Source organism: Ziziphus jujuba, chromosome 7 (assembly GCF_031755915.1).
Source record: "Ziziphus jujuba cultivar Dongzao chromosome 7, ASM3175591v1".
Taxonomy (NCBI): domain Eukaryota; kingdom Viridiplantae; phylum Streptophyta; class Magnoliopsida; order Rosales; family Rhamnaceae; genus Ziziphus; species Ziziphus jujuba.
Genome location: NC_083385.1, coordinates 11,175,750 through 11,314,820, shown reverse-complemented (window position 1 = coordinate 11,314,820; position 139,071 = coordinate 11,175,750). Strand labels below are relative to the sequence as shown.

The 139,071-nt window shown below is 32.6% G+C and overlaps 16 protein-coding genes, 2 long non-coding RNA genes and 1 other non-coding gene across 33 annotated transcripts; 9 read left to right on the top strand and 10 right to left on the bottom strand.

The window, feature by feature from the left end:
• Positions 1-7,931: 7,931 nt before the first annotated feature.
• LOC107410602 (uncharacterized) lies at positions 7,932-13,707 on the top strand. Its single transcript, XM_048478823.2, has 3 exons — positions 7,932-8,181; positions 9,208-11,035; positions 11,591-13,707. Exons 1-3 carry the CDS (start codon positions 8,114-8,116, stop codon positions 13,679-13,681), a joined length of 3,987 nt encoding a protein of 1,328 aa, XP_048334780.1. The 5' UTR covers positions 7,932-8,113; the 3' UTR covers positions 13,682-13,707.
• A 215-nt stretch (positions 13,708-13,922) lies between these two features.
• LOC125423722 (uncharacterized) lies at positions 13,923-16,215 on the bottom strand. The gene is made up of 3 exons (XR_009639641.1): positions 15,510-16,215; positions 15,202-15,331; positions 13,923-15,120 (listed from the first exon to the last, which is right to left on the bottom strand). It is a non-coding gene; the product is annotated as an uncharacterized LOC125423722 (long non-coding RNA).
• Positions 16,216-23,493: 7,278 nt separating this feature from the next.
• On the top strand, positions 23,494-28,287 carry LOC107424803 (uncharacterized). Of its 3 annotated transcripts, none has more exons than XM_048479798.2 (11): positions 23,494-24,040; positions 24,227-24,380; positions 24,902-25,006; positions 25,139-25,255; positions 25,469-26,002; positions 26,085-26,476; positions 26,571-26,670; positions 26,948-27,007; positions 27,208-27,291; positions 27,443-27,559; positions 27,701-28,287. In XM_048479798.2, the coding sequence occupies exons 2-11, from the start codon at positions 24,318-24,320 to the stop codon at positions 28,001-28,003; spliced, it is 1,875 nt and encodes a 624-aa protein (XP_048335755.2). In that variant the 5' UTR covers positions 23,494-24,040; positions 24,227-24,317; the 3' UTR covers positions 28,004-28,287. The 3 variants fall into 3 exon arrangements, with proteins under 3 accessions (XP_048335755.2, XP_015890149.2, XP_048335756.2); XM_016034663.4 differs by having other exon boundaries at positions 23,498-24,040; positions 26,085-26,446; XM_048479799.2 differs by lacking the exon at positions 23,494-24,040 and adding an exon at positions 24,481-24,727 and having other exon boundaries at positions 24,240-24,380.
• A 349-nt stretch (positions 28,288-28,636) lies between these two features.
• LOC107410579 (uncharacterized) lies at positions 28,637-42,047 on the bottom strand. Of its 4 annotated transcripts, none has more exons than XM_048479794.2 (25): positions 42,031-42,047; positions 41,623-41,780; positions 41,074-41,183; positions 39,917-40,082; positions 39,602-39,702; positions 39,399-39,471; positions 39,160-39,295; positions 38,410-38,570; positions 37,712-37,836; positions 37,528-37,627; positions 37,022-37,118; positions 36,583-36,637; positions 36,222-36,323; positions 35,993-36,139; positions 35,753-35,915; positions 35,408-35,638; positions 35,152-35,306; positions 34,030-34,158; positions 33,806-33,923; positions 33,439-33,634; positions 33,139-33,250; positions 32,878-33,032; positions 30,099-31,572; positions 29,707-29,901; positions 28,637-29,426 (listed from the first exon to the last, which is right to left on the bottom strand). In XM_048479794.2, exons 2-25 carry the CDS (start codon positions 41,753-41,755, stop codon positions 28,956-28,958), a joined length of 4,905 nt encoding a protein of 1,634 aa, XP_048335751.2. In that variant the 5' UTR covers positions 41,756-41,780; positions 42,031-42,047; the 3' UTR covers positions 28,637-28,955. The 4 variants fall into 4 exon arrangements, with proteins under 4 accessions (XP_048335751.2, XP_048335753.2, XP_048335752.2 ...); XM_048479796.2 differs by lacking the exon at positions 42,031-42,047 and adding an exon at positions 41,965-42,020; XM_048479795.2 differs by lacking the exon at positions 42,031-42,047 and having other exon boundaries at positions 41,623-41,958.
• Positions 42,048-48,275: 6,228 nt separating this feature from the next.
• On the top strand, positions 48,276-50,160 carry LOC125423873 (pentatricopeptide repeat-containing protein At4g16390, chloroplastic-like). The gene is made up of 5 exons (XM_060819125.1): positions 48,276-48,394; positions 48,656-48,746; positions 48,868-49,007; positions 49,338-49,742; positions 49,847-50,160. The coding sequence occupies exons 4-5, from the start codon at positions 49,348-49,350 to the stop codon at positions 49,890-49,892; spliced, it is 441 nt and encodes a 146-aa protein (XP_060675108.1). The 5' UTR covers positions 48,276-48,394; positions 48,656-48,746; positions 48,868-49,007; positions 49,338-49,347; the 3' UTR covers positions 49,893-50,160.
• Positions 50,161-56,929: 6,769 nt separating this feature from the next.
• LOC107410589 (uncharacterized) lies at positions 56,930-59,926 on the top strand. Of its 3 annotated transcripts, none has more exons than XM_048479948.2 (6): positions 56,930-57,066; positions 57,519-57,670; positions 57,977-58,236; positions 58,500-58,593; positions 58,720-58,831; positions 59,125-59,926. In XM_048479948.2, the coding sequence occupies exons 2-6, from the start codon at positions 57,535-57,537 to the stop codon at positions 59,285-59,287; spliced, it is 765 nt and encodes a 254-aa protein (XP_048335905.1). In that variant the 5' UTR covers positions 56,930-57,066; positions 57,519-57,534; the 3' UTR covers positions 59,288-59,926. The 3 variants fall into 3 exon arrangements, with proteins under 3 accessions (XP_048335905.1, XP_048335904.1, XP_048335903.1); XM_048479947.2 differs by lacking the exon at positions 56,930-57,066 and adding an exon at positions 57,176-57,368; XM_048479946.2 differs by lacking the exon at positions 56,930-57,066 and having other exon boundaries at positions 57,176-57,670.
• A 1,595-nt stretch (positions 59,927-61,521) lies between these two features.
• On the bottom strand, positions 61,522-64,691 carry LOC107410588 (zinc finger CCCH domain-containing protein 62). 2 transcript variants are annotated; one of them, XM_060818954.1, is made up of 8 exons: positions 64,316-64,691; positions 63,787-63,904; positions 63,287-63,348; positions 63,149-63,200; positions 62,933-63,041; positions 62,562-62,660; positions 62,325-62,439; positions 61,522-62,194 (listed from the first exon to the last, which is right to left on the bottom strand). In XM_060818954.1, exons 1-8 carry the CDS (start codon positions 64,587-64,589, stop codon positions 61,941-61,943), a joined length of 1,083 nt encoding a protein of 360 aa, XP_060674937.1. In that variant the 5' UTR covers positions 64,590-64,691; the 3' UTR covers positions 61,522-61,940. The 2 variants fall into 2 exon arrangements, with proteins under 2 accessions (XP_060674937.1, XP_060674938.1); XM_060818955.1 differs by having other exon boundaries at positions 61,524-62,194; positions 62,933-63,038; positions 64,316-64,688.
• Positions 64,692-65,168: 477 nt separating this feature from the next.
• On the bottom strand, positions 65,169-70,342 carry LOC107410604 (CDPK-related kinase 5). The gene is made up of 11 exons (XM_016018051.4): positions 69,427-70,342; positions 68,643-68,773; positions 68,442-68,483; positions 68,198-68,306; positions 67,619-67,697; positions 67,230-67,526; positions 67,034-67,146; positions 66,431-66,538; positions 66,290-66,352; positions 66,038-66,205; positions 65,169-65,759 (listed from the first exon to the last, which is right to left on the bottom strand). The coding sequence occupies exons 1-11, from the start codon at positions 70,021-70,023 to the stop codon at positions 65,619-65,621; spliced, it is 1,848 nt and encodes a 615-aa protein (XP_015873537.1). The 5' UTR covers positions 70,024-70,342; the 3' UTR covers positions 65,169-65,618.
• A 5,695-nt stretch (positions 70,343-76,037) lies between these two features.
• On the bottom strand, positions 76,038-79,456 carry LOC107410587 (phosphoglycerate mutase-like protein 4). Its single transcript, XM_016018035.4, has 7 exons — positions 79,165-79,456; positions 78,763-78,841; positions 78,308-78,358; positions 78,081-78,191; positions 77,644-77,775; positions 76,859-76,934; positions 76,038-76,450 (listed from the first exon to the last, which is right to left on the bottom strand). The coding sequence occupies exons 1-7, from the start codon at positions 79,389-79,391 to the stop codon at positions 76,233-76,235; spliced, it is 894 nt and encodes a 297-aa protein (XP_015873521.2). The 5' UTR covers positions 79,392-79,456; the 3' UTR covers positions 76,038-76,232.
• Positions 79,457-81,550: 2,094 nt separating this feature from the next.
• On the top strand, positions 81,551-83,408 carry LOC107410582 (patatin-like protein 3). Its single transcript, XM_048479884.2, has 5 exons — positions 81,551-81,737; positions 81,895-82,076; positions 82,268-82,616; positions 82,745-83,035; positions 83,184-83,408. Exons 1-5 carry the CDS (start codon positions 81,624-81,626, stop codon positions 83,406-83,408), a joined length of 1,161 nt encoding a protein of 386 aa, XP_048335841.2. The 5' UTR covers positions 81,551-81,623.
• Positions 83,409-87,101: 3,693 nt separating this feature from the next.
• LOC107424763 (patatin-like protein 2) lies at positions 87,102-89,155 on the top strand. The gene is made up of 6 exons (XM_048479557.2): positions 87,102-87,315; positions 87,401-87,582; positions 87,745-87,931; positions 88,048-88,209; positions 88,341-88,646; positions 88,740-89,155. Exons 1-6 carry the CDS (start codon positions 87,205-87,207, stop codon positions 88,956-88,958), a joined length of 1,167 nt encoding a protein of 388 aa, XP_048335514.1. The 5' UTR covers positions 87,102-87,204; the 3' UTR covers positions 88,959-89,155.
• A 10,795-nt stretch (positions 89,156-99,950) lies between these two features.
• Positions 99,951-102,266, top strand: LOC107424764 (patatin-like protein 2). The gene is made up of 6 exons (XM_016034622.4): positions 99,951-100,163; positions 100,283-100,464; positions 100,752-100,941; positions 101,068-101,229; positions 101,361-101,666; positions 101,796-102,266. The coding sequence occupies exons 1-6, from the start codon at positions 100,050-100,052 to the stop codon at positions 102,018-102,020; spliced, it is 1,179 nt and encodes a 392-aa protein (XP_015890108.3). The 5' UTR covers positions 99,951-100,049; the 3' UTR covers positions 102,021-102,266.
• Positions 102,267-105,279: 3,013 nt separating this feature from the next.
• Positions 105,280-106,296, top strand: LOC107406147 (uncharacterized). Its single transcript, XM_016015498.2, has one exon. The coding sequence runs from the start codon at positions 105,280-105,282 to the stop codon at positions 106,294-106,296; it is 1,017 nt and encodes a 338-aa protein (XP_015870984.2).
• On the bottom strand, positions 106,244-110,980 carry LOC107408116 (peptidyl-prolyl cis-trans isomerase CYP40). The gene is made up of 10 exons (XM_048479831.2): positions 110,570-110,980; positions 108,845-109,345; positions 108,555-108,642; positions 108,413-108,465; positions 108,228-108,329; positions 107,528-107,603; positions 107,056-107,093; positions 106,883-106,953; positions 106,690-106,803; positions 106,244-106,449 (listed from the first exon to the last, which is right to left on the bottom strand). The coding sequence occupies exons 1-8, from the start codon at positions 110,738-110,740 to the stop codon at positions 106,900-106,902; spliced, it is 1,083 nt and encodes a 360-aa protein (XP_048335788.1). The 5' UTR covers positions 110,741-110,980; the 3' UTR covers positions 106,244-106,449; positions 106,690-106,803; positions 106,883-106,899.
• Positions 110,981-112,922: 1,942 nt separating this feature from the next.
• On the bottom strand, positions 112,923-115,376 carry LOC107406150 (peroxidase 10). Its single transcript, XM_016013253.4, has 4 exons — positions 115,079-115,376; positions 114,693-114,884; positions 113,823-113,991; positions 112,923-113,651 (listed from the first exon to the last, which is right to left on the bottom strand). The coding sequence occupies exons 1-4, from the start codon at positions 115,292-115,294 to the stop codon at positions 113,242-113,244; spliced, it is 987 nt and encodes a 328-aa protein (XP_015868739.3). The 5' UTR covers positions 115,295-115,376; the 3' UTR covers positions 112,923-113,241.
• A 2,004-nt stretch (positions 115,377-117,380) lies between these two features.
• Positions 117,381-118,016, bottom strand: LOC107424709 (uncharacterized). The gene is made up of 2 exons (XR_001582060.4): positions 117,733-118,016; positions 117,381-117,625 (listed from the first exon to the last, which is right to left on the bottom strand). It is a non-coding gene; the product is annotated as an uncharacterized LOC107424709 (long non-coding RNA).
• Positions 118,017-119,532: 1,516 nt separating this feature from the next.
• Positions 119,533-119,606, top strand: TRNAR-UCG (transfer RNA arginine (anticodon UCG)). Its single transcript has one exon. It is a non-coding gene; the product is annotated as a tRNA-Arg (tRNA).
• A 525-nt stretch (positions 119,607-120,131) lies between these two features.
• Positions 120,132-125,595, bottom strand: LOC107424711 (mitogen-activated protein kinase kinase kinase 5). Of its 6 annotated transcripts, none has more exons than XM_016034565.4 (11): positions 124,631-125,593; positions 123,378-123,974; positions 123,208-123,295; positions 122,772-122,834; positions 122,521-122,684; positions 122,314-122,389; positions 121,843-121,902; positions 121,644-121,769; positions 121,004-121,210; positions 120,826-120,902; positions 120,132-120,683 (listed from the first exon to the last, which is right to left on the bottom strand). In XM_016034565.4, the coding sequence occupies exons 1-11, from the start codon at positions 125,155-125,157 to the stop codon at positions 120,488-120,490; spliced, it is 2,181 nt and encodes a 726-aa protein (XP_015890051.2). In that variant the 5' UTR covers positions 125,158-125,593; the 3' UTR covers positions 120,132-120,487. The 6 variants fall into 6 exon arrangements, with proteins under 6 accessions (XP_015890051.2, XP_015890050.2, XP_048335394.1 ...); XM_016034564.4 differs by having other exon boundaries at positions 120,826-120,929; positions 124,631-125,591; XM_048479437.2 differs by having other exon boundaries at positions 120,420-120,715; positions 124,631-125,595.
• A 3,413-nt stretch (positions 125,596-129,008) lies between these two features.
• LOC107424700 (uncharacterized) lies at positions 129,009-131,724 on the bottom strand. 2 transcript variants are annotated; one of them, XM_048479761.2, is made up of 3 exons: positions 131,244-131,724; positions 130,972-131,101; positions 129,009-129,587 (listed from the first exon to the last, which is right to left on the bottom strand). In XM_048479761.2, the coding sequence occupies exons 1-3, from the start codon at positions 131,643-131,645 to the stop codon at positions 129,337-129,339; spliced, it is 783 nt and encodes a 260-aa protein (XP_048335718.2). In that variant the 5' UTR covers positions 131,646-131,724; the 3' UTR covers positions 129,009-129,336. The 2 variants fall into 2 exon arrangements, with proteins under 2 accessions (XP_048335718.2, XP_015890040.2); XM_016034554.4 differs by having other exon boundaries at positions 129,009-129,563; positions 131,244-131,723.
• Positions 131,725-139,071: the final 7,347 nt, after the last annotated feature.

Below are 139,071 nucleotides of genomic sequence, written 5' to 3'. Positions count from 1 at the left end.
ACACCCAAAAAAAAAAAAAAACAAAGAGACAAAAATCATTTTACAGAGTACCAATGTACAGTTTCAGGGTCATGTGTCATAAATGACCCATTTTATTCACAGTTTCAATTAATTTTAAATAGATTTGGACCAATTTTTAATAATTTGAAAATAATAAATATTGAATGCAAAAAAAAAAAAAATTTGTTACTTTTACGTGGCACTAAAAGTTAATTTAATTTCCACTAAAAACTATGCAGAGGCGTGAGAATGGTTGGAGATAGATTTTACCTTAAAGAAGAAATGCCCCCAAAAAAAATCAAAATAAAAAAATTGCCCCCCTCGTATTTTTTCCTTTTCTATTTTTTTTAATCTATTTTGGCTATTTACTTTCTCAATCTTAGATACATATGGATGTAGCCTCTTTACAAAAACAAGTCGTTACTGATGTGGCATAACAAACATTATTTTCTGTTAGGTACGCATGGCACAACTACACACTAACAATTTGTATACAAGTATTGTTATTTTTTTTTTACCATTAGTGAAATATTATCAAGTAGAATTTTTGTTTACGTATTTATTAGTAATTGGTAATATTTAAATTAGTTTTAACTTTTTAAAAATTAAATTCTTATATGAAAAGGTAAAAAACTAAGTAATAATGGACACAACACCAAAATTCAAACCAGTTTTGACAAAACTATATATCTACATGTGTTTATGACTATAGGCTATAGCTTAAGAGATTCTTCAACATGATATTATAATTCAAGAGCATGCTCGAGATACTTGTGCCTGTAGCTTATAATTTTAACTAGGATGTGTTACGAATACATATAGCATTATATATAATATATGTGTATCCATGGAGAAGTTTTAGAAGTTAGGAAAAGAACAGTATTGGTTTATAACCACTTTAAGTAATTTAATGCACCGAAAAGGTAAGAGATTCTACTGTCTCGCCATTAAGTTATGTGGTTTAGTACTATTTAATGTGAATGGATCATGGTGAGCAGAATTTGAACAGATGTGGTCTACAACTGCAGCACATCTTTGCAGACGTTGAATTCAAAATTTGAAAATAAAACTAGTAGAATATGGATTACTCTCCTTAAAACATAATGTCTGTACTAAAGTCTAATTTTTATCAAGTTTGTCAGCTTTTGAACCTTGAACGAGTAGGCCAAATATCATATCAATTACTTAGAGTAGGACTGCTCTTTTAAGAGTCCCGTTATGATTTTTATGCATAAAGAACTTCAATTTTGACTAGTATCAATTATAATTGCCAACTGACTCTCCAATGTGAAGTATTTGTGCTAATATTTATGCAAAAAATAAAAATTGGAAAAAAAAAAAAAAAGAAGAGAGAGAAGAAGAAATGACGCGATTTGGTTTGGTGATCTACAATTCACAAACTTTGAATGTTTTTTGTATAATTTTTCATCCACAAAAACTAACTCTTTTTCTAATTAGTTGTTCTGACTTCTGAAAACGTTTTGTGCTTGACACGACGAAACAGAGTGTAAAACAAACCCTGATCCACTGTTTACGTTATTTAAGGTGTAGTCCAACTCTCAGAGGCATGGCCTCATTATCCCTTGTGTGGGTTTATGCGAGTAAGTAATTAAAACTTTAATTAAAAAGAAGTGCTTTATTTGGTCTTTAGAACTGAAACTTCGAAATTGTTTTTCTCTTTTTTTGGGTTATTTTACACGATTGTTGCATTTCTAAAATGTTTTTATCCCTTAGAGATTCTCACTTGTCTAACTATATACTAAATGAATAGAGGAATAGATCGATCGCCCCAAATAAAATCAAGGCAAAAGTTTAGTTTTGCTCTTCCGTAGTAGGGAAGTGGCAGTATTCCAAATTTCCACCGCGCAAGGCATTGGGCCAAGGATTTCTATCAATGAATGCCTTATCCAACACTAAATTTAACACAGAAGCATGCAGCAGGAAAGTGACCAAGTAATGTGGACTATTCTATTGCCATGGACCTGAAAATCATTCCCTAAGTTTATATCCCACAGTCCCTTTTTTTTGGTTCATGATTTATGTTAGAACCGCATAGGATATGTGTTTCGTGTTTTACAGGGGACTCAAGCATCTTTGACTTGAGCATTTCAAATAGGGTATTAACTTTCTGTTACAATTAAAAAAAAAAAAAATGGTCATTAACTGGTGCACGAAGCAAATGTTACTTCCCCTGCTTATTTTTGAGAAAGCAAGCAAGTGCAACTGTGGGCTTCAACTTGTATGGGCAATCCTATAGGCTACATCCACAAATACAACCCAAAACAATTTCACTGAACCAAAAACAATGCTCTCTCTCTCTCTCTCTCTGCGTTATGATCGGACGTGTTAAGAATTCCTATAATTATGACAGCAATATTATTTTAAGCCTTTTCGGCACAGATATTAATATTATTATCAGAGAGTAAAAGCATGAGAAAACGGATTCTTAGGTGAACTTCTTGATGAACATGACAGAGACATATTCAACTACCCCACTGCATATAAACAATTAAACAAATTTGGTATTATTACTATTATCTTCTCGTAAATGAAGATTGCCACATTTGTCACAAACTCTTATGAACTTTTATCACATCGGTGCGGTCCTGGTTATGAAATTAAGCTTAAAATGCACCATCCACACAAATTTCACATATATATATATATATAATATATATGTGCATATAAAATAATTTATATGGAACTGGTGTATATGACTTTTGGTGGCTACTTGCACTGTGGCTTCCCCATCCCAAAACAATGGTGTTAATTATTAGCTTTTTGTATCCTTGGCTGCCCAAATTGAAACCAACAGAACTTGTAGCCGCAGGTTATTGAAAATGCAAATCAACAAATTGTTTATGGCCTGCAGGTGAGTCTACGAGTTTATATATAATCATTTTATGGATGCATAATTTTTTTTTCTTAACATAGAAGATTCGAACTTATAATCGTTGTATAAAGAAACAGTTTAACATGAGATCACTAACAAAAAACTTTATGTATAGTTCCTAAATAAAAAGGATTATGAAGGTTGTAGATTTTACAATTCGTTAAGTTATATTATTAAAAATAAAAAAATTGAATGGATGGATTTGTATAGAATATGATACTTTATGGATAATTATTGATTCTAAAAAGTCTATTTTCCAAACCCAACTAGAGCATAATTTCTACATATTAATGGCTTTTTAAGACGTAATCAGGAATTGTTTTTAGAATTTAGATCGTGTATTGGGTAAAAACCCATGGTTTGTCACTCTGCAATCCAGAAGAAAAGGAAAAAAAGAAGCCGTGTACAAGCCAGCAACCTTGAATATTTTGTTGAACGCTTTTGGTTTCTACCAAAAACAAAGAAAGTCCCAGCAAACATGTATGATTTAGCATAATCAAACATCATGTGGACGGAGCTATGTCCAGCCGGGCCCACACTGACGATTCCCAAACGTCGACTCCCAATTGCTTCTTAGGTGGGGTCCACTTTATGTCATTAACTTCCGCTTGACTTGATCAGCCATCGCTCAACCGTTTCGTAGGTAGAAATCAGGACCAGGACCAACCGTTGACAACGTGGCATCAAACTAAAAAAGTCTATCCAACGCACGGTCCGATTGGACTTCAAACCGAGACAATCTGGGAGGGAGATTATGATCTTGACTGACGGGGGCACAGCTTATTTCTCTCGGGAGTCAAACATGGTGCACCCAAATTGATTGTTTTTTTATGTTGTTTTTTTCTTTCTTTTTCTTTATACCTTTTGTAATCCTGTTTACTTTGATAATTATTATTTTCAACTGTTGAACAATTTTCGGGCAACTGTTCCATTGTAATGAGATTACAACACATTCTTCCAGTCCAAAGTCGTGAAATATTACAACTTGAGTTGGACCAGATAATATACAATAAGGAAAAATGTATACTTTCTTTCTTTCTTTCCTTTTTTTTTTTTTTTAAAAAAAAAGGTAATTATTCTTAAACTTTATACTTTTTTCATGTGGAAAGTGTGAAAAGATTGTAGTTTGAAATTAAGATAGCAACAGTCAATTTTACTTTTAAGAATATTACTGTGTTTTGACTTTGATTGATAACTTATTAAACGGGGTGGCATTATTAATTGCTTTACAGGGTTAATTTAGAATAGTAGGATTCTTTAATAGTTAAATCATTTTCAAGTCTTGACTTTTTTCAGTTTATGTCAAGTAAAAATAATTTAATTAGTACGTTACTTATATTTACCTTTAAAAAAATATAAAATCATAAATTTCAAATATTAAGTAGGAAAAATTATTTTAAATGATAAAAAAAAAATCTTCAATTTATGTTTTGGTAAATTATGCACGCTTTTAATATTCAATATAGTGAGAATTTGCCTTTTATGCATCAATATGATATGTACTTGGATTAAAAGATTTCAGTCTTTAATACGTGCCTGATATATTTTTGCATCCAAGAAAAAACAAAAAAAACAATTAAGTTTGTCTTCTTAACCTTTTTTTTTATTTTTTTGAGAGACAAGTTTGTCTTTTTAACCTTAAAAAGGACTTTGGCGACAATAATAATAATAATGATAACTTAGAGGACAAAGCTGGAAACTCAAGGAAGAGAGCGTAATTATAGGAAAGATGACTGTTGGTTCATCATATTTTTCTGATTCATGTTTGTGTTTTCTTTTTCTCCACACCGGGAAGCCCGTATTAAATTTACCCAAAAAAAAAAAAAAAACTTCAACACATCATTTTCTTCGTAATAAACCTTCAACACATCATTGTATATTAGATAATTAGATAAATCTAAGTGATAACTGGGTGGTACATTTTATTTATTTATAAAACAAATCAAAAAGTACAAATTATAACTTATTTATTTTAAGATTTCGATAATCATTGATAATAAATGAACATATATTAAAACTGTAGAAACATGATTTTCTTTATTATTATTATTATTATTTTTTCAATGTAGCTATCTGCAATTAGACTTTTGGTCATATCAACCATCTTTGTCTTGTACCACACCTCTTGACATATAGTTGTAGGTTTGTATCAGCAGGCAGAAACCCAATAATTGCATGTGAGCAATAATGCAAATGGGAGTCCTTATCAAAAATTCTGTATATATATATATATATATATATTTTTTTTTTTTATGGTCACAACCGATCGATGAAATCTAATGCAAATTTAGAACAAAATTGACATAAAATTAGTAGTTTTTAGAATTTTTTTTTTTTTGTGTCGTTTCTATTTTTCATCTTAAATAAAAGTTTATTTATTTTTTTTTTTGTAGCATATGTTTTTCATGGATTCATATACAAATTTATCCGAATGGTCTTGATTGTAAAAAAATTATATATATATATATATATATATATGATAGAAAATTTTTTTTTTTGTATATATATATAAATATACATGTGTCCATATATATACACACATACACATATTTGTGTATAATATTTTGAAATTGCAGAGAGAATATAAAGTCTTATGATTATCAAAATAAAATAAACAAATCGTTATCAGAATTTAGATTTTTTCTTTTTTAAAAAAAGTTTTTTAATGTATAGATAGTGCCACAACGTTACAGCTAAGGGCTATAGACTACTTACAATATTGTACCCAAAATATATATATATATATATTAAGAATAAATTAATATACTACTTATCATCGATTTTAGATTCCATTTGCATGCTTTCGAAATTCTGCCATCCATTTAATATTTCATACTGCAAACTATTCGTGTGACGCAAATGATATTTTTTTTTTTTTATGGGATAAGAGCTAATTAAAAGCATTATCTCATAAATTTATTTTTATTTATTTTTGAAGAAAAGGACATGGGAATTGAATATGGATGGAGCTGCCATGTTTAAAACATGTTCAAAATACGTTTTCAAACTTTTACACATTTATAATAGGAAAGATGGGAAAGATATGAATTCATTCTAACTTCATCTGTGCATGAAAACTATGGAAGTATAATCCCTTTAATTGTGCATGAAAACTAAAATCTTGCCCCATAAGGTGATAGAAGGTGTTCGAATTCTTTTATTTATTTTTATTTATATACATAATAATAATATCACAGAATTTGATTTTGAGAAAAAAGTACATCCTTTAAGGCTATCCTTTGGGAGTTTAAATTTTACACGGAAAGTGAAAGATGCTCTCTTTATATGGAGGGCACATTTCAAAATATTTTTTTTTTAATGATATAAATTATCGGAAATTAATATATTAATAAACAAACAATAATTAATTAAAAAACAACAACAACATCAGGAGCATCATGAAAAAGGCTGCGCATCAAGGGTCCCACCCTACCGTTCCAGTCCATGGACCCAAACCACAACCACCCATTTTTCCAGTACGCCAGCATGTCCTACGAATCCTCAGCCATCGGATCTCATCAGCATCTTCACAAATCACACCACACCACACCACACCCACGGTTCACGACAAACTAAATTGTGCCGTCCAGCTGGCCCACTTGTCCCGCACGGGTCCCACAATCAATACATACGATCCATCCAAGCGTTGAGCCACAAAAAGGGCGGTGCAGATTGAACAAACAGGTTGAGGGAATCTGGGGATTTTGACAGCGCCGCCAAGATGTCTTCTGTTACTTGACGTTTGGCCCGGTACCTGCCGTCCACGGCTGAACCGTCCTCCGCCAGGGCTAGCGTGGCTGGCTCGTGCATTTTTCAATTATTCCAAAATTGGAAAATAAATAAATAAATAAATAAAATAAAATATCACGTGCGCCCTTCCTGGAGTGTGTGAGGAACAGTGACAACAGAGCGTGATTCTTACTTTTCATGGAAAACAACGTATCTACTTGGCCCACTAACACTATCGTTGCCTCAATGTTAGGTGACTTATTTAGTATGCTACGACTACGAGCCATTTGGTACCGAATTGTCTCATTAAATAAATTTCTCAGACAAAGGGGGAAAAAAAAAAAAAAAAGGTTATCTTTAAAATTTACTGAAGCAGAAAAAATATCTCTTTCAATTACCGGTATTTATATTTAAATTCACGCAAAAAGAATTATAAATTACTAAAAATGTGAACATTTTTTAGCCCACTGCTATTACTATTTAGTATTGAAGCTGATACTAAATTGCAAAACTACCACAGCACCGCTTTGTTGCTAGCGCACATAGCCTTGAAGACAGAGCCCTTTGTTGGTACGCCGAGGGGCCGGTTCCGGCCAAAAACGAAGCCAACGAGTTTTTTTTTTTGTTTTTTGGGGCACTTTTATATTTTTGCTGGCAAATACGCCCACGTAACTCAGGGGGCAAAACGGTCTTTTCGGATAATTGAACTCGTTTCGTGTACCATGCACACCAATTACCAAGTCTCCTTTCGACAAGGGACTGCCCCGGTCCCAAAACAAAATTCAAAATAAACGAATAAATAAATCAAATAAACTAAAATAATTTAAAAACACATGGGCAACAAAGTCTGCGAATTTCCCCTTCAACGCCCACTTGGTTGGGGGCCGCTCTGAATAGAATGACCATTATACCGTTTACGCAGGAATTATAAATTTTAAAATTTTTATCTTTGTTTCCGTTAATTTCATACAAGGTCTGGTGCGTAATTCATGGTTTGGTTGGGTCTGAGAATGGTAATTTCACTTTTTTTTTAAACCTCACTTTTTTTAATTAATTTAAAAATATACGGACAACAAAGTCTAAGAACTTCCCTTCAATGCCCATTTGGTTGGGGAGCTCAGTCAAGAATGACCATTATACCCGTTACGCAGGAGTTTTAAATTGTTTATTTTTATTTTTTGTTTCCGTTGATTTCACAGAAGGACTTGTGCGTAATTCAAGGTTCGGTTGGGTACGAGATTGGTAATTTCACCTTATTTTATTTTATTATTATTATTTTTTTTACCTCATAACAACACTATGCTTTGGGTATGTGTGTGGGATGTTTTAGCTTTTGATTCTCCCTTGGCCATTCATTCGCTATTTATCAGGTGGTAGTGCTTGCTCTGTAAGCACATATATATATATAGAAGACCGGCCACAGAAATCGGAAGCCGAAAACCCTCCGAAACTCCATCGGTGGTCTCAGATGGTCATCTATCTTCCTCAGACATGGAGTTTCGAACCCTAACTGTCAGAGCTGCTCCGAAGCTGAAGCAGCTCTCCTTCTTTCACTTCAGGTGTTTTCCCAACACTCCTTTTTTCTTCGCCGTTTATTTCGTTTTTCGATGTTTCCAACCAAAAAAAATAAAAAAAATAAAAGAAAAAATATAAAAGAATTATGTTTTTGCAAACCAACTGATTTCTTTTCTTCTTGTTTTGGCTATAATACTTTCTATAGGCTGTTTCTAATCTGTTTGATGATCATAATTTTTTTTTTTTTTCCATTTCGAGAGCACTGGTTACTCTCTCTCTCTCTCTCTTGTATCCGGTTACCTTTTTTTTTTTTTTATGTGGGCATTATTGAATTTTTCTGTGTTATTCTAAACCAAGCTTATGGTTTTTGGAAGCTGAAAAAGGTCTCTGTTGAGAATCGATTGCTGTAGTCTCTTTACTATGCGTTTTAATACTAAATGGAGCTGTTAATTTTTTATTTTTCTTTTTTCTTTTATTTTTTAGTTTTTTCACGTGCGTTTTTATCGAGTCTTTTAAAATTTTTTTAGACGCTAAATGTTGTGGATAATTATGATTTCAAAATTTTATCGAATTAATATTACTCCTGTCGCTTGCTTTCGATTGAATGTCTGAAATAGGTTGATAATAAGTGGGAATAATAAATATGGCTAATTATTAAAGGTTTGATTTTGGGTTAATAATCATGTGCAAATCCAACTTCTTCTTCTTTTTTTTTTTTTTTTTTTTTTTTGTTTTTTGGTAATTTTTTTCTGTTGTTTCTTACTTTTCCATTTTTCTGTTCAGTTTTAGACATTATTGTGGTCTATGTTTTAGGACCCAATTTATTGGGATGACTATGTTTGGCTGATGAGAAAGAATCCTTGAAAGTAAAGAGAAAAAAATAAAATTTATAGATAACGTTGCCAATTTAGTAGTTGAAAGTTGAAGTTGGTTCCTTAATTGTTGTGGTTTCTATTATTGTGTTTTCTTTTTTGTTTAAACAATATATCATTTTAAATGACAACTAATTCGTACAGCGCAATATATTCTCTCATGGATTGTAACTTGTGTTATATGTTTTGTTTATCCAGGGGATTGTTTAATACAGCCCACGTATTCCATTTAATCGTGGTTCTATCATGTGCCCTTTTTTGCCTCGCTACATGTGAACCATGTTATATGAATGGGTTGCTAAAGCCATCAGAATATGATGCTTGTCAGTCCTTTGGTGATGGTTCAAGTTTGGGGTTTTCGGATGTTAGTTTGGAGAATGGGAATCCAATGAACTTCGTAAATGTTGAGAATGTTTGTGCCAGTTCACATACATTCTGTTTTCCTTCAACATTACCCGGTTTTCCCTCTAAAGGATGTAATAAACTTGAAGCATCTGCTTTGCATGTTTCTGCAAGTCAGTCTGATGGTCCATTAACTGTAGGCTCAGCAGAAGAAACTCGGTCAGAAAGTAATAATAGCTGGTCAACAGATCATGGTATGTTTAGGTTATTTAATGGAGGGATTGTTTCTTGTTCTTTGATCTCCAGAGAGGCTACCAATGAGTTGTCATCCATTCAAGCTGATAGCGCTTATCAAAATGATCTTTCATCCTGTAGAGGGCATTTACTTAATCAGAAGTCCACAAGTTTTAAGCCAGATAAGAGCACTGAGATGACCGCATCTGTTTCTTCTGATGGATCTTCCTTATGTCATGTGGAAATTAGCCCTACTCTTTTGGATTGGGGACACAAGTACTTGTACTTTCCCTCAGTAGCTTTCTTAACCGTGGAAAATACATGCAATGACAGCATTTTACATGTCTATGAACCATTCAGTACTGACTCACAGTTCTATCCCTGTAATTTTAGTGGGGCCTTGTTAGGACGTGGTGAAGTAGCGTCAATTTGTTTTGTATTCTTACCCAGATGGTTGGGCACATCCTCAGCTCATCTCATTTTGCAGACAAGCTCTGGTGGTTTCTTGGTTCAGGCAAAAGGTTTTGCCATCGAGTCTCCGTATGGAATTCGCCCTTTATTAGGTTTGGATGTTTTTTCTGGCGGAAGGTGGAGCAGGAATTTATCCTTGTTTAGTTCCTTCGATGAAACCTTCTATGTGGAGGAAGTAACTGCATTGATATCAGTTTCTTTAGGGCATGCTTCTCTTAGCACTGAAACAACTTGTAGCACTAAAAACTATAAAGATTCAGATGTGTTGGATATGCCAAATGTTAAGGATTGGCTTGTTGTCAAGAGTGATCAAGGTTTTCCACTGATGGCAATTAGGCCCCATAGGATCTGGGAGATTGGTCCCCGCAGCACTGAAACCATTATTGAGATAGACTTCTCAGTTGAATCAAAGGGAAAATTTTTTGGTGCATTTTGTATGCAGTTGTTGAGGTCTTCACAGGACAAGTCTGATATAGTTATGGTTCCTTTTGAAGCTGAACTTGATGGCAAAGCAATAAATGATGATATTTCAGGCTCTATTTCATCATCTCTTGAGGCTTTATTTCCATGTGATGTTAGTGAGACTTTTGTTGCTATCTCTATAAGAAATAGTGGTCCTTACCTGTTGGCTGTTGTTAAAATTACTGAACTCTCAGATAGTGAGGTTTTCCATATCAAATACATGGAAAACTTGCTACTTTTCCCTGGAACTGATACACGAGTCGCTGTTGTTACTTGTACTAGTTCATTAGAGTTTCCACCTGATGTATCCAATATGTACAAGAACTGTAAATTATTAATACAGACAAATGACTCAACTGGTTCTCAGATTGAAATTCCTTGCAAGGAAATATTTCATATTTGTTCAAGAAATTGGAAGGATTCTTCTGTTGGATATAAAAGTCATCTGCAACAGCGAAAATCTGGAAATACAAGGACAGTGCCCATAGACAGTGGCATCGTGTCATCAAAGATCAAGGTATGCGTGTTCTGCTCTGTATTTAGCTACTTAGGTATCCATGATTCTCACTTATGAACTACATCAGCCTTTCAATTCTTTCTTCCTGTGTTCTGTATGGTGTATAGGATATTATTGGACTTCAACTTTTAACATGGAACAAGAATGTGACTGGGCATGTTTGAGTATAGGTTGTTTGGAAGTAGTGGCATATTCTCTTTGAACTTGAACTGATTATTTAGAAGCGGCATATTTACTTCCTCGATATATTTTGTTCTCTTCTCTACCTGATGTTGTTTTTCTAATAATTTTTCCTTTCTATCTCTGTAAGAGAATCATATATGTATGTATTTATTATATTGGAATAACAATATTTTCTTTGGGCTGGTTGTGAGTTCCCTTAGTAATTATTTCATTGACCTTAATGACAGAGCTGGAAGATACAATTGGCTGCAATTTAGGTTCTATAGGCTTTGAAAATTTTTTGAACTTATATGTTTTCAATTTATATTATTTACATATACAGTATCAATTTCCACAATAACCGAGATGCTTCTCTGAACTTATATATGTAAGGCACTGGAGACGGCAGAAGCAGATGATTTGGTGCTAGAAAACTGGAAATCTCATGGAACAAGAAGAGGCATGTCTGTGCTTGATGATCATGAGGTATTGTTCCCAATGGTTCAGGTTGGAAATCATCAATCTAAGTGGATTTCTGTTAAGAATCCCAGTGAACAACCGGTTGTTATGCAGCTTATCCTGAACTCAGGTGAGATTATTGATCAGTGCAAGGACACACATGGTCTAATACAGCCACCTTCATCTGGTAGTTTGGTTTATTATGAATCAACTAGACCAAGTAGGTATGGGTTCTCAATAGCAGAGAGTGCACTGACAGAGGTTTATGTTCAACCTTATGGTAGGGCATCTCTTGGGCCAATATTGTTCCATCCTTCAAATCGATGTTGGTGGAGAAGTTCAGCCCTGATAAGAAACAATCTTTCTGGCGTTGAGTGGTTATCTTTGAGGGGGTATGGAGGATCACTTTCTCTACTCTTGTTTGAAGGATCTGAGCCTGTTCAAAGCATTGAGTTTAACTTCAGCTTGCCAATTCCTATCAATATTTCTCCTCCGGATATGTTAGTTCAGATGGAAGGAACCTCTTTTGCCTGTTCGCCTTTACTATTGAAAGAGTTCTATGCCAAGAATACAGGAGACTTGCCACTGGAGGTGAGAAAAATCAAAGTATCTGGAAAAGAGTGCGGGTTGGATGGGTTTATGGTACACACATGTAAAGGATTTGCTATTGAACCTGGAGAGTTGTCAAAGCTTCTTATATCTTACCAGACTGATTTTTCAGCAGCTACAATTCATCGAGATCTTGAGCTGGCCTTGGCTACTGGTATTCTTGTAATACCCATGAAGGCAAGCCTTCCTATTTATGTGCTCAATATCTGTAATAAATCAGTGTTGTGGATGCGTATCAAGAAACACACTTCAGCAATTATTCTTGCTGTGTCTTTAATGTTTCTAATATTTTGGTTCATATTTCCTCAAGTGTTGGCCTGGTTCTGCTATGATTGTTTGTGCAAAAGTCACAAGAATTCTATGGCTACCACTGCAAGGAGTACAGGAAAATGTTCTGGTATGCTTGACCATAGAAACTGTAAGTTTTCTATGTCGGCTGAGATGGAAAGTTTGATAAAGAAATCTTCAATTCAGGCATCTGTTGGTAAATATACTGGCGGTTGGGTTGGAGCACCAGAGCAAGGAAATATTGAACAATGTGCAAAAGCAACTCCAGAGGATAATGGACATGAGAATAATTTTTCACATTCAGAGAAAGAAAGAAAGTTGCCCTCTGTGCTGTCACAATCTTTACCTGTTAAGAATTCTGACATGCAAGAAACATCCCAAACTGGTAATCTCACGATTAAAACTGAGAAGGAGAAGGGACGAAAGCGGAGGAAGAGAAAGGGTGCTGGTAATAAGCTTACTGGACTGTTTGAAGTTTCAAGTAGTCAAAGTGGAAATTCAACACCTTCATCTCCTTTATCTCCAGTCACATCTGTAATACCCAAACATATCTGGCCACAATCTCTTGATATGGACCAAGCTGTTGAAGGTCAGAATTCATATAATGAAGTGGCCAACCGGCACTGTCAGAAGAGTGATGCTTCCGAATCTGTCCCTGAGAAAAATGTATCTGATCCCAAGGTTACTACAAGGTTCCATGGTACTGAGTCATTTGTTAACACTAAGGAGCAGCCTTCAGCGCCAAAAAGAACTGTCAGTAAGCCTGTTCTGTTGCCTTCTGCCACTTTTCCTAGCGCTAGTAGGCCAAGCTCAAATGTGCTGCCATCTTCCTCTCCTTTGGCTTCAACTTCCTCTATGGCTCCACATGCTCGTGCTCCTGGGTCCAAGCTTTATGACCAGAAAAACATCCGAGCAGACGAGAAGGAACAGCTTGGGGATCAATACACATATGATATCTGGGGTGACCATTTCTCTAGACTTCATTTGATGGGTAGTTCAAAGGATCTCAGGTCTCCATTCTGCAGGGTTTCAGAGAATGACTCTGAAAGCTTCTTTGTAAAGGGCCCACAAACCCTCATGAAAAAGTCTCAATCAAGATCTGTAAGTTGTTTCCATCTAGAGGGTTAATGAAAAATTACTAATAATTTGCTACTTTTCGCTGCAGCTGTATCACCCTTTAGCTTGCATTAGGTTGAAGGAACCTTATAGCATCTCAGTATATCTCTCTACACTGACTTATTCTAGTTTTCCTCAATTAGCGAAAAGCAATCCTATATAGAATTTAGTTGAACACGCTTTTTGACAATGAAAATTCCCATGGGTATCCTCACAAGCTTAGATCAACGAAACGATAGTTTGCTATTCACTATTTACTAATGAAAGTGACTAGAATTTTGGGGGCGTCAAAAATCTTTGTGATGGAAGTATTTGTGCTACAAATTGCAGCATATGAACCATTTGAGAACTTCTATAGCAGTCGAATCTTCAAATTTCTAGACCCATTGAGTTAAAAAAGATCTCTGTACCCGTGGTCAAACAGGTAAATTTGGGGCTCAACGAATTGTAGGGATTGACAAATGAGCCAATTTAACATCACAAAAATAAAAGGCATTAAAGACGAAGAAAAAATTAATTTAACTTTTGAAAGTGAGACCACTGAATAAGCATCTAATGTGAAGGAGTTTGTTTTCCCAAATACCTTCTCACTGGTGGAAATGAAAGATTTTGTGATTGTAGGTCTAACAATTAATAGGCCCTTAATAGGGAGTCTAGTTTGCTAACGGGCTCATTCTTTAAGCCTTGCTTTTCTCATTTACCAAAAAAAAAAAATCAAAAAGCCCTGCTTTTCTCCTCTCTGTTCTTACCCTCCAAAACATCCACTTGAATCTATGAATAACTTAACTATTGATATATATATATATATATATATATATATGTATGTATATTTCCCGTTCACTTGTAGATGACATATACCTTTAATGTGGCCGTGTGTTTCTTCGATAATGAAGTATTATGGCAGAAGATCTGGGTTTAATTTAGTGTATTGGTGGTGGTGGAGCAGAACATATGTTACACAACACAAATAAGAGAGGCACATATGGGTTTTTTTTGTCTCACCAACCTTTTGTTTTTGGCTGTTTTGTCTCTTCTTTTATATATGTAGGATCATACTAGCCACTGGAAATTCAACACGAACTGCAAAAAAGATGTTGAAGTTTAATACTAATTTATGTATCTGGCGTTTGTCTGTAACTAGACCTCAGATTATTGTTTTCAATGAACTTTATTATGTTGTAAACAATCTAAGCAAAGCACCTGTTGGTTTATTTTCCACAGATAGCCTCTCGTTCAGCCTGATGATCCAATGGACTTGATATCATAAATCATAACTAATCAATCTGAGCCACAGGTTTTCTGAGAGAGAACCACTAGTTTTCAAGTTTTGCACAAATTTTCCTCCGCTATAATCTACTATTAGTTATGTTCCACATAGAAAAGCGGAAACTGGGGATAAGAAAAGAAGAGCTTTTCTTCGTTGCATAGCATTCAATAGCAAGTTCCAATTCCTATATGTACGGCTTAATGTTACTAACCAAAACAAAAGAAAGACAGATAAGGAAAATGAATGCATCTATAACGGTCAATACCTTCATTTACCATCTTCTATGGATAAAGAAAGTACTCCATTGATTAGCTAGCCATGTGAAAGTGACCAATATACCTTGTGTACGCAGTTATTTCATTTGAGGAATTTAATTATTAGTCATGATGTAGAGTCTGCATGAGAGGGGGAAAAAAAAAAAAAAAAAATCATTTTGGTGTATGAAAATGATCAGATTGCTGTAACTTTCACATTAACAATGCCCACCTTACACAACCAAATATTTACTGATCACTAAAGGCTATAATAAACTCGGAAACGTACAGATAATAGATGAGACAGAAACTTCCTCACCATGAAATGTGACAACGACGAGAGAGAACGATAGCCCCGTGTAGGTATTCATGCTGAGTGCTGGCAATGGAAGAAGGAAGGTATAAAAAGCAAACTAATTGGAAGGACTAAAGACTCCATTTTGCATAACAATGATGGGATATGCAAGTTTAGGGACCATTTTTTATTTTTTAGGCACAAAGAGCTGGCATGGCAAAATCCCATATGCAACTATTTGTCACTAGAGCTGGCTGCCAAATGCTATATATAACATAACAGGGGCTTCAAATAGTGACCTTCCAATGGCCACCTTACAAATTCACCCAAAAAACCAAGATAGCCTACCTTACAGAACCAAAAAGTCTCAATGGTTTTTAGCAATCAAATCTAGAAGAATAAAGGGAGATTTTTTTTTATTTTTTTATTTTTTTCCTTTTTGTAGTATGTTGTGTTTGATGCTAATTGATGAAAACCGTGTCTATAAAATGTTTTGATAAAAAGCTTGGTTCTTATAAACTCAATGATCGTTTCTGAGATGAAGAGGACCTGAGAAAAAGGCACGTGGTCCAGAAATTCGTAGGGTATACTAATTTGGACCACATATACAGCTGGAGGACTCCATATAGATCATGTCATATTGGTTACCATCAACGTGGGGGTCCCTCTAAATGTCCTTAAGCAAACAATGTCTCTATTTGTTTCAAAGATTGAAATGGCTAGTTTTTCTTTTTTTTTCGTATCCAAGTACAAGGAAATATGTTGGATATGGTGGTTTGCTGGATCATGTGCATTGACTTTCTCATTAATGGCATGGATTGCGGATGAGTTTGCACACCCAAGTTAATTATAATTCTAAGTAAAGGGTAGTTTTAGACTTTTAGTGCAATGAATACGGATGGTAAACTTTTTGTATACCACCCAGAAATTATAACATTCCTCTGACGTTGTGAAAATTTTTCCAGACCATATTATTTAGAAAGGGTTAAATACACTTTACTATCTTTAAATTTGGACAAAGTTTCATTTCGGGCATCTACATATTTTTTTATTTTTATTTTTTTAAATTTGAAGTTTCATTTTTGGTATTTACATTTTTTTATTTTTTTTTTAAAGTTTGATACCCTTATAAATTCAAAAAGTTAGCATTTTAGTGGCAGATTAAATGTCAACGGAAACTGTCAAGATTATCTATGTTTTGACAGTAAACTGATTTTTCTCATTTTTTTTATCATTAATTTATCCTAAAATACACCAGAATTCACTATTTAGTGGACAAAATAAACATAAAAAAAAAATTTAGACTAAAATTCAATGAAAGTAATGGTTTCTTTTACATTTAAAAGTTTATCATTAAAATGCAACTTTTTAAAATTGAAGAGTATCAAATGGAAAAAAATAATAATAATGATAATTATAGAGATCCTGAAATGAATCCCCATACAGAGGGTGGTCAAGTTCTTTTGGCCCCCAGTTTGGGTTGGCGCTGTCATCTATGTTTAATGTTTTGTAAATTAAACGCTCATAAAGGGCTATCCAAAATAACATTTGTATCAATATTTTCATTTTCTTTGGCATCCATGACTTGTTTTGATCGAGAACCTTTGAGAAAAAATAAAAATAAAATAAAAAAGATGTATAATATATAAACAAACAAGTTCTAAAGTTTTTTTTTTTTTTTCCTCCTCATTTTTATTCACCAAAAAGTTCTAAAGTTTTCGTTTAATTTCTATTATAAGATTCGTTGGAAAGATATTCTAATCAATGTTCATTGTTTTGTTTTTGTTTAATTATCTGAAAAGAAAGTTATCTAAAATATCGTGTAAGCTGCTGATTGACTGCAGAGATCAGGAAAAACTTTTAGGTGTTATGTCATATTCAGTCTCCAGCTAATTTGGTATCTTTTGGTTAGCCGGGCAACTCATAAATTAAATTTGTGGTTTGTGAAATATATTATAATACAGAAAGATTAATAAAAGTATAGGAGATTTTTCCTTTTAAAACAAAGAAAAGGATAATTGTAAATAACCTCACAAGTCACAAACACAACCGATGAGTCCCAAGAGAGAATCTAGCATTAAATCACACCAATGAGAGAAGAGGAAAGGAGAAGAGAAGCTTTCTCTTTTTGCATGTGGCAATGTCTATGACTTTTTTATTTTTTTCATTAAATCTTGAGCTTGCAATTCTTCCACCTTTAGCTTTTGGCCTCATCCTCATTCCTCTCACTACTACTCCAGAATTTTATGTGGGTACACTGCCCCCTATGTATAAATTGGGACCACTCATATATATATATATATAAGATATATATACTTCGACCTAATATGTAAAAGATGTATATACCTAAATAAATATTCGTTTTTATAATTTACTGTCCAACTGCTTCCTTTCACATTCTGTGTTTAATTCTACAAATATTTCAGTTCCTAAAGTTTTTGCAATATTGATAGAAATGGAATCTATAAATATCCTCGTCGCTGACCAGAATATGAGTTATTTATCACCAAAAAAAAAAAAAGTTAAAAAAGCACAGAGCATTACTCGTTTATAAATCATTCACCAACAAAAAAAAAAAAAAAATCCTTGGTCACATTCAGCATGAAAAAGAAAATTTATCTTAAAACGTAAGCAAATTATTATTAATTTATCGAAAAATACATCATGAAAAAGAAAATTTATCTTGAAAATGTCAATAAATAATCATTAATTCCTCAAAAAATATATCAAATTTGAATATTCTACCCTTAACATAAAATAATAATAATAATAATATAAATTGATGCGATTAATTAATTAAATAAAAAACCAGAACTAGAGTGTTAATTTAGTGGATTAATACTACAATCCCCCCACAAAATATATAGATATATATATATATATATCCTCTCTGCTAGTAAATTATGAAACAAAGTTAATGGTGGATAAGCCAATTAATCAAATAGGGTCTTTATGTGAATGGTTTGAAAAGTGGAAATTGGCTTTTTGCCTAAATGTGTGAATGTCATATGCTACGATATGATATAAGCTAAGCAAGGATAAACAACTAAATCAATCAGGCATATATGAGATGTCTGGTCCCTATCCATGATCTACATCATATACATTTAGGACTTGTTTGGTACCCAGTACGAGTTGGAGCATACACCTTTTTTATTTTTCATTTTTTTATTTTTTTTTTATTTTTTATTTTACAAATAAATTTTTAAAAATAGTAAAATACCAATTCAATTTAGAAACGATGGATTTTACTGTATAGACTGTCTCTTGTCCAGTTGAAAATATGTTCTTTTTACTTTTCCATGCACCTCCTATATATATATATATATATGTTAGATTTTCAAGTAAAATTGTGAGTTAGTTTGAGGATTAAAAATAGATTACACATTGGAAATAGATAAATTTGTTGAGGAAAGTACAATGATTGATTATTTGGATGGCATTGACGCATGACTTCCAATTCATTATAACAGCTCAGCCCAAGAAATGAAAATGTGCACAGACTGTTGTTCCCCACAAACACTCAGCTTCGCTTCACTTCAACTTTTAATTAGAAGCCTTTAGACTAAAAAGAATATAAAAAATATAAAATAAAATAAAAAGCTAAAGTTCCACTTCACACTCGCTAGCTTTTGAGCTTTATGCTTTCCTTCATACAAGATCTTGTAAAACCCTTAAAATATAAATTAAATTATTAGTAACAAAAAATGCTAAATGAACTTATCAGAAATGAGTTAGAAGTACCTTTGCTTTTCTCCCGACAAAAGGTTCATACAAAAATAAATTAATAATTTCACATTAATTAGTCGATAGATACATAGAGAGATTGAAAGAGAATGAATGCAAATTGTGCGATGCTGGAAAAGTACCTGAAATACACTAGAAAATTAATGCAATCTCAGTTCCTCATGGTATGCAACGTGTCACTGGGTCCATTTATTTTTATATATATATATAAATAAATATATATGTATCTTATATCTATTGTAACAATGCATGCATTCCCCAATGTGTCTCAAAGTCCAATTTTATCCATTCTTTCTTATTTGCTTGCCTGAATTTTTTTAGGTGCATTATATGGTTAAATAAATTCAGATTAGGTAATTTTGCAAGACATTTTAATTTTGCCCAAGATATATGTTATTAAGGGTCCACATTAAATAACAGATAAATTTATAATATTAGATAAACTTTTATCTACCGGATTTTTTTTTCTGTCAATTTTTTGATACTTTCTTACTCGAAAAATGATATTACCCCGATGCATCTCCTTTTGATTGCTTCCCCCAAAAGATGAAAACATTAATTAATAATAATCCATTACGTTAAGAAAATTAATTAAAGGAATAAAAGGTAATAGGTACTATAGTTTAGCTATTGATCATTTGTATGTATAACTCAACACTTGTCTTTTTTCTTTATAATTTGTTTTCAGGGTTAATTATAGTTTAATGCTATATAGTTTGGAAAAGTTGTATTTTTGACTCTCAAATTTAAAACGTTTCAATTTCAGCTATCAAAACTTTTTCAATTTCAATCGATTTTGTTTGAGGTAACATCGAAATTAAAACCCTTCAATTTTAATTTATTGCAATTTTAATTTTTTTTCTAAAATTACATTTTTATACGCTTAAATTGTTAATTATTATTGAAAAATATTATTTATCACTGTTAATGAATAATCACTAATAAAATCTATATAATAGTTAACAATTTAAATAATTACTCTTATTAATATACAAAATAATGGAATTAACTGTTTCTAATTAAAAATTGAGCTAATAATCATTATTTATTGTGACAAATACTAAAATTTATCATTATTTGTCAAAGTCCAATTTTCCAAAATAAAACAAATTGAAATTTGAAAGCCTAAGTTGAGGAATATTAAATCTGAAAACTGAAAATGTAATTTTCTCTAAATTACAAGGTATTCAAGTGCAATTAACCTTATAAAAAATTAGCCTCTTTTTTTTTTTTTTTTTCATTCGATCTTTTTTGAAATAAAGAGTTTTTAAGTACACCAAGCCTTCATTCAGCTACAGCTGAAATCTGACTGTAATTTGGGTTTAATCTGCTTTCTTGATGGCGCAGCTTCAAATGTTCCAACATTATTTTATTATACAACCAGTTTCGTTTATATAATCCGTATGTACCAGCTCGGATAATTATGAGTATTTTGAGATGATTAGTTAATATTTATCAAGGAAAAAAAAAAAAAAAAGCAGCGATAATTGTGAGATGATTAGTTATATGTATGTTTCTTCTCGCATTCAATCCACAAAAGTAACAAAGAATCCTATCGCATTTAATTAGATACTCAATATATATATATATATTAATTTGCAAATGCCGGGTAAATCACGTACTTCTGCTTGATGTTTTCAATTAAAAAAATGGCAACCATTAGACAGTTCGAGGAGTACGTCAATGGTTGCTTAAAAATTTTGTTTTCATCTTCTGCATGTCTCTGGCAATCATTTGCATTGAATATGCAGAGAAAATGAGAGACTTTAAAATTCTGAAAAAAAAAAAATGGAAAATTTCACTATTTTCATGTAATTATTCGGTGCATCACGCAGGACATTAACGAGTATAGAATTATATATATATATACATATTATAAATATTTTGGAGGATGAAGATGTCGATACTCACCTTGTATATGTTAGACTTAATCAAGCCGAATAATAATTTTAGCATCAAATTTGCCATTATTAATTTTATTTTTGAATTACATCAAAAATTATAATTTAAATCTTTTATTTGACAATTCACGATTAAAATTGTAAAACAAGCATAAACAAGAAAAAACCAAGTAGACGACTCTAATTCAAAAAGTTAAGATTTGAAAAACTCTATTTAAATAAAGTCAACTCTATAAGGATATATAATCATAATTATTTTTAATCTTAACATTATAATGATATAAAAGTTGAAAAAAAAAATCTTAATGATAAATTGTAAAATCAGCCTGATAGGAGTTTAGTTATATATATATAGAGAGAGTTAGGTTGATATTAAATTGATCTAATAATTTTAATATCTTGCTTTTTATTATTAGCATTGGATCAAATTATTGATCAATGAAGATTTAAAATTTAATTATTAATTAAATATAAATCGAATAATATATTAAAACTTATTTAGCCAAAATTAACTTTATAAAGATCTAAATAATCATAGATTTGACATGATAAGAGCCTGCTTATATTTATTTATGTATGCATTTATGATAAAATTTGGATATTCAAAAAGTATTACCAACAAAGAATCTACCTTTTTATTGTTTGATTTAGGAATGTTAACAGAGTGGGACAGGACGGACCGATTTTTAAAATTTCGTTCCCGTCCTTATCCTCGCAAAAAAATTTTCATTATGTCCTCGCGGTTTTCTTTATTTCTCTAAAGGCAGGGCAGGAATGAGGATTTCCCAATTGAGATGAGACGGAGCGGTTTTCCTCATTTATTTATTTTTTTTATAATTAAGATAATTTTTTTGAAAAATTTATATAAAAAAAATTTCTTTTATAAATAAAATGTAAATAAAATGAATAAAATATAATAAAAATACAATAAAATACATTAAGGATCAAATTTACAATTATAATAAAAAACATGCTTAAAAAATATAATAATCCAAATATAAAAGATATAAAAACAAAAACAAAAAAAAAAGTAAATATATATACGGGATGAGTTCTTTATTCCTCGATCCTGGCCTATCTCTGATTGAGGCCTTAAGGTTTTATCCAAAGCTCGCCTTGTGGTTCCAATTTTTCAAGAAAAAACGGAATGGTGCATTGCGGTTTTTGAAGTGTATGGGGTAAATTCACATTTCTAGTTTGATTGAGATAAAATTATATACACATATGAAGGAATTTTAACTAAAAAGTAAAAATGAAATTTCATGTATTTCAATTAAATTTAACTTTATGTAAAGGAAAGTAAGAAATTAGTTTTCTCTTCTGTCTTTTTCTTTTTTTTCCCCCTCTATCCACTAAATTCGAAAAAAACAAGAAAAATGGTGATAGAAACCAATATTCCTGAAAATATAAGGGCAAGATTGCAAAAGTGAAGAATTTACAACATAAATACACAGAATAGATCCAGAATGTGGTGGTGACAAGTGGGAAGTGTGGAAATGGGCATCATTAATTAGCACGTTGTGTTTGCTTACTGATAAAGGTATTTCTGTTAAAAAATTCCATTAAATACGCAATCAAATAAATGTGAGAGAGATTTAATTGCATGCAACAATAAAGATTAGCCAAATATTATTAATGATCTGCTTATCATTACCAATGTTATTTTAGTATTGCATAAGTGATCCCCATTTATGGTCCCTCATTCACCAAAACTACTTTCACATATATCTACTTTCCTAGTTGCCATCACATGTGCAAACAAAACTCTTTTTACCTCTCCCACTAAAATTGCCACTCCTCCCCACTTCACTTCAAAAAAATAATAACAATAATAATAAAAGGATAAAAAAACAAAAAAAACCAATGTTTTATTATGAAGCAATGTGACATAAAAAAGAAAAAAAACAAAAAACAAAAAAGGTAATGTGACATATAATTGAAAATTACTGAAAAATTCAAAATCCGAATAGAAAAATAACATATCATATGATGTTTAAATTTTGGGTACATAAAGTTGGTTAACTCTAGTATTATTATTAAATGCATAGAACTTAGCTTTAGGTTTTTGAAATTTCACCGACTTAGTTATTGCATTAATAAATATTGTTTAACTAATTTTAAAAATTTAAATGTTTATAAGGTAAAAGATGCAAGAAAGCTATTTGAATTAGGCTTTGCGCTTTAACAAATACCAATGCAATTTACTATGGAATTAAAAAGGGAATCCAAAGAAGAGCCAAAAAAAAAATAATAATAATAATAACAATAATTAAAAAGAAAGTTGATAAGATTTCAATTTGGTAGGTGAGTTTAGTAAGAAAAAAAAAGAGAGAAAGAGCACGTTAATTCATAATGAGAGCGGGCTGAAAGAAACACATAAAGTGCTTCAGACAACCAAATAGGCTTCGAAAAGCCAGGTCACTCTCTGTGTCTGCTGGGGAAGAAGAAGAAGAAGAAGAACTTAATTTTAAAACAAAGAGATTAGGATTTAGGAGTGAGAGAGACAGAGAAAGAGAAAGAGAGAGAGAGAGAGATAAAGTGTGTGTGTCTATGTCTCTGTCTCTGTCTCTATCTATCTCGCTACAACTTTTGCACTGTTTTGCCATCCTTTTTTTATTCATGAAAATCAGAAAAATACGTTTTTTGGGTAATAAATAAAAGTGTTATAAGTGTTTTTGGATTTTTATTGTTGGTTGTATTATTTTAATACAGTTGGGGGGTGGTTTGTCCCTCTGTTACGCTTTTCTTGGATGACGGTTCAAGCTCGAAACCTCGTCGTTTTCCTCTTCTTCTTCTCCTGTGAGCTTTTGTTGTTTTCTTTCACGCTGTTCGAGATATAAACAAAAAAGAAATGCAGGCATTTGTGTTTCTGGGTCTCCTCCTTTGAAGTTTCCCGCTCTGTAAAAAGTATGAAAAAAATCTCTCTCTCCCTCTGAAAGCTCGGTCCTTCTTTGCCTTTTTTGTTTATTGCTTCTCTATCTTTAAGTTCCCATTTTCAGTGCTTTTTTCTTTCTTCTTTTATTTATTTATTTTTTTGTTTTCTTAAGAAATAGTTGCATTGCATATTTACTCCTTACCTGTTTATCTTTTCAGAGTGTATTAATTTTGTAGCATCGTTCTTTCATTTTCCGGGAAAGTTCAAAATAAAATAAAAAAGAAAGCAAAAGGAAAATAAAAGAAAAAGATGAATACCAGAGTCCGCACCAATCTTCAAGGCATGAAAGCTGCTGCTTTAAATCATGATAAAGTAAGCTCTTCCTTTTTCTTTTTTTTCTATATTCATTTTCTGAAGGGATTTTTTTTTTTTTTAATAAAACAATATTGTATATATTTTTTTTCTCATCCAGTTGAAGGTTTAATCAGAACCGACATTGAGTTTGGTTCTGTTTGTTTCTCAAGAAAGTAATACTAATGAAGAAGTTTTGTATCGATGGATATGCAATGCTGGGGTCTTCCATTTTACTTGAAAGAGAGAGACTTTTAATTTCTAAACCGCTCAATCTTGAATCTCCACCTAATGCCCATAAAAGCATACAAATTTTTTTCTTTTAAATATTGTTGTTAATTACGTAATCTACTAATGAACTAAAAAAAGTGAGTGCTTTCGATCCAAATCTGAATTGGATTCCTTCACTTATTTCAAGAAAGGAATAGTTTTTTTTTTTTTTTGAAGCTTTTAATTTTTCTTTACTTGGGTAGTATACAGATCCCTTTTCTGCTTACAACCTTCCTTATCTTTCTTTTTTTTTCTTCGTTGAATTTGTGAAGAAGGAGAAGATGGAAACTCGAGGGAGCAGGATAATGGGTACGGAGAAAACTGCGACTAATCGACGTCGATCAATCAGAGAAAGGAAAATGGCCTTACTGCAAGATGTACTTCAACGTTTCATTCATTCCGATTCGATTTTCAATATTTCTTTTTAATTTTCTAACTAACCATTTATTTTTTGTTTTTTGTTTTTATGATTTTTTTTATTTTTTTATTGTTGTTTGAAAAATTTTCAGGTTGACAAGTTGAAGAAGAAGCTCAGACATGAAGAGAATGTCCACAGAGCATTAGAAAGAGCTTTCACTAGACCTTTAGGAGCTCTACCTCGTCTCCCTCCTTATCTCCCTTCATATGTTAGTATTATCTCCAATATTTAATTTTTATACGTGTATATATATATATATATGTATGTTTCATGGATTCATCTTTTCAATTAATGCCATTGAAGCACAGTGGTTGGAAGAGACTCAAATAGGTCAATAAGAACCTTCTGATGAAAATCCCATTTATTTTGTTTCAATTGTGATATAGTAAGTAATATGGTGTTGCTGAATTCTTTGTTTCAGACATTAGAACTTCTTGCTGAAGTAGCTGTTTTGGAAGAAGAGGTTGTTCGGCTTGAAGAACAGGTTGTGAATTTCAGACAAGGTCTCTACCAAGAAGCTGTCTATGTATCATCTAAGAGAAATGTCGAAAATTGTAATGATCCAATAGACCAAGTCTCAGTTAAAAGTATCAAACATCAGCGATCAAAATCTTTGTCCCAATTTGAGTTCAACTCGGTGAATTCTGCAGCCAAGTCTCAACCTTCTCTTGCTAGAACAACTTCAAGCAGAAGGCTATTGTCCACTGATACCATCTCTGCTCGAACTGCGAACTGTTCTAGTAGACAAGTCAACGGAAGACAAGCTTCCAGGAGAGCAAGTACCTCTTCTTCATTTTTCGAAGACGTGAGAGGAAAAGAGAATTGGTTGTCTACAAATTGTGTGAAAGATAGGCCATCTCCAGAAAAGAAAACAGCCAAAATTGTAACCCCGGTGAAGAAACCTCCACTCAAGCCTGAACCAGCTGAGAAGTGTTTGGATCCTGTGAGGTTACAGGTACATTCATGGTATGAGTTTTCCGGTTAGAATTAATCTCTACCTCACTGCGCTCGTATTGATCATCCCTTTGGTTGTCCAGCTAGAATGCAGATTAGTAGACCAAGAAAGGGCACAGGAGAGTTGTTCTGGATCTCCGGATGATAAGGTATCGGAAGCTGACAGCTCACCTAATAGAATCTCGCAGGACATTGTGAAATGCTTGTCTAGTATATTGTTGAGGATGAGCACATTGAAGGATAGAGTAGTGGAACCTGGGTCTTCCCAATCAGCATTATTTGCTCGGGCAGGAAATGGGGACACACAGTTTACGGATCCATATGACATCTGCTTGGATGTCAAAAATAAAGATGTTGGCCCCTACAAGAATCTTTGTGCCATTGATTCCAGTTCAATTGACATTAACCGTACGACAAGCGCATTGTTCCTAATACATCGACTTAAGTCAGTAATCTGTGCTTTCTCTTTCTTTATGTATGTATTTGTGTAGTCCTAAGCAGATAAATCAGCTTTTCATGTGTCAATACTGGTTGCATTGTATTTACACCTTATTGATCGACGTATTCAGGTTTTTGCTTGAGAAGCTTGCCTCTGTGAACCTAGAGAGTCTTAACCATCAGCAAAAGCTTGCATTCTGGATTAACATTTATAATTCTTGCATAATGAATGTAAGTTTTTATTAATGTTTATATTAATAGTTTCATTATATGATGTTGGAAAAGTTAAGTTTCTATGAATCTTGCATTCTGGATTGACAATGAATGTAAGTTTTTATTAATGTTTATATTAATAGTTTCATTTTATGATGTTGGAAAAGTTAAGTTTCTATTAATCTTCATATTTAACAGTTTCATTATATGATGTTGGAAAAGTGCTTACCCTTTATCAATATCCAAGGATAAAGCAAATAAACATTCTTAAAAATTTGAATTAACAATTTTGTAGGGATTTTTGGAGCATGGTATACCTGAGACTCCAGAAATGGTTGTAGCACTAATGCAAAAGGTAAAGATATATAAGTAGTAGCATTATTAATGCTTTACCTTTGAAATGGACTTCACTAGTTTACATCACTAGTTTACATCTTTTAGTGATGCTCCTACGTACAAAAGCTTTTAGTGTTCTGAATTCTGATAGTGTCAAATTTCTGATAATGATATTGCAATTGAATTTGACCATATAGAGTGACGCTATGCTTATGTCAGGCAACAATAATTGTGGGGGGACACTTGCTGAACGCAATAACAATTGAGCATTTTATATTGAGACTGCCTTACCATTTGAAATTTGTAAGTATATGCATCTCAGCTCAACCGTTTCATTTTGTTTTGTCCTTTTTTTTTTTTTCGCACATGAGAGGATTGAATATTCTGGTTTTCTACATTTGCAAACAATTACTTTGATAATAAAATTTTTTCCATGTTTCTATGGTTGCGACAGACTTGTCCAAAAGCTGTGAAAAACGACGAGATGAGAGCTCGAAGTATATTTGGGTTAGAGTGGTCCGAGCCATTGGTTACATTTGCACTCTCTTGTGGAAGCTGGTCCTCTCCTGCTGTAAGTTTATATAATAAAGTTAACCATAATATTTATAATATCTACCTGGGTATTTTTCAGCTTAAATTCATTAAGTTTTACTAGTGAAAAAGCTTAGTGGAACTGATAACTGAGTGAGTGTCATAATATTGTGGAATGAAGGTGAGAGTGTACACAGCAACTCAAGTTGAAGAAGAATTGGAAGCAGCAAAAAGGGAGTATCTACAGGCAGCAGTGGGTATTACAAAGACAAACAAGATAATAATACCAAAGCTATTGGATTGGTATCTACTGGACTTTGCAAAAGACATGGAAGCATTGCTGGATTGGGTGTGCCTCCAACTGCCAAATGAAATCAGGAATGATGCAGTTAAATGCCTTGAGAGGAAGGGAAGGGAACCTCTTTCACAGTTGGTGCAGATGATGCCCTACGATTTCAGCTTCAGGCTGTTAATACACTGCTGAGAATTTTTTTTTTTTTTTTTTTTGAGAGGGGGGGGGGGGGGGGGTGGGTGGGTGTGTGTTGTTGGGCCTCTGTGGCCAGTGGGTAGTTTTTGTATACTGCTATAGATGAGAGTACATATATAATCTTATCCTTTAGCATTTTATAAGGGAAGTGTGGGCAAATTCATCTTCTCCCAAATACAGGTTTTGAGTGTGAGGATTGGTCCATTAAAGCCGGGAAATATACAATGAAAAGGCAATTTCTTCCAACTTTCTTTATTATTATTATTATTAGTTTTCTAATATTTTCTATTTTTATTTTTATTTTCATTTATTTATTTTTTGTTTTATTTGATGTTTGTGAATTAAAGAGCAATTTTCTTTTCTTCTCCTTTTCCTCAAAAGGATTTGAATCAACCCTTTTCAAAACTGGAACTAATCCAGGAAAAAAATACCCAACACCCTAGCGCCATCTGGAATAATAGCTTTAGCAAATTCAAGTTATGAATTAATAATAATTTCTAACCCTTTCTTAAAGATACAATCAATTTTGCATCCGTGGTTTTATTGGTTGAAAATAATATGATATTCTATCCACGGTTCCCTTCGTAGGTTCCAGTAAAGCCACCAAAAGCCGCTTTATAATACAAAGTGTAAACGAAAATGCTTTCTATATATACCTGAACACCCAAGTTTTTACAAAATGAATATAGTATTATAAAACTGTAATACCGATGATTTTTACCATGACAAAAATAGCAAACAACAAAAATGACAATAATCAAGGGGGATTGTTTTAGCATGTAAAAAGAATGCAAATACAAACAAATCAATGATACAATATATACCTATTACGCACTGGCTACTCTCCAAAATATTCATCATCCTTTGGGAGACATGTCGGCTACAAAATTACACGCCAATTTCTTCAGGTCATCTACAAAGCAGTAAACTGCTCACACATTTTAACTTATCAGCCAAATGGTGTAGCAACGGGCCCTGAGAGTGCATCTGATCTTTTAATGCTTCCCATGCCACAAACAATGCATCCAGGTGTTGCAAGAGCCGAAAATTTGGCCCCACAGAGATCACAAACATCATATCCAATGGTTGATAGACGACTAAGTGTGGCATAACAAAACTGGGAGGGATCTTCCAGCGGATCAATAGACTTATTGGACAAACCCCTCTGAACACAAATGTCAATTAGGCTCCTAAATTCTTCCTGCTTACCAGGCGGTGCTTTGGATAGCAGGAGTTCAAGCATCTGCTTCGAATAACCATAATTCTGCACTTCCATGTTCCGTTTAATTGCAGTTCGGATGCAATTAATCCTGTGCTTTGCAAGAAGTGGCAAGGAACCAAGATGGCGTGAGAGTCTTGCCATCTCGTCTTTTGCACTAATTGCACTGGCTCCATGGACTTTTTGCAGCCGTCCGATTTCCTGCAATGCAACACAAAGGAAGTTATTCATTGAGCACAGCAAGCTCCAAAAATTACTTGAAGGTCCCACCTAACCCAAAAAGATAAATAGCAGAGGATCCAGCTAACAACTGGCAGCTTTGGTCCCTTATTGTTGTCATATGTTTTTCCACAAGATGTAAACATTGGACAGCATAGAAATAAAAAATCAAAGAGCAGTGCTATAATTTCTTTAGAAAATTGGCATTTAGAAATTCACGCTTTTTCTATCATTACATTTTAGATTGAATTACAGCTATTACCTTAAGGAGATTAACTGCTATCTTGTACTGAGCACAAATGGTTGCTTGAGCTTTAATATCAGCTCCACGTGACTGATCCTTAGCTAGTGCAAGAAAAGCTTCATCAAAGCAAGATAATGCGTCTGAAAGTTGATTCAGATCAAGGTGAGCAATTCCAATCTTGAAACATACAGAGGCAGCAGCACCACGAGGAACCTGTTGTGAAGAACACCACAGTAGTACTAAGATTAGAGCTGATGGACAAGCTGATTATTAAGCATATATTCAAGTGACACTCATGGAGAGATATATATATATATATATATAGTCTTTCTATGGAGCGGTGATCTGCAAACTATAGAATAACCATATATGAGTGTATGTGTGTGTGTGTGTGTGTGTGTGTGTGTTACCTGTCCAGGACGCACAGCAGATGGTTGAGGAGGATGTGCTGGAGGTTTTCCAGCATCTGCATCATTAACCCCAAGAGCGCTGAGGTCAAGAGGTTGTGTGGAAAGTGGTACTTGTGCTGCCCGAGTCTGGGTCTGTGATGGGCCAGCAACCTGGATCTGAAACTGTGACAATCCAGCAACCTGGCTTGAGGATTGCGGTGGAACGCCACCATCAGGAAGCCCAACAGACTCCAGTGGAACATGTTGTGCAGCTTGAGGGGGAACACCACCATCAGGGAGACCAATATCAGCTTGAGATGCATTATTCTGGTTAGGCATAACATTGTTGCTTTCAACTCCTCGAGAAGCTTGATCCAATTTTGAAAGAAACGTCCCAGGAGGGGGAAGTGAGGCCGCAACCTGGAAGGAAGGAATGGTATTCTGGAAAAAGTCCTCTGGAATGGGGCCAGCTGTAACTCCTGCACCTGGAACCATGAGACCTGGATGTGACACTACTGTAGATTGCATCAATGAGTTTGTACCAAACAGATCGCCAGCTGCAGAACCTGCAGCAGCAGACACTGATCCACTATTCGCTGGAGATGGCTGGAATAAAAGTTGACCAAGGTCCTGGGGCCCACTAGTCAATGACTTGGTCCTACTTATAGGTGGACCCAACCCTTCACCCAGCTTGAATTGCTTTGTGGCTTCTTTGATCTTGTTCACGTCCACTGTAGTAGAACCAACCGGCTTGTCTCGTATTCTAATGTGCAACTTTCTAGCTTTCGACACTCCTTCCTCATCACTGCTACTGCCATCAGCAGAAGCACCATACATGGTTTTCTTGAATTCTTCTTCAGCTTTAGCCTGTTCATCAGCAGCGCCGGAACTAGCAAACTGTTTGGTAAGGGTTTCCAGACCCATCAAGGAATCACCTTTGGAATCACCATCTAGAACTTCTTTGGACTTGACAGATATAGATTTTCCTGGAATCGTTTGAAGACCATTTGGCTTGTTGTCTCCACCTGCAGGTGCAAGAGCTCTGACCAAGCTATCTTCCCTTACTTCTACAATGTTACCTCTTCCTTTAATTGAACCCAAGTAAACACCAATATGATCAGCAATTACAGATGGGATAGTACCCTCGTCAGTTTTCATGTATGGCATCACCTCAGCAGCCAGCTCCCACTGAGGTATGGCTTTCGAGTTAGTGGGGGTTTTAATTTCCCAATTTCCACCACCCCACTCAGGTCCTTTAGGAATCATACTTTCAGCAGCAAAGTTGGCAAAAATGCCTTGAGTCCACCCTGTAGAGCGAATTCTTAAGATCCTCTCACAATACCGCCTCATTTCAGAATCAGTGCCATCTTCTTCCAACTTTTGAGCGAGACGCCGCATAGCACTAGGGTTAAGGTGGCAAATAAAGAGATCAAGCATGCTTTCATAGTCTGCTATAACTTCAAAGGTTTCTTTTGCACTGTCAAACTGAGCAAACCTGCAATATCATCCAAAGTTATAAAAAAAAAAGGTATTGCACCAAACAAAAATCCAAAGAATGAGGGAACTAAGGTCCATCTGTTCAGCGATTAAATTCAAAATTCCTAGACATCACAGAGAAAAGCATGTCATTGCTAAGTCAGCATTAAAATAATATGAGAGCATATTTTACATATATCAAACATTTGATACTACCATAATCAAGAATAGACATGTCAAGAATAAAGCTTATGCTAATTTAAGTACATAATACTTTGTACAAACTAAGGACAAATGAATTCTCATCAGCCTCATGGACAGAAAGAGTTGGAACCATGAAAGATAATTTCCCTGAAACATAAGGCATAGTGCACACCTTCCTCAACCAAAATAGATACCTAGCACTAACATGTAGTGCAATGCATTATGCAACACAATTTGTACAAGAAACTAGAAATGACAGTCACAATATTCTCAATAATGGCTACTCATGTAGATAGGTCAACACATAACTCTCGAAGTCTCGATCTGTTTTGCAAAGCTTAAGTGGTTGATGAATCTTTCCCTTGTCTACCTCCCTTTGTCCTATCAATACATTAGTTCTTTATAATAAAAGACACTAAAAAACATGGCCATGGAGATTTTGTATTCAAACACAATTGAAAAACCCCATGTTACAGAAAAGTTGGTGATTGAACCTTTCCCTTCTCTCACATACACATCTTTTTTCAAGTTGTCTTGTCTTGTCTTGTTAAACAGCTGCATGTATCCATGTTTTCATCTTAGGGCTGTGTTCACCATGTAAAATGGTATCTCAGAAAGCACTTTAAAGAGAATTATCTACACAAAGCATCAAAGTTCCCTATCTACCAAATTTCATTCCTAAGCCCCACTCTATCTTGGCCATAGGCTGATTTTGCTAATGATTCTTTATGGTGGTGCCCAACTGCCCAGTTTTGTTTCTAGTGCATAATATTTCCTTCCAACTGCTTTGGTTAACTACCTCCTAAAATAAAATCCAAGTATCTCCCAACCTTAAAATGTCTTCCACTGATTTTATTTTTCTTAATTAAACAACTTGTGCACATCTTTTATTTTTAATTATCAGCAAGAACACTCATCTAACAACTAGGCGCAATAAAAAAACATAGAAGCACCTAAGACCTATCTTAACAGCACACAGCCAAATAAGAACAATGAAAACACAATTACAAATGCCAGAGTACAAAAAATTTATAAATTTTACAGACTGGAAAAATCATAAAGAGCTTAAAATTTTAGAAAATTTAAAATTTCTAAATGCACATTTATCTTATCTGCATACTTGATACAAGCATAGCCCACTTGACGGAAACGGTGGAACAAATGAGAGGTTGGAGGGCATTTTGGATAATCTCTAGAACGCAGAAACTCATCTTTCAAAACAGATAAAGCAGTAGAAAACCGAAGAGCTTTGATAGCATAGACACCCCGCAATACCTAAATTCATCGTGCAAAATGTTTAGTAATAGATTAGACAAGTACAAAGATTTGCTATTATAAAAAACACAACAGACAGACAAGCACCCAATTATCTATTGATTACCTGAGTGAATTGTGGGCCTGATTGGGATAATGCTACTGCAAGATCTCCACAAACAGGAGAGCCTCTAGCAAGAATATCAAGAGACCTTGGAGTGATACGCAGGCTGTCAAACCTTTAATTAAAAAAATAACTTGACGTCATATGTCATTTCTTTTCATGCATGGCTTCAGATTAATTGAGGAATAACAAAGATAAATGACATCAGAATCATTTCTTTCACAGGACTTAAAATGCAGAAGAGACTAAAATGGCGAATGTACACAAATGATAGGCATGTGCATAGGCTGGGAAGAACAAAACCTTGACGTAATTTGGTATAATACTTCTGAAAGGTCAAGCTTCTGTTCAAATCTCTCTTGCATTGTGGAAAATCCAATAAGAAGAGGTTCAAGAAGCCCAACAAGACAGCTCTTAATCTCAACTCCCTTTTTTTGTCTGGGATTTACTTCAGTTGGATTAGCAAGCAACAAACGATCATTTAGTGCACCAACCAAAACTGCAGAGTTCACCTTGAGTTATCAGAGTGGTGGAAAAATAAACAAAAATCGGCCATCCCAATTCCCACAACCACCCCAAAAAACAAAACAAGAAACAGTAAAATAAAATAAAATAAAAAAGGTAATATCTTAAATGTAACAAGCCAGTGTCATCCACACATGATATGTACCTGCATGAGGTGTACTGATAGAGAGAATGGTTCTCACTTTTCCATCCCAGCCAAGCACACTAATTGCAGTGGCAGTAGAAAATAGAAGAGCAGGCCCAACCCATAAAAGGGATCTGAAGTGCACATAGGTTAAGTGCTCAACAAGTTTATGAAACCTAAATAACACAACAATATTGATAATTATAATGAAAAACATAGAAAATAAAGTTCTTATTTGAGGATATTGAAGGAAGTCCTTTATCATATTTTGTCGAACTGGCAGCCAGTATATCAAGATCTGCTGAAACCATAAGCACCCTATGTGTCGTTATGATTCCAGCAACATAGCCTCTTAGAGTTTCTTGCCAGTGAACCTGCCAAAGTTGAAACAAGCACAAGCTTCTGAATAAGCAGATGCAAACTAGTTACATATCAAAAAAAGATCAGTACCAATGATGAATAGTCTCAAAAAGTTATAGAAAATAAAATCTAAAAAGCATTAGCATTGATGGTAACAATGTTAATGGAAGCCACCCACGAAAATCTGCTGGCACATTATTAGATGCAGTATGTTAGATCCCACTAGTACTACCATGTATAGTGACACCAGATAAAATTACATGATAGCTAATGGAAAAAATACATGTCAATTTCAAAGGAAAAATGTGCCAAAATCATAAGCGAATAAAAGTGTTGTATTTAATATGAGAGATGAAACAAGACAAATTGGCACCAATTGCAAAGTATTGTCATGATACACAGTTTAACAAGGTTTTAGACTATAGATTGAAATGGTTTGTAGTTATCTCAGCATTAGATACCCATACAAATCTAAATTAAAAGCCATTAATTGCAATACAAATTTGAAATAAACCATAGTAATTCACAAAAACTAAATTGGTGCTTTTCAGAATATAGAAAGTCTAAATCTCCAGATAAAAAGAGCACGTCCTCCTATGTTAATATTCTCCTCTGCTATTACTCTTTCCCTCTCCCTCTCACTCTCCATGATCCAAATAAATAAATCATTTAAATAAAAAATCGGCGACATAATTGGTTCTACAGCAGAAATCCTGGCCACTATGCATCAAAATATTGCACTTTTCTTCAATTTAAAAGCTGTTTCTTTTTGTTTTGATGGTACTTTTTCCTTCTTTTTTTTTTTTTTTTTTTTCTTTTTTGAATGAGGGGATTTCAGCCATGCCTGGTCAAACCCAGGACCTGGCGGTGTATTCTTAGTGGCTTTTACCATTAAGCCAAGCCTAATAATACCCAGTGAGTACCTTCGATGCGCCAAAAAAAAAAAACTTTTAGGGAATCACCAATAAAAACCAGGCCTAAGTTCGCTTGAAATGTTAAGTCATCACCTGAAGTACAGTCTCATTTAATCTCAACTTGATATATTTTTTCCCTTCGGTTTTTGTTGATATATAATGACCATCAGAATTTGAAAGGTGGTATCCTTGAACCAACTTTGCCAAGCCAATCTGATTCCCATGAGAAGCAAATATCAAGGTTGACTCTACAATGATTAAAAAAAAAAAAAAAAAAAAAACTACAGTCAGAAGATATAGAATGGAGTACAGCAAAATTAGACAAGAAAAAGACACTTTCCCCAGGCACCTATTGGAGTAGAAAAGATGCGATCAACTTCAGTTTCAAACATAAACTGCATTGGACCCTTGACAGAATTAGCATCACCATCCACAGGTTGGTTCTCATCAGCTAACAAATTCTTTTCATTTGCATCTTTTGAAGCATTTCCTGGAAGAATGTATAAAGCCAGTGCTGTCTTATCATCATCAAGAATCGCAAACTGATTTTCATTGGGGCCAACAAATGCTGCATCTCGACCTAAAAACTCAAAGATGAAATTCATGAATATTTTTTGTCCTCCAACATGCATCTTTAGATTTAAGGGGATAAGAGCAAAGGAAAAAACAAAGAACATAAAGAACATAGCCAGACCTTTCATTGTGCTAGATTTACTATTGGCTGTCTGAGAATTAGCATTTTCCCAATAAAGCACCACTTCACTTGCAGCATTACTAAACTCATAGACAACGAGAAATAGGTGGTATCTTTTACTGTAAAGCAAATACTTCGGATGGTACTCCAAATTTCCAGGAATCTGGACAAAGAACCAAAAAGAGTTTATAACCCAATCAAAAAGTCAAATTGATACAGAGAAAAGATTTTCTACATTACCGATGTATAAAGTTTCTTGTAGATACTATCAGCCCCAGAAGACAGATTATATGCCATAAGGTTTAAGCCATCCAGGTAGAAGGCCCTAACAGGATAATGAAGAACACGATTCTCTTTATTGAAGAAATTTAGCTCCAGGTGAAATGGCTGCATGTGAACCCAAAAGTTTAATACACATAAAAGAAGAGAAAATGAAACATTAGTGTCTTTTAGATAGCAATTAGCTGACCTGACAAACTGGAAGGTCCTTCAAATGATGTTTAGCATCCAATATAGTGATGAGAGGCAGCCGAGATATTGGAGCACTTTTAGCATGACCTTCCATAAAATGCTATAGGAATAATGCAAAATATGAGCCAAAAATAAATTAACTCGAGGTAACAAAGTTTGATTGGAACAAGCAAGCAGGAAACTTCTAAACTATCCTTTTCAACATATAAACGAAAAATGATAGCATGATACATGCTTTCATCTAAGTTGCACCCTAAGCCAGCCACTGTCAAGTTTTCCTATGATCTATAGCATATTCAAAAAAAAAAAATATATATATATATATATATATATATAAGTTGGAAAAGAAAGCAACGTACACTAAAAAGAAAAGCCTTCCGTGCAATGTCTGATATAGTAACATGACTATGACTGCTGGAAAGAGAAACAAGATGTTAATAATGACATACAGAGATCATTAATTTTTAAAAAAATATATAATGACAGCAAACAACACAAGAAAAGATAATGACAAACAAATATAATTTCTTACTTTCAAAACATATGATGGATGTATATAAGTGTGTGTGTATATATATATACATTGATAAATATACATAGATATAGTTAGTTAGTTAGTTAGTTAGTGTGTGTGTGTGTGTGTGTGTGTGTGTGTGTGTGTGTGTGTGTGTGTGTATTGTAGCCTAGAAATTAATTCCTTTTCCAAAGTTTAGTTGTTGGTTATGATCACAACAATTAACATGATCACTAGGAAAGAAAGAACCTCATTTCAGAGTTTAGGCGCAAGGATCTACTCACCCTTTCAGATGATGCTCTTGCAATTGCGCTTGAAGTTGATGGTCGGCTAATATTCCAGATGAACCCAAGGCTAAAAGCTTTTCTTTCAAAACAGATGCTGCAAAGTACCTACCATTAGCATATCACGTAAACGGCAAGATGGCAACAAATATGAGCTTTTATCCACAAGAATTATAGCCTAAGCTCAACAAGATTTCCCATCTACTACAATTAAAGTAGCTATCAAGAAAAAAAGAACAAGATCAAAATGCATATAAGAACCAAATGACAGGAAAATGTGAATAATATTATTCATAAATTATCCACTTAGAATCTGTTGTATCACAAGGATAAAACTAAAGTTACTTATGACGTGTAATGAAACACAAAAGCTAGCAAATAAATAAATTTTATGAACATAACATATATTCTGAGACTTTTCTATCTTTTTGCTGGGAATAAATCTTCAACTTCTTTTTGCTAACAATATATTTTTTAGAACAAATACAGTCAAATGAAAAAATCACCTGTGGATCCTCTCGCACTCTGTAAAACTGCAAATAGTTGTTTCCTTCCTTCCCTAGTGAATGCAGCCCTGTTTTTGACATTGTCTCCACCTGTCATATTCTGCCATCAAAAAAGATATTGTGTTGCTTTTCAGACATTCATTGACATGCCACAAGTGAATGGTATAAGTTGGTTGCACTTAACCGCAAATAGTAATGCTGCTAAATTCAATTTGGGGTGAACTTCTAAAGCTTTAATCCGTGGCAAGGGATAAACTGTTTCCCCACCCTGCTGAGAAAGGATGCGCGGGATATCAATTGATTCAATAGCTGCACAACAAAATGCAGGATATATAAGTCAGTGATATGACATCCAATGACTATTTATACAAGGTAAATGACAACCAATTTGTGTCTTTTAATTGTTTAATTACTGGCTGCCAACATGATGCAGAACAGTAGTTTAGTTTACCCAATGATCATCTTTTATTAGATTTTATTTCCAATATTTCTTTCTTGTATCTTCACTACTCCTGCATCACAACATTATTTGAGATTGCCACATTGGTATCTTTTAAAGCACAGCATGTTATACACAAGAAACTACGTATACTGCTTCTATCTTTGTAAAGAAAAAAGAGTTCATCACAAAATAATAAAAATAGAGTTAGTACTCACATTAAGAGTACATATAATAACTAAAATGCATAACTGCTAATGAACAACAAGAACAGCAGATATATAAGTCTGAGCATGATGCTGAGGCTAAACCAAAAAGAAAAAAGAAAAAAAAAAAAAAAAAAAAAAAAAAGCCACAACAACCGTGTTGGAAACATCTTTTGCGATTGAGTGAATCCTTTTCATCAAACAGAAAGAAAGGATTCAACAGAATATTTCACTAACCAGCAGGCTCAAAAAAATTTGCTTGCATTGGAGGTCTATTAGGATTAAGCATAACCCGTGTCTTCCACCAGTGAAGGGTTCCATCCTTGGACACTGTTACAACCAACCGCAATACTGGAAGCCAAGAAACTGATGTTATTGGCTGGGAACCCACTTGCGTACTGTTTACCAATGAAAAATTAATGATTAGAATCTTAAAAGGAAAATATATATATATATATTAAGAGATCAAATGCAGAAGAAAATTTTCAAAAGACAAGATAACAGCACATGAGAGTAACAATCATAAAAACTTCAAAGAAACATTGTAAAGCCATTAAATGCATATCAAGAACAACTAACTACCCCTTAAAACAATCCAACCATCTCTTCAAAGTCCACACAGAAATGGCCAAGATACAGAAAAGATGAAAGTAAAAGCAAGTGTGCAAATAAGCCCTGCCAAATAAGCACTCTCTTGACCAAAGAATCTTTATGGTCTGCCAAGGATATGCGGCACTTTTGAGCTCCAACAACTATATTTAGATGTTTAGAACTAAATTACTGCCATTCAAGGTCAAGTTATACTTCAAGAAAAATTTTCTGGAAAATAACTAATTCATCATCCTCCACTGGCCATGAAGATTTCTCATAAGGCATGACTCAATTTAGTTCTTTCAATTCTCAACAGGAAAAGCTAATGATGAAAGAGGAAAAAAAAGATAAAACTGCACTTTGGAGCATCTAGTGCTGCTACCAGGATCAACTTACATTCCAATCATATTAGGTCTCTCAGTTGAAACATCCCATGCCAGAAGTGTACCCCTTCGATCACCAACAAATATCCATTCCAATGTAGGATGAAAAGCAAATGCACCAGCACCCATAAGCTTTATGGTGTTATCAACTGGAATAAGAAACTAGATAACTAAGTGACTTGCACCACTTGAAAAGAGCCTAATGCTTATCATCCTCTTAAAGAAAGAAGCAAGTTCACTCTTTCATCTTACTTTGTAATGTATAATGAACAGCATAAGTATGAATGTTGTATGCTCGAATCAAACCATCCGCATAAGCCACATACTGAAAGAAAAACAGAGAAAGTTTCTTAGTAAATCCCCTGATGTAAAAGTTAAGTATGATTATCCAACAACAACACATGTATACTACCAAAAAGAAAATATAAAGAATTTCAACCAAACAATTGTGATACCAGAACAGGGAGTCGTGGATGGCAAGCAAGATTGACAATAGGTTTCTTCAGATCTGTCTTTATTTTTGTTGGTGCCCTCCCCCCTTCAACAGTTCCAACAACTTCATGCACATGAAGAACTCAAAAATTAGAATAACAATTAAAACATTATAGAAACAAACAGTATCACACAGTAAAATGCTTTTATTTTGAGGTTTTTAAGGGAAGGGAGGAGGAGGTTTTGGAAGTGCACCTACAATAAGTACTAAAGAGTCGATCTGATAATGCTATGGAAAAAAAATAATAAGAATAACAAAACAAAGAACAAAGAAAAACCTGTAACACTCATCCTTCTATGGAAACCAAAAAACACCACAGGTTGGAGAGGAGTCAAAGCAAGATGAACTTCAGAATCTGAAGAAACTTGTTCCATTTTCTTTTCCGGTGAATGCAACACACAAGTTTGCTCGGCATCAAAATCACAGGAACGAATTGTACAATCCTACAAAATATAGGAAATAACAAATGCAAATCAAACACAAAATAAAAGATGCATAAGAAATAGAAAACCACTTAGACACATCATAAATAAGCATTAAGCACTACTGATACAATACTTAATACCAAAGGAGGTATAAGTCTACATGGAAACAACGAAAGCAAGGAGTAAAGCAAAACAAAATGAACTTAATGAGACAACCAACAATATGTACATTAACAAGATGAATATGTGGAAACCTATCCATGCTCATAATCCAACCATTTGCACCAAAAAAAATACAACATTCACACCAATCTTTTGAAGAATTACCAAATGCAATTTAAACTCTCCAAGCTTGTATCCTTGAAATTATGGCCAATCTCAGTTTTCAGTAAATAAAAATTAGTAAAGAATAAAAGTTAAATGTTAAGTTTTGTTTAGTTTTGAAATGCTAATAAATAATCAGCATACATATTCTTTTGCTTCTGAAATGTGAAACCCAACCTGACAAATAGTTTTCAAATGTAATCAACTAGTAAATCTTTCTTTTTTAATAAGGATCACAGCAAGCAAGTCGCTACCCTATCAACATGCCTGAGCACAACGCTTCTGCAAATTGAATCTGGATTAAATCATTTCTTCTATTGGTCTTTAAAAGGAATAAATGACTTACATAGCAACCAGTTTTCACTTTTATAAGCAAAATTTCCGTGGGAGAATTGCAATTTGAAAAAAATAAAAATATTATATGTATATTTGCAATTTGAAGAAGGTACCAAAAGCATATCATTGCACAATGTTGGTATCAAATTTGACTTTAGACTGTTCATACTCTAACAAACACAACAACATTCATTTGGAATATCATTTACAGTGAGAATTACAATTTACTATTACAAATGGAATCACCAGCTTCGTAAGTTTACAGACACATAAAACAAATTGCAGAAACGATTTTCTATATTTAACACAACTCAAACATCCTAAAGAGACACACATATATGGAACTAACCTCAAGGATTGCAATCACAGCATGTCCACTTGTAGGACTGTAAGACATTGTGACAACCGGTGCACCAATGTTAATAGACGAGATCTTGCATCCTGTTATGGCATCACACTCTGCACCCATAAAGACAAGAAAGAACAAAACCAGTGAACAATAAACCATAAACCATTCTATAAAACCAATTAATAAGAATACACTTTGGGCAACTCATAAAGCAGTGGGTAACAAGATATTCTACTACACAACATTTGGGATGCTTAGATATTTCGCACACAGTCATGAAAACGTCTAAAACCTAAGCACCAAAATATCATCCAACAGAAACAAAGATTTTAAACACGATAGTCACAGATAGGAGCGGAATCAAAGATCAAGTTCAAAGCTTTTCAGAGACTGTTGAGTCCAATCCCACAGTAAAATCTCACACACAGCTAATTCAAATCGCAAATCACGATTCCAAATTCTGAGATAAAAATAATACATAGTAATATAATAATAATAATAAATAGAAAATGACAATAAGACGAGAAAAAAAAAATGCAGAATTCTAACCAACGATGTAGTTTCCGATAGCAACAGCAACGAGGGCCTGATGAGGATGGAACGCGGCGGCGTGAGGTTGCGAGGGTTTAAGGCCATGCCCGACATGGCGTAGATCCACATGCTGCACCGTCGCCCACTCCATCGTTTTTTCCTTCTTTCAGATTAACCTATATTACCCGCAGAAAAAACCAAGCTTCTAATTAGCAAACCTATACATACATACATACATACATACATATATATATATATATATATACACATTTAAATGTCTGTGTAGATTGCCCTGAGACCGAATTTCAATCACAAACACAATTAGAAAGTTCAGATCAAGAAAACAGTTGAGAGAGGTACGGGGAAAGAAAGTTCAGATCTTGCTTAGAATTGGAAGTGGCAAATTTATACGAATTATAGCCATACCTGTTTAGTATTGGGTTTTTCCCATAAATAACCACCTTACAACTCCATTTTAGAAAAATAGCAAAAAAATTTTTTTTTTAAAAAACTAGCTATCTTGGGACAAAAATACCCTTGATAAAATTGAAAATTACACAAAAGCTTTCCTTTCTTCTACACAGCCATTCGTTCGTGGGGGTGGAGTTTATACAAAACTGTTCGTGGGGTTTCTCTAAACTCTTTGCATCTCATCGCCTCTCACTTTCATTTTTTTGTATTTTCTCAGATCTCAAACTAAAATCAGGTAAAAATTTTATCTTTTTTCTTATTAGATGAAAGTAAGGAAATATGTATTTTTTTTGTTTTTTTTCTTTCTATTTTTTCTTGTAAGTTTTATTAGTTTAGGGTTTTTTAAGCTTTTTATTTGATATGGGTATGCAAGAAATTGATTTATGAGATGTTTTATGTGATTTTAAAGATACTTTAGGTGGCATATGGTTTGAAAATGGGAGAAATTTTGTGTAAAACTGAAAAATCGCGAAAAACAGTAAAAACGGAGGAAATTTGGCGAAAAAGATGAATTTCCGCCAATTTCCTCCAGTTTGTCAGTTTTTGCAAATTTCCGCCAATTTTCCGCCAATTTTCCGCTAGTTTTCCGCCATTTTTCCGCCAGTTTTCCGTCAGTTTTCCGCCAGTTTTCCGCCAAATTTCCGCCAGTTTTCCGCCAATAGGAAAAAGCTATATTTGGCCCGAAAAAAAAAACAGAATCAACTTTTTTAATACAGTTAATATGTTTGTTTAATATTATTCAAAATTTTATATATTTATTGATTTAGTTTAACGTTATTCATTTAATTTTGTAGTCAAATGGAATTCTAATAAATAAACATGGCACATTTCCTATAAGGTCAATTACTTATCATTACATCAATACCACATTGTTATCTTTGTTAAATGAACATTATAAGGCACCATTATATTTACAATTAAAAGTCAAATATAATAAATAATATGCATCTATAAACATGAAAAAAGGAAAGAAAAAAGCATCACCACGCAGCTCATATGCTAAGTTCTTTGTTGTAAACCTCATATGCATACTTCTTCCTAAAGAACTCCATGTTATCTTGTGTGAATGTCAATGGTAATCTAGCATGTAAGAATTCGATGGTCTTGAGTGTAAATATGCCACAGTCCTCTAACTCTGATTTTGTGCATCTCTTGCCGACGGAAACCATTACATTTTTACCATTTCGATATTCCCAATCACCACTATCATTTTGTACCAATGTTCCATTGTATAAAACCGCAATTACAATGTCATCATCTTCCATTTGACTACAAAATTAAATGAATAACGTTAAACTAAATCAATAAATATATAAAATTTTGAATAATATTAAACAAATATATTAACTGTATTAAAAAAGTTGATTCTGTTTTTTTTTTCGGGCCAAATATAGCTTTTTCCTACTGGTGGAAAACTGGCGGAAAAGTGGCGGAAAACTGATGGAAAACTGGCGGAAAAATGGCGGAAAACTGGCGGAAAATTGGCGGAAATTTGCGAAAACTGACAAACTGGAGGAAATTGGCGGAAATTCATCTTTTTCGCCAAATTTCCTCCGTTTTTACTGTTTTTCGCGATTTTTCAGTTTTACACAAAATTTCTCCCATTTTCAAACCATATGCCACCTAAAGTATCTTTAAAATCACATAGAACATCTCATAAATCAATTTCTTGCATACCCATATCAAATAAAAAGCTTAAAAAACCCTAAACTAATAAAACTTACAAGAAAAAATAGAAAGAGAAAAAACAAAAAAATACATATTTCCTTACTTTCATCTAATAAGAAAAAAGATAAAAATTTTATCTGATTTTAGTTTGAGATCTGAGAAAATACAAAAAAATGAAAGTGAGAGGCGATGAGATGCAAAGAGTTTAGAGAAACCCCACGAACAGTTTTGTATAAACCCCACCCCCACGAACGAACGGCTGTGTAGAAGAAAAGAAAGCTTTTGTAGATAAGGGTACTTTAGTCCAAACGGGTAAAATATTGGTTAGTTTTTAAAAAAATAAAAAAATTTGTTATTTTTCTAAAATGCAATTGTAAAATGGCTAGTTATCGAAAAAACCCTTTAGTATTCCGTCAAATGGAAGCTCATTTCCACAACAACCAGCAGAAGAAAAAGAAACCAAGTATTTTTTGAACGAAGCCAGTAATAATCGACGAAAAGAAATTTCAGACAGATGGAGAAAAGGGAAAAGAATTGAGAGAAGAACAATGAACAAACTGGAAAACTTGGCCGAGTTTCTCTGGCCGCCCTTTTTATTTTCTTTGGATTCGGTGTGTCTTCTAGAACGGGCCCAGCCCAGAGTTAGTTTATTTGTGGCCTTGTACTGAACCGAAGTCTTGTTGAATAGTACTAAAGTCTAGTAGTTCTTTATACAATTCAAAATTGAACCATATACAGTCCGCAAACCCCATGTATATTGTTACTTACCTAAAATACCCTCCTTCCTTTTTTGAATTGTGAAACCCCAACATTAAATTTTTTTATTTTAAAAGCATCCCTAAAGAATTTTTTATCTATTATGTACTTTTTATTTTGAATAGTCAATATCTAAAAATAAGCTCTAATCCATTTTATATTTTGATTTTTTAAAATACAGAATGGATTTAATTCTTCAAATTTGAAAAAACAGACATACTCTTTATATCTAATATTATATTAATATTATTTGACACTTATCAAATTTAAAAATCACTATATTATATTAATATATTTTAATTATTATTTATTGTTAAAAAATTATAAAAAATAAAAAATATATACATAACAATAAATATTAAAAAATATATATGAAACAAAAAATTTTATTTAAAAAATTTTAAAAATTTCACTTTTTATATTTAAAAATATTTTTTATTATACAAAATATATTTTTTATTTTTAAAAAGTTCGTTGGAAATGTTCTACCCTTTAGATTTGCCGGGGGTGTGACCTGACCATGCAGGAGATAGAAGTTTAATAAGGAAAAGAAAAACGTTCGGAATTTTCAAAAATTCAAAAGCGAGAAATGTGGGGGTGTTTTAGTAAATGGACTAGAATGGATCTGCCGGTTGCATTTATACATTATCAGTTGGGTAAGGGATCACGTCCAATTGTTATTCTCTGGCCCAGATAAGCCCAAGTCCGCTATTTATCCAAACTAGGCAATAACTCAAATTTCTTTTTTTAAGCTAAAATAAAATATAAGAATAATTTTCTCTTTCTAATGTAGTATTTTTAAAGAGAGAATCTAAAATTTGTCATCTGAATTCTATCATTACGGAAATTATAACCGTTTAATTTTATCATAGTCTGTTTCTTATCCTTAAATTTGAAACAATGGACTATAGCAAACGTAGTCCAATCTCCTGTGTCGCATAAATTTGTTTTTTAATGGACTTGACTATTTTCATATTCAGTCTATATTTTCCTATCCTTTTAATCCCACTGAAAAGTATATGGGCTTAGACGAGACTGTTTTATTATAAATAATTGATCAATGTTGACCATGTATTGATTTGTGTTGATTGGTTGAAAACTCACAGAATGTGCTGGAATTTGGCTAAATTCGAAAATAATATTATTTTTTCAATATTTTAATTGATTTTTTTTTCAATATTTTCGATAGTACTAAAATATTCAATATAATTCTATATTCACAATCCAGTTAAAAATGGCAAGCCAAACAGGCTCATAGTGCATTTATCTTTTAGTTTGATTTTCACATCTATGAATTATGGGACAGTGGCACGTTTTTCTTTTTATTTATCTATTATTATTTTTTTTTTTGGGTGAAATCAATTTTGAAATTAATTATAACCAAATATATACGAAAAGAACTATATATATATATATATATATATATATATATATATTCTCTTGTTTAATCAAATCATTTTCTAAGATCTCGTTTGAGAAGTGTTGGAGTTGAGAGATAAATTAATTTTAGGGATTTAGTTTTTCAATATTTAGTTTTTTGATAATTAATTTTTTTTCTTGGTCTATTTGATGAGTAATAAAAAAATTAGAGTCTATAAATAATTAAATTTATTATTGTATAATAACTTAAAAACAAATATGTATTTTAAAAAAATTTTCAAAATTATTTTCTCTTAAATTTTTAAAATGACGTTTATATATATGAAACAACTTTTTCACATATTTTTCTATATTAGTGGATATCTAATTCCTAGTTTTCACTATATAATAAACATCCAAATACAAAAAAATTAAATTTTTTAAAAGAATTAGATTCTAGTAATTTTATCTTTATCCAAATATAACGTAAACGAATAAGTAGTGTCGTATGCCTTTTGTCCTCTTTACAAAAAACGAAGCCTTTTTTTTTGTTTTTTAATGATTAGGACTTCAATACAGAAAAACCGGAAGAGTAATTTTCCCACTGTTTATGTGGAGATGAAGATGAAATTATTGGGAAAATTTTAAAGAAAGATTTTATGGGGTCGTCTGGATCATGTAGCCCCAAATTCTTTAATGATCGTTACGATTAGGACAATTAATTTTTTTCTTTTTTTGCACAGAAAGTGGCTCCAAAAGAGACCAAAAGGGATCCAAATAAATGTATACATGCTTTTTTCATCTTAGATCTTTAAGATACAAGTTGAATATTCTTATCCAAGTGTTTCACATACATGTTTAAAAGTTATATTATTAACATATGAGGATTATTATTTGTTTCAATATTAATTAATACTTGATTAAGTATTATTACAAAGTCAAGTAAAATTGATTAATTAATACCGAATTATACCGAATTAAGTATTATTACAAAGTTGAATAAAATTGATTAAGTGAATAACCCACTTACATTTATAATTATGGATTCAAAACATCATGGTGAAAAAGATGTTATTGTAAACTAAAAAAAAAAAAAAAAAGGTATTATCACAAATTATTAAAAAAAAAAGCATTATATATCTTATTGTTTTCTTGTTATGTTATAAATATGGATTTATTAAATTCCAAATATTAAATTTCTTAAGTCAGTCATTTTTATTTAAGGATTAGTTAAAATCTAACTGAATTCCAAAATGACCAAAAGCTAAAATGACAACTTAATATATTATATTATGTTGAAAAAATTTATTTTATCTTTACCTTAGATTCTTTATGTCTGTCTGTGTGTGTGTGTGTGTGTGTGTGTTTACCATAAAGGCCAAATTCCAAATGCATTGATGGATTCTTGTAAAAATAAATAAATAAATAATCTCATTTGGTTGATTGCTGCTAGTAATGTAATTTGAGTCAATATAATACCATTAATTTTCATGAGTAATGTTATTGACAACAAATTTGTTTAGCAATTAATAGTGGTAAATTATATGACATTTTTTGTAGTTGATTAAGTAAATAAACTAAACGTGGGCAATTGAACTTTTTAAAAGCATAAATAAAACTCAATAGAAACAACTAAAATAATTTTACATAAATTGGTAAACTTCATCTAGTGTTTAAAGTTATATTGAAAATTTTTACTTACTTTTTATTTTGAATTTAGTTCTGGTGGACCTAAGAGGATGTGCAATGATTGGTGTTGGAAAATTCGGTCCCATGATTCCATCCTAGCTGCTCCACACAAAAATCGAAGAACTTTATATTAATAATTAATCGTAGCAGCTGTGCTCAAAAAATAACACCAATGAGGTTTTGAATTCTCGAATCCAAGAGATTAAGAGCATCTCTGACGGTATCATTTATTTTAAATAATATAATTTACAAAATCAAGAGCTTTTTAAAAGGATTAAAAAAAAAAGTGAGGTATTATCAGTAATTAATTTTTATTTTGTATTTTTTCGAAAACGATTATAATATACCTTTTTCCTTTTCTATATCAAAGTGGTATTGCCAAAAAAAAATATATATATGGAATTAATAATTAATAAATTTAATTATATTGTGCATTTAAAATTATACAACAGTAAATGAATTTATTAAAAACTGTATATAAAAAATAAATTTGACTTTTTGCATATAGAATGTCAAATTCGGCTTTTTATTATAATTTTTCAATTTAGATAACTTATTAAAATTATGAAAAAATGAGTATGTCTGGACTTGTTTGTTTCATTGTATTGTACAGGACTGTATCCCAATCAGATGTTTGGTAGCAACAAATAGCGTAGCGGATAACTTAAGCACTACAGTGAAATAATCCTCTTCGAGGAGGATTAAACTGACCTGTCTTCCCTCCTGGGTCAGCTTTTTATCCGAAGCTCACTGAAGGTTGTGGTTTCTCTCGCCGGTGTCTCTTGCTGGTGTCTTTCGCTAGACCATTCTCGCCCGACCGTTCGCATCGCTCCGAGTTGAAACCTCGGTGAGTACTGTTTTTCTTCTTCAGTCCATTCGTTTTCCTTCTTCTTCTTCTTCTCCTTCATCTTCTTAATCTTCTTCTTCGTTTTTAATGTGTTTTCTTTATCTTTGATTTGCAAAAATTAGGGCGTCGTATAATTTTCCATTAAAATGGAACCAGTTTTTCTTTTCTTTTTTCTTTTTTGTTTTTTTTTTGCCCTTTGATGCTCGTATATAATATGTGCTCACCGAACAACCTCTCCAGACTTGTTGGATTTGCAAACAGGTCCTTCAAATCCTTGAGATTCCCTGGCGAGTCCTTCGATTCTTCATCACCTTCCTCCCTCACTTATGGAATCCATGCCTTTCATTGCCCCGTAAATCCTTTCTCTCCACATATATTTTTTTTTATTATTGTTTTTTTTCCATTTGGTTCCCAACAAATTTGGAAGGCACAATGCATTCCTTTCTATTTTTTTAATTTCTCGGAAATTACAGGACCCCGTTGTGCAAGAGACTCAGAACCCAGAAGTTGCAGATTTAGATGGAAAACATGGTTCTTCATCAAAAAGCTACATCTGGGTCAATCCCAGTAGCCCCAGAGCTTCACAGCTTCGACGGAAATCTTACGATGCCAGGTATACCAAACTAGTGAGGTTAGCTGAAGCTTTGAATTCTTGTAATTCCACTGAAGATGATGTTGCGAATGTTTTGGAGGATTTAGGTGATAGAATAGTAGAACAAGATGCTGTGGTTGTTCTCAATAATATGGTTAATCCTAAAAATGCATTGCTTGCTCTCAAGTTCTTTCAAAGTAAATTGAAACCTAAGAGGGAAGTAATTCTTTAAAACGTAACGTTGAAGGTGTTTAGGAAATGTAAGGACTTGGATAGAGCAGAGAAGCTGTTTGATGAAATGCTTGAGAGAGGTGTTAAACCTGATAATATTACCTTTTCAACTATGATTAGCTATGCTAGGATGTCATCTTTCCCTGATCAGGCTGTTGAGTGGTTTGAGAAAATGCCCACTTTTGGATGTGATCCAGATGATGTTACCTACTCGGCAATGATTGATGCTTATGGTCGTGCTGGTAATGTTGATATGGCTTTCAGCTTGTATGATTGTGCTAGAATAGAGAAATGGCGCATTGATCCGGTGACATTCTCTACTTTGATTAAAATTCATGGGCAGTCAGGGAATTTCGATGGGTGTTTGAATGTCTATGAGGAGATGAAGGCTATAGGGGCCAGGACAAATTTGGTTATTTATAACACCTTATTGGATGCTATGGGAAGAGCTAAGAGGCCTTGGCAGGCCAAGAAGATTTACAAAGAGATGACTGAGAATGGATTTTCCCCAAATTGGATGCCAAGGTTAGTTGTCCATAGTTGGGAGTTCTAATTTATGAACAATTTTTTTATAAAATTCCTATGGTATATTTTATTTGGCTGCTGAAATCTTTCTCTTTTTCTTTCAGATTGAGATTGTGCTGGGGAAGTCTAAGAAATTTGACTCTCTTATGACTGCTGCTGTGGCATCTGAGTTAGCTACTAAAGACAAGGAAAATGTTAATAGAAACCTTCTTTTTAATGCCTTTTTTTTTTTTTGTTGTAGTTTAATATAACATTCTTTCTTACTCTCTGATCACACAGAGGTAAATAGGAGAGTAGGCAGGTGTTCCGTCATTGAAGATGGTAGTATGGAATGGTTAAAAGAGTACAGAAAAACAGCAATTTTAAATAAAATGGCATTGTATAGAGGTTGCAGTTACATGCTACTCTCTAGTCTCAATCCTTTTCTCAGGGAGTTGTAAAGATTTTCTCTGTTACCATACTATGCCTTGCTGGCTTTGTATTCATTTAAACTTACTGCACATATTATGATGAGTGAATGGTTGATTAGGAAAGGAATTGCATTTACCTTTCTTCTGATTAGTCTGCAGCTTGATTTTTGGTCAAATTGGTATTCTTTTCTAAAATGTGTTTATGGGAACTAGCTATTCCACCAATCAAAGTTCTGTTTCTTTGTTGCTTATGAAAATGGTCCTCGCAGAACTTATTCTGTCCATAATGAGAAAACAGCACAATCAGATGAGTTACCTACCAATCTTAGACTCAGTGTAGAGAGAGATTAATTGAGCCTGACTACAAATCATGTGGCTTTAGGTGTAATCAACTGCTTAAAAATCCAGGTGTGATATTGGCCTACAATTTTGTGTCAATTAGGTGTCATCAAGACATATTTTTTTTAATTAAATATAATATTTACAATTTTAATTAAATATAATATTTTTTTAAATAAATATAAATATAATTTTTAAAATTTTCACTTAAAAAAAAATAAAAATAATAATTATAAAATAGTCCAATCCAGTCATCTTATGCCAAACATGGGACAATTAGTCTACCATTTAGTCCGGAACTATGCCAAACATAGAACTGTATTATTCTATCCTGTCCAATCCGAACCTATCCTATCCGATCCGGTCCAATCCGGATCTATCCGGCATACCAAACGCCCCCTCTATGTAAAATATAAAATAAAAAGATTCTTAAAGAGTTAATTGGAGATTCTCTAAGACTGATGAGCAAAATTAATCCTCCACAAACCGTTAGCCACCGTCTTGCTCAACCAGTGCTACAGTACAAAAGTAAAATTGAAGCGAAAGCCACACATTAAAGTAGGAGTTTTATCCTAGCTAGCTGTGCCTTTTTTCTCTTTGCCTCCAAACATAGTTTAGCCATCCATAACACAGAGTATTCAAAATGGTGCCAAACAACTTGAACAGAGAGCTATTAAAGCTCTTCTTGTCTTCATTCTCTCCTCCATCATTTAGAATTTCTTTTGTAAAGCTGAGGAATGTGACATCTATTAAAACAGCATATGGATGGAATAGATGCAATGAAAATGACTTTACATCATATACATTTTTTTTATTATCTTTTTTCAACACTGTATATATTATGATTATTTAATGCCAACGAATTAGAATATATATACATATGTAACAATTAATTCATCCTCCTATTAATTAGAAGCCTAATATATAAAACTTACCGTATAAGAGGTCCATGGAAAACTCGGCCTTATATGTTCGATGGATAGCTTGACCCATAATCCCTATCAACAAAATTATGGAAAAGAAAAAGAAAAAAATTTATTTTTTATCTTATTTACAAAAATATATAATATTTAAAAAATAATAATAAAAAGAAAACTATCCCAGAGTCACTATCACCTCATCCAGTCTAGCTGCCATTCGAGCCACACTCGCAAACACTAGTTTCAAGGCACCAATCATCTTTGCTCAAGTTTCCCAACCAAAATGTATGATAGTTACAAAAATGAACAAACTAGCAAACACTATTAAGTTAATTTTCAAGCCAAAAAAAAAAAATTGTCGCTGAAATAAAAATGAAAAATAGTTTCCTTTCTGTTAGTTTTACTGCATTTTTGTAAGTAATCCTTTTTACAAATAAAATGTTTTTTCAAGCTTTACTTTTAAATTTTAAAATTACTGTATGTGGGATCATATGAATTTAATTCAATTCCTTTGTTTTTATTAATATTAATAAAGTAAAACCTTTCTATAGTTATATTGTTAGTACTAAATTAATTTTATAACTACAAAAATAAATAAATTATAGCTTGTAGAGTTGTAATTAAAAATATTTTAGTTTTAACAAGAAGAAATCCATGCCAACAAATTTATATATATTGTAACAATTCTAAAAAATAAATTATTATTTTAAATAGCTTTATATAAATATTTAAGTCATGATAAACTTTAAATGTAACGTAGCATATAATTTTATTATCATGTGGAGGTAAAGTTTTTTAATAAGGAATTTAAAAAAATCATAACTTATTACAATATAAAATTTATTTTTATTTATAACTAATTTAAATTGAGATCAAATTTTTTTATGACATGATAGATGTTATTCCATTATATAATATTATGAAGAGGTTTTATTGTATTTAAAATTCGTATGGTACAATGATGTTGATGTTGGCTTTATCAGGGAATTTCCTTATCCCAGAACGTTCTCTATAAACCTTGGGCTCCAATGAAGTGGAAATTAAGTTAAATCACGTGCAAAATTGTGTGAAACATTACATATCCACGTTAAATTATTTGCAACACAAATTGATCACTATATTAACACAACAAAGAATAAACATTTAGGTGGTGTTTGGTTGTAAAGAATCAATGGTTTAGGTGGTGTTTGGTTGTAAAGAATCAATGGTGAAGTGAAATGGAATAGAGAGTAGAATAAAATTGAAGGTGGAATGATATTGGAAGGGAAATGGATTCTAATGTTTGGTGATCATCATATATGAATGAACTACGTAGCCAATTTTTCAGCCAAAAAAAAAATCTATGTAGCCAATTTAATATTTATTTATATAAGATTCAAATTAACTAGTATAATTACTTTTTTCTCCCCACTTTTTCTAATTTCCTTCACCATCGATCTCTCCCCACTCTTTTCACACTTTTTATAGTTCAAAGACAAAGTAGACAGAAGAAATATAGAAAGAGAACTTATAGGAATCAAATGCGGAGAGAGTGAAGAGAGAAAGTATAAAATAAAACATATAGAAAGAAGAAGTGTAAGAAGAAAATATACAGAGGAAGTTAATACAGAAAATTTAGAGAGAATGGATAAAAAAACAAAGGGTAGAGAAAGAAAGTAAATATATATATATATATATATATAGAAAAAGATTATGTGGTTCGTCCATATATAGATCCGTATTAAAATTGATATATTTATTCTATGTATATATATATATATATATGTAGATAGAGAGAAAAAGAGAGAAAGAAAGAGAGAGATAAAGTGGAGAAAGAAAGTATAAAGATAAAAAAAATATAGAGAGAGAAAATAAGAAGGGTGTAGCAGAAATATATAGAGGGAAAAGGGGTGAAAAATGTAGAGAGAGAAAGTGGGTGGAAAGATAGAGAAAGAAAGTAAAATAAAAAATACAGATAGAGTTGGCATAGGAAAAAAATAAAAAAAATTAAGGAATATTAGTTTAAAGGTGAAATGGTAATTGGGACTTTTTATGTGATGTAAATGATAGAACGAATGGATTCCTCCCATTTCACTACTTTAGTAGAGTCAAAGAGGAATGAAATCCTTATCCTTTACACATTCGATCCAATCAAACAAAAAAGTAAGGATTCCAATATAATGGTCATTTTATATCCTCCCCAGTTCCATCAATCAAACAACACCTTAGTAACAGACTTCCATATAAGAAAGGTCTACAAGCAAAGATATTGATCTCATTTGATGTAGAGAACACGAGTAGTGTTGAAATATCTGGTTGAATAGGAGGAGAATCCGCACAGATATTGTTGCAAATGGGCCATATTCACACATGAGAAGAAGCTGTCCGATACTTAAGAGGTTCTGAAAAGCCGGGATGGGACTTCATCTCATCTCGTGGTCCCCAAGTCAATGATTAAATCTTGGGATAGTTTCCTTAACCCTTCTGCTCAAAAATCATACACTAGCTGGAGTCCTTATCCAACACATACATATATATTTATATATATAAGAAGTGGTCTTTATAACTTTAACTTAAAAGCCATGGATAAGTTTAAGCATGTGTGTGTGTGTGTGTGTGTGTGTGTGTGTGTGTTAGTTTACTGAATAAACATAAGCCAATCAAGACTGTAACTAATGATGAAAAAAAATTCTAAAATGGTTGACTGATCGATGATGATGTTTAAGGGGTGAACGGATTCACTGTGTTTGCCTTTGATAATTATAACATTTTGGATAATTAATCCAGAAGAAAAAAAACAACTCTGGGATAATTAAGAATATGAAAAACATCTTAGAAGAATCCTTAAAGAAACTAGCTAATCAAGAACAGCGGCCCTCTCCCTATTTTATCTCTCTCCGATTAAAACAAGAAATGTGAACGTGTGACGGCTGTATCTCCCTTAGCAAGTGTGCAAAATAATAATAATAATAGAAAAGAAGAAAATTTTTTGGCCTAATTTAGAAAGCCAACAAAGCTGTGAGGTGGAAAAACATCAAATCCCGCTAATAAACCAAAGCTTTAAATATTCTTCATCATATTAAAGACTTTTGGCAACTTGCATTACTGCACTGTAACTTGCATTATTGTCCTGTGCCTTCTTGTTTCCCTCTTCCAAATTAAAATGGGTCACCACCCAAGGTCCACCCTCACCAATCACCTACTGTGGACCCTCTATACTCTCTTATATTTTTCTTTTTCTTTTTTTCTTTTTGTTATTTTTGAAATAAAATTATTATTATTATTATTTTTGCTTTTCTCGGTTGAGATGATAGTCTTCTACCTATCACACACGGCGACCTCTGCTAAATAAATAGAACATATTCTTTCTTTTTTGGTAAATAAATAGAATATATCTGATCAGTACTTTATGATAATTTTTTTACAGGGTACTGGAAATCATAACACGTTTGGAAAGAGGTTGAAACACATTAATCGGTTACAGTGGGTCATGTTACTATTCTATAAAGATGAAAGTAATTAAATTCACAAAATATATGTATAATCCTATTATCTTGGACAATGGAGTTTAAGATATCCTAAAGATACACATTCGAGACAAGTTGCAAGACATATTAAACTACATTCTTATGCCCTACCACATGTTATATAATGTTATATTGCCCAACATATTCTGGACTCTAGAGGCAAGAAAAATATTTTCCACTATATATATAAAATTTTGTTGATGATCATGCCCATAATAATGTGGATGAGAACACTCATTGTAGAAAGATATTATATATATATATGTATATTATTTTTTCTACAGTAGATGTAGCCAATTTCTCTTTTTGAAAACATAAAAAATAAAAAAAATCATGAATTACATTTAATTTTTAGAATTGTGGCAATGGTTAGTGTAAGTCTTGTAAACCCATGGTAAAGCAAACAAAGCCATGGAGCATGGAAAGCACTTTGTTAAAACTAGTTTCAGCCTAGGCAAAGTCAAGGTGCTTAAGGAGCTTCACATCCTTGTCACCTACTAAGCATGAAATGTCAAAAACATGGTTAAAGAAGATAAAGCTAAGCACAATAAACCAAAGCTACTAACTAAAGCTATAAGGTGCTGCAGGACATGCCGAGTAGAAAAGCTTATGCATTCATTTTTGGATCACGTTGTCAAAGTGAGAACCCCATCAGGTTCAATATGTGTGTGTCTCATGTAACAATACTTTCTATTTCAAAGACATTACATTATATGTCTATGTCCATATCTATATTCAATACTTATGCTTAATGATATTTGGCTTTACTTACATACATTTTTCTTCCAAAACATTCAAAATATTTTTAAATATATCTTTCCACTTTATAAGCTAAACCGTGAGGTTTAGAAGAAAGCAATATTTTTGTCTTTCATGCTTTTTATTCTTAGATCAACTTTACCTTTCAATATTAATTTTAAGAACCTAAGTGAACAATGATGCGGGCATAAAAATCTACTATAGTAGTTCTCATCCAGTTAATATATCTTAAATTTATAATTCAAATTAATTAGGAAAAATAGTTTATTTTCATTTTAATGTGATTTTTTTCTTATATTTTAATTTTATAAATTATATATATATTCATGTACCGGCGCCTTAGTGTAAATAAGTCATTTTTGCGCCTAAACTCAACCATTTTGGTCGATAAATTTGACCTTTTGTTGGGGTTGAAGGTACAAAGCTAATGGAAGAGCTTAGAATGGTTCCATGGGGCGTAGAATAACTGCTAATGGGAGAAAAGCTTCAAGGAAAAATTTAGCATCCTCTAGAATTCCGACGAATACTTTTGTTTTGTGCCGAAAATATATAAAGTAGTCATCGTTGACTGAACAGTAAGAAATGATGTTTATGGAATAAACTCATCAATTGAGGAATTCGTGACCCATTTTTTTACAAAATCACATTATATGAAAAATGATACGTGTCATCCATTAACAGGTTCATGTTAAAAGTTGACTTTTCCATTCAAAAATTTAATTTTTTTAACTTATCATTAAATTGCACTATCTCTCTCAAAAATATATATATATATATATATATATATATATTATATTGATATTTTCAAATAAAAAAATATATGTATATATATATATATTGTAAAGTAGCTTAATGATAAGCAGTATTTAAAAAAATAAAATAAAGGATGGTAGTAAATGAATCTAAAAATGCATGGAAGAATATTTGAGCAGGGACATTGCTCCATCAGATGACTAGACTAGACAACGGTAGGTGTGTTCCTCCAACTTGAGCTAAAGCCAATAGACAGATCACAGATGGAAACATGCTTTTGCCGAGATGCACCCGCTGACGCAATTTAATAAATAAAATAAATATATATATATATATATATATATATATAAATTCTACGGTGAAAACGGTACAAATAAGATTATCGTTAATACTATAAAAAATTATCATCAATATTATAATATGCATAAAAATCATCTGCACCCTAAATAGACTATATATATATATATATATATATATATTGGATTTTAAAAAATGGAAGTAAACTTAATTAATTAAAATAATTAATCGCTTCCTCAGCCCCTGAACGTGGCAACATGCGCATAGTAATAACAACGGAAAATTATGTACCCACCATGGGAAGCTGCTGCTTAGTTCCGAGTAGCTAAAACACAAAACGGTGAGTTGAATTGGATTGTTTGGGTACTGTATGTTTATAGAAGCGTCAATTAATTAAAACAATATTAATCATATATTTTCTGATATATACATATACACCACCTGAAAATCATCGCCATGATTACTAGAGAGAGAGAGAGAGAGAGAGAGAGAGCGAAGTGAGAGAGAGAGTTGGGGGAATCGTATATAAATACAAAAGAGGAAGAGGGAGAGGCAAAACGGAAAGCTATAATGAGTGCGATAATGCTTCTTCAAAAGGAGGCAGCGACTCCGAGAGCGACTTAGTTCTACCAGATTCTACCCGTAACTCAAAAATTTTACAAAAATATCCACAGCCCCTATCTCTTTCCCTTCTCTTCCAGAACCCAAGAATCTATCTCAATACTTAAATCGAAACTCAGATTTATTGCTTTTTTGGGACATAATCAAAAGTCTATTATTTTTCGGGTGCAGCAGGACGGAGCAAACGATGCGCAGCATGAGCAGCTCCAATTCCACTCGAGGCATCGCAGCCATTGTAGGCGTTGGCCCAAAGCTCGGCCGATCCATAGCCCGCAAGTTCGCCCACGAAGGCTACACCGTCGCCATCCTTGCCCGTGACTTGGGTATTTTTGCTCAATATATTGTCTTTTCCTTTTTTCCATATCAATTAATATCTTGCAAGTGGTTTATAAATATGTACTCAGCCTCCTCCTCCTCCTCCTTCTTCTTCTTCTTCTTTTATTTTTATTTTTTATTTTTTTATATTTTTCCTTCTGGACAAGAAATAGAAAGAGAACAAAAAGAAAAGAAAAAGGGTTTCTGAAAGCAATTGAAAGCAACAAATTTCGTTTTTATTTATATTTTGGGAGGGTATTGGTGATGGGAATTGAATTTAAAGTATATATGTATATATGGGTTAATAAACATAGGGAGATTGTCGAGATTTGCGGATGAAATAGCGAGGGAAGAGAAAGCTCAGGTATTCGCAATAAGAATCGACTGCTCTGACTCAAGGAGTGTAAGAGAGGCATTTGAAGGGGTTCTGTCGCTGGGATTTGTCGAGGTTTTGGTGTACAATGCGTACCAGCCCATGTGTTGGAACCCAACCAACTTCACCGACATTCGCCTCGACTCCTTCGAGAAATCCCTTGCCGTATCCTCTGTGGGTGCCTTCCACTGCGCTCAGCAGGTATCAATCTCGCTTCCAGTTCAAAGTGATGCAAAAGCGACTATTGAAAAAAATCGACAAAATATCCACAACTTTGGGACTTGAAAATACTAAATTGAATTTCACCATTATTTTATCCGCAATTAAATCTTGCGTCTTTTGCTTTTAGTGATAATCACTTCGATCTCTTATAAATCAAATAGGTACTGGGCATTACAATATTTTTAAAGTAGCTAGTTCCTTCTTTTTTTTATATTTTTGTTATATTGTTTTTGGAATGGAAGGTTCTTCCAAGCATGGTTGAAAGAGGAAGGGGGACGATTTTGTTCACTGGCTGTTCAGCTTCTGTAAGCGGCATTGCTGGATACTCCGAACTATGTAAGTTTCACTTCTTCAACGTCTTAAAATTTAATTTACCCAAAATCAAAACCAGCTTGAATTGTAGAATTAACAATTTTTTGGCAATCTTGGGTGGTTGTACGGATAATATGAATCTGACTGCAGGTTGTGGGAAATTCGCGTTGAGAGCACTGTCTCAATGCTTGGCAAGGGAGTTCCAACCAATGGGTGTGCACGTCGCTCATGTCATCATTGACGGTGTTATTGGCCCACCTAGGTTCGTTCCGCTTTTTTGATTTCCTCAACAGCAAATCCCTCAAATTTTCGTTTCTTCAATCTATCAATATTTTGTTTTCTATCTTTTTTTACATTTTTTTTTTTCCTCACGCCGCTTACCCAGAAAATTTTTTGCATTCCACACAACTTGATATCAAAAAGGAACTATATGATTGAAAAGCAAACCATATCTATATCTATATATATATATATATATACACGCATATATAATTTAATTAATTAAACAAAAAAATGAAATAGAATGAAATAAAAGATTGAGAGGCGTGAATGCAGGGGGGCATCGAGTTCCGAGAGGAAGTCGGTTGGGGAACAAGGAGTGGACGGGTCCATGGACCCAGACGCGCTGGCTCAAACCTACTGGCACTTGCACGTTCAGGACCGGACCGCTTGGACCCAAGAGATCGACCTCCGTCCTTCTACCCCCAGATTCTTTTAACTTCTTCAAATCCCGATTTTCTAACCTGCTTATATCAAATCTTTCTCATCACCCACATCACCATCATGTGCATTTAAATGCACACATGATCATCATCTTCTTCTTCACCATCATCTTCATTATCCTTACTTACCTTCTATTCCCATACCTCCCCGAGTCTCTATATAGTTGATACAATCTACGATCTTGCATTTCCTATATATCATTTATTTTTTACCCCCCTTAATACGGCACCGTTTTTTGGGCCCCAATACCTATTTGCTATGGCCGGCTAAACCCACTTGCTGTAGAACCACTTGGAGGATCCCTCCAAGGCTCCCAACTTACAGAGAAGTGTACCGGCTAAGATCCCACTCTCTTTCCCAAGTGGTCACGGTCGGGCCATTTATAGGCTATATTAAGGAAGAAAAAAAAAAAAAAAAAAAAACACTTGGATAAGCACGGTGCGAGGGAGGTAGCATCACATGCTGCGAGGTTGCATATTTACTATGCCGTACCTCTTCCATTCCACAGAGAAACGAAGAGGGAGTGAGAGACCGAAGCATCTAGCTTTTTCTTTTAGTTCATTCTATTGGTTTGTTTGGATTGGATAGTTTGGTCTATATATTATATGATTATTAAATGGATATTATTATTTGATATTATTGATGCCAATTAATATTATACATGATAAATATTAATTAATTAGCATATTTAATATTATTATTTTTTATTTAAAATTTTAAAAATAAACTTTTTAATAATAATGATTTAAATTGTGATATAGCATTTAAATTTTTGTTATAGAAAAAAGTTCTAATATTTGTAATAAATTAATTGTGATTAAAGATTTGATTTCTCGATGATTAAAAATCTGTCAGCCCAAAATTAAGTCCAATAGGCCCCACAGAAGTGAGAGGAAGAGAAAGAGAATGAGGACAGTGTTTGCATGGATATATAGTAGACTTCGTGTTTCGATTTGGGACGCACAAAGCCTATTCATAACCGCCTCATGTGCATCCAAAAACTTTCCTATTTTTCTACAAATTCCCACTGTATACGATAATATGTTTATACTTAGACGAGAAAGATAAAATATAATTTATAATATAAAATTATCAAAAAAATAAAAGGAAAGAAAGAAATAGAGAAAAATAGCTTCACGACAATCGAAGTGAGAAAGGGAGAGAGAGAGAGAGAGGGTGGTCAGTCAAAAAGCTAAATAGCGACGTTGGCAAAGAGAAGCCGTTATTTGGTTGGGTCCAGTGATTGAGTACATAATAAGACCAGTTGCATTGCAACCCACTTGTATGGACCTCCACAATCTTATATAATCAAATGTCATTATTATCATTATTATTTATTAAAATCATATTCACCAAATATATATATATATATATACAATACATATATTAAAATCATAGCCGAGAGATATATACAACTATAATACGACACAAATTTTATAGCAACCCATCTTGACGTGACTTGCTGTCTTCTTCTGGTCGGCCACTCTCTTTACTTGTAGGGGATTATAATGTTTATTTTTTACTTATAGTTTTAAGACTTTAAGAGCCAAAATTTCTAATTAAATTGAAAATTTGGTTTTGGTTGAGGTTTGTCATGCGTCTTTTGAGTTCTTTTGACAAGTCTTTAATGACAAAAGTTTATGGATGAACCACATAGAAACGCTTTAGATCCCAAAAGAAACAAATTGAATTCCTACTCCGTTACCACCACGAGTTGTAAAAGGTAAATAGAAAGCTTTTTCTTTGTTTAAAAAAAAAGAAAAAAAAAATTTGGTAGTCCTCTGCTCAGCATTTACATATGACTTCCATTAATTGGTTTGACGGAAAATTTAAACCGAAAATAATTGAAAAATATTAGCACAATCGTGCAGTCTTTTTACACAAACAACAAAACTTCGGTCCCAGAGAAAAGAAAAAGAGTTAACAACTCGTTCTACTATGATTGTAGGTATCTTCGGCACAAATCATTTAATTTACCACTCATTTCCTCCACGCGTCCTTTTGTGGGTCAGCTCGTTGTCATTCCCATGCTGATTCACAGTTACGTTTGAATCTTGAAATATCTTTTTAAGAAAAGCTGGAAAATAATAATAATAATAATAATAAATTTCAATATATATATACATATATATATATTTTTATTCATTTTACATTATCATTCGTATACTTTTTTTTTATTTTTTATTTATTTTTGAAACACATTCAATTTTTAACGAAACAAGCACTCATTTTCAATATACAGGTGGTCCATTACATTAAAACTTACATTCTTTACTAGCATAAAATTGAAAAAAAAAAGAAAAAAAAAAAAGAAAAAAGAAAAGAGATAATTTGACATCCTTTTTAAGGAGAGTGTAAAAGCAAACCGCCTTCTTCAAATCAAACATCTCCCTGAATTTCAAGCAAACAAGAAAAATTAATCTAAATACACATATATCCTTTAATAAAAAGTACTGTATAATAATATTAAAAAAAAAAAAAAAAACCTCCTCATTTCTCTTTATCGCCTAAACCCACAAAAAAAAGTTGGGTCTGTCCCAAATGGAACCCCTTTCAGACCTAAGAACTGGGTAAGGAACATTCCTTACTCTCCTGTATTCAGATTCTATTTGGGATTGCTGATGAATTTGAGGAGAATTAAAGCATGATTAAGAAGTTGTAACTCTTCTATTCCGGTGGAAGGATTTTTTATGCCCCCTAGAACATCTTGATCCTCTAGGCATTGCATTTTGATTTCTATGTCTCACAGGGAAGATGTCTTGACGTCGACGATGATTATCAGAACTTACAAATCCCAGGGACTTAGCTTTTTCAAGTCTATCAAAATCCCTCTCTCTTGATTCTGTGCTTCTTTTCATTTGAGATGGTCTCGTAGAATCGAATTTTTTAGCGCGCTTTGCACCTGATCATCATAAAAAATAAGCGTGAGAGAGATAGATTCAAGACTTATTTCAAAGCACAAAATAAACATGCAATCAAACTGTCTTCAAATGGACAAATGTGCAAGAGAGCTCCGTCATGCCCTGCCATACCTCCATTTTCCGTCCATTTCTTCTTTTGCTTCGTTGCTCTTGCAAGCCTTGCTTCAAAACCTCGTTTGTGCTTTTCAGCAAGCACTTTTAGTCTTTCTTCTTCATTGTCCCAACGCTAAAAGATGAACAAACCAATGTATTGATAGTGCATTACCACAGATAGAGAGATTGCATTAACAGCTCACCTGTCATTGATAGCGCATTGGCACAGATATAGAGATTGCATTAACCGCTCACCTGTCGGAAAGTCTTTAATTTGTAGAGATTACGACCCTTCACAAGTAAAGGAAAGAGTGGAGGTAACTTCTTAAATCCCTTGCTCCACAGGACTTCAACCTTGAAAGTAACAAACGCAAATCAGATGGGTGAATCACAAGGTAATTAAACTACAAACTCAGAAATATCTCACCTATGTTAAATAGGATCTAAATTCTCAATTCTCAATCACAATTCCTCTAATATATCAGTAAATTGCAAAGTGAATATATAAATGTCAAGTATTTGAGAATATATATATATACATATATATATAGAGCACCAGTCACTGTTAACTAGATCCACACCCTACTAGATTGAACTCCAAAGGTTAACTTCAATCTCGGGCTTACCGTAAAAGTATGTTGTTGTTTGTTTGCACCATAGCTTTCCTTAACAACTCTTCCAGCAACGATTCTCTTCCCCAGAACCCTCCCATGTCTTGTCACTTTATCAAACCTGCTTGAGAATCCAATCCCCAATTTATAGAGCATAAGAATTTTAGGTCTATAAAAGAACAACATTGAAATGAAAAAGAAAATTGAAGATAAACAAAGGGAAGGAAATACTTCTCATAAACTTTTTGTGTAAACAAAACAACATCTCCCTTACAGACATCACCTACAATAAGTCACTTCTCTCAAAATCAGAAAATGGTATGTAACTGATAAAACAAATGTATATGAGAAAGGTAAATAACAAATTACCAGTACAATTGATGAAAAAGGATTGTCTAGGATAAAGTGCTTCACCATTCCCATCTTTTAACCTAACACGTAAGAAAATTGCAAAACAAATGAATAACCAAACATATTCCAAAAGGAAAATGGTAACTCTGTTATAAGAGTGCACCAACCAGTTCAAGAAACTTCAGAAAACAACAAAGATAGGCAATTGTTTTAGCCTAAACAAAACAGCAATCTCTTTTACTCTTTCAAATAAGTAAAATGCTGGCCAAGAGTTACCACATTCCACATTTCACCTGAACAACAAGAAGGTTAACTACATTCAACATTTCACTTGAACAAATTATGTTTTCTTTTGAACAAAGGACAAGTTATTATGTAGATAACAAAAAGATGATAAAGATTATTGGTCAGAACTTTGTACAAGAAATCGAAGAAACCTATAAGATTACAAAAAGACCACGAAGTCAGTAGATTCTACCGGGGCTGACATAATATAGAATGTCATTGAATAATTTTACCTCCAATGTTCCTTAATCCTGTGTATGCAGACCGTTTTAATCCCGGTTAATCTGAGGGCATTGATCCGTAAATATGCTTTGCACTCTTTCAGTGTTAAACAATCTAAATCACAGCGCTCTGAATAACACAGTAGAAAACAAGAGGTCAAAAGTTTTAGCTGCTAGTTAGTGTGAGTAATTACAAAATACAAAGTAACTAAAATAAACAAAACTTCGTTACCTAATCAATATGGGGTATGTTACGTCCAAATTTTGTACCCAAATTCAATATTTTTTAAAGAGTGCCTCATAATAGTTTTTACATTTGCTAAAGCTCTCTGGGGGAGACGGAAAGATTAAAAATTCAGGAAAAAGACTTTTTTATTACAAAAAGAAAAAAAAGAAAAAAGATACGAATAGCAAAATCCCTAATGAACAATCATTCCTATTGAAAACAAACAAATAAACAATCAATTTTGCCAGATATGCTGCACAAAACTAAGCAAGAAGTGCGAATCGGAATTCAGAATTTAAAGGGCAAAAACAATACCTTTAAGAAGGCGAGCGACTTTATTGCATAGGGACTCATCGTCGCAGTCATTGTCCTCTTCTTCGTCGATATCGGACTGCTTATCACCATCATCATCATAGTCATAGTCATAGTCATCGTCTTCTTCTTTTTCTTCTTCTTCTTCGTCATGTTCACTGTCGTCGGATACTTCATCTTCTCCTACTTCTTCTTCTTCTTCTTCTTCTTCTTCTTCTTCTTCTTCAGAAGAGGAAATGAAAATCAGAGTGTCTTTACCCTTCGTGCTCTCTGCCATTGCCCAATTTGATCACCCAAGGTAGACAACACAATCGACATAAAAAAAATATTCAAAACCGGTTCAACCAATTCGGGCCAGCCGAACAAAAGGGCGGCTCTCGGCTCAGCCAATTCCTATTTCGCCAGGTGATTGAACCGCCTTTTTTCCGTAACGCTGTTTAAATTTCTTTTTCGTTAAACATGGCCGTTATCAATATTTAATTAATTTATAATTTATACTTAATGATATTTATTCACTTACAAAATACTGTTTAACATATAAAATTTGCTATACTTCTTGGTCTAACATTATGAATTTTGGGTGTGAGTTGAAGAGCTTCTCTTTTCTTTAAAAATTAATAATAATAATAATAATTATTATTTATTTATTTCACATATTCCTTATTTCATGACAATCACAAATTAACATTTCATATCTTCTTATTTTTATTTGCATTTTTTAAAAAAAAAACTTATTCATAATTTTCTTTAAACATATAAGGAAATACATTTTCACTTGAGACTTCCAAACTTTAACATGGCCTCTTATCATTCTTTCATTGACAAGTAGAAAAGGCTATTAATCAAACAATAATAGTAGACGGAAAAAAAACCAAAAATTCAAAAAATAAATATAATAACAGAGATGGGGAAGGGGGAGAAGAAATTGATTAAACAACTGTTGACACGTGTAACGAGTCGCTTACGTCAGAATCGTCGAATGTGATAACCTAATAAACCAGGTGGGTGGGGTGTTGTGGGGTGGGGACGGGGCTACTCTAAACCTGACACTAAACACACTAAAACTACAACTTTACAGTAGAAAACCACCAAGGCCTGAGCGCTGCGCTGAGCTTCAATTACCTGGAGCACAACTTTGCAACTCCCAAGTCCCAAAAGTACCCAAAGCCTGGGTACTAAAGATTGAAAGAAAAAAAAGAAAACAAAGAGGGGAAAAAAAAAAAAAAAATGGAAAAGCCCCTGAATGAATCGTGTAGGGTATAACTGCACAACGATTACTTCCATAAATCCTTCCCCACCAAAATTTTCATTGAGCTTTTGCAATGGTCCTGCTAGATATCCCGTGTAACAACTTCACAAACCCAAGGAAGCTCAGTTTTCCATCGCTGTGCCTAATCCAATCTTGAAGAACTGCATGAACAGGGACTGAAGGGCCTAGGCCAAGTTCCTGCAACATTAATCACAGAAGAACCATTGGTCAGTAACTTATGTTCATGCACTAAACAATAATCTTTGCACTGCCTATTTTCATGAACATATACAGTATATCTATTCAACTGTACTCCTAAAAACAATTAGAAGCGGTTCTCAAGTCTGAATAAATTCAAAAACTGAGCTGGTTTATACTACATGAACAATTACTAAGTAATATATATATATATATATACTTATATGTATAAAGCAAAATAAAGTAATAATATATATAAATAATGCAGGCATACATACCGAAGCAAGTTCCTCAATGACAATAGGTCTGCTTCCGCCGCTTTCAAATAGTTCATAGGCACATCGAGCATGTTGTTCCCAACGATCAAGAGCCTCAAGTTGATGGACACTTAGTGTAGCTGCACAGAACTCCTCGAAGTCCATCCTTCTGAATTGCAATGCATTAAGCTGCCACAATAGATAGGCTATAAATATAATAATAAAATAGAATTAAACAAATTGCCACATATGTCACAGTAGCCCAACACCTACCGATGCTAAAAAATCAGGGATCCGAGACTCCTTCATAGCATCAGTTGCATTTCTCATCAAAGCCTGCCAAAGTTGAAGAAATTTAGTGGCTTAACTAAGAGGAAGTCTCCCTTTAATCAGACCATTCAGAAAGAAACCTACCGCTTTAATATTTTCTATGCTTATTGTACCATTTTTGTTTGGTTCCAACAAAGCAAACTGTTCTTTCATATAATGGAGCTCATTTACAGTCAATGTTTTAGACAGGGCCTGGCACAAAATAAGAAATGGTAAATAAACATTTAAAATATATTAAACATATCCCAATAAGAAAAAGGAACCCCCAAAAAAAAAAACAAAAAAATAAAAAATAAAAAAATAAAAAAGGGTGGCTGAGAGAAAGTTCATGAAACAGTAACCTCTAAAGGTAACCAGAATTGTCATGCCACACACTATATGGGGGGTACTTCAATGATGTGCTCTATTGAATTTTCATGAGTGGTTGTAAATATTAATCCTTCTTTTTTATAGTGAACAGACACTAGATTCAAATGGCTAAAATAGAAAAAGCTAATCTTGATGGTTGCATGATTCCTATGCCAGTATGCTTCTTGAAATCCATCCATCAGAGGGACAGAATATCAAATTAATATGATCGGGAGTCAAATAATGACATCAGACAGACCTTGTACTACGCACTCATGTAAATGATCAGCAGAGCATATGGTTAAATATTCAGAGTTTATAATGTTATCAAGCACACACCCTTAAAGCAGCTTTGCGGAGAGATGATGAGCGCATATAAACTTTCATGAGTTTAAATATTAGTATATCCAGAGGAACTTTAACATCTTTGCAATCTCTAAGCCAGGGATGACCTGCAAAAAAATAAAATAAAATTTGTAACACTTGAGAAATATGACTTCAACTGCACATTTTCAAAAATGGACAAGGGACTTACTTAGTGCCTGAGCTGCAGTCATTCTCTTCCGTGGATCCTTGTACAATAGGCGCTTGACAAAGTCTTTTGCTTCAGGAGAGAGTGAGGGCCAGGGTGGTTCATCAAAACTTGGATCAGCTTTTAGAACAGTCCGAAATATCCCAGATTCGGTTCGAGCCCAAAATGGGCGACTGCCACACAAGAGGATATATGCAATCACGCCTACACTCCAAACATCAGCCTCTGTGCTGTAAGACCTATGTAGAACTTCAGGAGCAACATAGTATGCACTACCAACAATGTCATTCAGTCTCTCATCTGTAAAAGCAATTAAATGTTGTTAAACCACTTTCAGAGCTATAAAACCAGAAAGAAGTGCAGTTTTATATATTTAAAAACTGCTGACGAACCTGGCCTGACAAAATCTGACAAGCCAAAGTCTATGGCCTTCAATTGTGAAGTCTCCTCCTTTGACGTAAAAAGGAAATTCTGAACCAGCAATTAACCAAACTTAGATATGTATATGCGAATGAAATCATATCAAAGTTCCAACAGCAACATGCTGAAAGAAAATCCCATTCTTCATGCAAGAACAACTAAATAGATGGTTTGGTTAAAAACATAAAAGAAAAGAACAGAAAGACTAGACATGTCTGTTGAACCAGTCGAATACCAAAATAACAATTTTATTACAAGTAGAAATTTTTCTTCAAGCAGATAGAACCAAAGTTAAATTCCTGGTTGTGTTGGATCAAACGTTCCATTTATAACTCTTTTAGGCCCATGAAAATAAGCTTAAGTTTCAAGCATACAGAAATTGGCCTTCATATGATACTTCCTAGAGGGATCTAACAGTAACAAAAAAAACCCACCCAAATGGTTATTCCCATATCTCATCTTGAGTCACCCCAAAATGATGTAGCAAACTCAAACCCCAGCGAGTTTTAATTTAATCCAAAAGTAGAAATTCGAAAGTTACAATATCCCACCTCAGGTTTAAGATCACGATGCACCACACCCTGAAGGTGGCAAAATGAAACGACATTTAATATCTGTATCATAACTGCTTTCGCATCATCCTCTGTATATTTCCCACCCCTGCACAAAGTAAATCAAATGTACTTTACACAATAAACTTTGCTAATCAGCTTTCTGTTGTAAGTTTCCATTTCTCTCATCCATCAAAAGAACAACTACAGATCCACTTAAGTCCAGCAACATTAAAAGATATACCTTGACAGTATCCTGTCTAAGAGTTCCCCCCCTTCACATAACCTGAAAAATATCATAATTCAACAGCGCATATTATATAAGAACTCCAGTCAAAAGAAAAAATGAATAAAATGGTTATAAAATTAATTTTTGGCTGGAATATTGGTTAGAAAAGCTAACAGAAGCATGCAATTTAAATAAAATGCTATAGTCAGGGCTTACTCCATGACTACGTAGACATTCTCACGGTCTTCATATGCATCATAAAATTGAATTAGATTGCTATGTCCGTTCAGGGCTCTCAATATCTTTACTTCCCTTCTAACGTCCTCGATGGCAATTGCAGTGGTCATCTAACAACAAAAAAATAAATAAGGAAATAATTCATGACCAACAAAATCCCAATTTCAGGAAAAGATACCACCCTGCCTAACTCTCAAGCTTCTTCTAATCCAAAAAGTGCACAGTAAATATTTTTCCCACCCTTCATTGCGAACTATGAAATATTCCAATTTAATAATCCAAAATTTTGAGACATATGCAAAATTGATCATCTTCTAGGAGGTCTCAATAGAAGGAAGATGTGCAAATGCGCATATGCGAACTAGTAGTAGGATAATAAGAATGCACAGCGATTCTAACCAAGATTTTTCAAGTTGTAAAGCCCAAAACTTTTAGAAGACTTCATAACAATTAACAGTTTTCTAGAGACGAATTCAGCTCAAATAACTACAAGTTCGAACACACAAATTACATGATTGATGAAGACCCTCCTTCCACTTTAACCATGTTTTTCACCAAGCAGAGGATCAATTAGAAAACCACTTTCTGTGTTTCCGATGCAGAATTGTAAGGTTTTCATAATAAAGATCATGGGTTTTAACCGCAGATCTAGTTTTGCTTTCAAAATGTATTAAGAAGGCGAAAAAATTGGCCAACCGATTTCAATTATAAATAACCATAAAGATCAGAACTTTTAGGTATTAGAATCAGACGAATCGCGAACCTTTGCTTTGGGAATGACTTTCACAGCAACCTGTTGGCCTTTGAGCTCACCCTTCTTAATCTTCGCCGCACAGGTATACCCAAAATGCCCTCTTCCAACCTCCTCACCGAGCTCATACTTGTTAGCAAAATGCTTCGAGAACCCGAAGCTCTTATCAAGCCCCGTGACTTCCTCATCCACGCTCCCTTCGGGTATCGCGGCCTCGTTGGGTTTGACCGACCCATGTCTCCTGGCGAGCACCGCCCTTATATGTTTCGCCGGAGAAGGAGGCGGGAAAGGCCTCTTGAAGAACCGTTTGGGCGTGGAGTTGGAGTTGAAATTCGCCGGAGATCTCGCCGGAGACTTCTTGGAGAACAGGTAGTGAGCCGGACTGGGACTTTGGAAAAAGAAGAAGGGCGATTTCTTACCGTTCTCCGCCGCCTCATTACCAGTACCATTTACGGAAATCGCAGTTTGGGCAGTGGAAGTGACATCCTCAGCAGGGACAGAGTTAGCCTCAGTCGGAGTAGAGTTAGCCTTGTGGTGGTTAAGTTGGAGATCGGATAAGGGAGAAGTAGAGGTGGGCTTTGTTGAGGGTTTTGAGCTGCAAACACCCATTTAGAAAGCTCCCCGAACAGATGGGGAATCGGAGGGATTTTAATTCTTCTAATTCCGGGTCAGAGCATCGTTATTCGGATAATGGATTAAACCGGGGATTTGAAGATCTCTCTACGTTGTCTTGGTTTTGCTTTGCTTCATTTTATTTTTCTCTCTCTATCTTTTTTTTTTTTTTTTAAATTTTTTTCGATCCCTTTTTTCCCAAGGATTTCAAATTACAAGTTATCACGGGAATTGAGGTCCGTGTCCAGCAAAATTGAAAGCTTTTGAGAATGATGGAGGATGATGGATGGATGGAGATCCACAGAAAGCGATAAAAAAAAGAAACGACGTGGCGTACGCTTTTCTTTTTTCTCTTTTTTTTTTGTTTTTTTTTTTTTTTTTTTTTGTTTTTTGGGGGGGGGGGGGGGGGTTATTGATAACAACTACAGACCACTGTGTGTTTTTTTTTGCTTTAATTATAACTAATTTTCAAATATTATTGAAAAAGAAAAAAGAAAATATGTTGAGAAAGAGGTTCGAAATTCATTGGGCGGTGAACTACACGTTCCCAGAAGACTGTTATGCTTTTTCACATCCACGTGGCGATCATTGAAGGCGGTTGTTGTTGTTTTTCTTGGCGATTAATTTAATTTTTTGGTGGGAACTGGGTTCCTTGATCAACGCGATTAGTGACGGGGAAGGAAATTTCTTAAATTTTGTTTTTGTGTTTCTGATTTCTGTTTTCGTTTTGTGTTTTGGTTTTGGGGTTTAGTGACAAATTTGAACGTCTAATTATGTTGCAAAATAAAAAATAATAAATGAAGCGTGATCTAAAAGTCAAACGGCGCCAATTATATGGCTGACTTCATGGAAAAGTTGCCTCTAATTTTCTTTTTCTTTTTTCTTTTTTTTTTTTGGGAGGAAATAAAATGTGTCAGCGTTCCATGTACCTCTATAAACTGTATATAACTGTATAAATTAGAAATTAATTACCCAAATTTATTATCATCCTTCTTATATTTTGTTACATCAGTATGTCTAATTATTTGTAGCCCAAAACAAAAAAAAAGGTATGTCTAATTATAATTTCTGTAAGATATAAATATGAACCATTCATTTTTTTAATCTATTATGTACTTCAAAATTAAAATAGTAATTCATTTTCATATAATCCCTTTTTTTTATATGACTATCTTTATTTAACAATGAATATGATTACCTTAAATAGAAACTATAATTTCTGTAAGATATTATTAGAAACTATTTTTTTCCAAATTTATATTCATATAATCCCTTTTTTTTTTTGGGAAAAAAAAATACATATATATATAGATATGATTAAAGATTTATTACTATTTGAGCTGTACAAATAATCTTTCATTTATTTGAATTTTATTAAATATAGTATCTGCTTTTCCAACAAAAAAGTATCATTTGACACCTTTTTATTTGCTGCACTCGCCTAATGATGAACTCATTCATTAAAAATAAATAAAATTTAATTTTAAAATAATCAACAGACAACCTAATAATTTGTATACATTTAAGTCAAGTTTAGATAAAATAATTGTTCCAATAATGAAAGTATAATTTATCAAATTGTATAACATATATATGATCACTTTAGGTGTTAGCCTTCTTCCAATTTATCTCACATTATATATCTACATATCCCCAGAACAATTTTTTTTTTTTTTTTTAGATTTTTGTTTGTCTAAGGAAAACCCGTAAAAGCATTTATATATATTTTTAATATCGAATTTGACCACATTAATTTGTATGAGAATTTATCTTTCAAATCTTTCAATTGCTAAAACATGTATTGTGATTTTAATGTTAAAGCTGTAGATAAGAATAATAAACTATTATACACTCGGTGAAAATCTAAATATTTTTCTTTTTTCATGAAAGACTGTATTTCTTCCTTAACAAAAATAAAGACTTAAAAAAAATAATATTCTAAATTACAATGCAATATAGAATTAACGGTCATTGTTATCTACTTGGCAAACAATAAATTAACGTTAATCTTGGGCATTAAGTAACTCGTATTTTTCTTTTGTGAATTGTTTATTTTTTATTATTATTATTTTTTTTACTTTTTATATTTCTGTTGACCGCGGTATGGAAGCTTAACATAATAATAAATAATTTTAACATTAAGAAAAAGACGGCTGTGAAAGCTGAGACAGGAATGGACCAAGTCACATGAATTTGAGGGCTACTAATAAATATGGGAGGGAGGCTCCAATTCATTTATCCGCTCTTTTAAAAAAATGTGAAAATTATTTTTCTTTCTTTTCCTTCAACACAATGTTCATCATACCAATTAGGATATGTTCAATTTCCAAGCAATGTTCATGCATGTTAACATCCACAATATCCTATAAAATGTACATATATATTTTATAGATATTGTAAAGTTTGAATAGTTGTTAGAGAAAAAAATGAACCATAACATTACCCCCAAAAATAAAAAATAAAAAATAAAAAAATGAAACCATGGCCGTCCAAGCAATCTCGGTCAAATATTTTGAATGAATAAAGCAAAAAAGAAAAAAGTAAAATGCATAGAATAATATTTATAAGAACCATAAAAAAAAAGTTCAAATTGGCATCTAACTTTTATATTTTTTATATTTATTTATTTTTGGATAGAAAACGAGTATTTGACCAAAACGTGAGTAATTGGTTTCTTTTGAAGCATTTTGATTTTGTCTCACAATTTGGTGGAGTCATTAGGTTTTGTCTCCACATAATCTTAATTGACAGTGGTTTTAATTAAATATGTTTAATTAATCCCAAGTGGATGTAGCAGCCTAACTAGATCCAAAAATAATGTAATGTGAGTGGGCCAACTCAAGTGGCAAACACTAGAATACTTCTTCACCGGTTTTTGATATTTTCTTCCCAATAAAAAAAAGAATATAAGAAAAACTTTTTGGAAAATTAATTGGTCCCCCGGTGAAGAAAAGAAGGTCGTCCTTTTAATACTATTATAAGAAATTATATGCAGTTCCAAACTAAAAACAACATTCATTATCTTGGTGCACACTCAAACGCTATGCTCATAATTCAGCACCCCACTAAAACATACTCTCATTGCATTTTGTGTTGAGACCTGCTCGTCCGTGTACATAAATTAAAAAGCTTAATATCATTTCATCCATTAAGTTATAATACATTTTTCACTTTGCTCTTTAAACTAAAATTTGTCTTAGAACTATTGTTTTTGCACTGTTGTATTCTAATTAAACATTTTTGACAAATAAATTTGATAAAATTAACATACACAATTATGTAACTTCAATTCAAAACAATTATATTATTATGTTTTATTTGTTTTTATGCAGTGGGTATGACTAATTTTTCCAAATTTTTAAAATAAATAAATAAATAAGCAGCATGATTGAAGTAAATGATAATATAACAATGGCTTATGGGGCAAAATAAAACTGTGTCACAATTCGAGGGTAAAATGATATTAGCAATGTATAAATTGGTATTTTCATCATATAAACAGTGATTTTGCTTATGGATTGTCTTCTTTCCTTTTATTTTTTTTTATGGGTTGTCCTTGCCGAAATGTTTTTAGTTCTTAATATGATGATCTTAAAGAGCACTTTCCAAAATTTATATATAGTTATATATACATATACATAAACATCTATACGTTATCCAAAAAATGTTGTTATAATTTATTATTTATTAATTTAGCATTAAATTGGACCAACAGAGGTGTATGTTTCGACTGTGCTGGCCTACTGTACCTATTAAGCTAGGCTGCCAAAATAATGGGTAGGTTGTGGATTTAAATGAGCCTTAAAAGAAGCCACCTTCCAGACATCCACCACCTTTGGTCCCTCTTGTCTTTGCTCCTCAAACTATTACAAAAACTCGTGGTGTTTGCCATTGGAATTTTGGTTTTGGATCAGTGTTCAGAAATATAAACAATATGTTTAGTTCATTAGAATTTATAGCTAGGGAATAAAAATCCAATTGGTTAAAAAGCTTAGCGACTATGAGAACAAAACCCAATTAAATAAACCATTTTTTATTTATTTATAAAAAATACAATAAAATGAATAGCATATTATAAGTTTCAGTCCAAATTGTGTGGCACCGTGACCAAACTTCTTTAAATTTAGGTCGAAAATAAATATTTTAATTTTCCCTTTTAACATTCATCAAGGAAAAATGAGTTTGACCACCAGAAAGATAATCATTCTGCAAAGTAATGAAGATGTTGGTATAATCATATATTTTGGCAAAGTCAAGAAGGGAATCATTAAGCGAAAGTCAAAAAGATCTCTGGTATAAAAAGTTAAAAAAAAAAAAAAAAACAGACACAGGACTTTGTCATCCAAACAAGGATTTACATATGAACATATAAATAAAAGTTGTCCGTGTCCAAATAAGTAGCTGCGCAATTTATATGAGTTAAGTCCCTGCATCACATATGACGCGCATGCTTACCTTCCACTGACGGTGACTATTGTCTTGAGCACCATGGTCCATTGAATCATCAAGCTTTGCCGAAAATTCCGTTATTTTGTGGATTTTATAGTGATTTGTTCAATTTGTAATTTACATTTTTTTTTATCAGGTTGTTAAAATATATATATATATATATATATATATTTTAAAACAATAAGAGTGAGAGATTGCAATAACACAACAAATTAAGTGTTCCTGGTAAATGTAAGCTACAATGACATTGACAAGACATTAAACAAATAATTTATGTCTACAAGACACAAAACATTTATATAAAAATATTTTATTATGTTTTATTGTATGATATGATCAAAAAAAAAAAAAAAACTCATATATTTATAGTCCATGTAAAGATGCCAAAATGAATATATAACAAAGTAATTGATCAATCACGTTTTTGTTTATTTATTTTTAATGTTTTGAAGCAATCAATCACGTTTTAATGAATAATATATTCGACTAAGAAAATCATGCAATTAAATTAAAAATTGATAGGCAGACCTAATTAATAAAAATCTTGATGTAAATTTTTTACATTAGGTCCAAGTTTTAAACTATCAAAAAAAAAAAAAAAATCCAAGTTCTAATTTGTTGAGAAAAGAGGAAAAAACTATCCACCTTTTTTTATTCATTTTGAATACTATCATGCGCGTGTGTCTTAACTTTTTAAGAAGGGTTTAAGTATATAGAATGATTCTTATCATTTAAGATAAAATCTTATTTACTTTCCATCAATGGGAGGGAAAATATATGAGAGCTTGGAGAATCAGATTCTTGATAGGGCCGACTATGAGAATCCGATTTTTGCTTAAGAGCTACTCTTCAGTCTCATAACATGTGCTGTGATATGTTTTCCATATCTCAATTCCACACGAAAGGAGTAGTTTTCTTGTCCTGCAAATTTGCTCATATGGGTTAGAATAGGTGGTAGGTCTGCGTTAAGCTGTACCATTCATAGTTATTAATCAGAATCAGAAAGATTTTAATTGAACATTACAAACCCTGAAAGAGATTTCAGGAACTTATCGAAGGAGTTGGTGGGTGAGACTAAAAGTCTATGAATTATGATTTGCTTGAGAATTGCCTTTTACCTACTCAAACAGTTTTCCATATAAATCCGGCAATAAATTGACAGCAACCAAACCCATAAAAAGATCATACTGAAGCTACTGTGTCTTTACACGAACACAAGCATCCATGCTATGGAGAACTAACATTTTAGAAGAAAACTAGTGTTCATTTTATGTAATATTTGTGCATTTAGTAACAGCTCGGGCAGCAGAGCATGGGATTTTCTGAAAACTGTAACTCTTTGTTACTTTCATATTTCAAGCTTTGAACACTATTAAATTCTAGTTAGAGGTTTCAATTGGGCAGTGGACATTTTGCAACTTTAATTTTAGGTTGCTAAACTTGTGCAACTTCAACCGAGATGAATCCACGTAATAAAGCATCGGTCATTTTTTGCATAGTTCTAACCTCACAGATTCCAATGGTCAAACACTAATCCATAACGTTAGGGATTCATTCAACTATAAATTAAAAGTATTCCATATATAATTTCTAGTAAGGTCAGAAGTTGCTCCAGTAACTAGATATGCAAAAAGGAAATACAACATATAAAAGCCAATCAAGCCTAAATTGGTTCAACAGCGAGCAAGTTCCAGCAAACAATTGCTTCAGTTGCTTGATCCGATAGCCACAATATTCCAGAGTACTACGAGAAAGAATCAACCAGAAGTTCTGTCCCCACCAAAACCAGACTTCAAATATCCTGTCTGGTTTAGATGATTAACATCACCCCAAGTCTTTACGGTCCATTTGTCTCCAGACAAGTGAAAAACATTAATAGATGTATTAAGTACCTTCCCAGATCTCTTATTTGGACAAGCCCGCTTGTAGAGTGCTCTGATGACACCTCCATGAGTGACCACAACTACTCGCTCTCCTGAAATTGAGAGAAACAAGGTCATAAAGTTCCAATTTGCAACTTGCATGTCTCCAACCATCAAGAATTCTGATGGACGGGATACTTATGAGAAGCAAATCGTGTTTGACAGGGGCAGGGTATCAGTTTCGAAAAAAAGAGAGCAATCAGTATTAATTCAGTATGTCTGGTGGTTATCAAGAGAATTCTCAAGCAGGCTAGTGGAGCTAGCTTAGTAGTTTAAGATATTCTGTAATATCTTGGTAAATTGGCGAAAATACTAGGTGTGCTGTATACCGAAGTGTGAATGTGAAAAGATGAATTACATAGGAATTGAACTATAGTATCATAAAGTTAAAAGACTTTGAATGAATAAGAAGTTCTGTGAACATTTATAAAAGAGACATCTGAAGTAACACAGTCATATACCTATATGTTTGTGACTAATCTTCTGCAATGCTGATGTGCAGCGTTGATAAAGTTGATCAAGACTTTCTCCACCACCCTGCATGTATGGTACAACCAAACACATGAATTCCAAAACATAATATTAACCAAGTCTATTTTCATTCCGGTCCCAACAGTAATAAAATGCAAATAAAAAAGGACCTTCCAAATACGCATTTCACTTTCGATAATACAAAATCATCTGAGATTTGAGTTTTAGCTGCAGTACACTAATTAAAGAAACTTAATAGAATTAACTGGATATGGGAATTCATCACTTAAATGCAGCATCAAACTTCCAGACTAAGGAAACATTATCCCTCAGGCTAGGTTGAGGTAGATCTTCAGCTTAAGCTCCACCATACTAAACTTACTAATTACTGGTTCAGAGGAGATCAAACTGATTTATGATACAATATTCAGGCCAATTTGTGGGATTCCCTTTTATTAAATTAATCTAGCATATCAGTGGGAGAATTTATTTAAGAGTTCTTGACCAGAAATTTAGTTATCATACCCATATATTGGGTCTGAATACGACATTTGAGGAAGGTGATGTCTAGTCTCCAACTATCTAGCCATGCTAACTTTTTCTACTCTGAAATATGCAACATAATTTGCAATTGCATACAATAATTTTCTCCAACATAGCATGTTTACTCGGTATTTCCCAATTGTGTAGTCATTTTGAACCATTAATGAAACAGCCAAATCAAATAATACCAACTATAAATCAAAATAATTCTAAACAAAAACATAGAACTCACTGGAATTTCTTGATCTGTCTTTTGAGATGATAAGGCCTCGTAAGCCTTGGGACAAGTTGTGGCAGCTTCACGAAATACAAGGCCTTGAAGATCCCCCAAGTGCCTTTCTCGTAATTCAGGATCTTTCACAACCTGAAAACTCCAAAAAAGTTCCAACAATTAAAATCCAAAAGTAATATACTAAAATTTACCAATATATAGATTATCTTTGGCTTCACAATCACAACTAAACATGGTTTTATCAATTTCCAAATTATACCAAATATAGCATAGGATTCCATGCTTTTAGCTGAATTGATTACCAATAAGCATTTCATGCTTGCATGGTTTAGAGTACAACAGAAGAAAGACTTTCTATATTTCTTCTAGTAAATGGAAATGAATGAATAAAATTGCAGCAGCAATTCTATACATGAAATCTGCTTTTGAAGTGCTACCTCTATTTCACCACAGCTGGTCGCAATTATCTGTGCGGTCTCAAGAGCTCTTTTCAAGTCGGAAGAGTACACAACTGAGATTTTAGGCTCCTTGGATAATCTATCAGCCACCTTGAAGTAAAAGACACATTATCAAACATCACCAAGCAAAGGATTACTTATCAAAGTCTTGGAACCTTTTGCATGGTTTCTTAAATTAGAAGCATGTTAAAGAATTTTTCACTCACTGAAACTGCTTGCTGTCTCCCAGCATCATTCAATTCAACATCTAGATGTCCCTGTTTAAGTACAATTCACTAGTGAACATAGAAACCTTGACCAAAAAGTATTTCCTAAAAGATATACAAGGCATTAACGCTGACATCAATTTTTTTTTTAAAAAAAAAAATATATATATATATACACACACACATATACACTGCATTGTGCACTTTGCATCTTAGCTCATAATTTTTCTTCTTCTTTTTTTTCTGCTTCCATTGTAGTGACATGTAAATGTGCAAAAAAATCATATAAAATGCAAAGAATCAATTTATATTGAATACTCAATATCTGATATACGATATCCAATGTCCATACGTACAAAACCGACAAGCCTAGGACGCTTTAAATAAAAATAAATAAAAATAAAAAAATAAAAAAAAAATTGAAATTTACTCAAGTTTGAGTGAGCATAAAAGACCTGAATTCTTCCATCAGCATTCCATTCCGTTTCACCATGACGCACTACGATAATTTCAGCACACGCAGGATTCACATAGCTACATTCCGCAACAAACTTCAATCAAATTACGATAATTGGAAAAAAAAAAACACTCACACACACACACACACAAAACAAATGCAAAGCTGAATATAAAGCTTCATTTATGATTTTCACACGCAAAATGGAAAAATAATCGAATTTTGATCAAATTATAAAGCTTTTCCTCTGAGACCAACCTCGGCCCAAAAAAAACAAAAAGAAAAAATACAAAAATACAAAAGAGCGAGCTAATAATAGTATAACAGGAAGTATTTGTTAGAAGCAATGGAATAGGATTTAAGCAAAAAATGGAAAATGAAAACGGGAGGAAGATCGGACCTCGAAGCGGAATCGGCCATGGATGATGATGATTCGGCTTTTGAGAGTAATTGAGTTGAATGAGGAGGAATCAAAGTCAAGCTAAGTGGTATGCTATGGCGGAAAACTTTCTGAGCTCCACGGAATCCCAAAGACTCAGTCCGACAATTTGGCGAGGCTAAGCGTGATGGACAAGTTGAAGAAGGAAATGGCTGACGCACGGTGTGCCAAGTCTGCAACGAGCTCATTTCCCTCTGCCACTCCCAAGGCTTTGCAATGCTCACCCAAGTTGGCCCAATAGCTGTCAGGCATTTTCAATCGTGCGCTCCCATTGACAAGCTCTTGGGCCTTGGCCATTACTCCAATGGGCCTACACTGTCCCAACAAAACTGTCCTCTCTGTTTAACTTTTCTTTTTTTAAAGGTATATATATGTTTTCAATATTTAAACGAACAAAACTACGTAAAACGTGCTACTGTTACTCCACCACCATGTTTCTACCCCCCCAAAAAAAAGTAAAAAAAAAAAAAAAAAAAAAAAATTCCATCACCATGTGAATTTCTCATTGCAAAGATGGACTTTTTTTCTTTTTTCTTCTTTTTTGAATTCATGGATCAATTGAAAGTTTTCAACTGAATGGCTCATCGGGCTGCCTAAACTGGGTTCTGAGAAGTCTTGGACGTGGCCCATTGTCAAATTTCATTCACTTGGAGGCATATGCTTTGTTTCCGAATAATTATTATTATATTATTGTTTTAAACTTTTCAGCAAAATCATTAACAAACAAAACGAGTAAATATTCATATAGACAGCGATGCATGCGAGCATAGAAGGTGGAAGGGTATTCACCGAAAAAACAAAATAGAAGTTAGAAGGGTTTGTTATGTATAAATGTCTTTTTTAAAACATTTAAACTAAAAATTATTTTCTAAATCTAATTAATTAATGATATGTCAATTATATTTTTTTTCTTCAAAATATATATATATATATTTTTATAAAGATTGCTTTTTAGTGGATTTTTTTTTTTTTTTTTGTGTTATTAAAATACTTGATTTGTCTAATACCCTCCACAAACAGACATATGCTTTTTTTTTTTTTCACAGCTTGATAGAATTATTAAACCAAGGTTTAAAATATTGGTAATTTTCATAATATTTCTCCATAATTTACTATGATACACTCCTTATGGTAACATCAATTAATATATATATTTATAATTTATATAGTTAAATTAATAAGGTATTGATTAATTAAAAATATCCTATAATTTCAATAATAACCAGTACTCAAGAAAAAGGATTAAAAATATAAAGTAATTATCAACCGTGTGATTGATTTAAAATAAAAAATAAAAAATTTCATTGAAGAGAGTAACGCTAATTCAAAAAAACTAACTCGGATTTCATTATTCCAAAACAAGAACAGAACCAGATAAACTGAATCCTGATTGGCTGGATGAGACTTCTAATAGGCTATTTTTTTTGCGAGCTGCATTAAACTTGAGTGCTCAGTTCTGTGAGATCAGTCCTGACAAACACAACAAAAGTGGAAAAAAAAAAGTTTTTGTTCCCTAAAAATAAAATAAAATCCACCACCAATTCTGATTCGAGTAAATGAATAATCCCACTTGTCCAATTTTATATAAAATTAACAATCACAATATCACATGTCGCAATCAAAATCAAAATCAAACCTGTCGAAGTCAAATGATCGAAAAGAGTCCACTATGTACGGGAAAGGTTGGTGGAAAGCAATTGAAAAAGCGTAGACAGTCGTGGCGGCTAACATGTATCTGCCAAGCAAGCTAGGTACGCTGTCGTTTTATTACAACCAGAAAGCTGTTGAACGAATATAGGAATTCTTTATGAAGAAAAATTAAGGTCCATAAAGTTCTTCAAAACTAATTAATAAACCACGCAGGTCCAAAACATATAATATATTAGATTATAAGATTACCTTAGCTTGTTTCTTAGAAGCTTGATATTTGCCATGTTGACCCAGCAGAATTATTATTTCTCGTTGCTTGAAGAGGGTCACCAACTCGGAGGAGCTGAGTTTGACGTAAAATACATTTTCTTATAGATGAATCAGTCAATGAAGGCACCAGGCAGGGCACGCACACATATATACAAAATTGGTACATAAGAGTTAAAAGAATAATTTATGGCATTAAACAAGAATAGCAGACTTGACCAAGTTTTACTATTATATATTATTTTTATAGGGGAAAAAAAAAATGTTACTTAATTTGAAGCAGGACAAGAATGATTTAAACTTTGGCGTACTGTCGAGATGCATGAATCAGCCAGCCTAAGAGTTGGAAAATGCAGCTATAAATATTCCAAACTGGATAGAAAATTTACATCAACATCATCAATTGTGATCATAAGTTCTGAGAGTTGGTATTAGTTCTCTGATAAAGACGTGACAGAATCGTTCAAATTAATTTAATTTCAGAAACTTCTATTTGAATCAAAATGGTGAGTGGTATTTCACAGGGAGAGATGGTAACTGTTTTGAGCATTGATGGAGGTGGCATTAGAGGCATAATTCCTGGCACTCTATTGGCCTTTCTCGAATCCAAGCTTCAGGTATTATACATATATGACTCTATAGATCTTATCAGCTATATATATATATATATATATATATATAATCTTCCTTTTTTTTTTTTTTTTTTTTTTTTTGGTTTTTCCCATATGTTTGATCATAATTTGGTGAGAATGTGAATGTGGTTGATTTTGTTAGGAGTTGGATGGAGCCGATGCAAGAATTGCAGATTATTTTGACATTATAGCAGGAACAAGCACAGGTGGGATTGTAACCACCATTCTTACAGCTCCAAACAAGGACAACCGACCCTTGTTTTGTGCAAAGGACGTCAACGCCTTCTATTTGGAACACACTCCTAAGATTTTCCCTCAGAATAAGTAAGTTGCATAATTAATTGCAGTGAATTTACTACTAATTAAAGACATGAGAAATCAATTATTTAATTAAAACATGAAAATTTAACTCGTAAAGCTTATAAAATAGTAACACATTAATTTTCTTATAAAAATGTATTAATGTCCTTTGCTAAAAGAAATTTCTGGAATGGATGTTTCTGCGGAATATTCAGTCAAACGAACATCCTTTCAATGATAACAAGTTTCTTGAGTGGGGGTCCAAAATACAACGGCAAGTACTTGCGCTCGTTGCTGAAGACCATGCTAGGCGGCCTCAGTCTCAAACAGACCTTGACAAACGTGGTCATACCAGCTTTTGATATCAAACGTCTTCAACCTGTGATTTTCTCAACCAATGATGCAAAAGCAAATGCTGCAAAAGATGCACAACTTTCAGATGTCTGCATAGGAACCTCTGCAGCTCCAACTTTTCTTCCAGCACATTACTTCCAGACCAAGGACAATGAAGGAAAGCCTCACCGTTTCGATCTCATTGATGGTGCAGTTGCGGCAAACAATCCTGTAAGCAATTTACCCAAAAAAAAAATGGTTAAAAGAGTTGATTAATAATGAAATTGTATTTCTATGCATTTATTCATAATGAATAATCAATAACTAGTACTGACTATTTGATGCAACGAGAATTTCAGACAATGATGGCCATAAGCGAAATTTCACGAAGCAAACATTTGCCGGACATAGCACCGATAATGAACAGCAAAAGGATGCTAGTGCTGTCATTGGGCACAGGTGCAGCCAAGAATGAAGAGAAGTACAGTGCAGATCAGGCGTCGGAGTGGGGTTTGCTTGGTTGGCTCTATGACGATGGAAACACACCCATTTTAGACGTTTATTCAGATGCAAATTCCGACATGGTTGATATTCATGTATCCTCTCTCTTCCACTCCTTCAATAGCCACAAAAATTACCTCCGTATTCAGGTACCATTGATTCATTCATCAATTGTAACAAATGGCAGAACTCTATATCAATATTATAAACTATTTCTTTTATCTTTTATGGATTTTTTTTTTCTTAATTAAGATAATTGAAAACATATTTATGAGATTATATATATGGATTAAACAGGATGACACATTGACCGGGGATGAGGTATCGGTAGATATGGCAACGGAGAAGAATCTGAAGAGGCTTGTGGAGATTGGTGAGAGCCTGTTGAAGAAGCCAGTTTCCAGAGTGAATTTGGAAACTGGAAAATACGAGCCGATCCTTGGAGAAGGAACAAATGCAGAAGCTCTTGCCCGTTTTGCCAAACTTCTGTCCCAAGAGAGAAAGCTTAGACAGCAAAAATGAGTTTTTTTATTTTTTATTTTTTTATTTTTTTTGGTGGGTCCATTTTGTAACGTTTATTTCTTTATTTCTTTAATTATTTTTTAATCTGAAATTGTAACGTCAGCTCTTTTTGTAAATTTTGAACAATAAATTAATCATGTTTGATGATTCATGGTTACTATAAAAAGTTTTGTACTAAAGTGGTTCAATAGACAAATCCAAATCCTTCCCTTGTTCTTATTTGTATATGTTTGTGTATACTTGTTTTACTATATATATATATATATATACACACACACACACACACTCTCTTAAAAATTTAAATATTGGAATTTTTTTTTAAATGATAAAAACAATTTAAATATTGAAAGATTTTCTTTTAAATGACAAAATGGTTTTATATCAAATTATTGAATTAGCAAATGACTATTGGAATTGAAAAATAAACACAGACAACGGATAAAAAAATAAAATAAAAAGATTTACTTACATAGCGTAGAGTCAACATGGAATTCCAATCCAATAAAAAATATCAAGAAGTGAGAATTAGGTATTCTTTCAAAAAAACAAAAAAAAAGGAAAAAAAAAGAAAAAAGAATCTGATTCCAATATTAATTGCTTAATCATTGCAGAGTGGGTATATACATATATATATAAATAATAAATAAAAATAATCATGTAAAGTAGGTGGCCAACAGTGGACCCAATCCTCCAACCATCTAGACTGGGCTTGGATACTCCTTAATCTAATCTTCTTCTTCTTCCGCTGAAAAAAAAAAAAAAAAAAAAAAAAGGGTCTTATTTATTGGATAAAAGAAGAACAGCAAACATCAGCCCGTATGGCAGGAAGCAACCAATTACGTCCCCTTTCCATTCAAAATTCATAAAACTCTAAAATAAAATGCTTATAGAGCTAACTCACGAGCTATTTGATTTGTTTCTATATGAGAAAAATTAAACACATCCAAAATTTACAGGAAGCTAACAAACTTTTAATATCATCCACCAGTTAACAATTGACACCATACGAGATACTAGAATCCAGTAAATAGGTTAATAGCTGATTGTAAATCATTAACTATTTCATCCCTCCCAAATCCTTGACTGGTCAAAACCATCTATAAAAGGCCAACCAATCGACTGAATGAACACGAGTCTCTAAGTCAAGCTTCATATATATATATATGTAAACATATAAATGAAGAATTCTTTAGTGAGGGAATCTTTGATTTAATTAAATTAGAGCGTTTATGTGCACAAATACTTATTGATTGGTTGCTTTATCAATTATGATTTAAATTAAATTTGAAAACCTAATATGACAAGTCTAATTATTAAGTTTTTCTCTCTTTGTTGGGACACAGCTAAAAGACTCTACTGAAAAAAAAAAGAGAAAAAAAGAAGAAGATAAATGATGAAGCTTGTTTGTCCCTTAAATTCTCAATTTTTTTTTTCTCTTTTGATAGAAAAAAGAAAAAAAATTGATTAATTAAAATAGCTTAAAAAATAAAAAAACAAAGAGAAAAATTCCTAATAATATCCATTTAGTTTGAAAATGCAAATAGTGCATGCTCTACTTTTTCTCATCATACGTATAAAACCTTGGAGGAAAAAAAGAAAAAAGAAAAAAGAAAAAGAAGCCCAATGAAAAAACATTTAACCCGTGATTATGAAAAATATAGTCATTGAACACCTGCGTGATGACTAGTACTCTTGAATAATAATCTGGAAAAAGTAAGCTAGCCTCCTTATAGGAAAAAAAAAATAAAAAAAGAAGTATTAAATATATATATATATATATATATATATTGTTTTTAAAGATATTAAAAAACAATATTTTATTGCAAAATAATATAACATACTTGTAATCTATATGCATATAGATTTGTTTTATTTTGGTGACCGTTTTAGTTAAGTTTATATAGTTTGTTAAGTAAACTGAATGCAAAAGCTGGAGAAAAAGTTCCCAACAGGAGCTTCGATCCTTCACGTAAAAGAAGAAAAATTGAAATCCAACGAGGAACATAGAACACGGAAGTACTGCACAAATGTACAAGACTGAGGGAACAAAACCATGGTAAAAACTTTTGTAGGGTTCAGGAATTTGCTATAAGCCATGCCAACAGAAGCAGCACATCCGAAATTCATATGCCAAAACATATATTCAATTACAATTAAAATATATAAAACTATGTTAATTCAGCAAAAAAAAAAACAAGTATTAAGACATCTTAATTTTCTCAATAAATAAATAAATAAATAAATAAAATTACAAAATAATAAACGTAATTATGATTTTTGTCATTGAAAACGGGAAATTAAAAAATTAGGAAGCGTATGGATTTGGTATGGGGGGGAGGGGCGGGCATTGCGCTCATCCGTTTTCTCTCTATCCAATAGAAATCAATAAATTAGTCTAAAAATCAAATGGTAGAAGGGGGGCCCACTAGTTACTGGAAGAGTTTTGGTTGGTCGAAATTTGCGAGCTTTTGGTTAGGGGGCTGCTGATTGGAGCGTTTGGGCGTCTGATTTGAACTTCAAAGTCTGTTGACTCGCCAAACAATGAAGCTGTCCTATTTGATCATTTCAGAAAGCATATTATAATAATTAATGTGATTACCCCCAAATTACTGTTCTATATTATGCATTATATAATTTTTTTCAAAAAAAAAAAAAAAAATGGAGGACATGTGATATTTTATATTTTTAAATTTACTTTTGGTGACGATAAGTGTTCCGTTTTCCAAAAAGAAAAAAGAAAAAATCTAGTTAGTGGTCCGCTTGTATGCTTTTAATTGGTAAATCTGAAATAAAGTTTACTTTCACACTTTCCAAGATTAAAGTCCTTTATCCTTTATTTTTTATTTTTTTATTTTTTATTAAGATTAAAGTCGTTTGGAGATAAATGTTCCTTGATACCTATTAGACATGTTCTAATGTACAATAAATACAATGTGCTTGTCTTATTAAATACACAACGAATCTCTCAAGTTAGATGGTTATTAGTTATTTATCTATTACATATGAGAAAGTATTATATGTATGATTATTAGCAAAAATGGAAAAAAATGTATTATATGTACGATTATAACATTTTAAATGTAAATTTTATTACTATTATTTTTTAATTATATATAATTATGTGCAACATCATATTGCAATAAAATAAAATATATAAAATATATATAAATATTATTACGTATTTAATAATGAATAACTTAAGTTGTTGGACACTAGCTCACATGTTGTTATAACAACTTTTTAGTTTTGCTTCTATCTTAAAAATCTCAAGTATTAAAGGTGCAACTTGTGGTTTATGATATATGTGATAAATCCTTCAAATTATAGCTGAAAAACAATGAATACAGGCCGGGCTGGTTTCTTGGAAATTGAATTGGTCTTGCGTCTTTTTTTTCATGAAGGACATATAGATAAGGAGGAGATGGTCAGATCTAGAAAAAATACAAAAATATTTTCCAAGTGGCTACTAGCCAATAAATGTCTCAGGCTGCGCATACGCATGGTTAGATAGGGACTAAATAATTCCATGCCATCAAAGAAGAACTGAAGACCTGGACCGATCAAATTAAAATAAAATAAAATAAACGTGGGACTTCCACAGCATGTGAAATTATTAATTTCATGCGAAGGTACATGGATATGAGAAATCTAGAATATTAATGCAGCCTATAAATATTCTACAAATGGTTACGTTTATTCGCATCATAGTGATTTATTGGGAATTAATTTGATAAAAAAGACACCATCACTTTCAATTTATTTAAATTTCAGCAAGTTCTTTTCAATCAAAAATCAAATGGGTAGTTTTCCAAAGGGAAGCAAGGTTACTGTTTTGAGTATTGATGGAGGTGGCATTAGGGGCATAATTCCTGGCACTCTCTTGGACTTTCTTGAATCCAAACTTCAGGTTTGTATATATATATAATATTTTTCATGTCTGATTATATTAAGTGGTCGATTTATATGTATATGTGTACTGCTTGGTTTTGTAGGCGTTGGATGGACCAAATGCAAGACTTGCAGATTATTTCGACGTTATTGCTGGAACAAGCACAGGTGGGTTGGTGACCACCATGCTTGCTGCTCCAAACAAAGATAACCGACCCTTGTATGCGGCAAAAGACATCAACAACTTCTACTTAGAACACTGCCCCAAGATTTTTCCTCAGAAAAAGTAAGTTCCAATATTGCAGCCGTACATCTATCTTAAAAAAAAAAAAAAAAAAAAAATTACTTTGAGAAAATTAATAGCTTAATTTAGTCTGTGAATTTCAATCTGCAAAAATATAATCTTTATTAAAAGAAATTTCTGGGGTGGGTGTTTATGGGGACTCAGTCGGAACAGTTTCCTGACAAAGATAACAAGTTTCTTGAGCTCGGGACCAAAATACGACGGCAAGTACCTGCATTCGCTAACAAAGAACCTGGTCGGCAACCTCACTGTTAAACAGACCCTTACAAATGTTCTCATTCCTACTTTCGATATCAAACGCCTCCAGCCTGTGATTTTCACTTCCAACGAGGTATATAAGTTGATGGAAATTTAATTTAAAAAAAAAAAAATCTTTGGTACTAAATTAATAATTTAATTTATTATACAAAAACAAACAGTAACCAAATAAATTTTGTTGTAAAACAGGCAAAAAGAAATCCAGCAAAAGATGCTCTGCTTTCAGATGTCTGCATCGGAACCTCGGCAGCTCCGACTTTTCTTCCCGCATACTACTTCGAGACCAAAGACATTCACGGAAAGCCTCACACTTTCGATCTCATCGACGGTGGAGTCGCCGCAAATAATCCGGTAACTCATATATAAATATATTTTTTTTCGAAATTCAGTTTTTTTTGGGTGTTGAACTTTTTTTGTTTTTTTTGTATGTATATATATATATATGTGGAGTGACTGAATTTAATTTTGTGAAAATGAAAAAGACAATGATGGCGATCAGCGAAATTTCGAAGGAAATTACGATGAACTACAGCACACAATTCCCAGACTTGGCGCCGATGGACAGCAAAAGAATGCTGGTATTATCATTGGGAACTGGAGCACCGAAGCTTGAGGAGAAATTCAACGCAAAGAAGGCTGCCGAATGGGGTTTGCTTGGTTGGCTGTTTGATGAAGGAAAGACACCCATTTTAGACGTTTACTTCGATGCAAGCTCTGATATGGTCGATATCCATGTCTCCACTCTCTTCCAGTCCTTCAACAGCAAGAAAAATTACCTCCGTATTCAGGTCTTTTTTTTTTTTTTAATTATTTTTTTAATTCGTATTTTGTTTAATTTCTTAATTTTAACATATATTATTATTATATTAAAAAAATGATAGGATGACACGTTGACCGGTGATGATGCGTCACTTGACATTGCGACGGAGAAGAATCTAAAAAGGCTTGTGGAGATTGGTGAGACACTGTTGAAGAAACCGGTTTCGAGGGTAAATTTGGAAACTGGCAAATATGAGGCAATTGAAGGAGAAGGCACTAATGCTGAAGCTCTTGCCCGTTTTGCCCAACAACTCTCCGAAGAAAGGAAACTCAGACAATAATAATAATAAAAAACAAAAAAAAATAAAAAATAAAAAATAAAAAAATGAAATGTTTTGATTGATTGCCACTTCTCGTTGTTTCTTTTACGTTGCTTTTCAAATCTTGAAGATTGAAGTCGTGCGTTGACGCCTTGTATTGTTTTTGGTTATCGATTAATGTATAATTTATTTTAGCTATATACTTTAAGATTTGTTTATTTTATTAGTTTGTTTGAAAATTTTTATATTTGCAATGTGACACATAACAACATTTAAATTAATAACCATGATTCAACAAAATAATTGTATAAATGCTACAATCCCCGGTGGCTCCGAACATGCCATCACATGTATGTCAACTATATATATATATATATATATGTTAATTCTCAATTTTGCGATTTTATCATAATAACTGATATATATATAACAACTATTCTCGTCCAAAAGAACAAAATTGTATAATATTTTCGCATAAAATTAACATTCTATAAGTTAATATCATCTTAAGAGAAAGATTGTGTTAATGCCATAGAAAAATAATGCAGAGAGTATAAACAGGAAAACATTTCCAGGTAAAAGAAATTCCTTATTATTACAATATATGTATGACAGAGCTTTATAATTCCTCAATATTAGGTAAAATATATTTTGCCTGCTTGAACTTTCACCTATTTATCACCTTACTAGCTTAATTAAAAATTGACAATGTACATTGCTATTTATATTATTGTTTTGTTGTAATTTTACTATAATTCCAAATGGTTGTTTAGGAAGGGTTGATGAAATGACCACAAGTGCATGTCTCATACCAAAACTAACGGCATATGATCGAATAAAAAATTTGTTTGGGTTTCTCTGCTCATAATTACACGGTGATATCATACTAAGAGCCTGCCTAATGCCAAGTCCAAATCAATCCGTTGGATTTACATATTAATTTAAACAATCAATGATACACACAGAAAACGCAATTTCTTCTGCATAGAATATATATATATATGTATAGAAGCTGCGAGTTGTGGGGTGTAAATCGGTGGGGAGAGACAGTGTCAGCAAGTTACAGCTGCTGGTTTATTACTGTTATTAGCACTTGGAAAAAACCAGAGAGACAAAGGGACAAAAAATGGTTGGCGAAAGATAGTGACAACCATATTTGCTCAATTTTTTTTTTTTTTACTTTTGGTAAGTCTCCATTTTTGCTCTCGTCTGGCATGTTAATTCCAATGAAACCAAGACCTAAAAAATTTGATAAACCTTTGTGCAGCAATTGAAGTGAAAATGAGCAGAGGATAGGAAGGAATAGAAGGTTTTTTCTATGGTTTTTGCTTCCCAAACCAACTTTTTCTTCCACCAAATGACCCTGTTTTGGTCATGAGAAGTGCATGCGTGGTCATTCCATCAACTCTCTTTTAACGGCCATTTCAAATTGTAGTAAAATGACAAAAAAACAATTGTATAGGTTGTAATGTGTCAAAATTTTTAATTTAGATGGTAAAATGACAAATAAGTGAAAGTTCAAATAGGTAAAGTATATTTCACCCTTAATATTATAATATATATGATACGGATGCGTGGCAAATAATTTTATAATTGCAAGCTCATTTTGCGGCATACTTGGCATTCAAAACTAAACATATGGGACATTTTTTCACATACAGCCACGGTAACAACAAGGCATTTTGCCTCTAATTTTATATTAGGATTGACTTGGGATAATCCGAAACATAACAAAAAAGACATATAAAAAAATCAAAAAAATCAAAAAATCAAAAAATCAAAACAAAAACAAAAACAAAAACAAGAACGAGACTTGAGTATTATAGTTTATAAATATAGGTATATATAAATAACACAAATAATGATTTTTAAGTAGGCTGCAAAAAGTATGGGCCAAATTCTCAAACTATCTGGACTGGGCTCGTGTCCTCCTTAATTTGAAGACTCTACCCCAAAAGCAAAAGAAAAAAAAGAAAAGAAAAAAAGGCATCTCATATACATTCCGACCAAGAATGTAGTACTTTGCTGAACAAGAATGCAGTACGTTTTCTTTTTTTTTTGGCTTGAAAAGAATGTAGTACTTTTACCTCAATATTTTTACCTAAAGATGAACTACTTTATTCTCGGCAAGCATTTTACTTAAAAGAGACTTTTATCTTGAATACTATGAAGAGGTAATAACATCCATTTAATTTAAAAATGCAAATCGTATGTATGCTACCTTTTTCTTGTCGTATGTGCAAAACATCGGAAATAGAATATTCCTAGTCGTAAATTTTTTTAATTTTTTTAAAAAGAAGGTTAATAAGAAATCATCTAACATCTGCTTATGAAAAAGATAATTAAAATCATTTAACACCTCTGTGATGACTCACGATTAATTTAGAAAAAAGCTAGAAAATATAGATTTATTTTGTACGACAGAAATTTAATATCGAATATTATTTTAAAATAGTAAATTTTGTTCTAGAATTAACACTTTTTCATGAAACATGTCTATATGCTAGATGTGTTATGTTTACCCTGGTGGAAAATCTACTCTCTCAAAATTATATTAGATGTTAAATTCTCATATTATGAAATGAATATAAACCTCTCTATATTAAACTTATATATATATATATATATATATATATATATAATAATTATTTATTTATGATATCCTGATTTTATAAAGTTATAATAAAATTCAAATCAATTAACATTGGTTTATTATAACTTATTTAAACTGTTCAATTACTTTACAAAATCAAAATATCTTAACTATATCAGAATTGTGTATTTATATATTGGTTTTAAAAATGTTAAAATATTTTATTGAAAAAAAAAAATAACATATTTTATTTATAAAATGCATGCCAATGCAATTTGCCAAAACATATACATTCAATCACAATTAAAATAACAGTGCGATAAGACATCAAAAGGAAACTAACAAGTAAAAAACTCCTATTCAATCAACAATGATTTACATCTTCATTTCCTTGAAAGAAGACAAAACTACAAAAAACGTAATTATGATTTTTGCGATTGAAAATGGGAAATGAAAAATTGTATTAAAAAAGAAAAGAAAAGAAAAGAAAGTGGAATTTGTGTAGGAGGACTGCATTCATCCATTTTCTCTCATCCAGTCAAAATCAAAAAATTAGTCTAAAAATCTAATGACAGAAGAGGGATCCACTATAGGTACGGAAAGAATTGGTCGGTGAAATTTGCCAGCCCACTGCCGAAGACGTTGGATAGGTTGGGGGCTGCTGATTTTATTTTATTTTATTTTTTTAGATTGTCTATGTGTATTAATGTAATCTCTTCAATTATTTACTCAATAATATATATTTCTTGTATTTTTTTTTCTTCTCCAAAAATGTTACAATGGCTGTACTTGGAATTTCTTATGCTCTCCTTCTATTCTTTTTTTTTCCCACTTTTCCTCATATTTATAATTTTCCTTCAATGGTTTCAATTGAAGAGAGGGAGATATGATCCTCAAGAAGGAGCAACTCTGTTTCTATTTACAATCCTTCAGTCAAACTCTTAAGTTTTGGAGTTTTTTTTTTCACCATTGTTTACTGCTCCCGAGACTATTCGTTTAGATAATATTAATTATTCTTGATTTGCAAGTGGAGAAGATGAAGACAAAAAGAAAATGAAGTTAAAAAGCAGAGAAGGAAGAGAAAGTGGGTGCAGTGCATGGCTGGATAGACAAGAGAAAAAGTAAAATGCTTTTTCTTTTTTAAATTGAGAGAGGCAGAGGTGGCAAAATTTAATATAAATGCTGGTTGCTTCTTCTTGTTGGTGGGTCGTACCGACTGGATTCCTACGACTGTTCCATAGGAGCTTTTTCTCGTGTGATATGAGCTTCGAAGTCTGTTGTAGCGTGGACTTGCCAACAATGAAGGTTGCCTATTTGATCATTTTGAGGAAGCATAGAGCAAATAATAATTAATTCAGTACTACTCAATTATGATTATTCCCAAGTTGCTGTTCTAAATTATATATTATATATTTTCTTTTTAAAAATATGTGGACTTATGATTTTTATATTTTTATATTTTCTTTTGATGGCAATAAGTGCTCCTCTTGTATGCTTTCAATTCCTAATTCTGAAAACAAAGTTTTCAGTTTCACATTTTTTTTTTTTAAAGGTGAACGTCGTTTATACATAAATGTTCTTTCCAACTTTCTAAGCGACAACCCCAGAGCTGTTGAATATATTATAATAACAATAAATCTAATGTGCAAGCCTTATTAAATATATTACAAAAGAATCTCATAAGTGAGATGGTGAATTATTTTATTATTGATCTATCTACTATATAGGATTTTGATTGGCTGTGAACGTAATTTATTTTGGTTGGCTGTGAAATAATTCCTTTAAAATATATATGCTGACATAAGAAATATTAAAGATGATGAGGTTACAAGCATTAAAGTTTTTAAGTTTTGAAGAACTAGATACAAAACTTTTTTTTAGCTGAACAAAAAACTAGATACAAAACTTAGTAATGATATAACACTCTCATATATGTGAAGCCATGGATTCAAAAATTCCTAATAAAGTTGCAACTTGTTCACCTAAACTTTTAGAATATATATACATGGAGAAATTTTTCGATATACAATGTATATCAGGGTGGAATCCACGTTGGCACACATGACCATTAAAAATATACCATATATACTATCATATCCTAATCATTTTAAAAAGTCCACATCAACTTTTTTTATATCATAAACACCGTTTACTCTCAGTTATCCCTTTTATTTATTTTATTTTTTCTCCTCTTTCATTTATGTTTCACTCATCGGCAATATTCTTTTTTATTATTTTTTTCTCCTCTTCCATTTATGTTTCACATAGAATCCTCTGTTATTCCCGCCATATTTGATCTTTTCTCATCTACATCAATCGTTCGCTGTCTCTCTAGATCATGCTAGGCAAAATCTTAATGTCCTCTACTTAGGGTTTTCAAATTCTGCCCTTTTTCATTGATATTCCAATCTCTTTCTCTCTTGCTCTCGATCGCTTGCTTTTTTTTTTTTTTTTCCTTTGACAAGCCATTCCATCTCTTCCAAATGGGACTCTCTTTCTCCAAATAGTCCAAATTCCAAGACATCCCAATCTTATCCTCCTCCTTTGATTCAACATATCATCAGTTCCAAAATTTAACCAAGAGAAACCAAGAATCGTTCAATCCAACCCCATCAACGCCAAAACCACCAGGGCTCAAATAGAGAGTTCCCTCTTCTCCAAAAAGGGATTAAAAAAAAACAAAAAAAGTCCACCCTTCTCAAAGTTTATAACTTTGCCAAACTTCAAAAAATCTAAATACTATTTATACTCCTCAAATACAACACTTCTTGCCCTCTCTCTTTTGGCGAAGAGACCTCCGCTCCATATCTATTGAATCAGCTCTGCCAAGAAGACTACTGCTTATACAAACAGGCATCAAGCTGTCCTTTATTTACATCCAGTTGTCCTCTATTTACACCCTCGATAAAGAACTAGGAAGGGGCCAATTTGGGATCACCCATCTTTGTACATAGAAGGCGACGGGTAAAAAGTATGCATGCAAGTCTATCGCCAGAAGGAAGCTTGTGACGAACAAGGATGTTAAGGATGTTAGGAGGGAAATTCAGATAAGACGATCTAAAATGGTGGGGAATGGAAATCTTTGATTTTTTGGGGCAAATGATGAACTGAAGTGAAAGAAAGTGGAAGAGGAGAAAAAGAAATTAAAAAAATGAAAAAAAATGAAAAGGGTAATAGAAATTAAATGACGTTTATTATATGAAGGAAGGTTATGTAGATTTTTTAAAATGATTAAAATATGATAATATATATATATGGTATTTTTTTATTGGTCATGTGCACCATTTTGGATTCCACCTTGGTATACATTGTGTACAGAAAAATTTTTCATATACATGATACAAGCTTCAAATTTGTACTATCAAAGTGAAAAACATTGATTGCCGGGCTAGTTTTGGAAGTTAAATTGGTCTTGCTTTCTATTTTTCATGAGAGACACATAGACAAGGAGAGATCGTTAGAGATTGTATTCTTGCCACGGAACTAAAATAAAGATTGTATACTTTATGATAAATAGCATGAAATAAAAAGTGAAATTTTAAAAAAGTTTTTTAATAACAGTTTTTTTATACGAATTATTTTTTAAATATCATATAATTAGTGGCATGTAACATGGAAACATATACAACATTAAATTAAATCAATATAATATTAAAATAAAAGCGATTTTATTTCTCCACATTGAATTTATATAGCTAGTTCTCATGTCATTATATAATATTTGAAATATAATTTATATACAAACCAAAACAAAAAAAAAAAAAATAGAGCAATTAAATGTTTATAGAAAAAAAAAAAGAATAAAAAGAATGAATATAGAATGTTGTTGGATAAAACTCACCATTTATCTTAAAAGATGTTATTTATCATTAAAAATATGCTATTTATTTCAAGTAGCCAATAAATGTCCAAGTCTGAGCACGAGCAGTGTAAAATAAGGCCTAAATTATTGCATGCAATGAAAGAAGAATTGAAGACTTGGATTAAACACATTGAAGTAAAATAAACGTGACCTTTCACAGGATATGAAATTATTGATCTAAAATCTGGTTTTGCGAAGTTACAGGGATACGAGAAAGCTAGAATGAAGCCTATAAATATCCTACACATGGTTATGTTTATTGCAGCATCATAGAATTTTATTGGAATTAATATTTAGCTAAAAGACGTCACACACTTACAATTTCTTTCAATTTTAGCAAGTTCTTTTCGATCAAAAGTAAATGGCTATAGTGTTCCTAAGGGAACCAAGGTTACCATTTTGAGTATTGATGAAGGTTGCATTAGGGGCATAATTTCTGGCATTCTCTTAGCCTTTCTTGAATCCCAACTTCAGGTACTATATATATATATATATATATTTTTTTTTTTTCTTTTCATGTTTGATTATATAGTGGTCAATTCATATATATATATATATATATATAAATATATATAAATATAAACTCGGTTTCGTAGGCGTTGGATGGATCAAATGCAAGACTCGCAGATTATTTTGACGTTATTGCTGGAACAAGCACAGGTGGGTGAGTGACCACCATGCTCACTGCTCCCAACAAGGATAATCGACCCCTCTATGCTGCTAAGGACATTAGTAACTTCTACTTGGAGCACACCCCCAAGATTTTTCCTCGGGCAGAGTAAGTTCCATTGCAGCCGTACAAAAAAAAAATAATAATCTAGTCAAAACATTTTTATTTTATAAATTCATGGTACAGTAAAAAAAATTAAAATGATTGATTTATTCTTATTGATTTGAATATATCATAATTTTATGAAATTAAAATATCCTAACTGCATTAAAACTATATATATATATATATATTATTAATGTTAGGATTATTAATAGCCATATATGTTTATCTAACGTTAGGATATAATTATGGGATTGTAATTGATTTTATTGTATAGCTTCCTTATATAGTTCGGTTTCTCATGTATATATACTTGCTGTATTACATTCAAAGAAATACACAATAATACAATTTTCACATCTTTGATTTGTTTAATCATATTTATTATCTTGATCTAGAGAAAGTAACCAAGTGTTCATGTGGCAATTAACATTTACTGGATTCTAATGTCTCCTATGGTGTCAATTGTTACACAGTGGATGATATATATTATAAGTTTGTTAGCTTTTGGTAAAAACTTTAAATGTATTTTTTCTCATAGAGAAACAAACTGAATAACTTAATGAATCAGTTTAATATGCACTTTTTTAATGTATTTTGAATTCAGAAAGGAAAGGGGACCTAATTGATTACTTTCTATAATGCAACACTTAATTATCTTTTGTTGGAATGTTTATCTCTTACATAAATCACTCTTTTTGATCGTCTACATAAATCACTATTTTTGCATAGATCACTCTTAGGCATTAAAAAAAAAAAAAAAAATCTCTTTCAGGCTCTCACTTTTCTAATTTTTTTTTTTTATGATTTAAATCTTTTTAATGCCATATTTTATGTATTTCCATTTGAGTCCAGTTTTTCTCTTCTAATATCACAATTTTTTGAAATGAATGTTAAGATCTCCATTTATATATAGTCTGTACGATCAAGTTACTCTTTTTATTTTTAAAATATTTGTATTGAAACTAATTATTTTGATAGATTCTTAATATTTTTGAAGTAAAGTTTTACAAAATTAATCAGGTTTTATTATTCTTCTATCAATTACTTAATATTTAAACTTTTATTAATTTTTTGATTAATTCTATTATATATATCTATATATCCAAACATGGAAAAAAAAATTAAAAAGCTAATCTACAAAATTCGCCTAAAGCCCGAAAATTCTAGGACAGGCCCATTTTCTCTCAATCCATTAAATGCAGTCAAAATCAATAAATTATTTACCAAAACAAAAAAAAGGAAGACAAAATCAATAAATTAGTCTAAAATCTAATGATAGAAGAGAGGGATCCTAGGTACGGAAAGAGTTGTCGCTGGAATTTGCCAGCCAATCGCGAAGACTTTAGATGGGTTAGGGGGCTGCTGATTGGAATATGGGCTGTGTGATAGGACGAAAGCTTATAACACTACTTTGGAAGTTGTTAAAGTGGTGAGACCCACCAACAGCAAAATGACAGCACATCAAACTACCACTTTTGTCCTTTCTACGTATCGTCAATCAAAAAAAAAAAAAAAAAAAACATTTAACTTTTTCTCTTTTCCATCAGCAATTGTGCGCTCCACTGTTTTACCTTCAATTCTCTTCTCATCTTCGTCTTCATCTTCCCTTCACCCGCAAATCAAAAAAAGAAATTTTTTTTTTTTAATGGATTCTAGTTGATTGGGCATTTATGTATTGCTTTCCTTTTTATATATATATTTTTTCTACAAAACAATTAGTAAGAATTTTTTTTTAAAAAAAATGGATTTTTCTTGTTAGATTGTCTATGTGTTATGTAATCTCTTCAATAATTTACTCAACTATATATATTTCTTGTCATCTTTTCTTAATTAATTTTTTTCTTCTCCGAAAATCTTACAATGGGTGTACTTGGAATTTCTTTTGCTTTCCTTTCTCTTCTTTTTTTCCCCACTTTTACTCATATTTATAATTTTCATTCAATGGTTTCAATTGAAGAGATAAAGATAGATATGATCTTCAACAACGACCAACACTGTTTTTATTTACGTACATCACATAATGTTACTCTTGATTTGCAAGTGGGGAAGCGGAAGACAAAAAGAAAATAAAAGTTAAAAAGCAGATAAGGAAGAGATAGTGGGTGCAGTGCACTGGCTTGGATGGAAAAAAGAGAGAAAGTAAAATGCTTGTTTTCAATTGAGACATATGGAGTCGGGCAGAGATGGCAATTTGACATGCTGGTTGCTTCTTAATGTCTGTGGGTCGCACCAACTGGATTCCTAGGACTGTCCATGTAAGTGTTTCTCGTGTGATATGAACTTCAAAGTCCCTTGTAGCGTGGACTCGCCAACAATGACGCTGGCCTATTTGATCATTTTGAGGATGCATGTAGCAAGTAATTATTAATTCATTACCACTCAATTATGATTCCTCCCAAACTACTGGTCTATATTTATATATTAAATATTTTCTTTTTAAAAATAATCGGATATGTGATTTTTATATTTTTTTTATATTTTTTCTTTTGATGACAATAAGTAGTCATCTTTTTTTTTTTTTTTTTGATAAACGACAATAAGTGTTCATCTTGTATGCTTTTAAATCGGAAAACAAAATTAACTTTCACATTTTTAACATGAAAGTGGCTTATAGATAAATGTTCTTTACAACTTTCTAAACCACGTCCTCTGTCAGCCTAGTGAGGGATTTTCACTCAACTTAAAATTCGAACCTTGGACTAGAAAGTGAACCTTCAATAAATTATCACTAAGCTAAACCTATGAGTACACAAGCATTAAAGGTTGTAAGTTCCTAAAAACTAGATTCAAAACTTAGAAATAATATTACACTCTTACATATGTGAGGTATTGGATTTAAATAACCTCAATAATACATATATATATATATATATATAATCAGTTTCAAATAAGATTTACATAACTTTATTAAACCTAGATTTATATTTGAGAACCGTTTATTACATTAAATTTTATGATTTAAAATTTAAAAAATAATTAAATATAAGTTCAGTGACATACTAAAATTATATTTAAAATAAATGAACTTTATTAAAAATTTATAAATGAATTGTTCTAAACTTTGTTAGAAACTTATAAAAAAATTATTCTTTAAATATTATATTGGTGACACGAAAATATATGTTGTATTAAATTAAATCAATATAATATTGAAGAAAAAATAAATACAAAATAGTTCTTCTAAATTATGGAGAATCAAAATGAGTCTTTATTTCAATAATATATTAATGTAATTTAATATATTATTGAAATTATAGATCCTATAAAAATATATAGATATTGTCCCAGACCACCCGCATCAAGATATTGTCCGCTTTGGGTTCAAAGGGTAGCTCAGACCATCCACATCAAGATATTGTCCGCTTTGGGTTCAAAGGGTTCAGGCCCAAGGGCCCTCCTAGCCCCAGCTACCTAGCATTTCATGGGTTTAAAACTCGTCTTGAAGGGAAAGGTATTCACACACTTATAAGCCATGCTTCGTTTTCCTTTCCAACCGATATGGGATGTTACATCTAGGCCCAACCGAGATATTGTCCGCTTTGGAAGCTAGGTGGTGAGCCCAATTCTACCCCTCACGGTTTTACTTTTTCTTATGGGAACGCGTCTTCAAGATAAATGTATTCACATGCTTATAAACCATATTTCGTTCTCCTTTTCAACCGATGTAGAACTTCACAGACTATCTATGAGATATCGAATTATTAATTTAAAATATGGTTTTGTGAAGATACAGGTTCACATGAAAGATAGATTGCAGCCTATAAATATCCTACACATGCTTATGTTTATCTCACCACCATAGAAATTTATTGGAAATAGAAGCTAAAAGACGTCACTTACAATTTCTTTCAATTTTAGCAAGTTCTTTTCGATCAAAAGTACATGGCTACTAGTGTTCCAAAGGGAAGTAAGGTTACTGTTTTGACTATTGATGGAGGTGGCATTAGGGGCATAATTCCTGGCATTCTCTTAGCCTTTCTTGAATCCCAACTTCAGGTATGTATATATGTTTATAAGAATCTCCCTGCTCTATATTATGTTAAATATATATTTATCTATTTTTTCATGTTTGATTATATGGTAGTCCATTTGTATATATAAACTTGGTTTTGTAGGCGTTGGATGGATCAAATGCAAGACTAGCAGATTATTTCGACGTTATAGCTGGGACAAGCACGGGAGGGTTGGTGACCACCATGCTCGCTGCTCCCAACAAGGATAACCGACCCTTGTATGCTGCTAAGGACATCAGTACCTTCTACTTGGAGCACTGCCCCAAGATTTTTTCTCAGGAAAAGTAAGTTCCATTGCAGCCGTACACCTAAACCAAAAAAAAAGCTTTGAAATTAATTAATACCCTTTTAAACAGACTAATATATATATATATATATATATATATATATATATTTTTTTTTTTCTAATCAACCATTTCTGATAAAAGCTAAAACACTTTACCAAATCAATAAATAAATAAAAACCAAATCACTTTTTTTCCTTTTTTCTTCCCTTCACTTGTGGATTTCAATCAGCAAATATAATATTTTACTAAAGAAATTTCTCGGATGGGTGTTTATGGGGACTCAGTCGGGATAATTTCCAGACAAACCCTTCAGCAGGTTTCTTTGACTGGGGGCCAAAGTACGATGGCGAGTACCTTCACTCGCTCGCAAAGAACTTGCTGGGCGACCTCACTATCAAACAGACACTTACAAATGTTGTCATACCAACTTTCGACATCAAACGCCTTCAGCCTGTGATTTTCACTTCCAACGAGGTGTATATATATATATATATATGTTCGTGGAAATTAAAAATTAAATAAAAACTTTGGTATTAAATTAAGAATCAAGTTTCTCAATCGGACACAAAAAGCAATAACGAAAATTTTGTTGTAAAACAGGGAAAAAGAAAACCTACAAAAGATGCTCTGCTTTCAGATGTGTGCATCGGAACCTCCGCAGCTCCAACTTATCTTCCGGCACACTACTTCGAGACCAAAGACAATGACGGAAATCCTTACACTTTCGATCTCATCGACGGTGGAGTCGCCGCAAACAATCCCGTAACCAATTTTTTTTTTTTTTCCAAAATTCAGTTTTTTGGTGTTGAATTTCGTATATTCATATTCATATTCATATATATATATATATATATATATGGAGTGACTGAATTTCATTTTGTGAAAATGAAAAGACAATGGTGGCGATCACCGAAATTTCAATGGAAATTACAATGAAGTACAGCACAGAATTCCCAGAGATAACACCCATGGATAGCAGAAGAATGTTAGTATTATCATTGGGAACCGGAGCAGCAGAGCATGAAGAGAAATACAATGCAAAGAGGGCCTCTGAATGGGGGTTGCTTCCTTGGGTGTATAATAATGGAAGCTCACCCATATTAGACATTTTCTCACATGCAAGCTCCGACATGGTTGATATCCATGTTTCTACTCTGTTCCAGTCCTCGAACAGCAACAAAAATTATCTCCGTATTCAGGTAAAATTTTTTATTTATTATTATTATTATCGATTTGTATTTTGTTTTAGTTATAATATATTTTATGTGATTGATTGTGGATAATAATATTATTATTAATAAATATTAAAAAAAAAAAAAACAAACTAGGATGACACGTTGACCGGTGATGATGCGTCCCTTGATGTTGCGACGGAGAAGAATCTGAAAAGGCTTGTGGAGATTGGTGAGCAACTGTTGAAGAAGCCGGTTTCGATGGTAAATTTGGAAACTGGCAAGCATGAGGCTATTGAAGGAGAAGGTACCAATGCTGAAGCTCTTGTCTGTTTTGCCAAACAACTCTCACAGGAGAGGAAGCTCAGACAATCCGAATAGCTGATCAGGAAAAGGACAAAGTATGGAAAAACTATACCCATGCAAACAAGGAAGCCCAGACAATAAGAAGATGAAGAAGAAACAAAAAATAATAAATAAACAAATAAATAAAACGTCTTGGTCGACTGCTATCTTTTGTTATTTCTTTTGCTGCTTTTGAAATTTGAACATTGAAGTCGTTCTTGATTGATGCCTTGTATTGTTTTTTGGCTAAAGATTGTATAATTTATTTAGCTATTTGATGGAGATCCTCTGTGTCCAAAATGTTGTCCCTTTTTCTGTTCCACAAATAAAATGTTGCCACGTTAGCCTAATTTTTTTTTTTTAAAATTCCCTAATGGGCGTTTTTCAACTCAACTATACAAATTTTTGTTCCAAACTTCCACAAATCGAAGATTGATAAACCCAAGAACATGTGGAGTGGAAAAAAAAAATAAAAATATAAAAGGGATGAAAGCTATAAAATGGTATTTGTATTGAAAATAAATTCAAAAAAAAAAAAAATTAGAGGAAAACAAATTGTGCTTATGGCGATATGTGCACACAAAACTTCAACCCCCAATCTGATGGGAAATGAACAAAATAAAAAATCAAAGAAATTCGATAAAGCGTTTCATAAAGCTCTTTAGATTCTGGACTTATTCGATTCTTTGGATCAACCTTAAACGTCCATATAAACACAGCAACGTTTTAAGAGGGTGATGTCCTTTCCCTGCACTTTGAATCATAAAGAACGAATATAATAGTAAAAATTTATGATGCACAATTTCTCCCAATTTTTATTTTTATTTTTTCACATTCTTGAGCCCCAAAATTTTATTTGTGGGACAACAAAGGAAACAAGTGTTGGAGACAGAGGATCTGGATCCATAACTACATATTCACCATTCATTCATTATTTCTTTAGTTTTTTGGAAATCTTATATTTGCAAATATGATACACAATAACATATCAAATTAAAAAATAATTAAAATAATATAAATATTTTAAATATAATTAATAACATAACTCAACAAAATAATGGTATGAACTATACATTCCTTGTGAGCCAAAAATGCCATCATAAGTCCCATATGTATATATAATGCTATAGACATAAAAAAATAATAATAATAAATAAATAAAAACACTATTATAATAAAATGATATGACATTATTTTATTGGTTTGAATATTTAATTATAATAATATTTTAAAACATTTATTTATCTATATCTAAGTTATATATATATATATATATATTTGCCCGGTAAAATATTTAGTTAATTTTTTGGTACTTTTAACATTATTAATATATTAACTCTCAATTTTATTATTGATTATCATTATAAATCAAATGACAATAATTTAAAAAAAGAAGAAGATAACAATGACGTGATTGTTTATGTAATATTAAATTTCATGTAATGGTCTCGTACCATAAATATTAATATCAATTACCAGTAGCCGAGCTAGAATTTTTAGGTTGTGGCAGCAAAGTTATTGAATTTTTTTAACATGTACATATATAGTTTCAACATGAATATCAACATGTTTTCGGAAAAAAAAAAATGTATGCAAACATAAGTTATAAAATAAAAATATTTCATCATAATAATGAATTACTGTACTTACATTCTTCATATTTATTTATATTATGTAAATCCCAATTTAGCAATCCTTGTTCATTGGACTTTTTTTGTTTAATTGAATTAAGTTATAAATATTGAGGCAAGTAGAAGGTACATTGCATCACAAAACGAAAATGATATACAAAAAGTAGCTTTATTTGTTTTCTCATAATATCTTTTTTTTTTTTCGTTAAAGTTTTCTCATAACATGGACGGTAACACTTGTTATTGTTGTCATAAAACTTATTTGTTTATATAATTTATCATTATATAGGTACCACAGTATCAGAAAATAAATCATGGCGCGTATACTGTATGTATAAGTATAATTCATCTATATGGAATTAACCTTTTTTTCTGGTAATGAGCTCTGAAAGCAACTATGAACTCATCTAGGTCATGAGACAAAAAAAAATAAAACAACCAGAATTTTATGAGAAGATTCAATGACAAAATAATTTTTTTTTGCTGATTTGTAATTACATTTATAAACAATACCTGAGATATCCTTTTCGTTATCCTTTTTGTTTGTATTATTATTTTTTTTTTATGGTAAATGTCTTTTTATTTATAGGATGTAAAGAAGTAATAAAAATATTTATCTTTCTTTGTCTTCAGTGCACTTGAATATAAAAAAGGAAAGTGAAGATGAAAAGCTTAGAAAGAAAATCGGGTAAGAGAGATAATGGGTAAGTGAGACTTGAGAGGGTAGGGAAAAAGAAAAAAAGAAAATTCTCATAAATAATCATCAATGATATATACATATTAAATAACTATTATTAAATAATTTATTTTTAAAATTTTAATATAAAAAATAATAACATTAAATGTCTCGATTGATAATTGTTATTAATAATGACAAATAATAAAATTTATAGTAAAATTTATGAAAAAGAGAATACCACACGTTAGTGAGGAATGAGAGGGGGAAAAGGAAAGAAATTTTGTAAAAGTGAATATGAAAGGCTCTTTTTATTAGAATTACTTTGCCAGCCTTAGAAAAAATTAAATGTGGAGACAAAATTATAAAATGACATTTCTTTTCAATGAAGAAAATATATATACTCCGAGGGAAATTTCCAAATCTGCATGGAGGCAGCTGTCTCCGCCCATGTCGATTACCATTATCATAAATTTAGATAAGGCATAATATAATATATAGTTTATATAATATATCCTATAAAATGGAGAAGAAAGCTGCCTCCGTGCTGATTTTGCGTGCCAAATGAACTATGTATATTTCAGACACACACACATCCAAAAAAAAAAAAAAAAAAAAAAACAGAGAACATTTCAAGGTAAAAAGGTTCATTATTATAATATATATGAGATGCCAAAAAATTTTATAATTTACTATTATAATTATATGATACAGATGGCAAATAAATTTATATTTGCAGACTGATTTGGCGGCATGCTTAGCATTCAAAACTAAACATATGGGACATTTTTTTCACATACAGCCACGGTAACAACAAGGCATCTTGTCTTTAATTTTATGTTAGGATTGATTTGGAATACTCACCAAACAGAACAAATTAAACAGCAAGACATAAAAGAACAAAATTTGAGCATTATAGTTTATAACTAGAAGCTGAATACGAAAGCTATCCGGAATTTCCAATTTTTGCATTTGTGGAAGAGAGTAAATGGAGACGTATAATGAGCACACAACAGAGGGCAATTCAGAGATAGAAAGAGATTTAGAGCATAGCCATGGCAAAACATGGAGTGTCAAAATGGAAGAATTGATCAAGGCCAAGGAACAACTCAAGAAAGCTAAAGACAGCACCATGCAGTCATGGCTAGACTCCAAACCTCTCATCGATGAACTCGAAAGGTTGAAGTCCAGCTTCGCAGCTGCTGAAAACCGACGTACTAAGTCGGTTACTGTCATCTCGGAGCTAGAATCACAGCTTGAAAGTATCAACAAGAGCATCAGATCCAAAAAGGATGAAGAGCTCAGAGCCACGGAGATGATCAATGACAGAAATCAGGCACTGGATCAAATTCGCGAAGAGATGGAAAGGATGAAGCAGGATGAAGAGGATGAACGACAATCAAGAATAAAATTGAAGCAAACTCTGAGGATAAAAAGACATACTCTTAGGTCTTTGCAACTAGCACTCCGTGCTGTACGAATGGAAACTGAAGCTTATAGTGCATCTGCAGCAGAAGCACTTCGGTACATAAAATGTATAGAAATGGAAAATACCAATGTCCAACTCACTCGGGAAGACTACCGTGCCTTGTCGAAAAAAGCCGAAGATGAAAATTCCCTTGCAGCTTGGCGTATTTCGGTTTCCATGGAGCAGAAGCTTGCAGCTGAGGCAACCCGAGACATAGCTTTGGCGAAACTGAAAGAACTACAGTCTGGAAAGAGAACGAGGGGAAGGGAACTTAGAAAAGGAAAAGAAATCGGAAAAGGAGACGAAGAAGGTACTAGCACTAGAGTGGAAGTGGAAGCACAAGTTGATAACATCGGGGAGGTTACAAGTCCTAAAGTTGCAGCCAAATCAACAGCTCGGGCCAGTCAGGCGAAACCACGACCAAAGAAGAGAAGATCAAAAAGAAATAAAAATAAAAAAATGGTTGCAAAAAAGAAACTGTCAATTTTCAGTAAACTAAGACTCTGTCTTTTAAATGTAAGGAAATTGTTTCAGTGATTGCAGTGAATTCATGAAGTAGCAATGCGGTTCTAAACAGCAATGAAATGACACAAATTTTGTTTGGACAAAAAGTGGAAAGCATTCGGAACAACAATTTGGTTTTAGGCTCCAGCTGTTCTGCTAGCTTCTTTCCTGCCCCCATCAAAAAGCCTGAAAAACATCAATGAACATTATGTAACAAGAGTTGATACTAAGATCACTCAAATTCTTTTCCATATAATCCACACTGTGGATGTGAATATTTGAGCCATCAAATTCATTGCTTAATTAGATGTAATTTAATTACCAAACGTAATGGATTTCCTTTCTCTCAAACCATGTGATAACAATTGTATAATTTACAAGAATCAGGGTATTTGGCAATATAACAAAGGGAAACAACATCAATACCTTATGTTTCCAGTAGCTAACCAAGATTGAGAACATATTAGCATGAAACGTTGACTATGTAACTTTAGCAAGTGCAGAACGAACCAAAATCGGCTCATCCAGAAAATGGACATACTGCATTTAACATGAATATAGTCAGCCCCCAATTTGGATGATATAACAAATCCACACTCATCGAAAGAAATAAACATACCATTTGACTGCCTAAGTTTATTGGAACATTCTGGAATACGCCTTCTTTTCTTGATCACGCCTATTAGCTATCTGCAAAACATATTTAAGCTTTCAAATTCTGTATAGAAAGAACAAAAAAAATAAATTCATTGTTTGGCGCATAAGTTTATAAAGCAAATGAAAATGTCTAACCTTCATCTTAGCAGCTGCAAGCTCTTTCTTAATTCCTCCTGCAAGGAGAAGTATATGATTGATGTCATGATTATTATTCAGAAGCAGATTTCTGCAGCCGATCATTAACCTCTAACACAAAAAAGAAACTTTGAAAATTTGCTGGATTTTAGTAATGGAGGCTCAATTTAATAGGCATATCTTTCAACTTATGTTCAAGTCAGACATTTTACATACTACTATGTTTTGTTTGTGGCGGCAATGGTAAGCCGCTCATGTTAAATAAGATTTCAGAAACGAGGGTGGATTTTTTATGGCATAAAAAATCTTGTAGTCAGTTGATCGGTGAGTCAACTCCTGATTTCTCAATTAAAGCCAATTAGTGATTCAAAATGTTTAAAAAAAAAAAAAAGAAAAGAAAAAAAAGCTAGTTTCTATTAAGCAGATATTGTATTTAATAGAAAATTAGAATGCACATGAAAGAGCCACTAACCATCACTTGGTTCCAACTCCAGTGCCTTCTTGAAGCTCTCAACCGCAGCATCAATGTCATTAAGTGCCATATGCGCCTGAAAGTAGCAGTCTTACACCTTTAGATTGAAAACAAACATTGATACACCATAAGATGCAAACAAACAAATGGTAGCGGATGATATTGATCTTCTAGATTTCTAGCAGTTGTAACAATTAAGGTCGAGCAATTTAGCTAAAATGTAAAATAAAAGATAAGGCTAGAACTATGACCGACTCTAAATTAAAAAACATACTCAATAGGTAATAGCTAAGTAATCAACTCCTTGCTGGTTTACAACTCAATATTCTCCAGTAAATTTTTGAAGGAAGATTTCCATGTAATGCCTTTCTTAATACCGCTAGGAAATATGTCACTTTTCAAGTATTTTGAATATTTTCACTGTCATTATTGTTGCTCCATAATCATTTATTTATTTATTTATTTTTGTTTGGAGAAATTTTGTTTAGTTTTGAAGGTTTTAGGTAAGGTGAGAAGTCATTTGCTCCATGAATAAAATGTAGCAAAAACTTCAAGGAAAAAAAAAAAAAAACAATAAATCAAGAAAAATTATTATAATTTACAATTGAATATATATAAAGATTTCTTAGTTTTTATAAAGACTCAAATGGAAGTTTCCTCCTTAAAGAAACTGCATGTCTTGAAAATGGAAGCTACCGACCTGGCCTTGGCGAAACAGAGCTTTCACATTGTCTCCATCACGCATTGCAAAGTCTGTGTCCAACAATGCTCCTTTTAAGTCTCCTAACTTTAATTTACAGGCCTAAAAGCAAAAATTTCACGGAAAATTTTTAGAATATTACGAAACATAAGTATTTTAATTATGTGATAAACAAGAAGCCTTACAGAACTATTTGTAAATATCTGCGACTTGGTTTTTCGTAAAGAGGAGCTCGTCTCTGTACAATCAAATATTAGTAACTAATTAGGATACTAAGCAGAATGGCCATCACTACACCACACAACAAAGGCAAAGTAAACAGTTCACCTTCATCAATATCTTCCTTTTCCCAGCAAACGTCAAGGTAACGCAAAGCCTTGCGATACTTTCTTAGAGCCATTTTGTAATCTTGCTTCTGCAAATCAAAACAGTTGGACTCCAGTCAAAACTAGAAAGAACAGAGGTTAAATTGCTATTCTAGAGTATGGGACCCATAAAGGATTAAAATCATAAGAAAATATGAATGAAACATTATTTGTAGAAATCTCTTGGCTAGTAAACTGAAGAAAAATGAACTAAACACGAGTACAGACAATATCATCTGATCAGTTACATACCTTGTACTGCTCATTTCCAAAACTTTTAATAGAGTCTACAGCCTTAATCCACCAGGAAATTCCATGTGACTTGTCATGGAGGTCAGCTGGCCAATCAGGGTAAGTATCACCATCTTTGAAGAAGTTAGATACTCCATCATCTGCCCCCTCAGGAATTTCCCCACAATCCACAATTTTAACTTCTTGAGTGGGGTAATCGCCGTCTCCAGTAGGAACATGCTCGATGGTACGAACAATACCCATACCTTTGATTACCTTGCCAAACACAACATGTTTTCCATCTAGATGAGACGTTCGGGTTGTAGTAATAAAGAACTGAGATCCATTTGTGTTGGGACCCGAATTAGCCATAGATAGCATTCCTTTCCTTTCATGCTTTAGCTCAAAATTTTCATCTTCAAATTTCAAACCATAAATGGATTCTCCCCCAGTCCCATTTCCAGCAGATAAGTCTCCACCTTGGATCATAAATCCTTTGATAACGCGATGGAAACAAACACCCTGTAAGCATTTGATGGATTAACATTAGCTTATCAATAAAGAAATGAAAGGAAACTAGAGAGGGAAAAGAAAGCGGTTCACTTAGGAAGATGAAAGTGTTTAGAGCATTTCAAGGGTAGACAATTTCGAAACGAAGCTCTCCGCAACATTCACAGAAATAAACATAGGAAACAATCTCAAAGTTCATTTTTTCACAACCTTATGTTCGATAATCCCTTTGCAGGAAAAACAAAAAAAAAAATTAAAAAAAAAATTGAGAACTTTTTTAGACTTCAACAACTTGAGTGTGATTGAAGAACATATAGTTATTTCTACTTTCAAGGTGTAACAAAGCCCACTACAATTAATCGTGTTAATCTAACTGATCAGCAAAAATATTGCAATTATACTTAGAAGCTTTACCCATATATCTCACTGAAGTTTTTTTTCTTTTTTTTTCACAAAAGAAAAACATTTCATACAATGACACTTTTTCAAGCACTACGTGTGCATTAGCACAGTCCAAAAACACTCCTAAAACCTCAACAACTTGAGTGTGATTGAAGAACATATAGTTATTTCTACTTTCAAGGTGTAACAAAGCCCACTACCATTAATCGTGTTAATCTAACTGATCAGCAAAAATATTGCAATTTTACTTAGAAGCTTTACCCATATATCTCACTGAAGTTTTTTTTCTTTTTTTCTTTTCACAAAAGAAAAACATTTCATACAATGACACTTTTTCAAGCACTACGTGTGCATTAGCACAGTCCAAAAACACTCCTAAAACTTCATGCATATTTCGTTGAAAGAAAACGAAATTTCCGTACTATATTGAGAACCCAGAACGAAAAATGTACGAGTTATGTCCGAATCCAAAGTTTTGCACAATATAAAAATGCAAGAGGTTAAGAGCCCAAAGCTCTTGTCTTTTAAATAAACCATTGAAAAACAGGACCCGCATTAGCATGCTACAGTGCATTCTCGTAATGAACAAACAATAAACGATTGACAAGCTAATCTAAGAACCACCTTTGCACCTCAAATTGCATCTCTTTCATTGTACAAATAGAAATAACACCCAGAAATCTAATAAACACACCCCCCCACCCCCCCCCCCCCCAAAAAAAAAAAAAAAAAAAAAAAAAAAGAAACAAATGCATGCCAATTCACCGAAGCTTCAAAAAGATTATTATTTTTTAATAATTTTTTTGAAGAAAGAAGAAAAAAGCAGAGATAGACCTTGTAGTGGAGAGGAGCACCAGTAGAAGGGCCAATGCCCAAGTGTCCAGTACAGAGAGCTCTGAAATTCTGAGCAGTTTTGGGCACCACATCTTGGTAAAGCTCCACCACTATTCTTCCTTCAATCTCTCCTCCTATGCTTATGTCCAAATAGCACCTTGGATTCACCATCTTCAACACTTCAACACCCCTTCTGAAGAATCAATCAATATTCAATCCTAAAGGAACCAAAAAAAAAGAAAAGGAAGATCCCAATCCAAGTCCCGCTTTTTATTTTGAACTCTACCGCCACACGTCTCAACCCCTTAACACCGGCCCACCGCCACCACCACCACCACCACCACTTTCACTGCCCCTTTTCTTAATATAGTTAACCAACGAGTAAGGGTGGCTCGTTTGTGAGTCTATCTAAAGAACACTTTAAAGTAATTTTTAAATAATCATTCAATTGGTTTTATTATTATATATATATAATCACTAAATAAGTAATTATTGTATAACAAATTTATTAAAAATAATTGTAATTTCTTGTATTATTACTTATTTTGTTCAGTGTTTTTAGACCTTTTGAATTCACTCCCAAGTTCTAAGCTGCCTCATGTGCTATAATGCGCCCCCTCGCACCCTGCGCCTTCCCTTTGTTACTTTTGTCGTTTAGCGTGGGGGAACTGTGGGTTGCGATAAGGTGGGACTAAGGTGTTGGTGGACTGGCACCCTTATCACCGTTTGCATGGCCTTTTTAGGAATTTGGACGGCACTGATTTTTAGGCCATTTTTTAGAGACATTCTTGAAAAGAAGCGACGGTGGACAAAGTAAGTTGTACTGCGAAAACTGTGATACGGTATTCATTTGGTCGCCAGATGCCAACTCTATATCTAGGCGGGCCCCACTGGATCGGATATTGTGCCAGTGACTTGTCTGAATTGCCGTACCCAGATCTCTGCGCTGTACTGTTAAAGTAAATTTTGCATCTTCCTTTTTCACTTTTGTAACAAAATTTTCAAATTGGGAAATTCCTTTTTCTTTTTTCTTTTTTTCTTTTTTTTTCTTTTTTTTTTTTTCCGAAGGAGATCATTTTTTCAAAAATAATTTTGATGTTATGCGTTTTTTTTAATATAACATGTGATTAGTGATAAAAATTATCAGTGCCATGTACATGTTTTTATTTAGGAATTTCAGGCAATTGCGTAGTTAATCCCGAATTATTATATTCATATTCATACTTAAGGCATATTTAATAGAGACAAATAGGATGAAAAAAATAATAATTATTTTATAAGTTTAAATAAACTTATATTTGATTAGTTCCTATATCAATAAATATATATTTTTAGGAATTACCTATTTTTTCATTTTAAAAAATATCCATTGTTTATCAAAAATTTTTAAAAAAAAAATTATTCTTTACCCTAAGTATATTATACCTTTTTTAGAAAAACAAATATGGTAAATATAAAATTGATATTTTTTAAGAATTTTAAATTTGGTACATTAATAAGAAAATATTTTTAAAATCACATAAAATAAAAAATTTATATATAAAATAAATTAAATATACAGATAATAAATTATATATTTAATTAAACAAAAACAATATTTTTGAATAAAATATAAAGAGCATAAACATAAATGTGAATAGAAACTGAAAATCAAAATTTTTTTTTCCTAATCATCAAAATTTAATTCTTGACATAACCAAATTAACAAATAGGATTAGTGACTCTTTTTTCTTATATTTTATTTTTTGATATAACTATTTCTATTTCATCTAAAATAATTATTTCAGATAGCAAACGTAATCCTATATTTCAATTTTTTTTTTATTGTCATTTTGGCCTCTACATTTTTGTTTTTGTTACATTTTAATTCTTAAAATTATTTTTATTCTAATTTTCCCATAAGTTTGTAATGCATTTGATGTGATATGTAACGATCCTGCAGGGTTGATTAATTTTGTTGTTTTTCTACTGTAGTAGGTTCATTACTGCCTTGAGAACTACTTAAAATTAGATTAAAAATAGTTATAAATACCAAAATGACAAGCAAAAATGTTTAAGGTCAAAACTTAAACTGTTAACATAGTTATGACTAACGAAAAACGTTTGTGAAATTTTTTTTTTCCTTTTTTTTAACTGCAATAATTTTTAACGTAAAAAGGAAGGCCAAAGGGGTTGTTATCACTGGAATCCATGACTTCAAAAGTGTGGCTGTAAAGGGTATTCTACTGGGATTTATCCTTGACTTACTTGGTTGATGAAATAAATATTTTCACATTTGTACATGTTATTCAAAAGTCAAAAGGCTGATTAGCAATGTCTATATTAATTATTAATAAAGCATAAATTGAAAACATGTATCAAATTGTCACATTCTATTGTTTAATTTCTTGAATCATGCCTATACCCCAATATTTGATAAGTACAAATTACAAGAATAACTAAATTAATATAGCTTCCATGAAAACAACATAGTGGCAAAGCTATTGGTTGGTTGGATAATAATTTCAAGTTTTAAATCTCTTCATCCTATTAATAATATTAGTAACTACTCGTTAACCTGAACTAGCTAGCTGCGAAACACCAGAAACTCCCATACAAACCAGCAAATATAAATATAAATTAACACACATTTGGGATGATTAATTATCACATATGCATAATTTACATGAAATTTAGTTTATGACCCTACAGTTCTTCCTGATTTCACCATTTTGCCCAGTGAGAACATCAATATTGGACATCTTAACCATAGAAGCCCCAAAGTCTCTAGAGAAGAGATAGGGGAACCTACTGTAGTTGATGACCATGGAAGCAGTGGTATTGTCACCCAAAAGAGCCTGGTCTGATTGAAGAACGCCAGAATTGTTGAGGAGGTTTCTGAAATAGGTGTTGTCAAATCTTGTGGAGGTGATGGGATCCAAAGGAGCCAATTTGGTGTCAGAATCGGCTTGATTTGGGCACACGCTTCTCAGATTTTGTAAAAGTGATGCATCCAGTGTGGGGTCAGGATTTCCTGACCCATCAAAGTTGAATAGCCTAGACTTGAATGTGAAGCACTGGGCAAACCCGATTGTATGTGCACCTGTAATTAATTCAACATTTCCAATTTCCAATTTTTATTTTTATTTTTATTTTTGAAAAAAAAAATATTTACTATTTTTTTTAAATATAAAAAATAAAATAATAAAAGAAAAAATAGAATAGAAGTTCATTGCATCTTTTAATTCATGGTCGATGTGTGAAGGAAGCAAACCTGAGAGCACAACAACGTCCTTTAAGTTGAGACCTTTTGAAGTAAATTTGGCAGTGATGTTGTCCAATGGCTCAAAAGGTGATGGCAATTGCTGGCTTACTTCGTCCACACTTCCCGCCGTTCTACCATCTCTACGGCCCAATGGCAAAGCCCAATAAGGACCTCCGGCCTGATGCGCAAAATCGAGATTGGCAAAGATATAATGGAGCGGATTATTTGCATTTTGGCAATTCTATTATTTAAATTTTTAACTTTTATTTGTAGTAATTTAAGTTTTTAATTTTTAAATTGTTATAAATTTATTTATTTTTCAATTTTAATCAAATAGATTAATAATAGTTCTGTTTTTTTTTTTCTTTTCATTATTCTACACTCATAATTCTCCCTTTTTTTTTCTTTTTTTTTTTCATTGTTCAACACTTTTAATTTATTTCTTTACAAAATCTGCAGTGATTGAAAAATCAAGTTGAGATCTAAATTGTAAAATTGTACAAGTCAAAAATACAAAGCATAATTAGCTCTTATATATATATATATATGCTTTTTATATTGAAGATATGAGAGTCGGAAATCATAATATTGTTTAAAAAAAAAAAAAGGAACTTTTTTGTCACTGAATTTGTTTATTATTTCATAAATTTTATATAAATTAAATATAGATAAATGGATTGGCCTAAAATAAAATATAATCATGATAACATATCATTTTTTTTTCTTCATAATAACATATTATTTTATCATATCAATTCATAAACATTTTTTAATATCTACAATATTCGTAAACGCTTTTTAGTACCCATAATATTATTGTAAATGGTCATCTATATATATATATATATATATTGGAGAAAGAAAAAGTGAGCTTCTTACAAGATAAACAGCGTGTCTAGAAACCATAGCAACTATGTCCGTGCAAGAAACAGTGGATGGGCAAGCCTTCTCTACATTGGACTTTATAGCATCAATCACTTCATAACCTCTCACTGAATTTATATTGGGCAAAGCAGTTTTTTCCCCCTTAAATGTGCTGGTATCATCCAGTAACAAGGACCCATCGCATCCCTATATGTCTCAACGAAATTTAAAAAATAAAAAAATAAAAAAAAAAACGACAATTCAAGAATAATATTGTCTTTCATGCTGCTTTAATTAAATAAATTACTAAAGGAACTAATCTTTGTTAATAATATTTATATCTATCTAGGCAATAAGAAAATAGAAAAAGGAGACGATAAAAATAAAAATAAATATTTTACATTGACAAAGCAATCATGGAAGTGAAGCCTCAAAAGAGAGGCTGCCATCCTTGTATCATTTGCAATAGCAGACCAAACTCCATATGTAACAATCTTTGTGAGGTTTGGACAAGTGTAATCATAGAATTTATAATCAAGTTGACAGCAAACAAGAACGCTTTGGGACAAAAGCCAGAGCAAGAAAACAGAGAAAGGTTTGGACAAATTCTTCTCCATTCTCTTCTATTTTTCTTACTATACTTTCTTTAGTACCTTGTGACAACAAGTGTCATGAATAACCATTTTATAAGAACAGAGCCAAAGAAAGGGAATGAATTTGCGCAAATTTGAATAATTCAGATATATGGGAGAAAGTGGTAGAGCCACTACTAGAAATGTTCCTTTTTAGTTGAGTTTGGTAGACTTCCAATAGTATTATTTATTTTATATTGGATGAAGAACTATCTGCTTATGTAGTGGTAGGATGATGTATATAACACTAGCTTTGTGAAAAGTTTGAAAACTAGAAGAGGCAAGTGAGAATGTATATACAGTGTATACTCCCAAGTTGCCTCATGGTTCTCCATGCCAGCACCTCAATAAGGGCATGTTGATCACTCACTTTTTTGACCAAAATAACACTTTTTGGGTTTTTTTGGTGGTTATGTACTTTTCATGTTTGAGATAAGTGTTCCATACTTTTTCATGGATAAATGATATTTATGTGCTGTAAGAGGCATTTAAAAATATATGCATAGGTCTGTAAGTCATAGTGGAACAAGCAACTACAGTGTAATGGGAGCTAGTGAAAAGGGTCTATTAGAGCCTTGATATACGCTCATGCCGTTCAGAAGGCATGAAACATTTATTTAAAAAAAAAAAAGAAAAAAATGTGAGTGGGAAAAGGTGGAGATAGAATAGATAGCTAAAGCAGGGAGTAGAATAAAGAATTACAAACTAAATACATGCATATATAAATATATATATATATATATATATCAATGTGTTGTAAATGTGTGTTTCTAAGCCAACCTAACTTTTATGCTCAAATCCACTTTTAGATTTGATGATGCATGGAATATTATTATGAAATATTTTCTACACTTTATGTATTCAAAATATGATGCCAAAGCAATCGTTTTCTGGCTTAAATGAACCCCTTTAATTTCTTTATTTTTAGTTTTTCCTTTTAAGGGCAAAATTATCTTCATAGTGTTTTTATATATTCAGTGCAGTAACTGCTGAAGAGCTGCCACTTGATTTATGGATTACTCTAATAAGTCCCACTTAACATATGAAAGCATTTTTTGTTTTCGTAACCCAAGTAGAAGATGTACTGGTCGTTTTCTGTACCATTTGGAAGCTAGCTCCTCATGAAGCATGCATTTTTCAAAATATTATCTCATCACTGTGTAATCATATATGCTAGAGAAGTTTCCTGCTTTCCATGGAAAAGCGCAATAGTGATTCACAAGCAGATTGCTTGAGTTTGGGTTTCTATTTAAGGGGTTAGAATATATATATTGTTGCTTTATTCGGTATATTATACTGTTAGTGTTATAACGCTTCAGGGCTAACACTGAGAACTCTTGGTCCACCAACATAATCTTGACAGAAATTACTCTGTTCTTATATATATACATCCATATTCCATCCACACACAAAAAGCAAATTTTGTTCATCATTTATGTAATTTGTACATTGCTATATGTATCGGAGTTTGCAAGTTGGTGCTTTAATCTGATATTTCCTGGTTAAGCTCTGCTTTGCAAGTTCATGCCAGCATAAAGTGAAAAGCCAATTTATCGAAGTTCTGTTTATATATCAGCTTTGGAATTTCTTCAAACACTTCAAAAACAAAACTCCTGTTGCAGAAAGTATAGGATAGGATTGTTGATATAAAGCAGTTTGTGATACAATACTAATAGGCTTCACACAATTATACCAAATAGAAAAGCCTAAACTTGAACCCAAATCATCTTTTGAACCCAGAATCAAACTGGGATTACAACAAACGCAGAGCGAAAAATTCTCTAGAAGTTTATCACTGAGTAAGGTCCAAATTATTAATAGAAAAGGTGGGGAAATAAAAATAAGAAATACAAATAAATCCTTACTAAGTTTTATACTTTGAAGAAAAGAAACAATGATTTAACTTCTAGTTGTCAGTTTTAGTATCAAAAAGTTGCAGGGCATGGTTTGAAACTTCAAAGGATTTTTATTAAGGCAGATTTAGGATTTTTACTGCTTATTTTTTCTGGGTGAATCATTTATGCCCAAGAAATAAAAATCATATTTGAGGCAAAGAAGAGGGGCATGGATATTGAATCTCAATAACACAAGGTTAATACACTAAGCAACGCAAGACGTAGAATTTATATGGTTTTCACTAACAAATTGGTAAAAGGAAAAACCATAACAAGTTTATTTCTTGTACACCCCATGGAAATTCATAATGCTAAAATTATTAACCATATGGAATTTAGGTGAGAAAAATACGCTCTTCAACAGAGGTAGCAGCATAAGTAATCAAAGCAGCTATCTGTGCAGTCATAACAACAAGAACAACTGCAACCACAAATGAAATTTTTGTAAAATTCAAACTAAATCCATAATCCATATAACAGACCAAACGGATGAAATTTTTCAAAGAGAATGAAGAACCCAGAAACTACCTTTCATTGATGGCTTTGTCCTGTTCATCTTCTTGTGGAGGGAAATTCTTGCTGGAAGTTTCTATGGCTTGTGCTGGTGGAGGTTCCATCTCTCTCTCTCTCTCTCTCTCTCTCACCCTCGTTCTCTTTCTCTCTCTGTCTCTTTGTGTAGAGGAATGGCAAGGCAAAGATAGGCAATGAGAGAAGGATATAGTGAGTAATCACGTGGGTTGCACTATGCTTGGCTGATTAGAAAAATATATGTATACGGATATTGTGACAATGCATTAATTTTATAATCTGAAAAGCAATTATGTTTAGGACTTTGATTTGACCAAATAATTATTCCATCATTAATATGCATATTTATGAAGGTGACCCTAAGGCCGTTGGATGGTCCTCTGTGGTGCTCCATTTGTTCATCGACGAAAACACCAAAAGATTATAAAGATGTTGATATTGCTTGGACCACCATTTTCATGAGTCGACAAAGCTTATGTCTATCAACTGCCTGATGTCAAATGGTTATTGTATCACTAATAGGAGTACCACCTTCAAAAGCCAAAATGACAAATGTTAAAGATTGCTCTTCTGGGCCAGTTTAAGAAATTTTACAGGTAAAATTTTCAGGCTTATGAATATTAGAAACTTGTCAGTTTCACATCGTTTTCATGGTTAGTGAATAGGATTTTTGTCATCTGTCATGTTTAATTCTTAATCTTTAGTCATTCAAAATGAGAATGTTGAAGTTCATTTCTCAATTGTTTTAATAGTTATTATTTATTTACTTTTTTTTTGGGGGAATAAACATATCGGTTAAAAGTGAAAAAATATTCTAAACGATGAATTGTTTTTGGAAGAAATCTGAATCTCTTTTAAGTTGATTCTTTTCTATGGTCCGTTGAACCAATATCAAATTTGGCGATCTTCAAATTACAGTTTTTTTTGTTTTCCATAAATATTTTTTATTTGATTTTATAATTTCTCGTTTTTACACGCTTGAGACGAAATAATTTAGGGATTACTTATCAGTATGTGTATCAATTACCTTGATTTATTCTTTCTTACCATTTTAGAAATTTTCCATTGGGCAGAAAAGCAAGTTGACAAAGCTTCAATTAGGACAATATTGATTAATTTTGGCAGTAGAGGTCCCAAGCTAATGAGAATTTATTACAGTAATTGTTTTTTTTTTTTTTTTGAAATAAATATAATAGTAATTGTTAAGATGACAAGATGACACAATGTATAACAATCCACCTAATAATGGTTAAATTTTTGGAAGCAATAGCAATTTGACAACAATTAAACTTTGAAAGAATACTGTCTTTTTTTATTTATTTATTTTTACTGAACCCCAAAAGTAAAATGAATGGAGATTGACAATTAAATTTCTCATTTTCATAATCAAGTAGACAAATAACCTCGAAATTAGGTGATCCATATTCACTCAAATATCCTGTTATAAGCCATAGACTGGGGGAAATAAATCTAATGCAAATTGGAAGAAAAAAATAATGGAGATATAAAACATTAAAAGTTGTACCTCTTTTTCCTTTTATCCATCTTTTTCAAAATGTACACTTGATGGTTGGTGGAAAAATAAAAAAATAAAAAAAGTATACAAGGGTATAGGGTCACCTTGAATCACCACGTGGCAACAACCTAAAAATCATTTAGACCAAAAAGAAATAATAATAATAAAACATTGATTTATGTTCTTATAAGAATACAGCGGCTAGGAAAAGAAGATGGGGAAAAAAAATGTAACTAAAACCGCCAATTTTTATTTTAAAGTTATAGCGGAAAAACTACAGCTGCGACCACATAGCGCAGTGGATTAGCGCGTCTGACTTCGGATCAGAAGGTCGTGGGTTCGACTCCCACTGTGGTCAGGTGAATGTTTGTTCGATTTCGTCAATGTTCTGCCGAAGTACCCTCCTCAAAGTTATGGGGCCGGTCTTTTTTCCTTCATTTTCACTATTATATCATAAATTTTGTTGAAATTAAATTTTTTTTTCCTATATTAACAGGTATTTAAAGCTTAAATTATGGTAACAATAGTTTTTTTATTTAAATATCATGATATATTTGGAAAAAACTAACTTATGATTTTTTTAAAAAAAAAAGTATATTGAATTTTAATACCATTAGAATAGTTTTCAATCTAAATATTATAATTTTTCACATTTTTTTAACTATTGTAGTTTATTATTATATAAACTAATAGACCCAAGTCAAGCATCTATTATTTTAATAGAAATTAAATTAAAAAAAAAAAAAACAGATTCTTCTCTAATCATGCATAATAGGTATATTTAAGATATAACAAAAACTTATTCGACATAATTATTAACTTAACTAATTAAATTAAACTAATATAGAGTTCTAAGTTCTTTTTCTTTTTGAAAATTCCAATGTCAGTTAAAATCTTATATTTTCTAAGAGAAAGATTATATAAAGCAATTTGTTTAAGAAAAAAATTATAAAAAAAATATGAAAAAATTTTGACCCCTCAAAATGCGGGGCCCAAGGCATACGCCTTTTACAAGCCTAATTAGCCTTAAGCCCGTACTCACTGTATGATACACTTCCACTACGAAGACAATGCACAAACTATCACACACTCTACATCTGCAAGTAACCTACTAGAGCTTCATGAAATCTACAGCCCAAATTTTGAAGCTGCTAGCTTTTTCACGAGCACCTGTGAATTGGGTTAGGAAATTTTCTAACACCCGTGAAATGAATTAGGAAATTTCCTTTCTTCCAAATATTATCGGAAAATACGATTCTTTTTCACACCATCGATGACACAACTTGCAACATATGCAGAAGAGCTGGGGTGATGGGTGTTCTGAGCTGATCGTGGAGGAGATAAACCAGGAAGTGCCTCAAGGATAGAACGAGGTGACAGCCGGCACGCCACGGCTAAGTCATTAGCATCGGGATGAGATTGTTGGCCAGTCTCACTGGAGAAAAAGAATATTGCATGAAGCTCGAGCTGGCAATCATGCAAAGCTTAAAAATAAAATATAATTATGCACTTTTTTTTATTGAGGGTAAGGTCCAAACTATGCAACAAAATTAGGAGGCAATGACATACACTCTTACCTATCAAAAGTAGTCACCTTTCCTCTACTAATTGGTGTGCTCAGGGATACTGGTGACTGGTCCAGTTTACTTTCAGACTGCTCTCTTAGAATATGGGGTTTATCCTGTCGACATTAGCACAAAATATAACACGACCAACCAAAGATGGCAAAACATGAGAAAGGCATTTAATATTTACCGGCAATTTCATCCCGTTAAGCAACGGAGGGAAAGATGGGACGTCCAGCAGAGAATTTTTCAGGAACCGATGTTCAAGTAACTTGGCAGCAGTTGGCCTCTCTGCAGGATTTCTTTGAAAGCAGCAACGCAAGAAATCCTTACCCTCAGGTGAAAGTGTTTCTGGTATGGCTGGTGTGTCCTTCATAACTTTAAACATAGCTGCAGCCTGCAGTAATAAACAATAATCATTGGGCAGTAATTTCTTGATACATTATGGGTTTATGATGTTGTTTCCTAGACGTGAAAACCCATTTTGATGCCACGTGCTGGTTTTTATTTTATTTATTTTTTCTGATGTTTGAGTGCTTAAGGAGATTATGGCAAAAAGTCAAAAACAATTTCAACACTCACACCCAATTTGTTTGAAATCAGTATATGTTACATCAGGTAATATTCATTACTGATTGATCACAACTATCTTGCTCCTAGTACATTGAATGTGATAGAACAATCATAATTCATCACCAAACAGCAAACCAGACAATAATTACTTTGCATATGCATCCTTTCAAGACTGAGACTTTTGTGTATGAAAAGTATTTTTCAGGTTCAATATTTCATTAAATTCGGGTCAGCAAGAACAAACAAAAAATGCTTACCCCCTCATATTCATTCCATGGAGGTTTTCCAGTGAACATTTCAATAATTGTGCATCCCAAACTCCAAATATCAACAGCAAGAGCAAGATCAGAGCTGGTATCTTTCTGCATCACTGCTTGCATGAGCTGCAGCAAAGAAGCGATGTCAGTGTCAGAAAATTGAGCCCAGTAGAAATATTGCTAGGCATCGAGCAGATACCTCCGGAGCCATCCAGTATGGACTTCCCTTTAGAGAAAGATTTGATACTTGTCCAGTAAGCTAAATAACAAGCAAAAGTCCAAATTAGCTTAGTTGAATAGCATAAAAGGTAAAACTAATGGCAAAAAGTGAAAAATGATGCAAGCAAGAATAGAGAAAAGAAATGCAGTGGTTTTGTGGATGACTGATTATACAAAGCCAGATACGTGATTCTGTATTGAAAATAAAACAAGGTAACAACCTCTTATTTCCCAAAATATATCAGCTTATTACCCTACCGAGGAAGTAAAAGCTGCAGCATATTTTCATCTCAAATTTTCTCTCACCAGCAAGAAGAAAGGAATATTTCCTTAAATGAATACCTCTCCACAAAATGCCACGGAGACAAAGGATTACAGTAACAAGAATCTAACACAGATACACCAAAAGGGGTATGGGGTAATTTGAAGAAGAAGAAAAACCACTACTCACATGTTTAGCCATCCCAAAATCGGCAAGCTTCACAACACCAGATGAATCAACAAGCAAATTAGCTCCTTTGATGTCTCTACATAAACAAGGAAAAGAATAGTAAGTCTACAAACAGACACTGACACACACTCACTAGGACTTCTTCTTCTTCCACACTTGCCATTGACTGCCATGCAAAGCACATGATCAGATTAGACATTTTAGTACCTGTGTATTGTCTTTGTGCTATGCAAGTAAGCCAACCCAGAGAGGATATGTCGAGTAAAATTGCGAACAACAGATTCTGTGATCGCTCCACAATGTTCGCGAACATATTTATTTATGGAACCAGGATGCACATACTCTAAATATATATAGAATCGATCTTCAATCTGCATATGCAAAAGAGCAATTTATATCTTGGCCAAAATTTTGACATTGAGCTGGATGCCTAAACATGGAACGAGGAGATTACTTACTATTTCACTACCATAATACTGAACAATATTAGGATGCTTGAGCTGGCTAAGAACTTTAATTTCCTGAAAGGGGAAAGGAGTCAGAAGCAGCAATTAAATCTCATTAAATATGTCATCACATAATTCCACAAAGGAAACAATGCAATCTACGGGAAGCAGCAAGCCAGTTTAGGTCGATAGGTAAGACCAAACATTCACCAAACATTCACGAGCACACCAAGCGGGAAGACTACACTCATACACACACAAGATTTTTGCTATAACAGATATAAAGTACATAATCGTGAAACAAAATGACTATGATATCCAAGCTTCTGTATAAGTCATTTAGTTATGAAAATAACAAAAGGTGTCACTTTCACATACGAAGCAAAAAAAACAGGGGAGGGAGGAAAAGGAGTTTAACTAGAAAAATGCAATAAAAACTAAAGAATACCTGCTCTAACTGCTTAATACACTCTGCAGATTTTGGGTCATCCGGTAACATTTCAACTTCCTTCATTGCACATAAAGCTCCAGTTTCTCTGTTAGAGGAAAAAATGAATCCTGTTGTCAATTATAAAAGCAAAGGAAACTGGCATTGAAAGTGAAAGGAAATTTACTGACCTATTGCTAGCAACATAAACACTTCCAAATGTTCCCCGACCTATAAGCTTTCCCTTCTGCCATTGACTTTTCAGTGGCAGTGACTCTGGCTTAGCTGTGACTTGGGGGATGGGAACCGTTGGTGAAGATATGACTGCTCCAGGAGGAAGTGGTAACGGGTGAACTTCTAGAGAAGCACTACCCTCCCGACGAGGTGTAGAGGTTTCAAATGATAATTTGGAATGCAAAGGCGATGTAGATCCTGGGCTTCTCGGATTTTGGCAGGTACTTCTTCCCTGTGGACTGTTTAATGGAGAACTGTCATTACTAAATACAGTATAATCAAAGAACGGAGGATGGTGTCCTCCAATTATATCCCCGGTTGGCATCTCTGGTGCAGACCAAACTTGATTTCCTTGTGGAACGACATAATGATAAGTAAGCACATCTCCAACACTCTGTCTTCGTGGGCTAAGTCCAGGACTTGACAAAGGACTAGTTGGAGCACTTTTTATCGGAATTTCAATTCTGAAACCACTCTGATCATTATTATAACCCTTCCTAGACGGCCTTATTTCAGCATGACCTTGAGTCCTCGTGTCTTGGGAAGCAAACACGCTAAAAGAGAGAGGGTATGCAAATGGTCAAGAAAGTGCTCATTCTCATAGTAAAATATAAACAGCAAGTTCAATTCCCTTAAAACCAATACTGCTAAGTGCTACGAGGGATGCATTTCCTAACAACCACTTGGAAACATGTAAAAAGAAGAATCAACGGAAATCGGGCATACCAAATCCAATTATATCATTGTTTGTTTGGAAGTACATTATTATTATTATTATTTTGTTTGAGAAGAAATAGTTCAAATATTATTATGGAATACTAGCAGAATTCGAGTGAATGACAGAATACAAATAATCGAGACTGTCCTCTACCCATATTTCAGTTTGCTCAGCAGACAAAGCATTCCTAGATAAGACATAAGCAGCCTTATTTGTATTTCTATTAGAAAAGCATAAATAAAAGGACCTGTAATCAGTCTCCAAAGTAAAAGCTTAAATAAAGTAATTATAACCAAAAGATTGAGGAACCGTATGTCATTGCTTATCACCCGGTCAAAATATTTTGAAACCAGACCCCCAAAAAAAAATAAAAATAAAAAATAAAATTACATTCTTTAATGTACAGTGTACAATAACGAAATGCAAAAAAGTTTAATTTTCAATTCTAATTAAATTCCTTAAGAAATTAAAAAAAAATTTCCCCCTTTTTACCTCCGAATTCGAGTGTTCGCCGAGACACCTTCTCCGATTCCTTCAGCTCTGTCCCTATCTCGGTCCTCCACGCCCCTGCCAGGTGCAGATTTCGGCGACGGAAGCCGGCAGTCGCCATCGCCGGAATTATCCTTCCGTCGAAAAACAGAAGAGAATTCCGGCAAAGGCAACGGCTGAGGAACCGCCGACGACGTAGATGACGAGGCGTTCGGCAAGTATTCACAGCTCGTGGACCATCGCCTTAGACCCTCGGGGGAGTCCAGCGAATGCGAATCGGACCATCTGGCAATTCCCGAAACATTATCGCCGGCGAAATGCCGGAGCTTCCTCTGGCGCGTGAGCTTCCTTCTGGAGCAAAAGCTACCTCCTCTTAAATTCCCGTTGGGGGAGGAGGTGGCCGGCTTCTTTTGGCGCGAGTCAGAGCTTCCAGTCCCACAAGAAGTCGATCTAAACGCAGAAGACGAAGACGGAGAAGCCGTAGACGAAGAAGAGGACGACAAGAATGAAATGCTAGGTAACCAACGCATCTCCAACAATCATGGTACGATAATTTTATTTATTTATTTAATTTAATTTAATTTTTTTAAAAAATAAATTCCAAAATTAAGAATTAAGATTTCTGAAGAGGAGGAACAAAGAGATGGTCAGAAAGGCAAAGGGCTAGTAGCAGAAGGTTGTTGTTATGGTGGGAAAGAAGAAGAAGAAGATCCATGTGAGAGAGAGAGAGAGAGAGAGGATGATGGATCTTCTTCTTAGGGGAACAAGAATATTGGAATTGAGAGCAGAGAAAGAGGAGGGATGATGATGATGTGATCGCGTGCTTGCGAGTGTAGTCGTATCCGTTGGGTTTGGAACGCGGTTTACAACGTACTTCCACGCTAAACGGGATATCTGTCTCCATATTTTGAGAGGTCAACAATATGTCCCCCCACCCCACCTCACACCTCTAACTTCTAACCAAGTCAAGCCTCTCCTTGCTTTGCTTTCCCATCTCATTCACGCACAGAGAGAGAGAGAGAGAGAGAGAGAGAGAGAGATTTTTTTTTTTTTTTAATATTTTATCATGCATATTTTTAGTTAAAATTATTTCATTAAAATATCAATGCTGACTGTCTCTACATGCACTTCTCTCTTATTATTATTATTAATTTTTCACAAATTGCAATAATAATAATAATAATAAATTCCATTATTATTACTATGATTATGTTTTTAACACTTAATTCCATTTGTTTGAATCTATTTGGTTCCATTATTATTATTATCTTTTCAACTGCTGGTTGTACTTGTTCAACACATACATTGTAATGTGAAGTAAAATTATAATCTGCATCTGCATGTACCAAAAAGCTTTTTCCAAGTGTTTATTGTATTTATGATAGGGATGTCAACGGGCGGGACGGGGTCGATTTTTAAAATTCCGTTCCCATTTTCGTGGGGAATTTTACATCCCATCTCCGTGATTTTTTTCGTTTTTTTAGGTGCGGGGCGGGATCGGAAATTTTGCGGGGCGGGGACGGGGCGGGACGGTTTTTCCTATTTTGTTTTTTAATTGATATTTTTTTAAAAAATTGATATAAAAAAAATATTTTATGATTAAAATATAGAGAAAATGACTATATTGCAATAAAAATATAATAAAATACATCAAGGAACAAATTTACAATTATAATAAAATACATATTTAGAAAAATAAATAAAAAAAGAAGAAAATAATTTTACATAAATAAAATTTTATAAAAAAATAATAATAAATATATATATATATATATCGGGGCGGGTTCGGGGCGGGGTTATTATTCCCCGTCCCTGGTCCGTCCCCGACTCGGTTTTTAGGTATTTGCTCCGAGCTCGCCCCGAATTTTCGGGGAAAAACCGCCCCTTTAGGGACGGTGTACCGCGATTTTGGAGATGGACGGGGCAAATTGACATCCTTAATTTATGACAAACATCAGTAAAGTCACTTTACTATTACAATTTCTATGGTTTGTTAAATTATATTGTAATTTTGTGAAATATTTTTTTTTATAATTTTGTGGTATTTAGTAAAATTGTGATAGTTTAAATCCCTTTATATTTACCACTATCAACATTCATTACACATCCGTTCGTACATGCCAATAATAAATTCATGTTGAAAAAACAAAAAAGCGTGTTGCGTGTGTTTGAATGAAAAATGTAGCATTGCGATAAAGGAAATTAAATGTCAATTTCATTTTATTGTTGTTTTCCCATTGATTGTTGCCTTATTGCTATACTTAAATATTAGTAAATAATAAATGTTGTTACTTATCACAACTTCACAATTTGAAATGAAGTATCTAATCTTGTTATGTGTACAGTGTTTGGATGATGTTTTTCAATGGATAATAAGCTGATTTAACAAAATTAACAGTTTTCTTCTTTCTTTCTTTCTTTTCTTTTTTTTTTTTTTAACACAATTAACAGTTTAACAGCGATAAATTACATTTCTTTATCACAGCTCGTTCGAAATTCCGTTTTTATCCATAAACATGTTCCAACAAAAAAAAAAAAAAAAAAGTCTGCCTTTAAGAAGTGCATGACTTAGGTAATTCATGATCTTTAAAAAAAAAAAATTATTCATGACCATTTATTAAGTATTAATAAACCAATTACAAATGTAAAGAATGCTTTTATGACCATTCATTATGACAATGATCATATTTCTTTAAAAAACTGTCAAATCCACAAATTTATTCTACCTTATTTTCAGATCTCGCAAAAAGTTTAACTAATTATTTAACTAATTATTCTAAAAATAATTGTCAGAATTGCATGAGAAAGTGGCTAATGTAAATCAATTAATAACTACCCTACGGATTCAGTATATAATTATTTAGCATCTCCCTAAAATCAATAAATTAATAACTAATTAAACTAATCAAAACTTAATTTCGATTGGAATGATTATCTGTACATAAAATAAAATAAAAAATTGTCAGTACAATAATTTTATAGAATTGTTGAAAGGTGTACAGTTTGTGTCCATTAATTATCAAACTGAATAATTAATTGAAAAGGCAAAAGGGGCAAAAAAAAAAAAAAAAAAGAGTTGACTTGGTCTCGTAGATGTGAATGCACTGGCTCGATATACTACCAGCCGCCATTATAAAATAAACAACACGGCACATCGACTAGGCTTTAAACAGAAGGAAATTGGGCCTTTAAGACCAGGTCCATGTCAAGACTCAAGAGCTTTGGCCCAGACATGAATGGTCAAGATTAAATGGAAACAAATAGGAGCGGCGTATACTCCAAACGCTCTCACAAAAGATGATGACGCCTTAATTTTTATTTTTATTTTAAACTGATGACGCCTTAATTGTTGAACGAAAATGATAACAAATTCCTAATTTTAATAAAAATCATTATTCATAGTAACAAATATCAATATTTAAAAGAGTAAAAATAAAAAATAAAAAAATACTATTTATCAACGATAATATTCCATTATTAACGAATTTTACTTACTGACATAGCAATTTAATAGATTTCTATTAAGAATCGGAACACGACAAGAGAGTTTGTGAGAGCATAGTAATATTTTTTTTATTTTTTTCCTTTCTTATATAAATTGGATGATGATCATCATTAGGTATGAAATAATAATATTACCTCTCTCTCTACCATGTGGTGTTTTATAACTATGAGAATTTATTTTCAATGAGGAATTGAATTGAATTAACTGTTCTAAATTCAGTCTAATAAGATTGAATCAAATTTAGAATACTCTACTCCAAAAGAAAATAAAAAAACTAAGCTTATTATAATGTAATTCAATCCAGTATTCCAAACACAAGTTAAATTTAGGATAAAGTCAAATTCCATATAATATTCTAAATTCGATCTAAACTTGGTTAACAAAGGAATAAAAACAAACAAAAAATAGTAATCTATCATTTTCGTTGAGTTTACGTATTTATTTATTTATTTATATTTCTTATATATAAAATCACTTTCCATGGACTATGAATCTCAGCCCCAAAAAATAAAAATAAAAAATAAAAAATAAAAATCCATGGACCGAGTTGACAGAGTAAGGTAGACAGAAGAAAAATAATTAAGTCAGTTCCTCTTGCCGCAGCAGAACATTTCAACTGAAATACTGGAGGGCTCAGTCGTTAATAGGTTCCAGTTGTCTTAGACCAGTCTATTATGCTTATTTAGCATTATTATTGTTTTCTGCCTTAAGCGAATAGAGGAAAGAAACTAAATTTATTTCTTTATTATCTTTTAATATCCTAGGCTGGACCTAGCTTATGATAGAAGGAACTAGAAAGCCCAAAAAACATAGGAACCCAAGGATGATAGGGAAGAGACATGTCTGGTTGCTATTTGTTTCATTCACCCTGACATAGATCGGAAAAGAAAACTGCTTGACAACCATAAAATTTGCAAAGCGTCTTGACTTCCACAGATTTACCATCCTCAGTAACAAATAGATTTACTATAAATGCATAAAACAACAAGCAAAAGATTCTACTTATCACTGATGCTACAACAGATCCACGCTTACAGCTTGTATCAGGTTATGGTCTAAAATCAAAGCCACCACGTCAAATTATTCCTTATCCACTTGAAAGAATCAGTAGCCTACTCAAAATAGAGACTTTTCCTGAACCGTTGCTCCTCGTAGTTCTGCCAACTCCATGAAAGGCCTTCAATTTTTTTGACTATGAGATGGCCTAAACTCCAGCTGACTCTGGGCTCTCCAACTTTGTGGTCACTATCTTACACATGGGCATGTTTTCATTCTTACTCAAAAGCTTCAAAGATGGATGAACCTGGACATCATGCATGTAAATTCGATCCCCAATATCTAGGCTGCTCACATCGACCTCAATTTTGGGGGGAATGTGCTCGGCTGGGCAAAGGTATCTTAGACTAGTTCTAATTCTGTTTAGATAACCACCTGTTTTTGCAATGAAAATGTTGACTATATAATGATAAGATTCCAATAATTAACTTAAAACTGCACCAGAAGCAACAGAAAACGACTGAAATTAAACAAATCAGGGCAAGAGATGAGGAGCAATCTTTGCAAAAACATTGGTGCAACTATACAAAACCTGGTATTAATACCCAATTAAACATAGCCTTACACCCGAAACAAAGAAACAAGGATAAAAGTTAATTAAAATTCACGACATTACTAAATCTGACTACTTTAGACCAGCAAAATGGGTGGCTAGCAAACACATTCCCACCACCCATACCCATAATAATAAAGGTAATAGTAGCTAAAACCAGTGAGAGCTCACGACTAGCTAAAGTACTGAACCAGAGATACCATGAATGAACGTTTGGAAGAAATGGTTCAGGAATATCAAAGCAGATAAAAGAAAAAAGACACGTATTTGGTTATTAAAGGTTTATCTCATTGATAAACAAAAGCTTGAGGTTGGATAAGTCGGTACATCTTCTCAATGTCACAGGAGCAGGTAGGAAAATATAGAATAGATCAATGCAGGGTTTAATATAACACTGCCACATACACATGTTGGAAAATGGAAAATAAAGACTTTGACCGAAAAAAAAAAAAAGAAAAAAAAACAAAACAAAACAAAAAACTAAGGAAAAGCCCAAATAAAACAATTAGCTAAAAGACTAAGAATCATTTCAAATATCTACTTTCATACATCTTCGGAAGTAAAAGATTCAGAAGAATATGCTAAAAAGATGTCCGCAGATACATTCTACGATTTTCTTAAAGGCAGGACAAATAATATAATTAAAAGTAACACAGGAAGCATTTCCATACTGGGGTGTTGCAATAGGACATGTGAGGTACAAGAGGCTCCAGGAATCATGCATTTTACAACCCTAATTTACCTACTTCTTCATATGGCCTATGCAACAAAAGCCTGCTCTAGGAAAGTAGCTTAGTTATTAAATTGTTGAAAAACTTTTATTGAAACATAGGACTTTAATATCAAACTCTAGCATCATTGAAATAACCCACCTACGTGAAACAATAAGTAAAAATTTAGAATGCTAAAATAGTTATAGCATATTCAATATATGGGTGTTCAACATAAAGGGTTTACCCAGGGTTTTCTCCGGTTCGCATATTGGATTAGAAAATCCAATTTATTTAACCCTCTTATGTTTAAAAAAGAACCAAGTCCTCTTCACCTAATCATTACCTTTGGATAACCATAAAAATGATAATAAACTAATTTATTTCTGCATTCAATTCATCATTCAAGATTTAGAAACACTGCCCATTCAAAGTTTCGTCCATTCAGCTTAACATAAAATAATAATAACAAGACCTGATTAACAAAACTGACAAATTAATAGAAGAAGAAATTAATTACCTTTCTTAAGACCAGGACACTTATCTTCTCCTTTAAAAACAACGGGCACATCAACCTTCAACTCTGACCCATCTTCAGCCCAAACAAACACCAAATTCAATATCTTCCCAGTCTCTTCATCCCTATGAATCTACATTAAAAAATAATAATAACAAAAATCAATGACTATTCTACACAGAATTGAATTTTATATTTAAAAAAAAAAAAAAAAAAAAAAAGAAGCAATTTTGGACGAAATTAAATACAACAAATTGGAAACGAAACATGATTGCCTTAATGGGAAGGACGTTCCCGGATTCAAGCAGGACCGAGGACCCAGACCCAGCTCGGATCTGCAGAGGGAATGTGGTGGAGCAGAAGAACGGCAGCTGTACGGACTTGAGAATGGCTTGAATCTGCTTCCTCTCCGTGGTTACCAAATGCTTCTTCGACGCTGATCGGTTGCTGGGGTTTTTGTCCAGGAGGCTTTGGCTGAACACTACGGCAGGGATTCTCCCCTGGGCTCTGTCTTTTACAGATACTCCGCTTCCACAGCACTCTCTTGGGATGGCTTGGATCGTGTGGTACAAAGTGGCTCGGGACAACAGCCGTGGTGGCCAAGCCCATGACTGCAAACCAGGGTTTTCCACCACCGTTTTGAGGCCGTGGGCACCGGAGCGCCACCACTTCGCCATTTTTTTTGTTCTGTGTATCTGCGAAATCTGAAGCTACAAGCAGAAAGCAAAGCTTCTGCTCCGGCTTCTTCACGAGGGTTCTGTCATTTATTTTGGGGTTTAAGCCTCTGGGCCTTACTCCACTAATGAGCTCCTTAGTCCGTTTTCTGATGGGCCTTAAGCGATGTACTTGGGCCCCCTATATTCCAGATGTCATTAACTTTCTATGGAATTTACCGACAAAATATATATATATATATATATATGGAAATGAGTCAATATTTTTCACCCAAGTCGAGATAGCTAGTCAATGTATACTATTAATCCATTTGGCATAGTTATTTTTTTTCTTAAAAAAACAAAAAAGAACAACATTTCTTTTGTTGATATAAATTATTTTTTATTGTAAATATAACGTGCTTAGCGACAACATGTAAGTGTTTCTACTTTCTACGCTTCATATACCAAAAAATATTTCATCTCCTCAATCAAATTATATAGATTTCATGATCCCCAAAAGAAAAGAAAAAAAAAAAAAGGCAACTGATACAAATTCAAAAGTGTTACTGGTCATATCCCAGTTTTTTAATCTTATTGAAGCTTAAATTTAAACAAGTTATATCTATTTCAGAATTTATTTTATTGGAAAAAAAATTCAGAAAAAAAAAATGTTGAGTTTTATTGACTTTGCTTGGTTATTAGAATGTTATCATTACATATACCCAGTCAATAAAATAAAGGGCAAAAAAAAAATGATAAGGTTAGGTTTAACCGAGGTCGCTGTAGCATTATAGCCTCAATAATTTTTAATGGATAGATACTCGAAATCTATAATCTGAAAACTCCCCCCCCCCCCAAAAAAAAAAAAAAGACTGCTATGTGCACGTAATAATAAAAAACTCATCCTGGAAAAAGGAACATAATATCACAGACAATCATGTCTGTGCTCCAGGTAAAGTTATATATATATATATATATATATACACACATGTATATAGATATATAGATATTTTGCATATATTCTTTGCAAAAAAACAAAAATAGTAGTCGGCAAATCATTATACTTAATTGAAACTCCACATTTTCTCATAAAAGCAAGGAAAAAAAAAAAAAAACCACAATCAAATTAACATCTGAAGGTAGCAAGTAAACTTACAGATTTGATGGCACACCAAATAAATATAAATAATATATAGAAGTTTCAATATCTAAATTTTGAAGTATTTGACCGAAGTTGTTCCACAAACTATTGGGCAACCTAGAATGCCACCTATTGATTGATTGATGTTACATTTTTATTTTTAAGTTATCCACAATCCATAATGTACTGTATTTATAATTAGTTTTGTTGTTGTGGCCGTTAAAGTGGAAAAAAGAAAAGAAAAGAAAAGAAATTAGAAATGCATTTAGTAATTAGAGATACAAGGGAAATGAGACGAAAGAAAGGTGGTGGGGAAGGGAAAGAAGATGCAAAAAATGTTGTTTGTTTTAACAAATTTGATCATAAATACTCATTTAATTAGTTACTACCAAATTGCTAGCCACTAAAGTCTAAACGCAATTTTATGTCGGTATATGCATAAAATTATTTTCTAATTTTAAAAATGAAAATTTGTATTTTAATAAAAAAAAAACCATAGAATATTAATTCCTAAGCCAATATGTAAATATGATAATTTATCAATTTCAAGTGTGTTATTATTCCATGCTTACTTTCATAAATATATATATATATATATAAAAGTACAAAATATTATTCTTTCCTTACTATTAAACCAAACAGCCCAATTTATAAACAAGATTGTTTTTCTTTCTCTCTGATTTCCACCCTTATCATAATTAGAAGAAGGAAATAAAATTTAAAAGAAATTACAAAAGTCTTATATGTTCATACTTATATTTAGTAAATGTACACGTTATTTATTTAGTTATCAGTTTCTCACGTAAATTTCAAACTTGCTAATACACCCATTTTTGTGATAACACTTTTACAGTCTCACCTTCACGTTATTTATTTAGTTACGTAGCTTGTTCAAATTTACAACCGCAACTGCCATATATAAGTCTTAACAGAACTGAAATCGAAGTGTACGTAATGGGAATATATATATATATATATATATATATATATATATATTCTTGAAGCCAGAAAGTCAAATCCTTTTTTGCCGACTTTTTAAAAGATGGTATTCTCTAAGAATAAGCAATCAAATTAAAAAAAAGAAAGAAAAAAAAATCATAAAAAGAAGTTTGCAAACTTAGAATGTTGCGCTAATTGGAAAACTCCCTTTTTGTCTTATTAAGGTTTTTTTCCACCAAGCTACAATTGCCTCAGCAGATTACTTTCATACTCATATAAAATATACTTATATTATAATCTCAACGTGCATTGGATCTATTTGGGTCATTGAAAAAATGGCATTCAAACAACGAGAAGAAGCAAAAAATATTTACACATTTCGTCTCCATGCATATATCCCGATCTAAATCAAACTGGGGGCAAGGTGCTTGAATTATTCACTGTGAGAAATTTTCTTCATTTTCTTTTTTTCTTTTTCTTTTCCTGTTTGTTTGGACCAGGACCTTCCAAGTCAGACTCATATATATATATATATATATATATAAATATAGATGAATGTGGGACTGTGTATCTAAGTGGGAAAGGGTGTAGAAAGGCAGAAAGGAATAGATGGAAAAAAGCAGCAGCTTTTAGCATGCTGAATGATAGCATCAAGAATATTCATTGTCATGTATTGAATAAAAATAATAAAATAAAATAAAAAGTTGATCGGGCATTGTATGTCAAATCCATGCACGTGATAAACTTCTTATCAGACTATGAAAAAAAGTCAACACAGGGAAAAAAATGAAAAAGAAAAAAAAAGGTGCGGGGACAATTTGAACTTTGAAGGAAAAATAAAAAAAGAAAAAAAGAAAAGAATAATTATAGAGGATGAGACAAAATGGTTGATATGAATGCAGCGGCACCTGACCCTGCCTACTGTTACTATACTATATTCAGAATTTGTCTCCCAATTTTTATGTTTTTTTTTAAGGCCAGCGCTCCCTAGTACTTTTTCTTTTATTTTAATTTTTATTTATTGAAAAGAAACTTAGGTAAATTGTTTATATTAATTCCTTATATACTTTTTCAGAAAAAAAAAAAAAAAAACTCACATAATCATCATTATTATCTTTTTAATTAGTTTGTTACATTTTGTGAAATGACGAGTAAATATTACTACCATTTGATGAGTGAAAATTATATAACCAAGAGTCGCATCATGGAATAAAACTACTCTAGTTATTAAAGTTTAGAGAAAATAGTATTATTGGCTGGTATTCATTGGATTATTGTATTTTGCCAACTTTGATAGTTATTTTTTAAAATTTTAACTTATTGATTGAAATAAAGGCATAATATGGAAATTATGATGATATGATGATGATACGATGATAATTCTCCAACAATTCATTCCATTCTGAATTAAGTGAAATTAATAATGGAGAAAAATTTGACGGTGAGATTGAATAGGTAAGAGGAAATTAAATTGCTTATGCCATATTAAAGAATACAATATTAAATCTGCGAAAATGAAAGTTCAAACTATAGCTACTTAATTAATTTATAATAACAAAAAATCTTTCAAAATTTTGATAATAGATTCAAGAATAATATTTGATGCGTTGTAGCACTTTAGTTCCTAAACTCGAAATGTTAATACTTTGATCTTTAAATTTAAATTTTACTCACATAAATAGTTCTTAAATTGATCATATTTTAACACTTTAAAATTATTTTTCAAATAAAATTCAACTTGAAAAATCAAAAAGCTAAAATAATATAGAAATTAAAATGTCAAAACATGTTCAGTTTAAAAAAGAAACTCACCAATTAAAATACCAAAACATGTTCAACTTAAAAAGAAAACTCACCAATTACACTAGATTCAATTATATTTACACAAAACAAACATATATATATAATACGCAGGTGTGTCACATGGGAACCATAATACATATGTTATTGTCAGTCCACGAATAAGTTCTTGCCACTCGTATTTGTTTATGTTGTTTTTCAACTCAGTACCCGTACAAAATTCTAAACTTAAGAAGACAATTCAATTCTTATTAATATAAAATGCTAAGATTAGACTTCAATTCAATTTACACGTTCTAATTTAATTGCTTAGTTAATCACAAAGTGGAAACAGTATGGGAACACATGTATGGGTCATTTGACTAATAATGGGATAAAATTGAGTATAGCGTCTTTTTTTTTTGTTTTTTTTTTGGGAGGGGAAAGGAGGAGTCATTTATTTGAAGAAAGTGAAAAGAGAGGAAGAAATAAATGAGAAAAAGATAGAAGAGGAGAGAATTTTGTACGAGTATATATGGAAGGGTATCAGCAATATTAACATTAAATGGAATGAAAGTGTCTGCACGCAAAGGCTCAACAACACACTGGTGAGAGGGCTGTGTATCTGCTTGATAGTGCAGTACTGGATGAGTCAGAGAGTGTATTCAGTGAAGGTGCGTGGCAACCAAAACCCAGTAAATCACCTTCCTCCTTTCCTTTCCACCCTTTTTGTCCCTCATGTTCTTTCTTTTCCTCTTCCCTTGCCACTTCGGTCCCACTCTCCTTTTCTCCACCATCTCTGACGCTCTCTTTTTCGCTTCCCCCTGACGTTCCTCTCTCTTTCTCTCTTCCCTTCCCTCGCGTCCCGTTAAAGGAAAGCGATCCCACGCTTCCCCATTCTATGACTGTGCGTGCACTTAGCAAAACTCCTTCCTCTCTGTCTGTCTTTCCACTTGTACGCTCTTTCATTAATTTAATTTCCCCATCTACCCTTAATCTTTTTCGAAACTACCTCAAATCTCCCCCTCCCACCATTTTTTATTTCTATTATATACTATTAGCAGGTGGATTCATTCATAATTGTCTCTTCAATACGGCTGTGCTAATACTAGGAAGAAAAGATAGCTTATTAAAGTATACTGTACACAAAGGTTAACCTGGTTTTATGAAAATGTGTTCACATTATTGACTTTGTTTTCTGTAATTTAATCAGCTCGTTCTGATTAAAAAAATAAAAAATAAAAAAAAAACTGTAATTGTTGTTCACGTCATTAAACAGCTGCACCTGCAAGTAAAGACAAAGGCAATTCGCACCATTTCAATATCTACACGTGGCGTTATATTCTCAAGGAGAAATTACAGCATGCCACGTAAACCCATTGTAGGTTGAACCAGATCGGTCACATGGTAATTCGATTTTGTATGAGAACTTTCTATACTCCAAAGTTTTGATTTTTTTTAAACTTTATGCCTCGGAACAAAGAATAGTCATAAAATAATTAGTTAGTATAAGAAATTTCATGAAAGTAAACACCCCCTTAATCATTAGAGTAAATGCGTCGGTGATGAAGGTGATGAATTGGTTATGACCAGCTTTATAGGCTAAGGCGACTGAGGCAATAGCCTCAAACACAATTACTGTATCACACTAAAAAGGAGAAAAATCAAGTTTTATTCTTCTTCTAATAAAAGAAATAAATAAAAATGTAGCTTAAATAGTAATTTAAAAAATATATATATATATATATATATATATATATATATATATATATATATATATATATATATATCTTCGGAGTCAATTCGACAAGTTGATTAAACAAATAAAATAAAAAAAACTATTACTAGTTTCCTTTTATTCTTAGTTTTTAACAAATACATCAATTAAAGATGAAATGGTTTTATCAAAAAAATGGAATAGACTTCCAAAAGAAACATATGAAATAGGTATATTATAATTTTACAATATTTTTTTTTTCTGCTTTATCTCACCTTAATCTAAATTACAAACCTAAACAAAGTTACACTCGAAAACAAAAACTAATACACAGTTATTCTAATATTGTTTTAAAACAATATATAAAAAATTAAAATTTTCTCAAAATTAAGGGGACAATAGAACTATGAAATCAAAGTATTTAAACTGTGATATGTATAATTATTAAAAGGTTTTAACTTCAACTTATTTTCTTATTTGGAGTTTATAATATATTGACTTTAAATACAAACTTTATTTTCTTATAACATTCGTTCCGCAATTATTTAATCCTGTTCAATTTTAAGTGTTGAAGTTCTTTAAACATTGGATTTCTTCTTGTATGAGTGTAAGTTATCATAAAAAATTAAATTATGGACATTCATTTGGAAAAAAGGAGGTCTGATTATTCACGCAAAATATAAAAGTAAACACAAATAAAAAAATATTATAAATATAAATAAATGATTTAATCATTTAATATTATTTGTACAAAAGTACCATTTAAAGTTGGTCCTGCTCTGGGATTGACCGGTTGGAAAGGTTTTAGGGAGTCTAAAGTGAATAGCCGGTAGCTTTCAAGGACCTGACGGCTGAGAAGGGTGGTGGCACCCATCAGTCTTTTAGGGGAAGCTTAAGGATTTGTCACTTCTAAATGAATGGAAAAAGCCACAAGCTCGTAAACCGGTCAATCAAAACGACTGTGCACAGGTGTTCAAAAAGGTAGGTGAATTTCGTGTGTTGCCCTCGTACGGAAGCTGACCGGGAATAGCAGGTCATTGCGACGCGATCCTCTCTCTCTCTCTCTCTCTCTCTCTCTCTCTCGTAAATCGTGCCGCTGATGCAAGGAAGGTTGAAGAAGGAGTATTAATGAGCGAATCGAGAAACGATGTGCATTGGAGGTTGCATTTACCAAATGCCCCTCTCCCCAGCTGAGAGTGACAACTGTCATTTACACTGTGGTGGAGCCTGGAGACAGTGAGAATGGTAAAAACACAGGGCTTGAAGCGCAACGCACATTCACCCCGCCACTCAGCCACGTTTACTTCTCAATTACCTAAATACCCTTCAATCCCATTTCAATCGGTTCCAACTACATGGCATTTGAGGTATAACCTTCCGAAAACACAAAAAAAAAAAATAAAAATAAAAAAATTGCAATATATAATTTTGATATTGTAAATTAGAGTGATAATTTACCCAAAAAAATGTATTACCACACTAATGAATGCAATTCAAGTTATTCTATTTAAAAAAAAAATTAAAATTATTCTGAAATTTAAATTTTCCATTATTTAATACTCTTTAAAGCTGAATACTTCTTCATAGTATTTCTTTTATGTAATTCACTAATTAAAGTAATGTTGTCATCTCGGGAAAAGAAACCATCCCTTATTTTTCATTTATAATTTAGATATCGTTTTATCGACCTCACCTTAAAGTTCAATAAAATATTCCATAAAACGAGGTTCAATAAAATATTTTTAAAATTTATCAATGAAATTATTTGTACTTTTAAAATTAATTTAATTTATGTAGCTTCATAGTTGAATTTAATTTTATTATTGATATAATGACAAATTAACTGATAATTATTAAGATGATGATGTCAA

What these genes read in the sequence shown, in the direction of transcription:
- LOC107408116 (XM_048479831.2), bottom strand. Translation starts at nt 110,740, where the DNA reads ATGGTGAATCCAAGGTGCTATTTGGACATAAGCATAGGAGGAGAGATT. An exon ending in GGAGTTGGAACCAAGTGATG is followed by an intron (nt 107,094 to 107,527) that starts GTTAGTGGCTCT and finishes TTCTCCTTGCAG; the next exon opens with GAGGAATTAAGAAAGAGCTT. An exon ending in TTGCAGCTGCTAAGATGAAG is followed by an intron (nt 106,954 to 107,055) that starts GTTAGACATTTT and finishes TATGTTTTGCAG; the next exon opens with ATAGCTAATAGGCGTGATCA.
- LOC107410582 (XM_048479884.2), top strand. Translation starts at nt 81,624, where the DNA reads ATGGTGAGTGGTATTTCACAGGGAGAGATGGTAACTGTTTTGAGCATT. An exon ending in CAGTTGCGGCAAACAATCCT is followed by an intron (nt 82,617 to 82,744) that starts GTAAGCAATTTA and finishes CGAGAATTTCAG; the next exon opens with ACAATGATGGCCATAAGCGA. An exon ending in AAAATTACCTCCGTATTCAG is followed by an intron (nt 83,036 to 83,183) that starts GTACCATTGATT and finishes TGGATTAAACAG; the next exon opens with GATGACACATTGACCGGGGA.
- LOC107410579 (XM_048479794.2), bottom strand. Translation starts at nt 41,755, where the DNA reads ATGGAGTGGGCGACGGTGCAGCATGTGGATCTACGCCATGTCGGGCAT. An exon ending in TAGAAGGATGAGTGTTACAG is followed by an intron (nt 39,703 to 39,916) that starts GTTTTTCTTTGT and finishes ATGTGCATGAAG; the next exon opens with TTGTTGGAACTGTTGAAGGG. An exon ending in CATCTTTTCTACTCCAATAG is followed by an intron (nt 35,307 to 35,407) that starts GTGCCTGGGGAA and finishes TAATCATTGTAG; the next exon opens with AGTCAACCTTGATATTTGCT.
- LOC107410602 (XM_048478823.2), top strand. Translation starts at nt 8,114, where the DNA reads ATGGAGTTTCGAACCCTAACTGTCAGAGCTGCTCCGAAGCTGAAGCAG. An exon ending in CTCTCCTTCTTTCACTTCAG is followed by an intron (nt 8,182 to 9,207) that starts GTGTTTTCCCAA and finishes TTGTTTATCCAG; the next exon opens with GGGATTGTTTAATACAGCCC. An exon ending in TCGTGTCATCAAAGATCAAG is followed by an intron (nt 11,036 to 11,590) that starts GTATGCGTGTTC and finishes TATATATGTAAG; the next exon opens with GCACTGGAGACGGCAGAAGC.
- LOC107424711 (XM_016034564.4), bottom strand. Translation starts at nt 125,157, where the DNA reads ATGCGTTGGTTACCTAGCATTTCATTCTTGTCGTCCTCTTCTTCGTCT. An exon ending in AGTATTATGGTAGTGAAATA is followed by an intron (nt 122,685 to 122,771) that starts GTAAGTAATCTC and finishes TTGCATATGCAG; the next exon opens with ATTGAAGATCGATTCTATAT. An exon ending in CATACTGGATGGCTCCGGAG is followed by an intron (nt 121,770 to 121,842) that starts GTATCTGCTCGA and finishes TCTTTGCTGCAG; the next exon opens with CTCATGCAAGCAGTGATGCA.
- LOC107424763 (XM_048479557.2), top strand. Translation starts at nt 87,205, where the DNA reads ATGGGTAGTTTTCCAAAGGGAAGCAAGGTTACTGTTTTGAGTATTGAT. An exon ending in TGATTTTCACTTCCAACGAG is followed by an intron (nt 87,932 to 88,047) that starts GTATATAAGTTG and finishes GTTGTAAAACAG; the next exon opens with GCAAAAAGAAATCCAGCAAA. An exon ending in AAAATTACCTCCGTATTCAG is followed by an intron (nt 88,647 to 88,739) that starts GTCTTTTTTTTT and finishes AAAAAATGATAG; the next exon opens with GATGACACGTTGACCGGTGA.
- LOC107410587 (XM_016018035.4), bottom strand. Translation starts at nt 79,391, where the DNA reads ATGAGCTCGTTGCAGACTTGGCACACCGTGCGTCAGCCATTTCCTTCT. An exon ending in ATGCTGATGGAAGAATTCAG is followed by an intron (nt 78,359 to 78,762) that starts GTCTTTTATGCT and finishes GTACTTAAACAG; the next exon opens with GGACATCTAGATGTTGAATT. An exon ending in GGAGACAGCAAGCAGTTTCA is followed by an intron (nt 78,192 to 78,307) that starts GTGAGTGAAAAA and finishes TTTTACTTCAAG; the next exon opens with GTGGCTGATAGATTATCCAA.
- LOC107424700 (XM_048479761.2), bottom strand. Translation starts at nt 131,645, where the DNA reads ATGGCGAAGTGGTGGCGCTCCGGTGCCCACGGCCTCAAAACGGTGGTG. An exon ending in GGAACGTCCTTCCCATTAAG is followed by an intron (nt 131,102 to 131,243) that starts GCAATCATGTTT and finishes TTTTTAATGTAG; the next exon opens with ATTCATAGGGATGAAGAGAC. An exon ending in GTGTCCTGGTCTTAAGAAAG is followed by an intron (nt 129,588 to 130,971) that starts GTAATTAATTTC and finishes ATCATTATATAG; the next exon opens with TCAACATTTTCATTGCAAAA.
- LOC107410588 (XM_060818954.1), bottom strand. Translation starts at nt 64,589, where the DNA reads ATGGCAGAGAGCACGAAGGGTAAAGACACTCTGATTTTCATTTCCTCT. An exon ending in ACACAAAAAGTTTATGAGAA is followed by an intron (nt 63,042 to 63,148) that starts GTATTTCCTTCC and finishes TGGATTCTCAAG; the next exon opens with CAGGTTTGATAAAGTGACAA. An exon ending in AACAACAACATACTTTTACG is followed by an intron (nt 62,661 to 62,932) that starts GTAAGCCCGAGA and finishes GTTACTTTCAAG; the next exon opens with GTTGAAGTCCTGTGGAGCAA.
- LOC107424803 (XM_048479798.2), top strand. Translation starts at nt 24,318, where the DNA reads ATGAATACCAGAGTCCGCACCAATCTTCAAGGCATGAAAGCTGCTGCT. An exon ending in CTGCTTTAAATCATGATAAA is followed by an intron (nt 24,381 to 24,901) that starts GTAAGCTCTTCC and finishes GAATTTGTGAAG; the next exon opens with AAGGAGAAGATGGAAACTCG. An exon ending in GAAGCTGGTCCTCTCCTGCT is followed by an intron (nt 27,560 to 27,700) that starts GTAAGTTTATAT and finishes TGTGGAATGAAG; the next exon opens with GTGAGAGTGTACACAGCAAC.
- LOC107410589 (XM_048479948.2), top strand. Translation starts at nt 57,535, where the DNA reads ATGCGCAGCATGAGCAGCTCCAATTCCACTCGAGGCATCGCAGCCATT. An exon ending in CCTTCCACTGCGCTCAGCAG is followed by an intron (nt 58,237 to 58,499) that starts GTATCAATCTCG and finishes TTGGAATGGAAG; the next exon opens with GTTCTTCCAAGCATGGTTGA. An exon ending in GGTGTTATTGGCCCACCTAG is followed by an intron (nt 58,832 to 59,124) that starts GTTCGTTCCGCT and finishes GCGTGAATGCAG; the next exon opens with GGGGGCATCGAGTTCCGAGA.
- LOC107406147 (XM_016015498.2), top strand. Translation starts at nt 105,280, where the DNA reads ATGGAGACGTATAATGAGCACACAACAGAGGGCAATTCAGAGATAGAA.
- LOC107406150 (XM_016013253.4), bottom strand. Translation starts at nt 115,294, where the DNA reads ATGGAGAAGAATTTGTCCAAACCTTTCTCTGTTTTCTTGCTCTGGCTT. An exon ending in CTAGACACGCTGTTTATCTT is followed by an intron (nt 113,992 to 114,692) that starts GTAAGAAGCTCA and finishes TTTGCGCATCAG; the next exon opens with GCCGGAGGTCCTTATTGGGC. An exon ending in GGACGTTGTTGTGCTCTCAG is followed by an intron (nt 113,652 to 113,822) that starts GTTTGCTTCCTT and finishes AATTAATTACAG; the next exon opens with GTGCACATACAATCGGGTTT.
- LOC125423873 (XM_060819125.1), top strand. Translation starts at nt 49,348, where the DNA reads ATGTCATCTTTCCCTGATCAGGCTGTTGAGTGGTTTGAGAAAATGCCC. An exon ending in TCCCCAAATTGGATGCCAAG is followed by an intron (nt 49,743 to 49,846) that starts GTTAGTTGTCCA and finishes TTTTTCTTTCAG; the next exon opens with ATTGAGATTGTGCTGGGGAA.
- LOC107424764 (XM_016034622.4), top strand. Translation starts at nt 100,050, where the DNA reads ATGGCTACTAGTGTTCCAAAGGGAAGTAAGGTTACTGTTTTGACTATT. An exon ending in TTCTTGAATCCCAACTTCAG is followed by an intron (nt 100,164 to 100,282) that starts GTATGTATATAT and finishes TTGGTTTTGTAG; the next exon opens with GCGTTGGATGGATCAAATGC. An exon ending in AAAATTATCTCCGTATTCAG is followed by an intron (nt 101,667 to 101,795) that starts GTAAAATTTTTT and finishes AAAACAAACTAG; the next exon opens with GATGACACGTTGACCGGTGA.
- LOC107410604 (XM_016018051.4), bottom strand. Translation starts at nt 70,023, where the DNA reads ATGGGTGTTTGCAGCTCAAAACCCTCAACAAAGCCCACCTCTACTTCT. An exon ending in TCCGCAAAGCTGCTTTAAGG is followed by an intron (nt 66,539 to 67,033) that starts GTGTGTGCTTGA and finishes ATTTTGTGCCAG; the next exon opens with GCCCTGTCTAAAACATTGAC. An exon ending in GCATAGAAAATATTAAAGCG is followed by an intron (nt 66,353 to 66,430) that starts GTAGGTTTCTTT and finishes CAACTTTGGCAG; the next exon opens with GCTTTGATGAGAAATGCAAC.